The 113,560-nt window shown below is 41.8% G+C and overlaps 4 protein-coding genes across 10 annotated transcripts; 1 reads left to right on the top strand and 3 right to left on the bottom strand.

Annotated features, from left to right (window-relative positions):
• Positions 1–5,236: 5,236 nt before the first annotated feature.
• zgc:153184 (uncharacterized protein LOC751652 homolog) lies at positions 5,237–19,911 on the bottom strand. Its single transcript, XM_034207240.1, has 6 exons — positions 19,761–19,911; positions 8,873–8,956; positions 8,701–8,772; positions 7,990–8,058; positions 6,883–7,071; positions 5,237–6,299 (listed from the first exon to the last, which is right to left on the bottom strand). The coding sequence occupies exons 1-6, from the start codon at positions 19,764–19,766 to the stop codon at positions 5,916–5,918; spliced, it is 804 nt and encodes a 267-aa protein (XP_034063131.1). The 5' UTR covers positions 19,767–19,911; the 3' UTR covers positions 5,237–5,915.
• Positions 19,912–25,979: 6,068 nt separating this feature from the next.
• mlnr (motilin receptor) lies at positions 25,980–30,991 on the bottom strand. Of its 4 annotated transcripts, none has more exons than XM_034207200.1 (3): positions 30,863–30,974; positions 29,290–30,117; positions 25,980–27,614 (listed from the first exon to the last, which is right to left on the bottom strand). In XM_034207200.1, the coding sequence occupies exons 2-3, from the start codon at positions 30,071–30,073 to the stop codon at positions 27,307–27,309; spliced, it is 1,092 nt and encodes a 363-aa protein (XP_034063091.1). In that variant the 5' UTR covers positions 30,074–30,117; positions 30,863–30,974; the 3' UTR covers positions 25,980–27,306. The 4 variants fall into 4 exon arrangements, with proteins under 4 accessions (XP_034063091.1, XP_034063092.1, XP_034063094.1 ...); XM_034207201.1 differs by having other exon boundaries at positions 25,980–27,611; XM_034207203.1 differs by having other exon boundaries at positions 29,290–29,881; positions 30,863–30,929.
• A 1,930-nt stretch (positions 30,992–32,921) lies between these two features.
• On the bottom strand, positions 32,922–93,537 carry fndc3a (fibronectin type III domain containing 3A). Of its 2 annotated transcripts, XM_034207103.1 has the most exons (26): positions 93,124–93,537; positions 90,246–90,389; positions 69,033–69,108; positions 58,100–58,176; positions 57,754–58,000; positions 56,631–56,930; positions 54,730–54,788; positions 53,380–53,546; positions 53,224–53,283; positions 53,001–53,139; positions 51,426–51,479; positions 51,215–51,339; positions 50,857–51,031; positions 49,435–49,521; positions 47,543–47,681; positions 46,375–46,443; positions 46,143–46,261; positions 44,976–45,081; positions 44,629–44,804; positions 44,388–44,501; positions 44,098–44,247; positions 42,348–42,727; positions 41,366–41,578; positions 40,914–41,080; positions 39,775–39,899; positions 32,922–35,419 (listed from the first exon to the last, which is right to left on the bottom strand). In XM_034207103.1, the coding sequence occupies exons 2-26, from the start codon at positions 90,354–90,356 to the stop codon at positions 35,096–35,098; spliced, it is 3,759 nt and encodes a 1,252-aa protein (XP_034062994.1). In that variant the 5' UTR covers positions 90,357–90,389; positions 93,124–93,537; the 3' UTR covers positions 32,922–35,095. The 2 variants fall into 2 exon arrangements, with proteins under 2 accessions (XP_034062994.1, XP_034062995.1); XM_034207104.1 differs by lacking the exons at positions 90,246–90,389; positions 93,124–93,537 and adding an exon at positions 71,532–72,284 and having other exon boundaries at positions 35,096–35,419.
• A 3,566-nt stretch (positions 93,538–97,103) lies between these two features.
• rcbtb2 (regulator of chromosome condensation (RCC1) and BTB (POZ) domain containing protein 2) lies at positions 97,104–112,879 on the top strand. 3 transcript variants are annotated; one of them, XM_034207198.1, is made up of 13 exons: positions 97,104–97,349; positions 97,713–97,833; positions 98,310–98,441; positions 99,433–99,583; positions 100,272–100,438; positions 100,522–100,680; positions 101,142–101,249; positions 101,350–101,492; positions 107,608–107,798; positions 108,368–108,494; positions 110,914–111,053; positions 111,145–111,275; positions 111,387–112,879. In XM_034207198.1, the coding sequence occupies exons 3-13, from the start codon at positions 98,316–98,318 to the stop codon at positions 111,525–111,527; spliced, it is 1,584 nt and encodes a 527-aa protein (XP_034063089.1). In that variant the 5' UTR covers positions 97,104–97,349; positions 97,713–97,833; positions 98,310–98,315; the 3' UTR covers positions 111,528–112,879. The 3 variants fall into 3 exon arrangements, with proteins under 3 accessions (XP_034063089.1, XP_034063087.1, XP_034063088.1); XM_034207196.1 differs by having other exon boundaries at positions 97,713–97,837; XM_034207197.1 differs by lacking the exon at positions 97,713–97,833 and having other exon boundaries at positions 97,111–97,349.
• The last annotated feature ends 681 nt before the right edge of the window (positions 112,880–113,560 follow it).

The raw sequence follows: 113,560 nt of genomic DNA, 5'->3' as shown, positions 1-113,560 counted from the left end.
GGAACAGTTGACGGGCTGTTTATTGGTTTTATTGTTTTTCTTATCATTTTTTTTAGCTGCGCCCTCGGCCTGAAGCCTGGATGCGTCAGCGGCAAATGTTTTATGACAGAAAAACCAACAAATTTGTGACATGTGTTTGTGCGGACTTGAGGATGGTGTTGAGGCATCTCTCGAGGCGGCGGGAACACATTTAGAGCTGGGGAACCGTGGACTTCCAGCTCTGTCACAGAGGGGAGAAGGAGGGGCTGTCACGCCGCTCGCTTCTTCTTCCTCGACTGCTGGCCGAAATTCTGGGTTGGCTGCGCCTGAGCTGCAGCCGGAACCGGAGATTTTCTAGGCCAGCTCGCCCTCGTCTCCAGCCTGGGCTGGGGACTCGGGGCGGGCTTTTCTTCACGACCCCAGCCGGCACTGCGCATGCGCGTGACGGTGGTGCCTTTACAGCCCCAGCCGGCACTGCGCATGCGCGTGACGGTGGTGCCTTCACAGACCCGTCAATTGTCCGCCCTTTGAGAGAGGCCGTAGCTGCTCTCAGAAGGGGAACAGTTGACGGACTGTTTATTGTTTTTATTGTTTTTCTTTTCATTTTCGAGCTGCGCCCTTGGCTCGAAGCCTGGATGCGTCAGCGGAAAATGTTTTATGACAGAAAATCAATAAGTGTGTGACATGTGTTTACGCGGACTTGAGGATGGTGTTGAGGCATCTCTCGAGGCGGCGGGAACACATTTAGAGCTGGGGAATCGTAGACTTCCAGCTCTGTCACAGAGGGGAGAAGGAGGGGCTGTCACGCCGCTCGCTTCTTCTTCCTCGACTGCTGGCCGAAATTCTGGGTTGGCTGCGCCTGGGCTGCAGCCGGAACCGGAGATTTTCTAGGCCAGCTCGCCCTCGTCCCCTGCCTGGGCTGGGGACTCGGGGCGGACTGCGACCTCTGCGTTTTTGGTATTTTGAACCGAGCAGGGTTCGGAGCAGCTTGGACGAAGGGCTGCCGCTGCGAAGGCAGCAGCTGGGCCCTTCGAGGGAGGCAGAGGTGGAGGGCCTCGTCCTCCTTCTTTTTCGACTCGCATCTCCTCTGCATGGAGGCAAGAGCGGAGCCCAAAATCCCCTCGGGAACGATGGGCATGTCAAGCACATCCTCTTTTTCCCGGTCTGGGAGGTTGGTGAGGTTGAGCCATCTAGCTCTTTCCTGCACCACCATGATCCCCATTGTTTTGCCCGTGGCCTGGACGGCTTAGCGTTGGACACGGAGACAAATGTCTGTGACTGCGGCCAACTCATCCAGAACGGCCGGTCCAGGATTACTCAACATATCCTCACAGAGCTCCGCTTGGTATGCGGTTAGCAGTGAGGAAACGTTCAGAGCCCTGGCGGACAACGCTGCGGCTCTGTAGGACCGTTCAGTCATGGTCGACTGGAAACGGTCCAGCTTCGCTGGCAGCGTGGGGTTCCTGCTTGGTGACGGGCCCATCCTCGGTAGGAGGTGGGCTGCCACCAGCAGTTCCATCGGCGGTATGCGGAGCAGGCCGAGCCTCTGCGGGCGAGACCATGGTGAGGTCTCGCCAGGAGCTCCCGCCTGGTGAGGCGTGGGGCTCCGTTCCCGCGTCTCTTGCCGCCACCGGGTCCCGGCCTGACACGGCGTGGGATCCCGGTTCCGCAGCTGCCGCTGTTAGTGAGCCCCAGACCGACACAGTGAGGGGCTCAGTCTCTGCGGCGGACGCCCCCGTGTCTTGATTGCCAAACGGCGAATCAGTGGACATGAGGGAGTCCTGTTCCAACAAGCTAGCTTGGTGTGCTAGCCGTCGGTGGAGGCTCTTTCGGTTGAAAAGGGCACAATGCCCGCACGAGCCGGGGTTGTCGATAGCCTCCTGGGCGTGTTCCAGCCTGAGGCAGGACGAGCAGACCTGGTGTGAGTCTGTGCCTGCTATCTTCAACCCGCAGCCGCATGACCGAGCCTCCGAGTCCCTGACTCCTCTGGTGTGAGGGGGAGAGGCGTCCATCTTGTTCGCCTCGTGGCGTGGAGAGGACCCGCTATTAACAGGTACGTCGTTGAGAGAAAAAGTGTTACCAACCCGTCCTTAATCCGGAGAAAAAGGGACGGTGTGGGTCCTTTGTTCTCAAAGAATATTGACTGGTGTGTCAATATACTTCTAATCCTTTTCTCCTCCGTGAGAGAGAAAAAGAAAAGCGTCCTCGCTACCGTGGTGTCGGTAGTAAGGGGAAGCTAGCTAGCAACAGGTGCGTTGCTAGCTTGAGAAAAATCAAAAACCTTACCTTACTTTCCGGGGAAAGAACGGCGAGGTCGATTTTAATACTAACTGGCGTTAGTATTACCGTCTTCTTGCGAAGCAGAAGGAGTAGCCGGCGAGCGCCCGTCGACCGAAATGGTTATATTTGGGTTCAGTCTGTGGACCGTTAAGCTTGTCCGGCTACTATAGAGATGTGCTCTGAAGCGAGAAGAGGTGTTTGAATGGCGCATGCGTCGTGGCGTAAGCTACTTATAGGGGGTGAATTCCCTGACGCTGACGTCAAGATCACCAGCCAATCAGGATTGGCGTAATGAGATTGATGCTTCCGTTTGCTCCGCGATGAGGCGCATCCCATAGTGAGACATCGAACGGAGTGTTATGAATGAGAACTGCGCCAAGCACAACATTTTTTTTTTTTGTTGTTGCAATTTTTGGCGCCCCCCTCTGGGTGACGCTCTAGGCAACCGCCTTTATCGCCTGTAGGAAGCTCCGCCCCTGCTCGCATTGCAGATGACACAGATGGACTTTGAATTGGAATAGATACAAAAATAATGATCCTCCCACTCGGAGTGAAAATTATATATTTTGGGCTTTTTTGCTTCTGCCATAATTGCGGTCTTGTGTGTGTGCGGACTGTCACTCCTGTTGACACGGACAACGTCAGCGAAATAGTGCCCACTGCCCACCAGCCACGCCCCGACACATGGGGTCACGCCGGCCAATCACAAAGCTTTGATGCGTTCAAGTGCATTATTCTGGCACAGGAAGATTATGTCATAGGACATTAACGATAAAACCGAATATTGTTGTTCTATTTTTAGACACATCTCGCGATCGACCGGTCGATCGCGATCGACTGGTTGGGCACCCCTGGTGTAGGTCTTCCGCAAACAAATGAGAGTCAATGAAACTACGGGTTAACACAAGCTGTGATGTCATACGATCAAAATCACATGACTTCTCAAATGTCCAATCACAGATGAGGGTGGAAAAACCTTTAAACAGGAAGTACCATGTGTGAAGACCACCCAAAGGTCAATGACATAGTGTTTCTGACAAATGTAATGTTAAGGTTTTAAATTTCGTATAAATAAAACAATCTTGCAAATGTTTATCAGGATGTGTTTATATGTTTGTTCATCAGAACATATTATAATATGGTGTAAATATACTCTATATTTTTTATTTCAATCAAATGTTCCATCGTCCCACTTTAGGAAACATGTTTCGCAAAGTGGGACAGTATGATTTGCCTAATGTGGGACAGGTCTAAAAGGGGCATGGATTGTGCAAGAGCAATGGTTATTTACAGGGTTTTAGTCTTCTAATGCATTATTTTAGATATTTAAGGTGAAGGGCAAATCATATTAAATAATTGGGGGTGGCTGCATCTCTGTTAAAATGTTATGACAAAGTCAGGGATAATGTTAGGGATTAATGTCTGAGTTTAAGAGATGGCAATTAATTTAAGCCCAAATATTCATAGTAATTTAATAAATCCTTCCAACACACATTGTAAAAAATAGCCTAAGTTAAGAAATCATTCCAATATGTGCTATCGGTCAGTAAAAAAAAAAACACACAGTGTAAAAGGGGAGTGATTAGTCGAATATGCATAAATAAAAAAGAAAGAATGCAGACTAGGTAAGATAAAGATAGGAGAGAGGAGTTTATCAAATATGTGTTATTGGTTGTGAGCATATTCTAATGGTTTTTGGATTATTGAAATATATACAGTTCTGTTTCATATGTGTGTTGAGAGCTGTATCCATAAATCTCTTAATTTTGCCCTCAAAGTGCACCAGATTGATGCATTTAACTTCAATTTAAAGAAAAACATCTTCCGTTGTAAAAATAACATTATAAATAGTAACATAGCTGAACATGTTATTGCACATTTAGCTTTGAGTGTTACTACCCTGAGATGTTTTTATTACATGAATTAAGGTGACTGAGGCTTTTTAACATGTACTTTTCAGTGTCCCACATTTTGCACAGAACTGTCCCTCATTAGGAAATGCAGATTGTCTGAGACAACTTGGCACTAAGAGTACTTATATGTCTACCATTTATTTTATGAGTGTAAGATCTGCATTTTCTCTTTTGGTTTGATTAGGACACATCCTGGGGATTTCATAATGGTACTTGATGTTGATTTATTGTATCGGCTTCATATCGCAAAATATTCCCGAAGTCTGAAATGCAAAAAATGTCCCACATTAGGGCAATTCACCCTAGCCTACTTACAGAAAACGTTTTTTTTTTTAAAGAACAAGGGCTTCTGGATAAACGAACGGTATTTTTTTTTTACATGAGATCTTTGCATTCAAGTTAAATGTCAAAAATACAATTCTGAGGTAAAAACATTTATTTTATGCTCCGTTTGCAATTCTCAATGGTCACCAGTAGAGACAACGGTTAAAAAAACGTATTTTGTCCATGTTTTTATAACGTACAAATAATGCCCTCAGAAAAAGGCATATATGATCATAATAAGATTAGCTAATATGTTGATTGTTGATTAAAGAAAATGCAATATATGATATACTAAGATTTCTTCAAAAAGATGTCACATGAGTAATTGCCTATAGATTAGTCGAATCTTCTTATTAGACCTCGGCTCAGATTGAAAATGGGCAGATCTACAGCAGATAATGATGTGACTTCAATACAAATAAATATATCAGGGTGTTATGTTTCCAACCATAACAGGTGCAATAAGGCTGTTAATCTAGAGCTGTGTAAAACTGCCAGTCCTAACACCCAGACACAGCCCTGCGATGTTCGCCCAGGGAAAGTGTTGATTCACATTTGGGTGTTCCATATAGGGGTGCAGCAGCTTAAACAATGCTATCCACTATCAGCATCAGCAACCTGTATTAACTATAAAATCTTAACTTTTTTAAATAATAATCTCCCAGGAGATGAAAATGACAGATTTTCACTTCAATAATGAGAATTTGACTTATTTCAACCCCAATAATTCTCCAAACACATGCAATGTCATCCTTCCAGAGAAAGGAAGTTTTATTTTCTTAACATTGCTGCGCACAATTGCAGAGGACCCACGCCTCTCTGCAGTAGCACTGTCCTTTTTTGTAGAATACAAAATGAAAGACAAGCACATACATCAAAGGAAAACTAGATTAGCATTTACATCATTTCAACCTTAAATGATTTGGTATGAGAGAACATTTTATATATCTGCATTTTATATATCTGCTATATATATATATATTTGTATGTAGTCTAATAATATTTAGCTTTTTGGGTATCAGCATTCCCAAAGTCCTTTGTACATGACAGATACTTCTGACATGTAAGTGTACTCTTAACAATGTCTTTGATTTGCATAGAAGAAAAAGCAATTTCTCGAAAAAATAGGAATCTTCTCATGAAGACTTGATTCGATATGACAACATCCCTCTTGCGTGATAATGGATGCTACATCAACCTTGATGCTGATTTCCAAATGCAGGGAATAGCTGCTTCTGATAACTCTCCAGTGTTTGTAGACCTGTTCTGAGAGACGGCCAGGAGAGGGTGACAGAGGGATTTATGAAGAGCAGGTACCAAGTCATTTAAACAAATGATCTTGGAGTATTTTAGGAGATTTCTTAATCAAAGCAAAACATAATTTATTAATTTTCATAGTTGACACCAAGTTTTGCCTCCTTAGTGCTCTTCCTGAGGCATCTCCTCCATCTCAACCTCGCCCTCTATCTGCATGGAAGTGCTAGGCTCTGAAGGCTGCTCTTCCTCCTCCATGACCTCCACGTTCTGGGTTTGTTCTGCTTCCTGCTCTTCCTCTGGATGTCCCATGCAATCTGGGTCACTCTGTGCTACCTCATCCTCTGTTTGTTCACAGTCCTTGTCCTTCTCTTCAGCTTCATTCAGACTAGCTGGCTGTCCATGTTCAACAACGTGGTCCCCATTTACTTTTGGGTCATAGAGTTCACATGGGGACTGAGCACCCCCGATGGCTCCTATTTCCTCTCCAGTTGACCTTCTGTGCTGTCTTGTGGGTGGGCGTCTTTTGAATGATAATCTTGCACGGGTCTGTGTGGAAACAACAGTTTAGCATAACAAAAACGTTTGATAACTTTGACACAGCTAAGAATCTATATTCAACATCAATTTATTTATATCAAATTATTTCTGTCAGTGGCAACATATGCGTGAGAGCGCCGCACAAAATGGTACCTAGGGACTCTAACTAGGCTAAGGGGATTACATCTTCAATCCCCCATCGCAGCAGCACTCATGCACTACAGGGGCATCTTGGTCCGGCTTATCCAAGGACTGCTTGAAGACAAGATGCAGAGCACACGCTGAGAAATACGTCAACAAGGAATGGGATCATGTGTCCGGTTGTGACGACACAACTCTGTCGGTGGATAGCGTGAGAAGCACATACGGGAACTAAATATGGCAGCAGCTTGTGTTTTTCATTTAATGGCCCAGGAGTTTAAATTTGCACCAAAAAAAAAATGCAAATATGACATTAGACTACCACCAACTTAAAACAAAGCTTAGAAATGATGATATATGATGCTCTTCAACATGACACATATCACAACAATTCAAGTGCATTATTAGGAAACGTTGTAACAGATAGCTCAGGTCTATTTATCCTGTTTACCTTGTTGAAGTTGGGCAGCGGGATGCCTTCAGGAGGGCTGTCAAAGCTGATGGGATCCTCCTCTTCACTGGACAGATGTGAGGTCAACGGGCTGTAGGGAACAATGGGGGACAACGGGGTGGGCTGGAGCCTCACCTCAGGACTCTTGGGTGAAGGCAGCAGAGCAGTGGGCGACAGGGCAAGATTTGCCTATGAGAAAAAGAAGATCCTGAAGCATGGGCACTATACTCTCTTTAGAACATTGTTTTTAATAAGACTAAATTGCAAAATAGTGTAAAATGTATTTAAACATCACTTTTCAAAGTCACATGTTTTTAGAGAGCGAGCCATACATTCTACAATATAGTAATTCTATGTTGAAATATAACAAATAAGTAAAGGGAATATTAATCCATGCCATGTTAATTCAAACATGGATATATTATTAAAATATATTAATACAGAGATGAATTACACCTTAAAATGTCTAGCTTTTGTTAAAAAAAAAAACTAGTAAACGGATGTGCAAATAGGACTTTGCTCAGCTTGCACCTGTCACCATCCTGTTTCGTAAACTCACCTGCTCTAAATACAGCCTGTAATTCTCTTTTAGGTGTTACAAACAACACCTGTCATATTCACACTAAGAACTAAAGTACATAAGAGCTCAAATTAGTCTCCAAAACATTGGTTAAGTTTAGATTAGAGTATCCTACCTCCACTGGGGAGAAGAGGAAGAGGGAGAAGCGGCAGCCCTTTTGTCCCATGGCTGCCCACTGTGTGAATTGCTAACTAATGGAATGATGGTGGTGGAAAAGGAAAGAGAAGTTGGAGCCTCACTAGAGGCTGGGTGGCCTGTGATCCCATTAGCTCATTTATCTGAGCCGATTGTGGCATCCAGGACAAACCCTTCCCCTTTCTCTCAGCATGCGATGAGCTCAGGCACCAGTGTCAACTGAACAGTGGGGGGCAGTAATGCTTTACATTATCAAAATGTCCTGATTATATATGCTTGACTACTTCTGCCTGTATATTACATCCTATAATAACATGTAAGACTGAGTCTTGGTGAGAAATTGTTTGGTTCCTATTTCTCTGGCAAAATATTTAAATGTAAGATGCACCTACCTGAAGTTTTTCAATAATGGAGGATTTCTTGGTCTTGACATTAAAGGGATTTGGTGAGATGACAGCTTTCTGCAAGAAACCAGTCAGACAAATAATGAAAAGACAAATCACAAAAACATCAGAACCCCCCTTTTAAGCACGGAAAGCTCATCCTGACTTGCAAGCGCCTTTTTAAGTCTGAATATTATAGATTAAATTGAATATTATAGATTAAATTAATTAATCAACTATTACAGTACATGCTTGTTATGTATATATTGTTGCACTACTACTGTGTCTTGAGCTCTGGTTTGTGTGAAAGAAAGATAGGTTGTTGTAGTTTGAACAAGAGCAGCACTAACCCACTGAGGCTCTGACTCAGATCAGGGGAGCACCGGTTCAATTCCACCTTGACAGCCACTGCATGTCACCGTGTTGTTGGGCAAGACACTTCAACCCAAATTGATCCAATGGGGATTGCCCACAGTATTGAGTGAATCGTTTTGGGTAAAAGCGTCTAACACAAGTAACAATGTAATGTGAACAAACACATTCCCAGTGAAGAACAAATGGATAAATTGTCGATTTGGCCACAATACACTGTCTACTGTTGAAATATAATCACAATGAAAAACAATAAAAAGATCCAAGCCTGTTTCCTGGACCCTGCCTTTGTGTATACAGAAGACCAATTTGTAGCTTATGTGTCAGAAAAGGAGGAAATTTACTTACATCTGATTCTTCATTGTCATCTTTTTGTTTTTGCAGCTTTAGCGAGCAAGGTGGTGTTCTTCGAAATCGCAACTGCAAACAGGAAGCAGAAGGGATGTAAATACAATATTATATCACTATCAGTCCATTATGTCTTCACTAATTAATCTATAAGTATGTATAGAAAAGTTACCTCGCCCTTTGAGCCGGGCATTGGTAAAATGTGACCTTTGAACCTTCCAGCCAGCTCAGCCACAGAGGGCTTGGATGGAGAATCCTTTTGGAAAATAAAATCATTTTTATCAAACATATTATGTTGCTTTGCACATTTAAGACTGGAGAATCTTATTGGGAAAAAAACTGATTATGGTACTTAGGGGAAGTGCATTTTATGAAGCCATATAAGATGTTTTAAAATAAAGAACACCTTTTCACTTCCCTCTTTTTAAAAGGAAAAAGCAGACGGGTTGAGAAACATAGCAGAGAGGAAGGGGAAAATGGAACCAACAAAAAACAACTTCGGTTCAATACTGTCCTTGTAGGAACCCTATGGTAGGAACTCATGTCTTCTACTTACGAGTGTTTGTTTTGGGTTTGGAAACAGGAAGTAAGCCCCTCTCTGCACAGCTGTTCAACATCACCCTGCAGCCTGTGACAGGAGGGTCCTGTACTCGAAGCCTCACACTGTTATCACTTATTGGCCCCTTTACTTTGGTCTCTCCCACTATTCCCAAGCTGATTGCCAAACTCCCCCCCCCCCCCCCCCCCCTCCGTGCTACCCTTTAATGACTATTCACCCACTTCACATATCTGTGGCCTTAGTGATAAGTGAAGGCTGTAATACACACAGATGTGAGCTCTGAAAACAACACTCAGTTTTATTCAGTTTTTTCCAGTTCTCGCCACATGTTTGGACTGTGCAAATTCTCTTGCATCATGTCACTGCTATTTAATGATTAGTATAGTACAGTCACTGCGTATGGTGCTCCACCCTTTCCCTTTCTGGGTTCAATGCTGCATTTAATTTCCATTCTACTTTTATTGACCACTAAAAAGCTTGTGCGTCTCCTCACAGCTGGTAATTCTGTCACATTTCCTGGGTGTGCACTCCTCCCTCTCTGCACTCCATGGAAACATGAATCTCCCAAGATTCCCAGATACAGGCATTCCATATTTGAATCACAAGGCTTTATTTTCCTTTTCTTCCCTTGTTCTCAACATGACCTCACCACCATGCTACCTCCACCCAAATGTATTACAGCATCAGCTAGCCCTGCAGTGCCTCTCAGTCCTAATCCACATCCCAACCCTTTTCCTGAGTTCTCCTTTCTCATCCGTGATTAATAGTAATCACCAGGGACCACCCACCCTCCACACCATTATTTTGTAACCTCTAATTGTTTAACTCTTTCCTGTCGTCTAAAAACAAATGCCTCCTAAAGTGCAAAATGCCTACAGTAGTCACAACCGTGCAAGCAAATGAAGGTTTCACATTTTCTGAAACGTTATTTAAAAGACAGACAAGAGCAATCTCTAACACCTCCCTCATATATCATTGCTTTCTTTCTTCATAAGTTAACTTGTATATAGACTCGTATTGCACTATTCCATTTTTTCTCACTTTTTTAAAAACTATTTTTCTTTTTGTATATATAGTATATTTTAATATTGTTTTAATATTGTCTGCTTACAGTATTCTGTATTATTGTGTTGCATTGTTGGAGAAGCCTGTGCCCTAAGATTTTCAACGACATAATTACTCTGTAGCTATGTTAGTTTGACAATAAAGAACCTTGAACCTTGAACTTCTATTCCTGACATAGGTTAAACAGTATTTAGAAGTATATGTTGAGTGACCTCTAGCTCTGACCTCTAGCCAAGATTAGGGGTGCTCGATTATGGCAAAAATCATAATCTCGATTATTTGGGTCAATAATTGATATCACGATTATTAAAAACGATTATCCATTTACTTTGAAAACATCAATTTATAAAAAAAAAAAAATGTGAATAGCATGTTTTTAACAGTTGATTACCCTGAACTTTAAGTATAATACGATGTTGTATTTGAGTGTTTCCTCTGTGTTTAGTGTCCTGTCTGTCTGTAACTTTGTGTGGTAGTGTTACCACTGAACAGGTCTCTCTTGGAAATGAGACCTTGTGTCTCAATGAGATTTTACACCTGTATAAATAAAGGCTACAAAATAATAATAATTCAACTGAAAAACCAGTACAAAAAAATATTTAAAAAGAATAAAAGTTAAATAATCGTTTTATTTCGATTATGTTGTTTTCATAATCGTTGCAAGCCAAAATCGTATTTGCGATTAAAATATGATTAATTGAGCAGCCCTCTCCAAGATGACATTTTAGATATTTTTATGATTTTAGAAATTATCATACTTAGCTATGAAGATGTGAAAGTCTTTGTTAGCATTACAAATTCAACAACTTTGTAGTTTAAGAAGAAGTCCTTTCAGATCCATTAATATCCTTCCATGCGTCCGTTTCAAAGCCAGCTCTTATCATTAATTAGCTTCTTCATAGAGAATTAAAATAACGTCAGACTCAATGCAAATACATCACTGCTTCTCAAATTCACTGACCATGCATACAGAATACAAGGTAAGAAATGCAAGTGTATTTAAATGGTGTAGGAATGTATAACAGGCATCAACACATCCACTGTTTCTTCAGAACTACATTCTAGCGTAGCATTTTTTTGTTTTGTTACTGCTTTATCTGCTATAATAAAAATATCAATGTCTTTGTTAAACCAAATTATTTCACTAAGATGATAAAAGGGACATTACTTAGAGAAAACATAGGGTCCTCTGTTGGTTATCAGTGTTGTGCATGTTTAACTCAGCTGGGACCCTAGTGCTGTGGAAGAGTGGGAAACTTTGGTTCACTGCAGGAGAGCAGGGCGGACTATTTCTGGGGCTCGAGGCCTGGGAAAAAGCCCCAGAGCTGTGCAGGCAGCCTGGATCACAGCTCTGTAACCCCTCAGCTCCTCAGAGAGGGTCCCTGGATATGCTACACCACATCTGAAACATGCTGTAATCTAGCATACAGAGCAGTTGAGCATGTCTAAACAAGGAACATTTTCTTATTTTAAGTCTTCTTAGAGCAGTGCCTTTTCCATGTGTTTCAAGTTTTAAAAAAAAGGTCTGTGTCGACACTAAAAAAAAAAAAGAAGCTATTTCTGAACTCTGACTTTCATGGAAACAAATCCTCAGATGTAGCAAGTTTTAAAGTAACACATACTGTAAAGAGTTAATGCACTGTTATTTAAGACAGTTTTACTTTATATAATGCATAAAGCATGACAGAAAAAGTGCATGCTTGTAGAAACACTGGTATTCAAGGGAACAGTCATTGCTTGGACGATGGTAAAGAACTAGTTTGAATCGCCAGGCCATTTTGGAAAAAAAATAATGTGGTTCACTCACGGATGATACTTCATTTATAGTGCAGTACATTGGCCCCACTGTGAACAACAAGTGTGCATTGATACTGTTGAGGTACTGTTGACTAGCTGTCTTTGATGTCCCTAAAGTGGTGGTATCAAAAAAGACATTGTGGCATACAGCAATGAATTATTCACTCTTTAAATCACATGAGAAAGTCTATCCCCAAACGTGACAAATCAAGGTTGTTTGGCACTAGATGCTTTACTTTTGAAAACCAAAATACTACCATGAATAAGTTAAAGCCAAGCCAAGTTGTAGCCAATTAAAATTGGCTACAACATTATAGTGACACATGTTGAAGGATTAATTCACCCACAGAATGACCATTTATGCATCAATTACTCAAACCATGTTACATAGGTTTCTTGAAGGAAACATTGTTTTTCTTGCATACTTTCACAGTAAACCAAGAAACTGAGAAAAGTATTTATGAATTCAAGTAAATTGGGGCAGCATTCAAAAACACCAAAAATATAATTAAAATCCATTTAGCTCACACAATTCACGCAGTCCAATTTAAGTCAGATGTATTTGGTTTCATACTCACTTCTTCTAACGAATGCATTTACACTAAATGGGTAGATCAGGGTCTGGAAAGCACATGTCTATCATTTTATGGTATTAACAGAATGTCCATACCACCCACTCTTAATAAATGACAATGTTTTTATTATTAATAACCTGTTTTGATGATTTAAAAAAAAAGGTGACCTCCAATATGGCTCACACATTAGTACACATGAGCCTTAAAGCCTCTAAAGAAGACGGTGGTAAAAGTTCAGCGTAAATGTGAAGCAGAGAGTTACAGGGAAAAGTGTGTGCATCCTCAGTGAGCTGTGTTTGGATAAGTAAAGGTTAATCCCAACGTAACCAGCGTCTTAATTTCCAGGCTGTGGACGGAGACACGAGGTTTACCGTATGACCGGCAGATGTGGAAGCAGAACAGAGACTAACAGATCCCACAAAGCCTGCTATTGTCCATTCCTGTTTCCAGAGGCAAGGAGAAGAAGCACATGATGTTAGTCTCGGTAAGTCCTAACATATCTGCTTGATACAACAACGGTGATCAGAGAGCAAGAGACCATGTCATCTGCTATGGAATTGATAAAGATGAAGTCAGGATCTCTACCCCTTCACTAGGAAGTCTCAATCCCCATAAACTCTTGCTGTTGAGCCCCACACAGTAAGAATCTGTCAAAGTGCAGATAAATAAAGCACACCAAAGCACAGCTGTTGAGCCAGTGCTTGTTCAATAAGATAACCAAGCGTAATGGCTTCAGTTCGAGTCTGCAGACTTTGTTTTCACAAGTCGGCGTGTTCTGCCAGGGGGAAAACCATCGGAGAGCAGCTCCCTTCTGCCTACACTTGTTATGAGGTAAGAGAGCAGAGAGGCACCTTCTCGCTCGCTTCCTTTCCAGGAAAACATGATGTGTTTTTGGACTGGACCTCATCTGAATATCTCACTTTTCCATTGCCACTGTATTTATATATTTATATAAATGTGTTGTGTGGAAGTAGAAAGACCTTCAATCAGAGGAATGAGGTAAATGTACTCTCTAATCTATGAGGCATTACAGCCCCTGCCTCAAGGTAAATGGGAGGTGCTGCAGACTATTAATGTAGGGTGAAATATGGTATAAAATAATAAGCATCTAGAGAGAAGAAACATAAATCCAGATGACCTGAGCATAGAAAGCTGCCTAATAACGCGATGAACAATGTGTCACAACAACACAAGAGTTGTTGTAGATATGCTTTTTGCAATTTGACTGGCAAATTAGAAGAGAAGAGAACAGATGAGGAGCCAGGCAGCCTGATATTTCAATGTGATGTGTACCGTGGCTGAACTATTGTGCAATAAAAAGGGTAAGGTAATGGAGAATGAATGATGGGTGAGAAAATATATCAGAAAATGTAAACAGCCCACAGCAGACACTACGTCGTCCAAATCTTCTAACGTAAGCAAGAAAACATTGATACAAGCATCCGTTGGGGATTCTACTCGGGTATTCTCATCCACTCTGATCCAGCAACCACAAAGACAAAAACCATCTGGACAGTGGATCAGATTGTTGACGTAGAGGCAGAGTATCAAAGACATGGGATGACTTCATTCAGTAAAGCCTCGCACCTTCCCTACAAGATCCATCGCCACAGGCTTTGGCATCCATTCATTCATGGCAGGCTTCGGACATTGCATACTTTACAAATATGTAAAAAACACTCTAAAAAAGGGACCACACCGTAATCATTTGTTTTATTTTTGATACAAATGCATTTTGCTGATAACATTGATGATTTTGTCTGCACAAAAAGGGTTTGAAAGAATGTCACCTATAAAGTACAAGCAGCATGCAGCACTTAATGTGTTTGCACTACTTTCTACCAAAAAAGGAAATAAAGAGCATGGCTCAATGCCAAATTTAGAAGAGGGTGGTTTGAGGGGGGGTGCAGGCGGTATGGGTAACAGTTCTGCAGGGAGATTTGGAAGCGGGTTATAAAGAGGATTATGTTTCTTCAGAGTTTCTACCTTGTCTGCACATATTGGCCCTCGGTAGACTTAAACTACAGAGACTAAATTCAACTTGTTTGACAATCTGCAGATGTCTGAGGCAGCTTAAAGTCTGACGCAGGCTGCTTCATTTGACATGAGTCCATCCATGACATAACTTCCTTGAAGCCAACAGCATGTGTGTTTTTCTTTTACAGATCCTCGCTATCTGTTCTCCCACCCAGGCTATCTCTTTGCCCCACACTGCTGCAGACTGAAGCTCAGAGGGGCCGGCCCCTTGTTCTTGATAGCAGGACTCAGAGAAAAACACACTTCACATAGTGGGAATGCCTATAATGGCGACAAATCATAAAAATGTTTAAGAAAATAACATAAATGGCTTCGCAATAAAAGGAAAAACCGGAATTATGTATTAGGTTTCATGAACCATTTTATTCGTCGTACAGATGCATTAATCCTCCAACCAGCCAAGCTTCCACGCAGGGAGATAAATACAGGCAACATGCCAATGAGTCAAATTAATTAAAAAAACTACAAAAAAGTTTGATATTTTAGAATAACCTCAGGGAATCACACATTTGCTATAAACTAGTTTAATGCTTCGTCTGCATCTGCACACTGCAATCTCCAAAAATACTGTGCTTTCGAAGTTTAAAAATGTATATATATATATATATATATATTGTTTGTGGGAGTCTGTTGGAAAGTTCCAATGTCTCACATGTCATTCAGAGTACGCAGCAATACAGAGACAAATGTTTGTTACCAGTATGAATGTTAATTGTGAACTATAAGCAGTTTTGTTTTACTTAATTAGTATGTATCCCTGAGGCTCATTGAAATATGTTTAATTAATCTCCAAAATGATAAAACATTTGCAAAGCCGTATTTTGAATGTTTTGAAATGTGCAGTGTTTACATTGAACGTAGGTTCTTTCTTTATCTTTTATTAATGCAATTCAACATATTACCATTGCTAACTGGGGATATATTTTAATGTCTAATGAGTTCCAAATACATTAATATCACCTCAGTAATTCTTAAAGAAACTAAGTTATGTTTTCCGATGAAAGCAACATTTGATAATTCCCCAAACTAGTTTTAGTTTTGAACCTGGTACCGTAACCTGGGAAACTAAATATCTTGTGAAACAGTACAGACAAACAGAAGTAACTACGGGGGAAATATCTTTTTTTGTTTGCCTTTCTTGTTCAATTGATTTAGAAAAAACAAGCATTGTAAAGTGCTGGTTTCAAAAGGGACATATTTTTTCAGCAGATATGTGAAAAGAAGACAGGAAACAAGATAAAAAGACAAATATCAGATAAGAGTGAAGTTGTTCGCAGGATATTCTGATTAAACAAGCCACAACAGGAAGCATCAGGGGAATCTGAGTTTTCGAAGTCACATGAGATGCTGGTGGTTTGTCCTATCATCATATGTCTATCCAGCCGATCTTATCATGGCTCAGAACTGCATTATCTGTCAAATCAGATAACATTAAATACATTCTATACAGCCTCTGCTGAGCACAGATCCAACCATAACTGTACCGTGACTTAGAGAACGGGCTTGAGTTTCGTGGGCTTTCCTTGATGCTGATGCTTTACATTCCACTGAGCTTCACGGTCACTTAGGTGTCTGTTTTATGTTAGGGACAGAGTGAACCATTCATACTGCCCTCAAACACATACAGCTTAATATAGAGCTTCAGCAGACACCTCAGACTGCATCCGTCCCTCACTGGTGATGTCTATAAGGATGGGAATACACAAACAAACACTAAATCTGCGACATGATTTGAATTAAATTCATTAGACAACATTTAATCCGTCTCACAAAAAGCAACTAAAATATGATTTTTCACTTTATAACTTTGCTAAAAAAACAATCTATTTATTTTTTAAATATTTAAAACTGACCTTTTCTTCACTTCAGAGTGCTAAATATCTCATGTTTAAGCATGGAATATTTAGGAAGAAGGTGCGACTGGTGACAGTGGTGCCATGGGAATTTAAAAATAAAAGCACATCATCATGTTCACTTTGCTTCAATGTTTTTGGATCGTAGACCATTGAATCGTCACATATCCATACCGTGTTTTGTTATAACCCTTATTTTAGCAACACAAAGCTTTAAAAGTAAACTTTATTTACTTTGACACTTTCCTATATACTGGTTTTAGTGGTATTGACTGTAACGCAAGTAAGAGCTGTATTATAAGTAGAAGGGATAGAAGCATTAACAATAATATTAATAGTGGGACTCTAGGTAAATTACATATTTTAAAAGGAAATTTGGAAAAAACTGCCTCATTCGCAAACGTCTGGCTGGTAGAGACTGAGTCCCTCTGTTATTGGTCTCTTAACTTTACTATGGATTACATAATAAATGTGCACACCATATGGTTGGCAAGGAGATCCCAAATACTCACTCCTCTAGCTGCGGTGTTGTTTTTCCATCAAAGGAAAACCACCACCCCTAGACCCACAACCCTCACACTTACAGAACAAATGAGCACACACACACGTTACAGTATGTAAACTTTCCAGTTCGTCATCTAAATTGCTTTTTGTTGCAACACAGGAAACACAACATTTTAGAATTTCCATGCGTCAATCTGCTTTAAGGCACGCCTAAGGCAGCTGTAAATTCATTTGAACACGAACAGCTAATTTCTGCTAAATTAGAAACTCAGCAGAATTTAAACTAATATGTGATGTCACCAGAGGTCAAAGCTGAGGCAGTTTTGAAGACGGGGAATGTGAGACTGACTTTACAGACTAGTTTAGTGCTTGTTGGCATGTGCTTTAGGCAGAATGCAGCAGGCAAAAAATACCTATCCATCTCAAGTGCAGTAGACCAAAGTGTCTCACTCCAAACAGCTTACATCTGCAGAGCTCATCCATTTTGCATACATTGCAGGTGTCAGATTGTTACTGGTATGGACATTCTCAGACTGAAAGCAAAATATTAGCGCAAAACTCAACCAGGTGACAGATTTCACCCAACTTGTGAATGTGACAAGACTCAATAAGTATTGCTTGGGTGTCACCAATGAATGCAAGCTAACATTTTTAAGAAAATAGTTCCTGTTCACAACAATGTGAGTGGACTATATTGAGTAACTGTTTTGTAATTTATGAAAATAAATTTATGTTTTTCTGATATTGTTAAGACAACTTATCATTTAGTTTGAATGTACATTGCAGCAGTGCTACCGACTGATATATATTTTAGTAAAAACTGGTGAGATTTGGGCAGGGAAAGAAAAAGTTTGAGTCACCAATCATTGTTGACCCTGATGCCTCCCCTCTCATTGTTACACTTAATGGAGCAACTTGAACTCATACAGACTAACTATATCAGAAACAAAAGATTTTGTAGGAAATTCACCCCTCCTTCTTCTTATCATAGTTTTAATCTTTCCTGATTTGGGTGCAGTCCAAATTCTTTTATGGTTTTAAATTGAAGCTGAACAGACCAAAGCCACATCTGAGTCCTAAAGTTGAGTGGTGTAAGTATGCGAGTGTATTTCTGTGGCAGATTACTAATGTGCTCCCTCACGTGCTGTGGGGAAAACATGGGTGTTTCTCTTCCTATTTGCCACATGACATTAAATACTGAAAGAACGATGGTAAAGTCAGAGGGAACAGTTTATTTTGCAAGGAGGAGAGGAGACCACAAACCTGAACCTAAGCTCTGAAGAAACAAACTTTGTTCAGCTTCAGGCCAAGTTAAGGACAGATCAGCCTTTGAGAGGAGAAAGCATGGCTTGTCAGCTGAGGGTGGGAAATTGTTGTACAGAATAAACAAATTCCAGGTTTACAATAAAGACTAAATCAACTAATTGCCTTTACTTCACACATTCATCATGTAGCCCAGTTATTCCCTAGTTTAATCAGGGAAGGGCCCTGAGTTCGTTAACTCAATAAATCTCATTTACAACGAAGAATACATAAGCCTAATGTTGTCTTATTTCTCTTAAGTTATCCTGTTTATATTTTAGCAATGTACCCTTTGTGTTATCTTGAGTAAATTTTCACAAACACTACTTCCTTTTTACAACCATGAACTTTCAAAATAAAACACAATATTTATAATTATACATTTTAGTCTTTTAAACATATGTATATTTTAACCACACTTATTATCTTGTTTTAAATTTAACTGTAAGGATTATTTTCAACCTGGTTACAATCACAACGCCCAAACACTGGCTCTTGACAGACGTTGTGTCAGCTCCATTTCCCTTCACTCACACTGTGGTGACTTGTTATGAAGAAGCTACCGCAGAACTGCTACTTTTAAGCCTAAAAACACACAAACTGAGCCCAAGTGTGTGTTTGTTATTAACAGAACTACACCCTCAGGAAAAAATAAGTACAGCCATCCTTTCATAGAGCTGAAATGTATCATATCACATGCCGTTATCCATTAATTTAAATAATTTAATATAGCATATAATTATTGCTCGATGTCATAATTTAAACTTTTGTATCAAAAATCAAAGCTATGATGTAAACACTGTTAAGCTAATTAAGAGTGTTTATAATGCTAAAAGTAGCAAACTAAACTACAGTTGCATAGTTATTCATAGATGCAATGACATATAGGTATGCAACTATTATAATTAATTATTATTTTGAATATGTATTCATGTTCAGATGATTTCCTAGATATTGACATATCGTTTGGTCCATTAAATGTCAGAAAAGAACAACAAGTTTCCATCCTAGGTTATTTTTGCCAACCCAAAGATATTCAGTTGAAACAGAGAAAGAGGGAGAAAAGCAGAACAAGTCCACGTTGGAAAGGTTGAAAAAGCACTTTGAAATGTTTGCATAACATATAACATATCTTTGCAGCTCTAAAAATTATATAATATTATTTCCTAAAGGGTTGCACTTCAGAGACATTGCCGAAATAACACGCACGATAAAAAGCATTATGTTGTTACTCACTGAGCTGCTATGATGCAATGTTTAATTTCAAGTGCACATGGCTGCACACAACAACAGTTCATGTTAAATACATTTGCTCAAGTGGCCTTAAAGTACACGCTACAACTACGCCCAGAGTCATAGAGTAGTTACCTCCATCCTGGGGAATGTGCCAGAGATCGTCCTGCTTTTTTTCCTCTGTATTTCGGCCTCTTGGAGCAAACTGCCTGCTAGTTGAGAGGAGACTGAGGAGAGCAGCGGGGACAGAGAGCAGCTCTGTTTTTATATCAGGAGCCAAACGAGCCTCAAGCACGAGGAGGAGGAGGAGTGGACAACTTTTACGCGTATTTGGCCCCGTCAGCGCTGTCAAGTCACTCATTATAAAACATAACAGTACTTCTGCTAAAGACTTTCAAAATAAAAACTGAAATGAGTGCACTTCATTTTTTTTAAGATTGGCAGATTCCAACTGGAATAAGAAATATGAAGTATTTTACTTTTACGAAGTGACGTCAGCGGCTCCTTTGCGTAATCTTCCCTCAGGGAAAAGTACTCCGGTGTGAATGCGATTGGTAATAAGTGCCGGGGCAATACTGCAAAGTACGCGGTGTGAACGCGGCTAATGGTGTTCTAAGGGGGGATTCAGGTGATAAGGTGGGCGGTTTTACCTTGGTTGGTTATTGGCTAATGGTTGCACAAAGTGGCCAAAATCTGATCAGCTCATTTTCAAACAGGTTTTTATGTAAATGTCAGGACAAAAAGAGAGAATATTTTTTTCCTGAAACTTTCATAATCTCTTTACACAGAGGGGACACATATGTATGTATAAAGACATGAAAAAGTGGATGTTGCAATAGGTCACCTTTAATTTTGAGTTTTCATGTAAGGATGAAAGATTGTAGAGTAAATCTGCCGTCCTACTCAAGGCCAGGAGGAAGTAGAGTCAGTCACTTCAGTGGTTCTTTGGGGGGAGTTGTAGAGAAGCTATCTAATGGATTGTTTTTTTTTTAACTTGCCAACAACACACCACACTACTGCCCATATACAGTATATACCACTCAATATTCTTTACATAGTGTCAATCCATGGATAGCATCAACTACTAAATCTGTACACATAAAAAAGGACTTTGATCCTCATCAAAGCATCAAATATTTATTTGACATCATAACTTTGATATTTTAGTTTATATCAAATAGCCGAAAGCAAGTTCTGACCTGGTTTCACAGGTTTTTAAATGGACAGACTAACAGGTTCTGGTGTTTAGAGGGTTTAAATTCTTCCCTCAGGAGGCCAAATGTTCAACACTGTTTGAGAACAAACACTTCACACACACAAGTAAATATAAATAAGCCTCTGGAAGGCAGGGTACTCTGCCAGTAATTTGGAAACAGAAACAGGGCATTTGCTCTTCTTTGTGAAACATGGTTCATTAGACAATGGAAACGGTTTACTAAAAGCTTTAGAAGACAATGTGATTAGTGCCTTTATAAATCAAGCCTATAATCATTATTACTGCCATTATGGCGTTTGAAAGCACTGTGGGAGGGTCTGATGGTTTGTGAAAGCTAAAGACACCTTTGTGTTTGTTGTCTCACTGTCACCCAGCTGTGACAACAAGTGGGCAGAGTGACACGCCTGGTGCTTTGTGGCAGGGGGGACATGATTTTTAATGGGTGAACTCGAATAAATGGTTTTCAAGCATTACTTCACACTAAATAGATGACCACCTAATTCCCCTGGCTCTTCAGTAAAGCAGCTTTCACAGAAAATGGTTGTCAGCTCAAGGTGGGAAAAGCTTTGAGTGTGGGGAAAGAGGAGAGAGGAAGAGATGGTAGCAGAGGCCATGAGAAACTAGCAGGAAAGATATTGAAGTACAACAGACCATTCTCCAAAATAACCTCCATTTGAGTTCAGCTTCCTTTGGCCACATGCACGCACAGGGAGCCAAACAGGAAGTGAATATGTGTTGCTGATGATTTTTGGAAATGTGCTGAAAGGGGAAACTGATAAAGCTTTCTTACAGGGAGGAGTGAAAACAAGAAGCTTTAAAGGTCCCATGTCACACTTTTCCGGTTATTACCTGTCCCCTTGTGTGTTATGTAGCCTTTTATGTAAACGGTCTGCAGAGTCAAAAACCTTCAAAGTACACCCTGTAGCGAGTACAACTCTAACACAGAAAAGACCTGCTGCCCCAGAACGCCTCGTTGGGGATTTTTCTTTTTCCATTTGTTTCTTCCGGGAACCAAGTGACGTAACGACGACCCAATGGACCAATTGTGTGTGTGTGTGTGTGTGTGTGTGTGTGTGTGTGTGTGTGTGTGTGTGTGTGTGTGTGTGTGTGTGTGTGTGTGTGTGCTCGGGCTGGTTTCGGGCTGGGTTTCGCTGTCTCACCGACCCCACGCAGCAACCAGGAAACCACACCAGTAAGCCAGCTCACACTGTCCGCTCCTCGCAGCAGCGAGCCCCGCAACGTCCCGCCAACACGGCACCCAGACCCCACGCAGCATTCTCATCTGTTTGTCATTACTGGTGTCATTTTCTGGTTGCTAACGCCATTGTAACACATAATCACTGATGTTCCGCTGTAACCGTGGTGGACTCATCTGTCCAGTCTCCTTCATGAGAGAAACAAGGCCTGGGCAAAGGCTAGGAAATCAGGCTCAGAGGTAGAATGGCTGCGTTTTAGGCAGCTAAGGAATTGCTTCACATCGCAAATCAAAAGTGCTAAATCAAAGTACTATCTGTCAGTAACCACAAAGAATCTGAATAATCCTGGAAAATGTTGGAAAGCCATTAAATCGTTATCCACCGGCGATATCCGTAATGAGCTACCTCCGTGCATTACCACAGCATCTGGCTCTATATCGGACAGGGCTACTATGCTAAATTGCTTTAATGAGCATTTTGTGTCCTGTGGTTCTCTATTTGATTCTGTCACTAACTCTGCTTCTGTGAACACTACAGTATGTGACTCTGAAAAACTTGTGGTTTGTAAACTACCTCTCTGAAAGGTCCCAATGTGTTCACTTTGATGGGTTGTCTTCTGAGTGGTTGAACATTGCTAATGGTGTTCCCCAAGGTTCTGTTTTAGGTCCACTTTTATTCTCCATCTACATCAACAGTTTAGGTGAAAATGTGGATGAAGCTACTTTACATTTGTATGTGGATGATACCGTGATGTATTGTGCAGGTCCCTCCATTAAGGAGGCTGGTGTTAAATTACAGGCTGTTTTTAACATTATTTAGACTCAGCTCTCTGAACTAAAGCTTCTTTTAAATGTTGAGAAAACCAAGGTAATGCTCTTTTCTAAAGCTAAAAAGACACCAGAGCCTGTTTTAGATATTGTAACTACACAAGGAATAAAACTTGAAGTGGTTACCTGTTACAAATACCTTGGTATCTGGCTTGATGATTGTCTCACTTTTAAACTTCATGTCAATAACCTGCTTAAAAAGCTGAGGGTTAGGCTAGGTTTCTTTTTCAGAAACAAGTCCTGTTTCTCACTTGAGGCCAGGAAAAGGCTAGTCACTGTGACCTTTTTACCTGTGCTGGACTATGGTGATTTGATGTATATGAATGCACCTGCCAATTGCCTGGTCAAGTTAGATGCTGCGTATCACAGTGCACTAATATTTGTGACAAACTGTAAAGCATTAACCCATCACTGTACCACTGTATGCAAGGGCTGGTTTGCTTTCACTAACTGTACGGAGGCTCAGTCACTGGTATATTTTTATATACAAAGCCATGTTAGGGAAACTTCCATCTTATATCTGCTCCCTGATCTCACGGAAAATTGTAAGTGCCTGAGATCGAATGCTGTGGTTTTATTAAATGTGCCAACTGCTAGGACTGTCTTAGGGAAGACAGCTTTTAGATGCGCAGCTCCTCTGTCTTGGAATAGTCTGCAAATTAAATGGAAATTGAACAATCTGGTGCCACTAAATGTTTTTAAAGCTCGGTTGGATGCTAGTCAATCGGAAGCTATTGGTACCTGTTTATGTGGATAATTATGTAAATGATGCTGTATGATGTCCTTTTGTTGTTCTATTTATGTTTATGTTTCATGTGGAACTACTTGAGCAGGTCTCCCTTGAAAAAGAGATCAATGATCTCAATGGGATTTATCTGTATAAATAAAGGTTTGAAATTAAATGAGAACAGAGTGGGCGAGCTGACCAATCAGAGCACACTGGGCTCACAGGGAGGGGGGGCAGGAGCTCCAACAAGCCGTTTAGGACAGAGAGTGAATACACATACTATACAGAGATGCTGTATGAGAAACCAATGTGAGTTTGGAAAATTGCACAATGTAAATCTATTCTAGTAGACCTCAACAATGGAATTATGATCAGTAGAAATGGCCATATCATGGGACCTTTAAACTAAAAGTACAGTGTTTATGTAGTTTAAAAGCTATGCTTGACCTATCTTAATTACATGAAATGTTTGATATTGTTGTAATTTATGTTTCTTTAAATTATGAATACATACAGTTTGTTTGTCAGACGGCAGTAGTCTTTGGCTCCCTCCTCTGGTGGAAAGACACTGACTGAAATGACGTTGACCTGATAAGCAGTATCAGAAAATACTCATAACAAAGGAAATGTATCTCAAATTGCTGCATGTTTCATATGGAGATGAATGCAAATGAAAAAAAACATACTGCAAGGCAGCATGACAGTACAAGGGTACTGTACATCAATTCAGTCAATAACTAAACTATGCTAATGATAGTAACTGAGAAACAATCACAAAAAAATTCTATACAAAACGTAAGTCTGGAACACTTATTCCGAAACACTACTTTGTTTTAGGGATGCACGATATTGGTTTTTTGAAACCGATACCGATAACTTCCTGCTTCTCAAGACCGATACCGATAATTTAAAAAAATGTACGCCACTAATTATTTTAACGCGATTAACGCATGTTTATTTTTTTTCCTCGGCCGCCCCGTAGTTTCCGAGCACATCGAGTTTAAAATACCATCTACAAGCTGATGCTGACAGCCCCACTCCTGTCGCCCGCTTATGGCAGGCACACTTCCACGCTCACCGGCAGGCACCGACTGGCCATCTGGAGGACCGGGAGGGTGTGTGTATGTGTGGCCCGAGCGAGCGAGAGACCTTACGTGCATTGTTGTTGTTAGCATCTGGTGCTAGCTAGCTGCGCTAACGGATATACGGATATACGGAGCTGTTTAAATGAAAACAGAGGAGCGACATTTCGCCACAACTGCGCCGAGCACTTGACTTTATGCAGGAAGCCAGACAGTGGGACATTGTACGAAAAGTCAGCACACTCAGCACGGATAGTGCGCAACATGATTGCAGAGTCCAGGCAGCTCCGGTTCGAGCATATGCCTTGAGTTGCACATAGCTCCAACGCCCATACCACCGACGACATGTTTGTTTACTGTCCTGGCTTCACGGCCGCACACCATTTACGTCACAGCCAGGCATGAGTTAGGGAGCGCTGGATTTGTGAAGAACTCCCCTCTTCCTAAACCACTAATACCACAGTACTGGCAAAACGGGAGGAGCCGAGTGAAAAAACAAGCGCCCCTCATCCCAATCCACCCACACCGCAGTATTTTTTTCTTTTTTTTTACCCAAAAAATATATTGTATATTATCGGGGCTATTAATACTGGTATCGGGTTTATCGGGATGACGTCATAATTCCTAATATCGGGCCGATAATTATCGTGCATCCCTACTTTGTTTGTAGCTTTTGTTAAATGTTTTCTAAATGTTAGACACTTATTCAAATGACACAGCCGAGAATTGTTTGATTATGGTCAGTTTTTGTCGTTTCTTTTTCCAATAATTTTGAAACCCAATAACTTAACAATCATCTCTTAGGAAATCTGTATTCACATCTTATCTTCATTAAGAATTATTGTTATTATTCAAATAAATCACTGTCTAATATTGTATATGACAGATCGAAAAGATGAGAAGAAGGGGTGTGTGCACAGTGATGTCAGATGTCTGCTGATGGAAAATAAGTCCTGACCTAGAACCTTGAGTCTAAACAAACTACATTTCAAAGACTGAATGATTTCAGGTGATGTGACGGAGGCCTGAGGGGAGTGTTTACAGCTACTCACACACACTCTCTTCATTATCTGTAAAGAAAATAACCGACAGAGGAGTCGTGCTGCTCGCTGATCTCTCCCCAGGTGAAGGCAGGATGGTCTGTGGCATTATAAGCTTTTAACCGCTGCTTCAGCTCCTCTGGCAGAGATGAATGGCTCGGTGAAAAAAATGTGTCATGAGGATGAGTCAGCCCACAGCGACTGTCTCTTAGTATTTGTGCAAACCAAGGCCCTGATGATTCATGGGCAAAATCACGACAGTTCCATTTAAGAGACAGAACCTTGAAAACTCTGCGTTTATTTGGGGATTAGACAGTGTTCAGGTTAAAAATAGGCTAAATACTTTGACGTTACCCTTCTTGCCAGAGTGCATGAGGTACAAAAAGAGTACAATTTCTAATAAAAAATGCAACATCAATGAGGAAATGGACAACGTTGTTGAGATTATGCAGGCGGAAGCAATAAAAGAAATAACCTATGCCGCTGCTGACAGCCTAATATTTTGTTCCTCTTTGAAATGCACTTAGAGCAGCCATTACTTTGAATATGGTGATGCAGGGACACTAGCCGCCAGCTTAAATCAAACTCAGAGCCCAGGTAATATAATAGCTGTGTCAGATTACATGATGGCCGGCACGTACGCAGCCTCAAATCCTCAGGGCTCAGGTGGCCTCACACAGACATCAACTATCCCATTTTCATATTAATCTGCTTTTATGAAGTTTATGTTGCATCTATTCACAGGAGAAATGGTACACAACAAACACAAACACTCAAATATCACACCGGAATATCCAATTTCAGATCTGCACAACTAATGGAGCACGGCTAATAGGTTGACTTGTTTTCAGTTTTTCTTGATTTATGAGAACGACAAACAAACATTAAACAAATTCAATCTTACAACAGAATGCAGTTGAGACTACAATTAAACATAATAAATGAGGACTCATTTCAAATGTGGCACAAACATCATCTGTCATTAACAAAGAAGGAGCGCTTATTATTATCAGCTGTTCAATAAGCACTTACACAATAGGCGACTGCATATATGAAAAAAAAACATTAGCCCAAAAAAATTGCAACAAAAGGTTTCTTAACTGTTTTGTGTAGTATAAGGTGTCCCTAATAAATTATGAAGGAGTTCATATCATTTTATTATCATACTTATTTTAAGGAATTTTCGGCCATCTTGGACGCCATCTTGAAAATTACACATTTCTAGTAGTCAGATTTCTTTGGACTTTTAGTATGTTATTAAGTACATCTGATACGACAATAATCCATTGAAAAACCTTTTGTTGCAATTTTGTTGGGGTCAAGCCATATTTGCAGCTGACCACAAAGCAAGATAAACATGTAGCAGCACACACTGTCGAGGTAAATACTTCTACATTAGGTGAAAACACTGTCTATATGTGATCAGAATGCCCCTGTGTGAAGCAGACTTTGCATTGAAGTGGAGCTCTCAGCCCTGTTTTCCCGCTCAAAGATACAATGGAACGAACATCTCCAACAAGGTTTCGCTCAACTCCTGAAACGTGCAATCTCTGAAGTCAATCAAACCTGTTAAAATCACTGCTCATGACCCCCTCAGACCCCAGTCAGGCTCTCATTCAGGGTGGAGATGTGGTCGATCACGCAGAGCTGCCTCTGGCCGTGGCGGGCTTGTATTTGCCGCTGGTGCAGCAGGAACAGGCGTTTGGCCGCGGCCCGGTACTTCCGGGACATGAGGTTGTAGAGGACGGGGTTGATGGAGGCGCTGAGGTAGCACAGCACCATGGAGGCCATGTTGAAGTTCTGGCTCAACATGGCCGTCTCGTAGTCGTCCACCTGGGCAAACAGGTTCCTGCCTATGTGATAGGGCAGCCAACAGATGATGAAGGCCAGCACCACCACTGCTGAGGGGGAATACAGTTAGGAGAGGGAAATTAGTTTAAAGGAATAGTTTGACTTTTTGTGAAAAACGCTAAGATTAACAGCTATTTTTGCTTTATCAGAAGTTTAAATAAAAATAAGAAACAGAGTATAAAGTTTGAATTGACAATACAAAAATGAAATTCAAGCAAATACAATACCACATGTTTTCTTATTGCCCATAAAGCCAAATGTAGAGCTTTAAATGTGATAGGATCAATACACTAATTTTACATGAGCAATAAACAATATTATAGCATCTCTCACAGATTATAATGTATTCTGGTTTTGTTAATAATAATAAGTTAATACAAAAATGTGTCTCGATCTTTGAGCACAGTATGATTTATGTTCTATTGTCACCCTTGACTTTCATTAATGACCAGCGGCAATAAACATCAAAGGAACTTATCTTTAAACCCACACACACACACACACACACACACACACACACACACACACACACACACACACACACACACACACACACACACACACACACACACACAGGGGTGAGGTAATCCCTGACTCACTGCTATTGGTTTAGAAGTCCCTGCAAATAAAATGGCCATCAATTTGTCTAATGGAGCCAGTCATATCTGGAAGGATGATACAAGTTCGTTAAATAATTAAAAGAGAGGTTTGTCTGGCCTACACAAGACTAATTATTTGTGAATAAACAGAATCCATTAATCGAAGACCTACATCATGGACAGAGTGAACAGATGATCATTGAGTGACTCCTGGGATGTGTGACGCCAGCGTAATACAAAAGGAGCCCAGGAGTATGGGACCATTTACATTTCCATTATGGTGATTTATGAAGACCTCTGATGACAATCCAATTTGGGATTCAACAAATGTGGATACAAATGGCAGCAAGTAGGACATCATGGGCTCTGTGCAGCGTGTGCTCAGCTAATGAACTGCCTTTATATCCTAATGGATACATCATGATTCAATATTTGGTTAATTCAGATTGGACTGGCCATGGTACTTTACTATCAAACAGGGTTTCCTGTGCAATAAGCCAGAGCTGCGTATTACGTCAATCAGCATGTGCAGAGCATGTATAGCCTCAGACAAAACTGAATTATTATCAAGCTTGCAATTCTCAAACCTGCCGGATAAAAGCAACACAATTCCCTGTGAAAACAATTTTAAAAAAGCTGGAATTAGGTTTAATTTAGTACAAATCAATATATATTATAACTAGCTTAATTTGCTAAAGCAAACACAATAGAGGCGGTGCAGTAAACAAGATATTTTTGATTCTCCGTCAGCCTATTATATTGCAACAGCAACAATGAAAGTTAGATTGATTGTATAAAAGAGATGGATTTGTGCTTTAGGCTTTTGCTACAAATAACGTTCCTGGTAATGTAATTCAGAGAAAGGTTTTTGAAAGTATAGGAAAGAAGTATAAACCCACTGCTCCTCCTACTAGGATGGGTTAAATACAGAGGTAAAATGTCACTGTGTGTGCTGTGTGCATGTATGTGTGACCATTAAAGAGGATTTCATCCTCCAATTATATCTATCTATCTATCTATCTATCTATCTATCTATCTATCTATCTATCTATCTATCTATCTATCTATCTATCTATCTATCTATCTATCTATCTATCTATCTATCTGTCTGTCTGTCTGCACTCACCCAGGATCTTGACTGTTTGCCTGTGAGACCGCTCTCGGGACAAAGCGCAGGGGCCTTGCAGGTCCATTTTGCTATTCCACAACTTGCATCCGATGGAGCCATAGAGGAAGATGAGGCAGAGCATGGGGCAGAAAAAGTAGGTGGTGGACACCCAGAGCATGATGTGCAGCTTCCCGGAACTGATGGCGTAGTTGCTGTGCTTGCACTGCCCTGTGTTGTAGTCTGGGTGTGTGTCATTGTCATACTCCACCCCAACGAGGAAGAGCGTTGGAGCGGCGGACACCAGGGCAAAGACCCACAGGGCGAAGATGATGTACTGGACCCTGCGTCGGGTCACCAACGCCTTGCTCCTGAGGGGGAAGCTGATGGCCAGGTAGCGCTCGATGCTCAGGGCCGTGATGTGCAGGATGGTGGCCGAGGTGCAGCCTTCGAAGATATAGTGATAGAAGCGACACACCACCTCCCCGAAAAGCCAGGGCACGTACTTCCACAGGCGGTAAAGGTCAAAGGGCAGGCAGAGGAAGATGATGAGGTCGGACACCGCCATGCTGGACAGGTAGAGGTTGGTGGTGGTCTTCATGTCCTTGAAGTGCTGGATGATGAGGATGGTCATGGTGTTGCCGGTCACCCCGATGATGAAGATGAGGATGCAGATGACAGTGACAGGGATGAGGGTGGAGGTGGGGAAGAGGGAGCCCTCGTAGTGATGGTCGTCTATGTTCAACTGGTCCATGGCCTCTGCTCCCCCCGCATTAAGGTCCACCTGGGGTCTGGTCCAGGGCATGCCCACTGTCACTGAGTGTTGGCACAGCAAAGGGGGAATCAAGACTTAAACAAGGAGAGAGAAATGAAACCATTAAAGGACTAAACTGGGGTTTCTTTTAAACTTCACTATATTTAGACATTTCTCCTGTCAGGGTTTATCGTTTTTTGTAGTTTTGTATTAATTTCACCTGGATTCATCTTCTTATTTATAGAACATGCATTTTCAAGCAGTTGGACTACCTACGTTGTACATTTATTATCTTTTCAATTTACACACTATATCTATTGCGTGTCTGTCCGTCCTGGGAGAGGGATCTGTTGCTCTCCCTGAGGTTTCTTAAATGTTTCCCCCATTAACTGTGGGGTTTCTTTGCAAGTGTTTCCTTGTCTGATGTTGGGGTCCAAGAACAGAAGGTGTTGTCTCCATATTCTGTACAAACTCTAAAGTCCACTGAGACAAATGTAAAATGTGTGATATTGGGCTATATAAATACACTTTGATTGATTGAGACCAATGATCATAAGGTCTGCCTTCTTTCATTTTGATCATTTAAACGTGAATTTAAATAATCGCACCGCATTTCCTTCTAGCAACAGTGTTGACTACAGAACTCAAATGCTAGAACTTTTGAATGGAAACTGGTAGATGGCTTTTTTCTTTAAAAGAATGTTAAATACAACAACAATATAAAGTAAAAGCAGGTTGTAGTAGAATAAATAAAACATGCATTTGATGCTCCTTTAACTTTTATACCTAAAAGTAGAAACAACATCCTTGTGTGGAATAAATAATGGCTGTTGACTTTACCTGTGAAACTCAGCTGGATCTCCTAAAAACGTTTTCTTGGTCTCTGTTGCGTTGCTGTGTGTCGATGGCGAGCGGCAGCAGGGTCTCATGAAGTGGCAGAGCCGGTTCCTGGTGCTCAGTGACCAGGAGAGCTCTGCTGAGAGATGAATAAGGGAGCACCTCCTCCACACCACCACCCTGAGGAGTGTGTGTGTGTGTGTGTCTAACTAATCAAATGATGATGAGACGGATGATGGTAAAAGGCATATGATGGAGGGAATACGATTGGAGGGACCCCCTTCCATCACTGCTGCTCCTCTGGGAGAATACATATAGATTAAGTACCATACTAATTTGAATTGAGTGTAAATACATGAGAAAACCACATATGAGGGATGTAGGTTTATTAATTGATGCATCAATCACTGAAAGCCCAGCGTGTTTGCTGAGCTGTCTGGGAGAAGTCACTGAAAAATGAGCCCTGTGTTTGCCTAATTGTCCACTTGCCCCATCCGTCACTCTACTTAGCTTCATCACTCCACACTCCCAATGGCACTTCTCGTCTTCGTCACTCTCACCTTACCTACCAGGCTTGTTATAATAAACTCAGTTTCATCTATGCTGGTTTAACAGGAATGTCATCTTTAAAGAATGTCCATAAAGTTTAGTTGGCGGTGAGAGCGAGTCTGAAAAGGTCAAAAGTTGTGTGAGTTCTTCCACCTGGTTTTCTGTTTAAGAATAGAAGATTTAATTCAGTATGACCTCCGGCAACACAGTTCTTCAGTTCATATCCAACTAATCCACAAATTCTGAGGTTTTCAGTCTGATTTGGATGAAGAGAAAGTGTCGCAAGCCCTGCAGATTAATATGAGAAGAATCATTTATGACTGTTTGTACATTTTCTTCAAATAATTGCATTCCCTATCTAGTTCTCCAGGCTGTGAACATATCACTTTCAGATTTTCTCTCCCTGATTTACAGGTTTTCCGGCTGTGTCCAAAGAAGCATTAGTCACCAAACCCTGGAGGGCCGTGCTCTGTTGGTTCAGAGCCACCATATCCATTAGGTCTAAATGAACCTTTGTAAGCAGAGTCACACTGACACCGGCTGTATCTGTGTGTTTACACTGAGCTGATCCCCAGCCGGATGCACCGCTCGGAGCTGAGGGGCAGCAGGAATGTCCCTGTTTACTCCTGTCAAAGAAACACGACAGGGAAAGCTTGTTTGTCCCCTTTTTAAGAAATGGGTGACCAGTGTGTCTCTCAACAAGAACCAATGATGTACACAGAAGAGTGAACGGAGTAAGCTTACTTAACATTAATCATGGCTCTCCTGCTCAGTTAACAGGAACTCTTGCTTCTCCAAAGGCTTTCATTCAACAGTTTCTCAAATACTGTCAGTCCATTATGTGGCGCTCATCACCTCATCAACTGTTGATAAAGGTTGATTTATTAAACTAAATCATCATTTCCCACAGCTCTATTTCTTGGTAGGAATTTAAATTTTGAACTACTGGTCAAACGTGACCAGAAATTACAGATTAGGACTACTGGGAAGGTATAGTTTACTTGCATCATGGCCTATTGTTCTCTCAAGCATTTTCAGATGATTTGACCCATTTAAAAACACTTGAAAGAAAAGGAAATGAAGTACCATTTTTGCTGATGATCAGTCTTTCCAGGCTTTAGTAGGGCAATGCTCTCAGCCAGATGTCATTTGAACATAAATGTATGATGATTTGAAACAACAAGGCTGAAACTCAGCATAAACCATTGAGATGCTGCGTCATCACTTTTCTATTTACAATTTTGTTTCTAGTCAGTTTGTTCCATGGCTAATTCTTGTTCTGTCCGACCGAAAGCGCAAAACCAAAGAAATATTCTACGGAAAAAAAGGAAATAATCCTCACGTTGGAACCAGTGCTGTGTAGGGTTCATTTCTTGATTTATCACTTAATGAATGGATAATTAGCATAGCTGACTTTTTTTCATATTAATATAGAAAGATTAGATTGTTGAACCTTGCAATATTTGATAAGTAATCCAAAGACAACAACAAAGACCAAAAATCAAACACGATAAAGAATTATAAATCTTTTATTGTGCATGGATCCTTTGTAGATATCATGGCTATACAGATACACTTTAGATACATATCTATGATTATACATTTTCCCATAACGAACATTTTAAAGTGATATGTCTGGTAGTATGTATAGTATAACAAATTTTCATTTTGGAATGTACGGTGTATGAGGTAACTGCAAACATTAAAATTACATAAAAATGGTCTCTATTTTTGTGCATATTTTATTCATTTTTGTAGCATTTTGTTAATCTCCCCAACCAAAGGTAGTAAGCCCAGGGTGAAGCGGTGTTAAAATGGCACACGTTGCAATCGCTATCAAAAATAGGATTTTGAATTCTTTAAATGACAGAGCAGACATTTGCAGAATGTCTGAAAGACCAAATCATGTAATTATCCAAGACGTTTCGCAAGGTACCTGCATTTCATTTTTACGGTTGCAACAGCAGTTATCTTCCCAAAACCAAACAACACTAGACCCTACAGCCAGATCACCACTGAAAACTCAGGGTTAGAAATCTGTTACAGATACTTAACACACAGAGAAAAGGCAAATTTAGATTCACAGGAAGTACATGATATAACACATTTTGTATCTGCCATTTGCGTTCCATGATTCATGAGTACTCAGGATGTATTATTTTCTCTGGAGAGTATTAACTTATATTACTTCAATATTATAAAAAAATATACTTCACACATGTATGACCTGACAAAATAAATCAAAATAAATCATAAGTAATACATATAACTACTTTCCATTTCTCTCCTGATTACATATGTTTACTATCATCAAATAAATGTTGCAAAATAAAAGTAAATAAAACCCATTTTAGAGTCGTTAAACACTAAAAAAAGAAATCAAAACTTGAGAAATTAAGAAAAATCTCCAATTAAGGCCTCTGAAACAACTGGTACATACTTTTTTTTCTCTCTTTTTTTTTTTTTGCTGAGAAAGATCAGCTGTTTCAGCGACACATGATGTGGTACTACAACTTTTAAAACACCCAAAACACAAGTAGGGTTGCACAATCTCAAAGTGTGTTCTATAAAATTCATCGCAAGACCAAGACGCAGTCAGTCGAGGTTTCTTCTTCCACTAAGGTGCAAAATCAATTACTGGGGAAAAACAAAAAACAGAAGAAAAGAAAAACATACAGGTAAGCATACATTTTCTGTGCTGAACAACAATATTTCGGAGTAAAGCAGCAGTATAACTATATGATAGTAAAAATAATTATAATTCACTGTTAGTTTGGTTTTTGTTTGTTTTCTAACTTTATACTGAGCATTTTTTTTCCTCAAACGTACAGGTCCTCGTGTCTTCACTGTACAAAAATATACTAACATTTCTCCAGTCATTTTTGCATCCTTAAACATTCTGAACATCAAAAAGGTTGGAAAGTGCTAAATGAACGCTGTCTATCGCGTGAACAAGATTTTCATTTCCGTTCCTCCTCTCAATAAACCCACCTAAAACTCCAGCAGGGGGTTAAGTCCCCCTTCATCTGGCCCTGACGCCCCCCCAGCCGTGTACCTCTGTGGCACTAAACTACATACGGTATACACACCTGGACACCCCCCCCACAGTGCAAACACTGGCCCACCAGGTCCCAGGATCAAAAAGCACATAGGCTAAAGACACACCTACATACATTTTGAACACATCTATCAAAAAACAGGTTGATACTGGACACATTAATGGAAATATAAATAATGACTATTTCTATACATATATATATTCTGTGTATCTATATATACTGTAATCAACAAGTATGTGAGTCGAAGCGGCCCTTCTCCCCTCTACCCATGACCCTCTTCCAAAATGAAACCCTGCTCTTTTCTGACTTCTTTTTCACGCATTATCATGATGAAACAGAAATGTGAACTGAACAACAGATACCACAAAGTGGGGAGGGGGTGACAAAGGCAGGAGAGGCAGGGAGTTATCACAGGTGCCAAATAAGTTGTTACATCTTCAATTTTTAACTGCTATTCAGCTGTCACTCACCAGCCCACCTTCCCGCTGCACCCCAATGTGGAAAATACAATTATTCTGTTGACAGCAGGGGGAGAAAACAATAAGTACAAAACAACAGAGAGAGAGAGACAGAGGGGGGGGCGGGGAAGAATAAAGCTATAACCCTGCAGCTGGGCGGCGCAAACTGCTTATTTAATAACAAAGTACTGTATGACGAAAGCGATGAGGATGGCGATAACAGCGAACACCATGAGGAGGAGGAACGCGCACTGCTCGTCCGTCAGGCTCCGTCTGGCTCGGTTGGATTCCACGCCGGCCCGGGACCCCGAGCCGGCCGCCCCCCCGCTCACCGCCACGTCGCTCCGCTGGGGGGAGAGGGTCACTGTGGGGCTGTAGGGGCCGCTCAGCTCAGGGGCCTCCTGGCACTGTCTGATCGCACACACCCGGAAACGGTAGTCGCTGTTGGGCTGCAGGCTCTGGACATGGAAGGATGTCGCAGAGCCTTTGTATGACTGTAAAGAAAGGAACAAAAGTGTGATTAAATACTGTAAATAGGACAAAAAGAGAGCTTAAAGGTCTCCCATTATACTATTTTCAGGCATATATTATAGGTCTCAGATATATAAAAAACATTTCTATGAAGTGTTTTGCTCAAAATGCCAAACAGATCACCCATTGTAGCCTCATACCCCTCTATTTCAGCCCTGTTAGAGAAGAGCTGATTCTGGGTCCATAGCTTTATAAATAAAGAAAAAAAAGAGAGGAGAGCTCATGCAGGAGAATTGTACCCAGTTATTCAGCTAAATGCTGCCATGATTAAATGCCGTATCATGTTCCAAACCACATTAAGGATTATTTCTGAAACAGTATGGAGCTCAAATGCTTTTTCTCGGACAGGTTTACCACAAGGTGAGTTCCTTTTTATATCCTGCTTTTTTTTTGTACACATACTCTCTACAGTACATGTTAGTTCTGAGTGTTAGCGATGCTTGCTAATGTGAAACGGACCATATTATGTCCAAAACACGTAGCGCATTGTTTCTGATACAGCAACGTTTCTGATTGGGCCATGCGCGTAAAGCCAGCCCACATTTTACTAATGTTGCCATGACCGCAGCAAATCTGGATCAGCTCCGTTGTACCCCCGTTTTTAGAGCTTTAGGTACGGAGGAAAAGAGAGAGGGTTTTGTTTTCTGACACTTTGTGAGTTCCCTAACACCGGGGACACACAGGGCTAGGCATTATAAATGGCCCGCTGGCCCGGAAGTCCTGTGGTATTGGTATTTTGACAAGCAATTTTGTTAAATTGTTTCGTTTATTAACGCTACAACATAGCGTTTCGTGAGGCAGTTGTCATTGTTGGATGAAAAGCAAACGGCTGTTTGCTGCGGTGCAGAGCGCAGCGCAGCAGGCTCCCGTGTGCGGGAGTGCGCTCCTTTCAAATCAAATCAAGTTTTATTTATATAGCACATTTTTAAAACGATTTTTGGTCGAGCCAAAGTGCTGTACATGCAATAAAAACACTTTACTGCGATAGCAAAACAGAACACAATAAATTACAACAGCAAATATAAAAATCAAACACAGGGAAATGTCAGGAGTCGTGCTCCGCTCTGACTAGAAGGCCAGGGAGAAGAAGTGAGTCTTAGTGTTGATTTAAAAACCCCTAGAGTCTGGGCTGACCTCACATGGAGGGGCAGAGTGTTCCAGAGCCTGGGGCCCGCTGCTGCGAAGGCTCGGTCCCCTCTGGTTTTGAGCCTGGTCTTGGGTACTATCAGTAGCAGCTGGTCAGCCGACCTTAAAGCTCTGGCTGGGGTGTAGCGATGGAGGAGTTCTGCTATATAAGCCGGAGCCAGCCCATTTAGTGCTTTGAACACAAATAAAAGGAGTTTAAAATCAATTCTGAACCGAATTGGAAGCCAGTGTATTGAGGCCAGAATTGGGGTGATGTGGTGACGCTTTTTATGGCCAGTGAGAAGACGCTGCGTTCTGGACTAGCTGCAGGCGTCTAATCTACGCTTGGTCCATACCCACGTATAGAGCGTTGCAATAATCCAGCCTCGTAGTTACAAAGGCGTTAATAACCCTTTCTAGTAGGGCTGCACGATATTGAAAAAAAACTGACATTGCGATATTTTTTCCCCCTGCGATATATATATATATATATATATTGCGTTTTTTTTAACTATATTTAACCGGATGAAGGATTTTAGTCACGGACGTCTGGATCTTAACTGGTTGACTCATCGTACCTTAAGTCATGATCTAACATGTCATGATAATGCATGTTGCTTACCCTCAAATAAGGGGGTTCATCTGTGAATGAAGAAGAGAAGAACCTTTTTGTATCCAAAATAGTTCCAAATGGCAGATGTTGCTTTTCTTTTTGGAAGTAAATCTTCATTCTCGCCGGTATTGTCCTTCTCTTCCCCGCTCATTTTTTACCTGTGTTTTGATGGTCTGCAAACTGGCGGGGCGGGGCCTGCTGTGATCTGATCAAGAATGATTGTGATTGCTGGTTTGCTGTGCATGCAGAGCCTGCATGTCACTCACTCAAGTACCCCTGACATGAGCGCCGCGCAAGTTTTCCTTTTGTAGCAAGCAGCAAAATAATTGTAACATGACGTGTTTGAGTTAATGTACCTACTTAATATCGCACGTCCTAAAAAAATGTAAAAAAAAAAAAAAAAAAATGAATACAAACATTTAATAAAAACGCACGTCCCTGCGATGTGAATATCGCGCATGCGCATATCGCGGTTATCGCCATGACACAATATATCGTTCAGCCCTACTTTCTAGGTCTTTAAAATATAAAAACGACTTGGTCTTGGCCAATAGTCGCATTTTAAAAAAGCAGGGCTTGACTACGGTGCTGACCTGCTTATCAAATGTAAAAGCGCTATTGAAGGTCACTCCAAGGTTCATGACAGAGGGGAGGATGTTTTTATTGAGGGAGCCCAAAATATCAACCGGCGAGGCTAGAGACTTAGTAATAGGCTTTACTATAGACTTTCGCACCACCTAATCATTCGCCAACATGTTTTTAAAAACACCGGTAACCTGCCAAGCGCCTGGCAAAAAACAATCTTCAAATAAAAGAAAGTCACCGGAGGAGTTAAAGGAGAGTGAGAGGGAGTATGAGAAGAAGAGGGAGAGAAAGTTTCAGCCACACTGGCTTGATCGATGGAGTTGGCTTCAATATGATGCCAACATAAACAAGGTCTTTTGTCGGCTCTGTACATCAATGCCGACCTATGCTGACAAGTAAGTGAAGAGTAGAAAATATATAAAAGGTATATTCACTATAGGGAAATGTCCCAGCAGTTTAAGATAATGAAGGTTCTAATCTATTACATAGCCATTACATTTCTAACTCCTGATAATGACAGGAAGGCACAAAGTGTATTATACACATAATAATACTCTTAGCAGAAATGTCACCCTCCTTTTTTTCTTTAACATTGACCACAATTTAATAATTTTAATAAACCAAATATGATCAATTGAGGAAAACGAGGAAGAACTGATGATTCAAATGTTGTAGTACAAGTAGTAATGTAGTTTGTGCATAAATTACTTCAACAAATGTGTTCATTTTCTTTATTATTGGACGAATGCTCCGGGCCAGTGGTTACAATCGTGGGGCCAGTGACAATGAACATCTACTGGCCCTACACATATTTATGTATAAAAGACATAAAAAAGTGCATACTGCATAATAGGGGACTTTTAAATGATTTGATTTCTGTCTTTTTATTAAGAGACAAATGATGTGTCTTTTGCATCTTTCATCATGATGTTTCTGATATGTCACTGAGGGATTCTGTAATTCAGCTGCTTTAAGGATACTAGCCTGAACCTGGTGACCAATATTGACTTAAGATGGTTGAATTGGATTGAACTACTGGGAAATAAAAGCAGGCAAAATCATTGTAATCTAACGGCTCATTCCTGACGTTGCCTTTCTGTTCTTTCAATTGTCAGGTATAATGGGAAATACGGTTATGCATCCTTTTTGAGCTTTGGCTATTTTTCAATTTACAGACTATTTTCTGATTTATTTGTAGGAGTTATGTAATGTGTCACCTTGGATGAAGGGGGATGCCATCTGCTTTGGCTGTTTGCCCAGCCAACACGCCCACATGTTTTTAGAGATGCTTGTAAACCTGCACTGTTTGTTTGTACACACACTGTTCTGATTCTATTTACTGAGTGACCTTTTGAAGGTAAGCCTGAAATTGTATTTATCAAATCCCCAGTTTTGATTGGTTATGAATTGGGTATGTAATAAAAAAATATAGGCGACTAGGCCTTTTCAAATTAAAACATTTCAAAGGGTCCTTTTTACACTACACTAGCCCTGCAGGTGCACATAAATGAAACTAAACCACCTCAAATAAACTCCTTTCCGCAGATTCCCCTTTCTTCAACATGAGCTTTCGAGTTGAGGCCACTGAGACTGACAATAAGCGTGGAAACAAATTCATGCAGCATAGCAACCACATATTTCAACTCCCTCATTCAATAGCCATGTATGATGAGGTTGGATTAGCATAAGCCTGATGTGGCCATTACTCCCCGTTAACATGGCTGGAGGCCACTGAGAGGGATGGATGTGCTGGCAGCGACCATACACCTGGGATACCTCATGGATCAATGACCTTTGCATAATGGGCAATTTAAAGCCAGCGGTGACTAATACAGACGCCTCTAAGCCGCGGAGAAAATATTAAGGCCCCGGATCCATCTGTATCCTGATCTGCATAACATGGCCCCCGTGATGAATGGCAGGTCAGCTGTAGGTAAGGACAGGACATATATAGGGAGAGGGGAGTACCAAGCCTTCACACAGCAACATTAGTACCTGTTTAAAATCAGAGTTTCCCATCATGCACTGCAAGGTGTAGATGATAGGGTCCCCCTTCATGGGCGGCAGGGATTCCCATGTGACTTCACAGGAGTTGTCATCCAGACGCTCCACTTTAGGTACTAAGAGAGGGGAAGAGAGAGCAGATTTGATGAAAAGCACTTCAAATAAAAGATCAATCCATCTGAACAAGACATGTTTTTAATGAGGAGGAAAAACAAATGTTTGCTGCAAGGGTCTAAGGACAGAGGGGGTTGAATGCTTTACAAACTGTAAAGTTCACAGAGACACATGTGTAATTTGTGATGGTATATAGATAACCACATGGTTTGAACTTCTTAGGGATATAATCAAGAAAAACACAGCTGATTGTATAATTTAATTATTTAATGCAAGACAACATTTTTTAAGCCAAAAATATTTGTATATGTTCTTTGAACTTTCTGATCGAATCAGAGCGTTGCAAAAATAATTGCTTTAACACAATAAAACTTGCTTTGTTATGTGCAGTGGCTCATGATGTATTAAGGGTGATTTCTAGACAACTATATATAAATGTTCACGTTGCCATAACGATGACTCATGCTCTTCTTTAGGTAGGTGGCATTTTGAACAAAAACAACAAAAACAAGTGGTTGTTTTGAACTAGTGAAGTGCCCCGGTAATCATGACGAAAACACAAGTAGCACAGAGGACTTGAATGACTTTTGGCATTATGATAATAGGCTTTGGGTTCGGCTGGATTCAAACTGTTGATGGCTAAGACTCAACTTCACTGTGTGGGGATGAAAGCGTTAGTGGGTGACACTGACAAACTGCTTGAATCAAAAGAAGTGGCGCATTGAGAATATAAACCTACGTCATTTTAACTGACTTCAATGTGTAGGATCAAAAGAGTCTGTGCAGAGCGCCGAGCTGAACAACCAGGCTCACGATGACAGCCGACATGTCTCTGGGTGCTGTGTCTTCATCAAAAGCAAGACTAATATGGATGGACTGAGGTTAAAAGCTGAGCACACTCACTGTCTGTACGTCAGTGAGTGTTTGTAAAGATAATAAGAGCTGATCTACATTGGGTAGGGATAGGAATAGATAGTTAGAGAGAGAGATATGAAGAAAAAGAGCTGCCATTGTACCTTTCACTGGGACTGGAGGAGAGCGCGGGGTGGTGAATGTGTAAACATTGGAGAAGGGCCCTTCGCCCGCCTCATTAAAGGCCTGGATGCGGAACGTATAAGAGGTAGACTCATTAAGCCTCTGGACTTTGTGTGTGTGGCATGGTCCTTTATACAAGGATATAAATCTGCAATGACAGGAACATTGAAAAGTGTGGGAGAGAAAGAGAAAGGATTTAATAATGAGCAAAATATGACAAAAAGCAAACGATACGAGTGTCTTCTCTGTTAGGGTATATACAGAGGCACATCATCAGCTGCTGTCTCCTTACACTGTGAACACACTATCTGCTGAATTACTTTCTATGAACCCCGCCCTCCTGGATGCAGTTATCTGAAGCCTTCGCTCTCCCCTCTTCTCTGTTTATCTGTCGTCAGGTCACTCCCCCTCGGCTGACTAATGGGCCACTGACCTGCCGCTCTTGTCCCCCATCTGCAGCTGGAACTGGAGGGCGTCTGAGGTGGCGGCTTTGGCAGGGCCATCGCCCCACTTGAGCCTGAGGGTCTGGTGGCTGAAGGCAGTGCACTCCAGGCGGGGGGGCTGCGGGGGCAAGGGCTTGGTCTTAAGCTTAAAGGTGTGGCTAAAGGGGCTGGCTCCCAGGCTGTTCAGGGCTTGGATTCGGATCCTGAGGAAGAAGAAGAGACATGTCAACATTAGTAGGGAGCTTCAAGCACTGACCTGACCTTGAGTGGCTGTCAAATTGCATTAAAGGTCCCCTATTATTCTCTTTTTCCTCAATATATTATAGGTCTCAAATATATACAAAACATGTCTGATGTGTTTGGCTTGAAATACCTAACAGATCACCCATTGTAGCATCCCATAATCCCCTCTGTTTCAGCCCCGTTTCAAAAGTGCTGATTCTGTGTCTGATACTTTAGATGAAAAGAAGGTGCCACTCTCCTCTGAGAGATGATTGTTTATGTATAAAAGACAAAGTGGATTTAGCATAATAGGTGACCTTTAAGAGTGTTTTATCTCACTGACAGATGAGGACGTTCAGCCGTTGTTAGAAGTCAAACCTTTGATGTTGTTATACACCAGCTTTATCTTTAATCAAACATTAATTGAGAAGAACAACCAGCCTGATGCTAGAGGAACATTGGTAGATTGTGAAAAGAATAGTTTCCTGGACAACTGCCAGCGCTTGTAAGAATAACCTGGATTTACTAATGTAACTAATTATATTTGGTGTCAGATTTACTCTTGGGTTTCCTTGAGTACAATAAATGAACAAACCAGTGTGGAGTGTAAATGATTTGTATCACATTTCAGGATTTGTGAGCACTGGGATCTAACGGTTTCTAACTGTTACTGCTCGTTTGCATCTCACAGTTGTGTAGTATAAGAAACACATAAGGGAAGGTTTATTTTTGTTCTGTTGGAGCACCGACCTGTAGCTGGTGTCGGGCTGCAGATGCTGGATGACGTGTTTGGTGACAGGGTCGATAACAATGGGCTGACGCTCTCCAAGGTCAATCAGGTAGGATGTGATCTCAGAGCCGTGATCACATGGGGGGTCCCACCTGATGCCCAGGCAGGTGGACGGAGAGTAGAGCGGTGGTGGCCGGGAAGCGCCGTCCTCATCCTCCTCCTCCTCCTCGTCTTCTTCTTCTTCTTCTTCTTCTTCTTCTTCTTCTTCCACTTGTGTCTCGTACCTTTGCAAATCGGACTCCTTCAGCGCGTAGATGTTGCTGACGGCTGCGGGAACAGAGCAGGGGGTATGGCACAACACCGCCTCGCTGAAGGGCCCCACGCCGGCCACATTCACTGCCTGCACAACAGCAGAACAAAGGAGTCAGCTGATTCAGTCAACGTTAACGTGAAAGGACACATGTAAGGTCCATGTGTCACCACAAGGGGGCATTCCAATGTAAACAAGACTCAAGATTCAAAGATAAGCTACAGTGTAGAAAAGGGAATACATTCTTACGACCAGAGCTCCTCCAACAATGCAACATATATAATAAAATACAAATAAAAAATAGTGCAAGAAGTCTATATACATGTAAATAGAATATTATATACAAGAACAGAATGTGGAATTCAATATTGTACATTAAGACAAAATTAAATACGGTTTATTGTGGTGATAACTATTTAGATAAATAAGTAGATTGCAAGATTACAAACGGATGAATGTTTATCGAGGCACTCGGGTGTTTAGCATGACTGCGGAGGGTTTTAAGTCCTGACAATTATGTTGTTTTAAATTTGAAAGCTTATGTGAAAAATATATATATATAATGACATCTTTGAAAAACTAGGACAATCATGTTTAGGTTTGTAAACAATTATATGATGAAGTCTGGTTTGAAAGCCTGACACAAGTGTAATATTTAGGGATGGTCTGGGTACGAGTACTGCCTGTACTTTAGACAAATAGTGGGTAGTCGGGAAAATCATAATCACACAGCAAGTTATCTAGCACGAAATCAACCAGTGTCCCCACATTCCTCCTTTGTTGGACCACAGTAGAGGCAGCATGAGTACAGCACATCCTGAAATATCAGCCTGAACCAGATCTCAATCTGCAACAATCTCTCTTTTCTTTCAACAAAAAAAAATACAGTTTTTTCTGTCACACATGCAATCAGTGAAACAGCGTATTATACACATGGCCTCACTTTATTCATATCACTCGTTAATCATGATGAAGTAACTAGTGAACCAACCAACTGCAATTAAGATTATAAACAGAGGTAATGCAGCTTTTACCAAGCATCGCAGGCAGGCACTCTATCAAACCTCTGCCCACCATTCCGGCAAATCCTCAAAAGCAATCATTTTCCGCTATGAAATTGCTGAATGGATTAAAATGAACCCATCACTTACACTGAGAGCAGAAGAACATCATATCAGAAATGTTCTCTAAATAATCCCCGACCAAACTTATCTAGAGAATCTTTAATTCATTTAATTTCCCCCATATTTCATCTAAAATATAGCTCTAACCTGTTGCTAGCGGACAAAGACAAGATTATAAGAAAAAGAAGGAAAAAAAATCAGTGAAGAAATATATCTCCATCTTGCATATTTTAATACTGACATAGCTATAAATAATAACCACAAACCTGTGACTCCAACAAACCCCCTAATTTCTTCAGATTTATATATTTTTCCTGCTGTTTATAAAGGGCTCACCTGTACCCGGCAGAAGTAATTGGTCGCAGGCAGCAGCCCCTTCATCTCATGGCTGAGCACTGGTCCGCTGTAACACACCTGCATGCTGCCATCAGCTGCCCCCCACTCCAGACGACACTCGGTCACCGGAGCTCCGTTGCAAGGAGGGGCCTGTAATGCAAACACAGATCAAAATATCACCCGTCACTTAACCTGAAAAGAGTTTCAGATATCAGATATATCTTTAGAATGAATCATGGGATATTATTTTGTATGCGTCAATAGGGAAATAGAAGTGGTACTAGTCTTACCTCCCAGCTCACAACAACACAGCTGGGGGATTTGCATGTGGTGGAAGGAGCCTTGCACTGCTCAGGGGCCCCAGGGCCGGTTGTGACCTCACAGCGCTCCGTAAGAGGTCCAAACTATCCGCAACAAAAAGAACATGTACTGTTTGAGATTCAGTGGGAGAGGCTTCAAAGCATGTAACAGATAACAAACACCAATCTCTAGTGTTGTTATTGATAGATCCGTTTGGGCAGTCTCTCTCACCCCGGCCTTGTTCGCTGCCTTGAGCCGGAAGCTGTAGGTTTTGCCAGGCATTAAGCCTCCCACAGAGCAGTCCAACTCTGGCCCCTGGTAGACCTCCCTGCTCTCCTCAGACTGCGGCCCACTCACTTCCACACTGTAGCAGGACACCAGGCTGCCTCCGTCTACCTGTGGAGGGCCTGGGAAACATGTGAGAAAACAATTTACATTAGGAAGGAAGACAATACAAAGGAAACTGTTCAAATACGAATTGCATCATCACAACTCAGGTAGTTAGTTAGACAAATAAATGCATCAACTGAAGCTAGAATACATCCCACACAGATCTGACTTGCAGAAGAATGACTCACCCCAGCGCAGTTGCACCTCCCTGGCTTTGGGTTTGCCCACCAGCCGAGGGGGCTGGCAGGGCCCTGGAGGCACTGCGGGAGTCTGGACCTGCAGGGTCTCCGACAGCTTGCAAGGAACGACACCACACCAATTAAGACACAGAGAAAATAACAAATTGACAATCCCCACCCCCCTCCTCTCTTACTCCCAAACACAACACAAACACAGTGGATACAGATTGTTATTTTCACTATCTTATCTGCTATAGCAGGCCAAAAAGGAGACAACTGTGAATGCATCGTTCAAGGGAAAACAGCATTCAAAGAAATACAATGTATTATTTTCAAAGCCAGATTGTTTGGTAAGCGTAAACAAATAATAAGATAAGGTTTTTCAGACTTCAACTTGTGTGACAAAAGGAAAACATGTGAGTGTTATGTCACATTGTACTGCACCAAAAAGCAGGATCTCGCCCCCATGAGTCACGTTTCTTTACAAGGCCCATCGTGAATAAATGCATGCACTAATAGCTGATGAAGGAATTAATGAAGAGTGTCTGTGAACTGAACTAATTAGGAAAAACATCCTCTGACACATGTAGGGAGGGTTAATCAATTAGCGGGCTTTGTCTTGTTCTTACACACCAGGAAGCATAGTCTAATCTCCAAACACAGGACACTGGCTGAATGACAATTTCCTATTAAAAGTCACCATAAATAGAGTGCATTATCTAGAATTATTCATGTTAAATGTATCAGATCAACCATGGGATGGCTTCCTGCCCTGACAATTACAGTGTATGCAACAGCTGAGAAATGTATCAATAATTAAATAGCCAATAAAAAAAAAAACAGTGCACACACTTCGGGTTTCAAACAATGCATAAATACATCGTCGTTAACAGCAGTAGCCATAACTCTTGTTTGTTTGTTTACATAATGTACATGGAGTGATCATGCTTTGTAATTTTAAATTAGAGGTAATTAAATCTGCATCACAGATTCTTGTTTTAATGAATTGTTGTCACTTGTATACGAGTATCGTTTGAAAAAAGCCAGAGCAACATGTGACTCTTTTCTACCTGCGGTCAAAGAAAGTCGTAACTGATCAGCAAACTCTGAGAATTCCTGTGGCAAAACACAAGGTCGCGACTGTGTGTGCACGTGTGCTGATGCTGAATGACTCACCGGGCTCTGCCCTCCCTCGCTCATGCAGTAAACTCGGGTCTGGTAGGAGCAGCCCGGCTTCAAGCCTTCACACACATGCTCCACAGCTGGCCCCGAGTACATCAGCTCCCACGAAAGGCCTAAATATAAACACATTGCAAATACATTCAATTATTTAAATAAACTCATGTTTTAAAAACATCATTTCAACTTAAATGCTTAAACACTTTTATGATCACCCTTTGCAACTTACCGCTTAAGCCCTCAGACAGCTCCACGACATACTTAGTGATTTCTGCTCCGCCGCTTTCTTTCGGGGGTTCTACATTGCAAAGACAGATTGTTATAGAGCTGCCGTGAACTAAGGACATAAAAGAGGAACTTGCTTCATCATATAAGAAAGACATAATTACATCGTTGCTTTTTCAAACCTTAATTTTCTTTAAAACCACATTTTGTTGGAAACAGAGAAATGGCTGCGAAATATCAACGCTAACATGCTATTTAGTATGCTAATATAGTAGGACATTTTTTTATTTATTTTTTTATAAACCTCTAGTAACCAATAGTACTCAAATTGCATACTATTCCCAGTGAAATATTACAGTATGCAAATACTGGACACTACACTGGCATTTATATCCCATAATGCAATAGTGACGAAAACGTTCATATCAGTCAATGGCAGACAGTGAGTAAAGGCATCATGACTTTATTTTACATAAGGTTTTTATTTTATTTGTTATTATGTACATTAAGAGTTTTGAAATAAAGATTAAGTATTTTTAAAAAGACAGCCACAGGGGAGCTCTTGTCGAGATACACAACAAGTGTGCCTGTTTGCATATTCTAACAGATGATGTATTCCTATGGATGTGAAGAAAAACAAAAACTGTGGTTTATTATGCCTGCTTTTGGCTACTGCAGGTAACGGTATGGTTGAGATTAACTTGGGTTTCCATGGATACATGTCTCCAACCCTATAAGGATGCTCTCAGGAAGTCACTTCATAATCACACTTCATTGTGTCCAAAATGATGAAAACCTCCGTTTATTTACACAGAAGTAGGCTATACGATTGAGTATGTGGTGCCTGGTATGCTATTTCAGATGCAGCAAATCTTTTCAGAGCTGCAGACGCTGTGTTTTATTTATTTTTCATTCTAAAAACTGGAAGCAGTAGAGCAGTGAGTGATGCATTTGTCCAGTGAGGTGAACAGGAAGGATTCATGCTGATGTCTAAATGAAGGAGAGGACCGTCAGTCATGTACTGTACAGACTACTAGGAATGTCTTCCGTCTCTAGAAGATGCATATATTTGGAGGCAGAGCTGAATGAGAAAAATTAAATAGTAGACTGGCCTTGTCAGGCTGTTAAACACATGAAAGACTGAGGAGTAAGGCAAGGAGAAAAATAGTTACCCCAGGTCATCTTGAAGCTGTTGGGCATGACTCTGCCTCTGATGACAGGCCTGCAGGGGCTGCCAGGTCTGTCTGGGTTAGTGATGAACTCCACCACTGGGCTGGGGTTACTTTTCCCCTCTGAGTTGTATGCTGCCACCTAGAGAAAGTGCAAGAAACAGTGAAGAGTCATAACATTAAAGGGGCCCTATTATGCTCATTTTCAGGTTGCATAATTATAATGCCGCTACTTTTACATGTTTACATGCTTTCATGTTCAAAAAGCTCTTTATTTTTCTCATACTGCCTGTATACTGCAGCACCTCTTTTCACCCTCTGTCTGAAACCAGAGCCCAGTCTGCTCTGTTGTGATTGTTTAACTGCTAAGAGATGTCCCACCCCTTAGCCACAGCGCTAGCCAATAGAAGCGCAAGTGTTACATAGTGATGTCACTATGTTGCTTAATTTAACCAAGGACAACAGAGGCATTTCAGACGGGGTGGGGGGTGGTGACTGTGTGTGGGAGGGAACATTTTGGGATTTAAGCCTTTGTAAAAAAAAGCATCAAAAAGCATAATAGAGCTACGTTAGTGGGAACTTACTTTCGGTACATTTCCTGATATATACCAAGCGTCTCTACCTGCAACTAAAATGGACCTAGTGTTACGGCTGGAGGGCAAGGTACACAGGACCCAAATGCAGAATATTGTTTGAAAACCAAAATACTTTTATTGCGGAACTAGGCCAGGCAAATAAGGCAAGGCAAAACGTAGAAATCCCTCAGAACAAAATCCTTCCAGCAACATCAAGAAGCTCACAAAGACTAACCGAAAAAGCAGTACCTAAATGCACACAGGACTAATCAAACAAACAAAACATAGGTGAGGAGGGAGGAGAAAACACAGGGGCACAAGGTGAACACAATCGGGTAATCAGGCAGGAGGGAACAGAGACAGGAAGCAACAGACAAGACGGGGGGGGGGGGGTGAACACTTTTCAAACTAAAACAGGAAAACAAAGACTGATCTAGACAGGAGGACAAAATAAAACAGACAGATCGTGACACCTAGACAAAAACCATCTTATTAAAAAGATTCACCTACTTAAATCAACTTATCAAGACTCCACAAGCTTTGCACTTAGAATAAAAAAACATGAGGCAAAAAGCTTTGTGCCATTTGCATTTCAGTGCAATAATACAGAAATCTCTGAGAGCCTGCTGAGTACAGCTCATCCAAAAAGTGCACCAAGACAAACCTGCACAGCAGCAGCCCCCGCTCACACTGCGCAGCTGGGTAATTGGAAATGAGGGAGGAAGAGGAGTCTTGAGAGTGACTAATGAACGTTTCTATCACTTGGGCATATGGTGGTTGTGTTTGGGAACAACAACACCCTTCTGACAATGTAATGATTAGGAATTCTGTGGGGCTGCTTTCTGCTTTTCCCAACATCTGTGGTGCCCAGACGCTGCACACAGGCAATACAACATATGACTTTTTCCTTTTGGGATTCCTCTTCTATCATTGAGTCAACGGAAGGACTCTGAGTAAGCGACTTATTTTATGGATATACTCAATAGAGAAATACAGTGACATGGAGAGAAAGTCACTTGTAAGTCCATTGGTCACTTTACTGCCAGCCAAAAAGCCTTTTGCTGAAACACTTTGTTTGACCATTTTCTCACTGGGGGCCCCGCATGTGATGAGCAGCAGATTCCTCCTGTTGATGCTGTCAGATGCCCACCGCCCTGCTGGCAGAATACTGCAAATTGATGAGTCATAGGGCCACTGTGGGCCTCAGCACCCCCCACTGCCTGAAGCCTGTCCCCTCCACAGTAACACACTCCACACGGCAGCCTACATTAAACCTGCGGATCACCAGCTTTGACTGAAAACATCACAGGACCCTCTTACCCTGAACTTGTACTTGGTACTTCTGTGGAGATTCTTGACGGTGCAGGAGAGCTCGTCTCCGTCGTAGCTTGGCTGGAAGCCATATCCCTGAGACACAGACAGACGGCAGAGAGAGGAGGAAAACAACCAAGTGAGCTATGACTTACAAGACAACCATTGTAGCACAGGAAATAAAGTGGTGTGCAGCAGACAAATAGCTACAGGGGAGAGGGGAAGGTTTGTGTGTTTTCCCTGGCAGGCAGCGTGTCTGCAGGTAGCTTCTTGAGGCGGACACAGGGGACAGTAGCAGTGAGATCTTCCACTTAAATCAGACAGAAGAGTGTCTTCAAAGTATTTTTCAAAATCAAAAACCTGTCTTTTTATTATAACATTATTAATTTGTTGTTGTATTGTGACAAGATTATTCAGATTTCTACAGTTTTTTTCTGATCTTGTCTTGTCAAGCACTTTCGGGGCAGGACATGTGCATACAAAAAAGTTATTATTAATTTCACACACATTGCAGAAAAAGTTAATTTGATTTCCCTTGGCTGGGTTGAAATGAAAAGCACCAACAAAAACAACAAGCTGCTCAACAGAGATGCACAACAACCAGGAAAATGGATGTACAAATCCAAGTAAACATTGTCTAAATGGATTATAAATGTAAAAAATGGCATACATACACTAAGAAAATCAACAAAAGGCGAGAAAGAAATGTCGCCATACTCCCTCTCTGTCTCTTGCTTTCTCTTTCTCGATTTCTCATCAGAATTTGATAAGATTCAAATCTTACGTGATAAGTTTGAGTAAAATGGTTTTGCCTAGACAAGATAAACATAAATGTTCACTATAATCAGATAAATAAACCAAGATGACTCAAGATAAGTTTGACTCAATAAGATAAATAGGCATTTGACATAGTACATTAACAAAAATGCTGACAGAATTACCTCGTACACACAAGGAAAAAAAATAAATGCACTTCATTGCTGTACTAAAGTGTTTGGACAGCTAAGCCTCACCACCCTTCATTCAAAATGGTGTGCTAAACATTTCCTATTACTGCCACTAATTACAAGCAGGCAATTCAGCCTTACTAATAACAAATAAGGTGCATCCAGGTGTGCACACTCTTCTATGGTTTAATTAATTCGGTGAAGTTTGCTGAGCATGCATGGTTGTCCTTGAAGTGCCTCGCTGAAGTCTCACACATTTACACTCACACCTGGGAGGTGATCTGTGGAAGCACTACCTTTTACTGCGAGCAAACAGAGCAACTTTATTTCATGCTGTCTGAGTGCAATGCTGCAATCTAAGAAGTCTGCAGCATCTCACAATTTGTCTTAAATCTTACATAAAAAACTCACTATCAATCTCAGATAAGCAGACGTTTCCATTTTTTTTTTAAAAAGAAGAAAAAAAAAAGAGTGAGAGACATACCGAGCCTTCCTCCTCCATCTCCAAAACATAGTAGATGTCATCCTCCTTGGGAGAGCTAGTGGGCCTCTGCCACTTCATACACAGCCAGGTCACCCCTGCCATCTCCAGCTCTGGAGGGAAGGGTGGTAATGGCACACTGCATGAGGTGAACAGGTCCACCACTTCACTGAACTCGCTGGGGAGGACAGAGAGAGACAGAGGGCGGGAGACAATGGGAGAGAGAGACAGGAGAAACAGAGTGAGAGACACACATGCACACACAGATGGCGACAGTGAATGGAAGAAACAGTAACATAAAAACGGACAACAAGGGAGGGCACCATACAGGCAATAATTGAGCATCATCTGGTGTGCCTACCTTGCACCCATGTCATTCTTAGCTGCAAGGCGGAAGGAGTATCTTGAAGCCGGGGAGAGCTTGGTCACTCTGTACTGCTTCTGAGGTCCATAGTAGCACTGCTCGTAGATGCCAGTGCCCTTCCCCTGCAGAGAACAGCATGATTAGCTTTAAGGACAAGTGACTTCATCTACATCTCCGAAGCACATACAACAGGTGTCAAACGTTTTACCTCATCCCATTGAAGAACGTAGTTTTGGATTTTGGAACCGTTGTCACATGGAGGCTGTAGATAGACAATGCATAGTTTGGTTAAATATAGAGATTATATTGAAGACGTACACGTAGAAAATACACACCAATGCCACGTTTGTCCCCCTTTGATGAATGCATTTCTTTAATTTACACTATGACCCAATATCCTCGTCAATATGCTTTTATTCAACAAGTAAGTCAATGACGAGACAGCAACAAAGACATTAAAGAGGACATATTCTGCTCATTTTCAGGTTCATGTTTGTATTTTGTCTTTATTTCTCTTATACTGCTGCAGCACCTCTTTTCACCCTGAAACCAGAGCCCAGTCTGCTCTGATTGGCTAGCTAGCCAGCTCTGTTGTGATTGGTCAACCGCTTAAAGATGTCCCAGCCCTTAGCCTATCATGTAATGTGTTGGAGCGCTAGCCAATAGAAGCGCAGGTGTTACATAGTGATGTCCCTTTGTTACAGAACTAAACAAAGGAGTCTAATGGAGGCAGAGGGTGTGGCAAAGAGACTTTGGGATTTTAGTCTTTGCAGACCATTTACATGCACACAAACCTATATAACACACTACAGGCAAAGACCATAATAGGGCCTCTTTAAACATTAACACTAAGAAAATCAACAAAAGGCGAGAAAGAAATGTCGCCATACTCCCTCTCTGTCTCTCCCTCTTGCTTTCTCTTTTTCGATTTCTCATCAGAATTTGATAAGATTCAAATCTTACGTGATAAGTTTGAGTAAAATGGTTTTGCCTAGACAAGATAAACGTAAATGTTCACTATAATCAGATAAATAAAACAAGATGACTCAAGATAAGTTTGACTCAATAAGATAAATAGGCATTTGACATAGTACATTAACAAAAATGCTGACATAATTACCTCGTACACACAAGGAAAACAAATAAATGCACTTCATTGCTGTACTAAAGTGTTTGGACAGCTAAGCCTCACCACCCTTCATTCAAAATTGTGTGCTAAACATTTCCTATTACTGCCACTAATTACAAGCAGGCAATTCAGCCTTACTAATAACAAATAAGGTGCATCCAGGTGTGCACACTCTTCTATGGTTTAATTAATTCGGTGAAGTTTGCTGAGCATGCATGGTTGTCCTTGAAGTGCCTCGCTGAAGTCTCACACATTTACACTCACACCTGGGAGGTGATCTGTGGAAGCACTACCTTTTACTGCGAGCAAACAGAGCAACTTAAATGAAGCTACAGAAGGTAAAGTTGAGGAAGAGGGGATTATTTCTGAATCACTTTATTTCACTTACTTTCCCCCTGCAAGTGTGTGGATGTTGACTTGGTGGTGGTTTTGTAAAACACTCAAAATCTCTAATCATATGGCTACTTAGGATGACATGTATATGTGTGTGGCAGGAATCACACATCTAAAAAGGAGCTTTATTGCCACACCAAGATATTATTATTGTTCTCTAAAGATCCCATGGTCTAAATGTTTGGCCCATCTGTTTCTTGCTTCCCCTGAAACTGTGGTTCTAAATCCCCGCTCCATCAATCATTTCCGACTTGTTATCACCTTCCACTGGAGTACGAGTGTGTTCTTGGTCCCACTGGCCTTCCTGGGAGCATTGGGAAGATCCGGCTCTGAGCTCAGAGTGGTGAAGTTCACAGCCTCCGACGGGCTTCCCTGTAAACAGTTACACATGGCCTGGACCCTGAGGAGAGATGGACAAAGTGTTTACAAACTGTTCCCCCGTGCACTGTAGTTCAAACAAAAGCAGGCAGAGGGTTAGGCCAACCTGACATGATAGTCTGTTGCTGGTCGAAGGTCTTCTAAAGTAGCACTTATTTCTTCCCCGCTGCAACAAAAGCAAAACAGAAATATGTTTTATTCAGCGTTGTAAAACCTTGTGTGAGAATTGGGAATGTTGTAGCATCCTGCTGCTAGTGCTCACCAGTACATGCTGTTGTATTTTCCATCTTTGCCGCTAAATGAGATGGAGACCTCATAGCTGAGGGGCTCCGTGGGGCTGCAGTCGTCCTCCACACTGCCGTTGTCACTCTCTGGCCTGGCGGGCGCACTCCAGCTCACAACCACTCCTCTGCCCTGGATGTCTGACACCTATCATATCATGAAAGACAGATGTGAGTCTTGATAACACCATCAAACCTACACAACAAATGCTTTTAGTACTCAAACCACGACACCTGCCACATCCTCAAATACACTCTTTTACAAAACTGTTACTTCCTCTACCAAAGTGAAAAGAGGGTCATGTCAGACCTGTGTAAACTATTCAAGAGAATGTATTCACATAACTTGTTAGAGAACAACTCATTAAAACATTATAGGCCGATGCCATTTTGGGAAAAGGTTTCAGGCGCTTGGCAGGGAACCCTAAGATTTGTCATTCTGTTTCGAGGGGATTTATAAATAGCCTGAGCTAAACAGCAGGGAGGATTCATATGAAGAAGCACTCAATCAGGTCAAGTCTGTATCTAGCTTACTCCTAGACTTGTTTTGCTACTTTTACAAGCAGAACTTAGCGACAGTGTATGACATCTTATATGGAGGTCAAGGAAGCTCTATTTCTCCCAACCAGCTGCTCTTAAAACAGCTATTCAACTCTTTATGTATCCACATGTCTGCTGAAAGCCCAGAACTCTAAACCAGGGTTTGCAAGGAGAATTTCACTGAAGAGAAAAGGACTTTAGCATCCACGTATATTTCTATCTGATTATTTCCTTTAGTTCAATGTAATTGTGTATTTAACCTATATTTTTCCAGGGATTCTGCTATTGAGATTTATAATCACTTTAACAAGGGAGTCTGGGCCAAGAAAAGCAGCATAAGGTTTCACATAAATGAAGAAACAAACTTGAAAACCAGCAAAGCAGTAAAAAAAACAACAACCATAATGTCATTCTATATGTGTGGTGTAATTTAAAGTGTTGTCTACAATCCACCAAGCATGGTGCCATGAGGATGGGATGGCTTGGTAATTGTTTAGTTAAAAATCCTGCGAAGAAGATCTCAAGCTTTGATTAACTGTTAGCGGAATTGTTTGCTGCCACATTTGGGAATATACATCCCCACATGGATGCTAGTCAGCAGGTCTAACTCCATTAGGAAGATGTCAGCAAGAATTCATCATGGATGTTAATAGAATGTTTAATGATGCAACACATTTGCATCATTAAAGGGTTTCTTATAAACACAGCGCTAATAGAGTCACAGAAAATCATGCAAATTGCATTAAGATGAAGAAAAACAATAAACTAAGAAAGCAGAACTGAATACTAACCACTGGTGTACTGATGGTACTCAGGAGCGCTTGCAGGGCTTGAGCTTCCTCATCCAGCTCTGAGGAGAGAAAAACATGTAAATATGGTTAGAAAACACCTCCATCTTAATAAAATCAATATGAAATTAGGATTCACGAAGGATTGTGGCAAATGAAGTGCATGTTTTGAACAAGAAATTGATATACCGACTTATTCTTGTTAATGGAAATGTAAAATCTATCTTGCTATTGTAAAATGTCATGCCAAAACGTCATGTCTGTGTGCTTCTAAGACAGTGTAGTCACAGGTTTAACTGCACACCATCTATCCATAATGTTAACTGGTGGTATAACTTTTGTTTGATAATCACTTTTGAAGAGGAAATGTAACGTTTAAGTGTCAGTCGTTAAACTTCAAAGCTCTCAAAATGGGTTCATAAATTCAAAATTACACATCAGTATGGTCATGGTGTTTCTCTCAGAAGCCTCATCAGAATCAAATTCAATGCAGTTAAAATAAATGATGCAATCATGAGTGGGTTGCTGCCAGTCATAGTCATTTCCATGTTCACAGAGTAGTTCATCGCTAATTATGTACATTTGTTTGGCCATCTCTGATAGGATGCAATCGCTGTACTTTAAAGTGGACCTATCATGCTATTTTTAGGCAATAGCATAGGTCAGATATATACAAAATATATAAAAAACATGTCTAGGAAGTGTTTTGCTCCAAAAAACAGATCACCCATTCTAGCCATGCCTCATATCCCTCTATTTCACTTCCTGTTTCAAAAGTGCTGATTTTGGGTATAAAGCTTTATAAAAAAATTAAAAAAAAATTTAAAAAAAGGAGGGGGCTGAGCTCATGCGGGACATGCTACCTGCAGATACTGCGGTGATGAAACGCCATATCATGGATTATCAAGGATTATGTCTGAAACAGTATGGAGGTCAAAGGCTCACCACAAGGTGAGTTCCTTTTTATTTCCTGCTTCTGAGTGTTAGCGATGCTAATGTAAACACCGACCATATTACGTCCAAAACAGTCGGGCATTGTTTCTGATAGCAACGTTTCTGATTGGGCCGTGGTGTAAAGCCAGCCTACATTTCCGATATTACATCATATCGGATGCAAATCTGGATCAGCTCCGTTGTAGCCCCGTTTTTAGAGATTTGGGTACGGAGGAAAAGAGAGAGGGTTTTATTTTCTGACGCTGCGTGAGTTTCCCCGACACACCGGGGACAAATATTTATGTATAAAAGACATCAAAAAGTGCATTTTGCATGATAGGTCCCCTTTAACTTTTAAAAGTAAAATAAAATGACAGAATTATTTGAAAACATCCTACATTGTCGAGGCTGTTTGGGCAGGCTGTTTTAGGCATTTTTATTTTCCACTAAATCTCAGCAAGTATGTAAGCCCTATTGAGCGAGTTATAGAGATGAACCATTTTGCCAGCCTGAACCAATTTAATGGGAGTCTTTTTTTTTCTTTCCGCAAGGCAAACTGACTCCAAGGAACACACACTGTCCTGGCAATTTTCGCCGTAAATTTGCAAGATTAATAATTCCTGTGCTTAAATTTGTTTTAGAAACCATGGAAGATTAAGTGTATTCTATTAAAAAAGATAACGTACTATTTAGAGATACTTGTATAACTTTGGTTTTGGCCGACATTAACCCCGTACAAATATTTGTTCACCTTCCATGCAGGGATTCCATAACATTCATGAGGCCATAAGATGAAATAATGTTTCATGAAATGTTGTGTTGCTGTTCCCTCACTGCCACCAACTGCAGCAGCTAAGGAGGCACAATGTCAGCGCCAACACAACACACTATTAATATCCGGGAAATGCTTTGAACATTGTGCGTCAGCCTAGTTTTAAACCTAAAAAACATCTTCCCTTTCACTTCCTTACCTCCTGACTCTCCATGTCTCCCCCTGCCTCTCTGTTTGTCGGGCCCGGCCACTGCATGGCTGAGCGGTCCCTGCTCCGCCTCCAGCGCTTTCCCTCCGACGCCGTTGTGAATGTCCACGGTCAGGGGGCTGCTGCGAGTTTTCTGCGGCGAGGAGGGAGGGCTGTCCTTGACCTGCCCTCCCCCTCCACATCCCTGACGGTCCTTCAGTTTCTTCTGCAGACGCTCGTACGTTTTGCTAGTTCTGTCGTCTCTGTGAGAAAACAGCGGGCGTCCATGTTGGGGGTGAGAATCTGAAGAGACTGAAGGACAAAAAGACAACAGTTGTGAGTTTGTACAAACACACAGGAGTAGAAAAAAGACTGATAGCCAGAGGATAAGGTCAAACCTCGCAGGTTACCAAATCCCCTTTTCCCATTTGACAAAATAACACCCTTATAACAGTAGCTTCAGTGGGAAAGGTTACAAACAGAATTCATTTCCGGAAGGAATGACACTGCAGCGGTCAGAGTCAAATATAGCAGTTCGAGCTCCGACTGACACAAGGGTGGACATGCTATATTTCTAAGTGATGTGAGTTGAAGATAATATTTAATGAATAAGAACAATAGGCATTTGGACAATTCATTTACATAAAAAACTAATTAATATGGAGACACCAGACTCCAGTCAGACAGTGGTAATTTTACCTCGCTGATCACCGTAAAAAAACAGAACTCATGAGAAACACAATTTAAAAAAATCAAAATCGTCTTGGTTTAGTCTTTTCCACAAACAATCATAAACTCTGGTTTGACAGTTTAAAGTGAAATGGATAAGTAACAGATATAAAAAATTGTTACCAACCAAATAGTTTCTACAGTTAACTAAACAGAAATGCATACTCCTCGCCAGGTTTTAGCAGATTTTTCTGTGTTTCAAAATATTTTATCAACGCACTTATTCTGTTGGGAAAGGGGTTTATAAAAAGGCATACTGAGGTAAACACTTAGATTAAGAAACTGAGATAGTAAATAAAGCCTTGATTGCATAACTCCACTGTGCAAATGAAGTGATGGGACAAATACATATAATTAAACCAAAACATTCATCAACAATAAAACAATACAGCGGGCTCCAACTCACCCTGCTCCGAGTAGATATGAGCTGGATGGTACTGGGAGATGTACTGAGAGCTCATGTCGCCCACCCCCCCTCCCATGCCCGTGTACAAGTGGGGCGGCGGGGGCATCATGGCAGGGTGTGGGATGAAGGCAGGCAGGTGGGCATGGGGTGGAGGTGGAGGGTGGTGGAGGGGGGAGTGGCCCCCTGGGTGGAACTCTGGTTGCTGGGGTAAGACCAGAACCCGCCGCACTCCGTTTTCTTCTATGATCTGAGAGGAAACACACAGAGAAGATATCATGAAGCTGCTCAGAGTTCCACAAGATGCCAATCGGCACACATTGTGCTAGAAATAGTTTAGAATGAAAACCTGTGAAACGTATCCAGGAGGCACATAGATTGGAGGCACTGAACCATTTGGAGACATCATGGGAACCTGAGCAGGACCTGCGAAGAAAGAAAAAAGGGTGAGATCAGCTTCCCTCAGGGCAAACAGCAGTTTCATTTATGGTTAATATGCTGCAAATATTAGAGCAGGGAACAAGGTATACATTTGTAGTCTGACCCAAGTCATACAAGCTTTAGCCTGGGACCCACAGCAAAAACTGTTTTCATATCAAACCAAATTGTTTATGCCAACAAATTATCTCACACACACAAACGCATAGTGATGGTTTTCGTTTGAAATGTATCGATTCCGATTCCGGTTCTGCTTGTCGATTCCGGTTCTTATCGATTCCCCGTTTCGGTTCCAAAATTGTAAAAGAAAGAGGTCAAACGTTTAGATAACAAAAATATCTTTATTCTTTTAAGTTTTAACTGACATTTTTACAAATAAAAAATATACATGCAATACAAATGTATTGCACAATAGCTGCTTTATTTTAACTGAGCTATGCCTGTGGCAAGCTATTAACAGGCATTACACTGTGCCTTGTCTTTTTCTTTTTTAGTGTAGTGGAGCCTCACTTCAGAGCATTTACCGCGACCCATCTTTGGTGTAATGAAGTGACTGAGCTCGTGAAATGTCTACGGGAGGGCGGGGGGAGCCTCGCTGCGGGGCAACTGTGGACCTCTGTCGCCTGTCAGCGCAATTTATATGATGCCGTTATTAAGGGCGGTGCCGGCCTTCAGCGTACCGAGCCGGCCGTCAACGGCCCGCTGACGACTGGCCGTTCTGTGATTCTCCAGGTCCGCCCTGTATTCCACCGGGTCACCGCGGCGCAGACGGACCCACTGGAATACAGGGTCTACCGCGTTTAGGAACCGTTAAGCAGAACCGTTAAGCAGAACCAAAATTGTGTATTTTGTATGGGTACCCGGCATTTTCTTATCGGTTCTCATCTGGAACAGAGTTTCGGTTCCCAACCCTACAAACGCATGAACGTACAATAACATAATATTAAAATCTTCATTAAATCTTAAAAAAGGTATTCATAAAGTCCCACTGAATAAAAAGATAAATTAAAATAGCAACATTATGCAAGTCTCTCTTTTTTTTTTTTTATAAATCAGACTCTTTTTTCCCTTCCTAACCATGCCAGCGAGCTATAGAACCTTTTTAAGTCACTCATATAGATAATACGTTGTATTTACCTGCAACCCAGGACAGGCGTTATAACTTCCATCTTGCAAGCTATTGCATATTACACATGGCTGATTTTTACTAGAGCCATCCATTTAGTTAAAAACCAGCCTTAATTTCCTATTGTATTAATTTCTAAACCTATGAGTTGGAAAAGGCACAGAAATGCATTTTTAAAAAGAACTGGCAAGGCATGAAGAGCACTTTATAAAAGTGCTGAGGAACAACAAAGATTCCTGCGTGGCTGTGTTGTAGGGAAAAGTGCACCGGCTTAGCTCAGCTCAGAGAAGTGACAGCTCAGCAGAAAGCCGAAGAGAGAATAAGGGAGAGGGACCACGGCGCCAAGTTTGCACATTCGCACATTTCTCCCCTTACAAACCTAAGACATAAACACTGTGGCCCCAACGCCAGATGTCATGCGGGGGAGCAAAAGAAGATCCACAACACACACTGACCTCCCGGCAGCCTGCTCGAGGAAGAGTTTTCCTTCATTTTGTCAAAGCTGGTGTAGGCAGCGAGACGGCGCTTTTAAATGAGCAGCCATATTGGACCCACGACTACAGAGGCTGGCTTTGTAATGACACACTGACACCTCCCATTTCTAACCTCTGGCCCCTCCTCCCCAGGTGCTGAAGTCCAGACTCCACCTCTCCGAGAAACAACAAGGGACTGATGATATATGGACCGTTGGCAGTTTGTTAAGCAAACCTAGTGAAAGCTAATATTGTCCAACACAACAGACCTGCAATAAATCCTACTGAGCCTTTATGAAGGTAATAAAGTTCAGTTATGGTTCAAACTGTTTTTTTTACTGGTCTTTTTATGAGGTTGAAGTTTAAGGTGTTTCTGGTTTGATTGTACTTATATTAAGTCCAACCTTAGACTAAATATTAGAAACACCTCAAGTTGTTAGAGCGATTGTATGGCATTAGTTTAGCTACAGTAGGTGAACCTAATAAACTGTACAATCACTGTGCCACTCAACAACCACATGCAGAAACAGGGTGGGTTTGCAATTAAGAGAATAGGTTTTGTTTGATACAGTTATGATACACTGCTGAAATTCTAAGCTGGCTTTCCTTACATGCTTTAATGCTGCCATGCACTGAGCATATAATAGCATTTGTTCATGAAAAGAGCAGCAGGTGAAAGGTGCTTTTTGTTGTGCGAACCAGAAAACCTTCAATACATTTCAAGGTAAGTAGCATATTTTACTACACTGCTGCCCTTTCGTAGTTGCTCACTAGATTTGTGGTACGGTAGTTTTTCGAATTGTGTTAACAGTGCTGATCAGAAATGCTGTCATTATAATGTAACGCAGCCCATTATTAGTATTTGTAAGGAGCAGTTAATTTATGGTTACTTTTGTATGAAGTGTGTCTGTATAAATATATGTATATACTGAATATACAACTAAGCCGGCAAGTCCTACTCCCGTTCCTATAAAAGGTTAACACAAATGTATGACAGTTTAACTTTTCAGTCTGTGCACATATTTTATATTTGTAATGTTAAAGGCCCCTTAAGCCCCAGTCACACTGTCCCGAAATTGACACCCGATGGACACACGAATATGGAATTGTGAATTTCGCACGAAGATGGCCCCGAACCACACTCGAAGGCAACATTTACATTACATTTAAGACATACAACTGCAATGAAAGTACCAAAAACAATTATGTTACAGTACTATGATACTGTACTGATATCTTCAGACTTTGTTCTTTACTTTATCCGTCTTTATATGTAGAAAATATTACGTTTTCTCCGTAATGTTGTTTCCATAACAACAACAACTTCTGTCAACTCTCCTTCAAAATAATATATTATATCCTTTTTAGTTTCACAGAACACAAATTGGGTTATTTACATAATATGTTTACATGATTTTGTTGTGCAATAAAACAACCCGATGGACACACGATAAAGGAAATGTTCAAATTCGGCTGTGATCGTAGCAACATCGGGCCATTCGTGAGGGCATCTTAAGCCATTGTATGACCGCCGGTGGAGTTTCTCAGGCTCCGGCAGCAACTTCGTGAGCGGTGGCAAAATCTTTGGCATGCCAAAAAATAGCCGAAGGACCTTGCGAAGGTTCATTTTCGTGTTGAATTCGTGTGTCAATTTTGCCCTTCGTAAGCATCTTGTTATCATCGGTGCCATCGGGCATTCGCCCCGATCAGAGTGAGGGCGAATGCACCGATGATAACACGAAGATGACACGATTTGACAAGATGCCCTCACGAGTGCCTTACGAAGTTGCCGCTCACGAAGTTGCTGCCGGAGCCTGAGAAACTCCACCGGCGGTCATACGATGGCTTAGATGCCCTCACGAATGGCCCGATGTTGCTACGATCACAGCCGAATTTGAACATTTCCTTTATTGTGTGTCCATCGGGTGTCAATTTCGGGACAGTGTGACAGGGCCTTTAGGGACAGGCATTGAAAAAGCAGTATACATGCTTTTAGACATTCCTCTAGATATTTTTGTGCATTTCTTTATATTGCATGTATCCCTTTTCATGAATATAACAAACAAATGGAATCACAAAAAACAGGTTTAATGTGTATAATGCATGTAAAGGGTTTGTGATCAGATCTGCTCCTAAGATCCCAATAGGGTTTCATGAAGGAACTGAACCATTTGTCCAGAAAACATACTGACCAACAAACACCCAAACCGAACAGAAGCACTTCTTTCCACTGTTCTCTTCACTCTACTGCCAGACAGGCAGCCTCACCATTTATTACTTTATGTTGGTTTAAACGATCTTAAAATAAAATAGATATGGTGCCTTGGTCTACCTGTCATAAACTTCATTGGAAAAGACAGATAGCAGATAGAGCTATTATTCTGGTATCAAAAGGGCAGAACGCTTTGAAGCCCCTCTACTGAGCCACACACTGATAGGTGGAGAAGTGACTCACTGCCTCAGTCAGAACAAAAGGTGGGCAAGGACAAAACCTCAATTCAGGGAGCATGGGAGCGCTCAGCCTGATGAAGGCAGTCACACTGGCTCAGCCCTCATTGATTTCAGATTACAATATCATTTGAGTGGGAGTTCAAAGTGTCGTACGGTTAACTCTACTCCCTTTTAAGACTAATAAATGATGTTGTGCATATGCCAAGTGCCGGCGTGCACCTGCGTGATGACTTATTGAGGCAATTTAAGTTAGTGCCGCCAATGCAGACTAACTGGAAAACTGATTAAACACATTAGCATTCAATATGCCATTGTTTATCCACCCTATGTGTGCACTGACTTCAAGAGTGAAGGGAGGAGACGACCAGCAGAAAGCCTAGGGTGAGGGAGCCACACACAAGGAGAGGAGAGGTAGGTTGGTGTGTGTGTGTGTGTGTGTGTGTGTGTGTGTGTTGAGTGGGGGGGGGAAACACCCACTCTTTTACATCAGACTGACGCACGAGGGCTGACAGAGATCCGATAGAAAAGGCCACATCCCCCTTCCATCCCCCTTCCCTTCCCTCCCCCCCCCCCCCCCCCCGAGTCAACCAGAGCATTGGTTATGCTGACGTGGCCGTGGAGTGCCAGCCTTCCAGAGGAAGCAGCCACGGGAAAGAACATCAGTCCTACCTCAACAAAACGGCAGGCTGCCATTGGGCCAAGAATAGCCACAAACAAGCTACCCGTTCTGGCAGTGTAAACAGAGGCTTGGCACTTTGAGAAAACCCATCACCTCCCGTCCAACATCCAATAACCCGGCTTCACCACCACGCCTCTCGGGTAAAGCCAGGATCAACTGGTGCTGGGAAGCTGCCAGAGATGGATAATTGATCCATTTGGGTAAAAGAGCCCAAGCGGAGACCTATTTAAGGCCAGGTGCATGTGCGTGCACACACATACACAGAGGCGCAGGGTGGTAAGACCAATTGGAGCACCCGCCTGCTCAATTTGGTCTAAAAATTGATAGATATAACAACAAACAAAGTGGGACTTTGCGCAGGTCTAATAAGGCATACTGAAAACCGACTTGGGAGGCGTAACAATCCAAGCGATCCTTCAAGTTTAATCGGATGTGCCAATGAACCATCAATTAGATGTAGAGTCAAATAAAGCACACAAACTAGATGGAAGGAAAAACAAGGGTGTTCAAATCAAGAATGGCACACAGACGCAAAGAAACAAGACTGAGACAGGTAGAACAACCGATCAGTGAGAAAGAGTGGTTTCATATGGGAGCGCTCAATGAGCTCTCAATGGCAACATGATGAACTGTGAGCCTATAAAGATGGAGCGGGCCCGATTATTAATTAGAGCTAATAAATTGTCTCCATCCACAAATAAGAAGGAGAGGGAGAGAGGATAGGCAAGGGAGGCAGACTAACTGACAGAGGTTAACAATTACAGCCAAGCATTGGAAAGAGGCTAAACACTGAACTGTCAATGAAACAAAAAAGTATTCATTGCAAGATGAAACCCTAACGTTGAATCTTAGAGAAAACACTGGCAGATGGTTCTCTATGTGCATGCAATGGTACATCCTTTTTTGCAGGCAGGAAAGATCTTCCATCAATTATGAGGGTAGTTATTTTGTAATAAGGTTACATTTTATCAGAAGATTAGGAAGCCTTGGCTGCATCGGCTCATTCTAGGCAAGGCTGTTTCTTCACAACATGCTATTTATCTCTAAAACCATCCCAAATGCAGGCACATAGAGAAGGGAAGCAGGTGGGAAAAAAGAGGAAAAGGGCATTCTGTGTTGATCTGTTTGCAAACAGGAGCCGGAGGGAGGAATCTGCACAGTAAACAATGGAACAATTTACTAAAAATAGCCTCTTTTTTTGGAGTTCGTCATCTTATATTTCTGGCATTTTCATGGCTCTTACAAGGCAAATTGCCTGAATGAAGTTTACAGGAGGGGAAGGGCTCAGTAACCTTCATGCTTGTGTCTGATATATAACATCACCCTGTTGCTGATGCTTTTACCCAGAACCAGAGAAGGGCCTGAACCACATCCGGATATATTTTTTTTTATTTGGCTGTGTTAAGGATATGAGGATTCCACTCCAAAACCACTGTCTCCTGTAACAAGGAAGCTAAACTCAAACGGAATGTGGACAACTCAATATAAACTAAAAGGGCCGTGGACACGGAATCACCACGTTCGTCCGGATATCCAACCCCTGACTAAACTCAGAAGATAATGGGAGGTAGGGGTCTTTAAAAATAAAAAACATGTTTTTCTTCTTGCATCCTCTTTACCTTTCCTCCCTCCCCCTTTGCATCAACGCAGCAATGGGAGAATGAGTCACTAGCTCAATCGTTCTCCAAGCCCCTCGCTGCAGAAGCTGTGAATGAACCTCGTCTGTGTGCGTGTCGGTACGCACATGTTTGTGTGCATGTACTTGGAGTTGGGTGGGGGAGGTGGCGAGTATAAAAATAAAGTGTTACCTTGGCTAATGTGTCTAATGTTTGCGGTCGGATTGTGTGAACCATATGTGATGAGTTTTATCTGTTAGAGGGCGCTGGCTGTGAGGAAACATGCAACCACCCCAACGTGGGCTTATGAGTTCACATCTGAATGGATATGACCATGCAAGCCACTTCAATTGACTACACTGTAGAAAAAAAATAATGGAGTGAACAACTCAGTACCTGCGCCATAGCACATGCCCACTGTTTCATGATGGTTACATATCCTTGTTGCCCACTCAATAGTCACAATGTAAACTCCATGGAAGGCATTGAATACATTCAGGGGTAGCAAGTTGAGGAATATGTAGGAGGAGAGACCACGTGTCAACAGACTTAATGAAAGTTAGCATGGAGAAAAGGAAGGACATGCCTGAAAAACTGACACATTTATGTCTGAATCTTTTGTCCCTTGTGGCAAAATAACTTTTATCATGATTTAATCTAAGAATTTGGCTTTTAATGGTTTCATTTGCTTCATTCGTGTATGGTCACCTCTAAATCTGTTTTAAGTATAAGGCTCCTGAAAGTAGATGTGAGGCATTTACAGATCCTATTATTCATCCCAGAGAAAATGTGACTAATACTTTGTGGTGCAGGGGATGATTTTGCATCTTAGATGTATTTGTCTTCAAAAATAAGACTCTTCATTACGGAGGATTGCAGAACACTATCATGTACATTTTTCTTATGTGCTTGTTGAGAAATGGGACCAAGAGGTTCCCAATACTGATATGACACTGTCCAAATTACTTCCTTAGTCCATTAAAACCGTTTTCAGTCAGTTGTATATTCGTGGAACCGCCACACCTTTTTGATGTCGTATTAAGCCAGGCTCTGCGAAAATATTTCTGCTACTTTCTGAAACAAACAACCATCATTCCCACTTACCTCGTGTTGTGATTGTAAGCTGAGTTTCAGCTTCACTCTAGATGCCTTTTTTTAATCTATTCTTGTCACTTTTTATGTGTACAACCAAGTGTATTACTATGAATGTTCAGGAGAAACGTGTGATAAACCTATTTCCAAAACAGACTATACTAGTGTATTTGCACCTCTTCACCGCACAATGTCAGATGCTCAATGGTGCAAATCCTGTCTGCCCAGTTTCAGGGGCAGGCGACATGACAGCCTCAAGTCCCACTGATAGACTTGCACCATCAGGAATGAGATGAGGTATTTCACAGCTATGGCATCAGCGATAAGGGACAAGTAGGCAGATGGGCTGACTGACCAACCAGTATCTCGCAGAGGACACTGGAAAAAGGGTTACAAGTGAGCCAGGTTTATGCATTCACATACCAGCGTTCAGACACTCTCTTTAGCTCCCTGTCGTAATGCCAGGAAGGTTTTCTTGGCTTTTGCTGGATAAGGCACATCTCTATCAGACTCAATAAGCTGAGTGGAAGTAGACGGTGCTTTCAGCCTTCATCCACAGACTGAATCATCCAAAGTGATGTGAATCACCGGCAGGCTAAGTCAGATAAAGAAGTGGATCTAATCAACCCTATGGTCCTGATGCTGACTTGCCTCATCATTCACAGAGCTTATCAGGTGGAGTATCGCTTTGTGCCAGTGATACAGCCTTCAGTTGTACAGTGGCAGACGCTGAGAAAAGACAACTCGGGGAGCGCAGGGGATCGTAAGGGCACGTCCACTCACGTAAAGATCTCCTCTCATGGCAATGAGGAGAGCTAGCAGGAGAAACTAAATGGCTACTCTAGCTTTCTTCGCTAAAGGCCCGCCCTCCAAGGAAAATGACATCCATAAACTGCATTTTACAAGATTATCTTTTCATATTGAGCAGGCAGTCATGCGCTTACACGTAGAAATTACACACATCCAGCTGCTAAAAATACATCATTGAATACACAAATTGGTGTGAGACGTAGCATATCCTGTAAAATATGTGTAAACCAGATCTGGCTTTGTTACTGTGACTCACGCCGTCCCTGTCAGTACATACTAGGGTAAAAGGTGAAAGCATGCATATGCACAACAAGCACTTAAGTGAACAAGGATACTTTTTAGTTGTGGACACACAACAAACCAAACCAACCAATGTGCATACATGGCTGCACGCAAACACATACACTCTTCTTTCTTCCTCCTTGCACCGCAAGCGGTGAGTCATCCCTCTATTCGCGTCACTGAGAGATGAGTGCACCCTGTGACAGGCCAGTTAGAAGCAGTCTCACTGATCTATGTGGCACCTCTTTCCCTTTGTTTCTCCTCTGATGGAGAGACTCTGTATGCTCGCTCCCTATTAGGAAGGTTTACTCAGCTCGTAATGGGAGGGCTGGTGTGGGAGCTCAGTCAGACCGGAGCAGGGAGAAGAGCCCCTGCGTGAGGAAACTGTATGATGGCTTAAAGCCTGTGAAGGATCCTCATCTAAACCTGAATGCCTGAGGCCAATTGTCTTATCGTCATTCATATACGTCACAAGGCATAGTTTAAGGCTACAGACAAGACATACCAGTGTCTTTCCACAGTGAGACACCACTAAGCACTGGATAATACATTGGTCATTACATATATGCTAAAATGTCGAGAGCCTGCCTGCTGTAGTCACAAAGGGTAGCAATCATTGTTTCCTCACAAACCGTTATTAGGCATCCTTTATCTTTCTTTATTACATCAAATTGAAGGGAAAAAAAATGTTCAGTGAGCTCACAGAAAATGTCAATATGCAGATGTCCGTGGAGCATAACAAACAAAGCCAATCATTTTCAGATCTGTGTTTTCCCGGGCAACTACATTTTATCATAATCGTTTACAATTACTGCCCCACAGCTCTACCTCTTACTACTCCAGCTGTCTTCCGTTGACAATGTCGGCGACGTGTTGAAGCCAGACTTCATTGTTGCTGTCACAAAGCCAGCGCAATCACCAACAATTAAGGATAAGGAAATGACTGCCATGAGGACAAATAACAATGTGTAACACATCTCACTCAAACACCGCCTTACTGCCCTGACTCCTCTACCAACACACTGTAATCATACCATATGCTTGTTTTACATTATGGTAATATACAGGCACACTGATCGTTTTTTTAATCTGTCAAATTAAACAGGCAGAGCGGCTTGACAAACGACATACAGCAAAATAGCTAAGGGGGGGGTAAAAGAGTATGACAAATCAGGAAGATAATAATGCAGGGTGGGACATTTGGTACTACAGGAAGCGTTGTAATAGAATCAAATTAAATTAAACATCACAGTTACTTTACTGATGTATAAAGACAATGGTATGTTTTGGGTAAGGAGGCATGTGTGTGTCTATTTAAATCTGCTGTATTCTACATCAAGTTAGGATACTTTTTTTTTTTTAATTCAAATCTTTTGTGTTATCTCTTTGTGTTGTGTTTCTATGCGTATAAGTCACGTGTCAAATTTTTTTTAATTTCATTAAAACATATCGATGCAGTTGCATGACACATTTGTTCCATCTGTACCGTTCACTATATTGGCTGGAACCATAAAATGCTATTATGTCATTGAGCTGCCTGGGAGCTGCTAGACATGATGACTGTCTGTCTCCTGTTGTCAATCCTGTAAAATACGTCAATGGATCCCGGCCAATCCCCTCCCTTTTAACTGCACACACTGAACAAAGCTGAGAGAACTGGATAAAAGGTGTTTGCTAGAAATAAAAAGGGAGTCAAGCAAAGATCTAGCTCTGCTAACCAGATTATGCTTACACCTATTATAACCTAACACTTGGTAAGATGATCAGACTCAAGCACCAAATGAATTTTCGGGGTGTCAGCATTGAATTTAAAAAAGCCTCTCCATCGTAATCATCCATTCAAACAGGCAGAGAGATTCTAAGCTTTATTTTATATTTGTTTGCCATTCAAAAGTGAGTACATTTCAGAGGGGAAAATATAGATTTAATTCAAGCTGATTAACCGGACACATGTAAAGTTAAAACCTCTTCTCTTCTTTAGGTGTCTGCCTTAATGCTTTGGAAATGTTTTCTACAGAATATCTTTATATAACTGTGCATTTCTACAGATGACCAAATTGAAGACTTGGATTATTTATAGTTAATAACCTATTGTTGTGGTTTTACACATGCACTTACTGGTCTGAGGTAATGCACAATAGAACCATTTATTGCTCTGAACATAATGTTTTTTTCTATGTGATTTGCACAATTTTTCCTTCATCCCTTAGTGAAAGCATGTTGCAAACCACTTATCCTTAATGTTTGGATTATTAGTGAAACACTTTTGAATCTAGGATTACATGGAACATCTATATATACAACATCTTTCTTACCTGTGATACACTGAAACTGACCATCCTCTCGTCGAATAGTGAAGGCCTCTCCTGGGTTTACCTGCACCAGGATTACCTGTGGAGAAACAAGGCAACATTTAATTAACAACATTACATGTTGACATTGTGTAAACAAAATGACTCTGGCATTGTAGAAACTCAAGATAGTTGCAATATGTCTGTGAAATTATTTCCTTAGTGTGAATAAAAGTAAAAACATTTGTGTGAAAAGCACACAACATTCTTAACAGCAACTGTGTTTGGTGTTACACCAACAATATGGACACCTGAAAATCATAGTGAGGAAAAAATCAAACCCATTGAGAGCTTTTCTGTGCAAACATAATTTGTAAAAGTGGCAGGAGTATTACCGCAACAATAAGAACATAAAACACACAAAACGGTTTGCTATGAGACAAATGCTCCAACCTGATTTAAAAAAGAGACAAAAATTGAGGAAACCTCAAACCAATTTCTTTTTAGGACAAAGCACGTATTTACAGAGAGCAAGACTGAGGTTCAAAGAGGGGGAAAAGGCTAGGGCTGCTCAATTAATCGTATTTGAAATCGCAATTACGATTTTGGCTTGCAACGATTATGAAAACAACATAATCGAAATAAAACGATTATTTATTGTATTTTTTTAATTTTAATTTATTTTTTCAGTTGAATTATACTTAAAGTTCAGGGTAATCAACTGTTAAAAACATACAGTTCACTTTTTTTTAATAAATTAATGTTTTCAAAGTAAATGGATAATCGTTTTTAATAATCGTGATATCAATTATTGACCCAAATAATCGAGATTATGATTTTTGCCATAATCGAGCAGCCCTAGAAAAGGCTTTCTGTGTTCTCCATTAAATTGCAAAAAAATAAAAAAATGTAATATGGGAGATTGGAGAAGTGTGAACACCAATCAACCCTGCCATACCTGGACTATGTTTGCTGTGGTGGTCAATTTGACTGGTGTTACACATTATCAATACATAAGCTCATGCTCTGCGCTACTTTCACTGTCAATTACAAGCTTTGTCAACCGTAGAGTGAAGGACTGTTTCTCAGAAGCCGTACAGGGAAATAAACACAGCTCAAATGCACATCAATGTGTATTTTCAGTTCATTTTGGCCGTAATGATCATATTAAGCACTTGATGAGTTGACCTGAAGACTTTAATGAACCAGTAAGTAATATTCAAACTACAGAACATTTTGTAAATCGATGACATTAATTTGTTTAATTAACTGGATAACATTTTAAAAGGATGCATAGTTATATTACTTTCATATTTTAAATGTGAAGACGAATCAGTTTTCTCTTCCCTATTATAACATGTCATAAAATAACAACCACCTGTACATTTCAAGAACATTCAACAGATGTTGCCAGCATGAAAAAATAAGGAAGGAAGGGAAGCAATTCTTATCGTAATCCATTTAGGAAAAAAACAGCCAGTCTTCATGTCTTAAATATTTTTTGTGTCAATATTTCCACATACAAAGCCAAGGATATATGATTTTGTTAAACTGAGTTGTTTCTCCACATTCATAGTTTTAAAACATCTTGATTTATCAGGCATTACACACATTTAAAGCTTCAACCATAAACCTCCAAATTCTAATCTATTAAAATCTCCCATTTATTGAGTTTATGAAGCCTGTTGGATATCAGGTAAATCGACACTGCTACCATATACTGAGACACACTGCCTTTGTCATAACAAAAGACTAGAGAACAGAACAGGAAAAAGGTGATTTTTAGCAAGGAAACATTTTTTCAAACCACTCAACATTCTTGTCAATGAAATTAAATATTTGACGACTGCCAAATAAAAGTAAAAATGATTAAATGCTGAAGACAAATATGTATCTACCATTCACCAAATCAACAGGTCAGAATAGGTTAATGAAAGCAAGATCACTGAAACTCTCTCCGAATCATCTTTAATTCTCTTAACTAATTCTTCTTAACTCCTAAGGAGCCCACATGATTAGGTTTTAGTTGCCCGGCACCGTGTGTGGGCGCTAGTTACCTCACTCTTGTGGAAGTCGCTGTCATAGAATCTACACTCCCCTGGCAGAGGGCTTTGGCTACGGTTTTCTTCAGGCACAGAAATCATCAGCACCTCCATCTCTGACACTGCTCCCATTCATGTGCTCAGCAGGGAGAGGAAAGAGCCCTTTGACTGCCGCACACACACAGACAGAAGCTCATATGCTCATACACACCCATACAGGCAGCGTCAGCAGCAAGTGTAGATGGTGGTGGGAGGGGGGTGTGGGGCAACGGAGGTCTAATTGAATCAAAGTCTAGGCACTTCACACACAGTGGGGTGCATGTGTATGTTTGTTGTCCACCCCCCTTCTGTGTGAAGCAAACACTCTTCTAGGAATATCAATCTTTACATTGGGCGTTACATTGAAATCAATACAGAGACATCCATTGCATGTTCATGTCACAAAACAGAATTGCTAATAAAATATCTGACGGCTACTTACTGTTGCCCGCATTGCTTTTTCCTCATTCAGGCGTTGCTACTCACGCAGTCACAGAGAAAAAAAAAGAAGAAAAAAAAGATGCTCCAGGGTCTACCAGACCCTCCACCACTTTACCCAACCCTCATGAGAAATCACATGACCCGCAATGCTAACACATCTGGCTGGGCTGATCCTTTACACCCTCCACTTCCATCCACTCCTGCACAAAATCCAGGAAGAAACAGTCGAGAGAGACGAGGACGACGAGGAGCTTTGTAGGAGGATGGGGCTTAGCCTCTTGCGCTGGATGTAGCGTTCACATAAAGTGTGGCGTAAATCTCATGTTTGCTTAGCCTGGTTCAGCCTCATCTGCTCCATAGCGGCGCACTCTGCAGCAGGCGGCTTGTTCACTCTTGCCTCTGGCTCCAGTGCAGCCTCCCTACCGTCAGTATCCACAGCAACCCCTTCAACAAATAAGCCACAGCGATGTCCGTGCCAAACCTTCAGAGAGGGGATTGAAACCTTATCAGCAGTGGCCACTCTCTGGAAAAGGAGGCGGATGAACCCAGGAAAACCGGACCAAATCTGAGAAGGATGATGCCTCAGTTTGCTATTCAGTTCCTCTGTCACTGACTGTGTGCCAGCTCAGTTTACGCCTGCTGTGCTCCTTAACGTGGTTAATTTCTATAGCATTCCATCAGGGCGTGTTCACAACACAGCTAAGCAGGTATAAGGGTTCCACTGCGTGGGGAGTCCTTTGTTCTGCCTTTTTTCACAACAACAACAACGGTGTGAGGGAGAAGAGCGACCCACGCAGCTTCTGAGGCTGACATATACGACTACGCTACAGTGTCTCTCCCTCCCCCCGTGTCTCTCCCTCCCCCTCTTACTCTCTCTGGCTCTCTCTCCCATTCACAGAGCGACATGCCATACACCCTCTCTTAATACTCCGATCGATGCGAGAGGAGATGAGGTGGTGGGAGTTCCATTTCAGAGCTCCAGCGCTCGGCGACAATTGCACCCTTGAGTTCTCTTTACTGTCTTCAAAGATCACAAAGCAGCCCACTGACAGTCAAAACAGAGACACAATAAACAAGAGCTTGCAAGTATTCACTGCTTCTGTAACATCTGTCCTTATTCATTATAATGGATCATTCCTTAAAGCGACAGTGCTGATAACTTGATCAGCATGTGCCAAGTTAACAGATACGTCTGCGTCACTGATACTGCTGTGCAAGCGGTAAACCTACAAAAAAGCACAACCTCTTAAAAAAACAACCTATGCTTGTTATTGCTTCTTGTAAAATGATAAGAAGGTGATTTGAAGGGATTACATAGATATAACCACTAGCAGTAATGATCAGGAGTAGAGTATAGGTGTATGCAGTAAGATGACTTGAGGGAAATATGAAGTTACATTTATTTTTGAAAGATGAAGAATGCTAAGAAACAAAAACACACACTATTTCTAAAGTGTTGAAATCAATTACATCTTTTGATCATGAGGCTGAGAATCTGTTCAAACAAGAATCTATTTTTCAACACAATCAAGAAGTTATTACCAAAATCCCAATGAAATGAACTGTTGTGTGTTTTTTTAAATAATCCAACTTTCAATTTTAATACATGCTGATTTTCTATCTTTTTGCAGGAAAAAACATACTGTATATGCAGTGGCGGCGCCAGGGTATGGCTGGGGTAGGCTACAGCCATACCAAGAAATGGCATAGCCCCACCTTAGCCTCACCATGAAAAATGATGTTAAAGTAAGCACATTAAATTAAATAATAAGAAAATGCTAAATGTTGAGAACACGGCTTGCGAACATATACAGGTCGTGTCCACAACACTTAAACTGATCCTGCTGTAACAACAAGTGCACGTTACTGATGCAATATGGTTGAGACCATTCGGGGTTATGCTAGAAGAGGGGTGCAAGGAATAGTCTAAGTAGTGGGGGAGTTTTATACACTAAAAGGTGTGGAAATTCTCTGGCGTTATAATATCATTTGAATAGACCTACAGCCAATCAGAGCAACGAAACGTTGGGTCTGCGTCATGCATTACTGATTGAGATCGATCGGAACCGCCATTCAGTATCCCCATTGGATCTTCAACGTGTACTATCATACGTCACGTTCACGTGACCCCTTTCTATTTACTACAAGACAAATGTGCCGTTTTATTTCATACAGTTCCATTCTGATTGCGACAGGGAAATAATCTAAACCTCACGCGTGGCATTTCACTGTCAAGGGGGCGATATAGCGTGTATGTAATTACATTGCAAATACTGACTTGAGCCCGACCGCTGTATGGGTTAGCCCTACCATAGATTACCCAACAAAAATACTCTGGCGCCGCCACTGTGTATATGTCCACGAAGCGATTATAGACAGACAACTGCAATCTAATTTTAGACAGTGAAGAACGCCATTAGCAACCTTAAATAAACAAATAAAATAAACTCTAATCTTGGCACTAGCCCCGTTTTCTGTTACTTGTTGCCATAGCCCACATATTTACTGCACACATTGGAGCTATAGTTACAGAACAATTTATATAAACAGTCTGCAACTGGAAGGAGGTTTTTGCAAGAAATAATGTTGAAATATGTTCTGTTCTAATAAACAACTGCACAATATTGATCTGTGTTTTTGAGTTGAGGATCTTGATATTTAATTTATTTTTAATAATTTATGCTTAGACTGCTATTTTGCTCTGAATTTCAAAGGATTGCCTCATAATGTTATAGCACTGTAAAACATCCAACAGAGGTTTCACAGTTTGTGAATAGCATTGTATGCAACATATTGAATACGAATATGTACAATAGTAAAATATTGTATATTTGCGGAGAATAAGCAAAGAAATTCTCCATTTTTTTTGTTCTCTTCTGATAACTCCTCTTGCTTGCAGCATCTGCCAACCCTATTCCCCTCATCCATACACAACCCCAGCTATGACACCCCCCTGAATGAAGATCAGCTCATATAATGCTGAATTTACAGGGCTACTGTCAAATACGTTCAGGCTCAGCCCGAGCCATGCCCCTGCTATATAATAAATGTGTCCCTGAATGTGATGCTGCTTTCAAAAACCAACTGTATGATGAATTTTTTTGAAAGTGGATAGACCAACAGTGCTAGGATACTGCAAAGGTTATTTTTCCACACAGATGACTAAGCACTGTAAAGTGAGATGGTCACAATCGCGACAGGGATGATCTTCTTAACAGAGCGGGATGGAAGAAACCATGCGAACAAAGAAAATCAAATCAGACTGCCACAAATTCATACAAAAAACAATACATATTGTCCTCTCAATTGTAAGGATTTGTATCCATGTATGAGCACAATGCAGATAGAGTGTAGATCAATTAGCACACACTGTCACACAGGTGGCCACTGCTGTTTTATTACCCGGGGGAATGAGCTGCTCTGTGCGTTCATGGCTGTTAGCTCTGACGTTTCTCAACCGTTGGTGACTCAGAGTTCAGGTTTCTCACTATTTGTTCCTCTTAATTGTTTACTGTGCGTTGATGTGAACTCGCAGCTGGGTGGACAGGACACGGGAGCCAAATGACACAGGGAAATCCTGCCAGCGGCGGAACTAGCTAGGAACTAACGCAGTCTCCCTGCAGCTGACGGCATATGCTTACATGCGCAATGATAATTCAAGGCAATTTGATGATCCTCCACCCTGCAGGATCCCCTGGTAATATCGCATGACAGGAAAGGAGGATAGAAATAGACTGGAAAAACATATTTTCTAGGTGTTTATTGATACTGTTGCAAGTCTTTATAAATAGTAGTAGTGTCGTCTTAGTAGTGTCGTCAATATGAGCTCACAAAGGAGATGATGTGTTATATGTATTATTCAAAGCACAGTCAATGTGTATGATCAAGAAGCCACACAGAAGCATTCTGTTTTATATGTTAATTTGCTTTTCTGTGTCCACTCAATGTTTATATTTATATTTGGATCAAGGCCTTAGGTGATTATCGGTTTGAGCTGCAAAGATTTATCCATGAGTTGTCAACTCAGTAAATCTCCGACCATTTAGATAATGTCTTTGAGTTATTTTTAAAGAAATAAAAGGAAATTCTCTGATTTCAGATTCTATAATGTGATTTACATTATGAAACAAAATGACATCTGCCATTTAATTTTTTTCAACAACTATTCAACCACTGACATCACCATCTTTATACTGTAAGTGTCTATGTCTACCTTAGTATGGACCACCTGGACACTGTCATGTCTCAACTGTCCTCTAAATTTGGTTGGACTGTATTTAACTAGGAGTTATTACAGATCAATCACAAAATGAAGCCTATCCAGTATTGATCTAGGTGCCTGGATAGGAACATTGTCCTACTTAATGTCAAATCAGCCCGCAAATGCTGGATGCTTCGGTGAATAGATTTTTACTTGTGAATTTGGCTCTGGTTTCTGCTCGCATTAACATGTCCAATGAAAAGTAAGCCTTACCCCTAAAACACACCAGGAGCGTCTGCGTCGTGTTACGGCCGCGCCGCGGCCACTCTAGTCAATGGGTGCTTGTTACGGACGACAGTCCTCTGCTCTGTTAACTGTGTGTATGTGTATGCAAATGAGCTGCGAAGCTCCTTAGGTGACATTGGCTGTCCCGCCCCTGGACTGAAGAGCCGATTGGATTGACGTCCTCCAATCCCTCTTCAGCGTTCGGCGCACCTTCCGGAGGAGGACCTTAAAGTCAGCGGCCACACTTCATTCGGGAGGGTCTGCTGTGTAGAGCAGACGCCTCAACTGGGTTACCGTGACTTTGTAGCGCTACGAGCTAACTGTGTTCCTGACTGCTGTCAGGGTGTAGATTAGTGTGTAGATTAGTGTGTTAGTTTAGTGTGTAGATTAGTGTGTAGATTAGTGTGTTAGTTTAGTGTGTATATTCAGTGTGTTCTGTGTGTATTAGGTTGTACTCTGCTGAGCCCGCATATGCTCCGGAAGCTGTTTTTGGAACAGCTCCTCTTTAATTTGCGTTGTTGTAAAACTCCCCTTTTATACATAGTCAGGCTCCGGTTTGTTAGAGTCCTCCTTTTGTTTAGTCCTTTGTTGGACTTGCGCCGTTTTGGCTTTTGTTTATAGGTGGCCGTGTGCTCGCACCTCATATTGTTTACAGTGAAAATAAACCTCCTATAATTATTTACCAAATCCAACTGGTGTGTGCGTCGTTCCTCTCCTCCCCCTTGAGAGGGCGTAACATACGTGGGGTCTCGTCCGGGATATAATTATTAACGTTCTTGGGGTTACAGGTGGTTAAAAATAGCTGTAAGCATTTTGGTAGAGTGTGGGCAGTGTACCTAAGTATGGCACTTTTCGACTTGGAGTCATTTTTAGTCTGTCCGACACAGGAGCAGGTGGACCGGTGTCGTAAGGACGATTTAAGGGAAATAGCACAACATTTCAGTCTCACGGCCGGGCGGAATTTGTTAAAGAAAGAGTTGAAGGCTGTGGTAGTGGATGAGTTGGTGAGAAAGGGATTATTGGTACTGGCTGTACCTGCTGAGCTTACTGTGTCCAATGTCCTAACTAAAGAGTTGTTAAACCCGAGGCATGAGACAGAGCTCACCTTTAAAAACGGAGAGAGGAGGAATGGCGAGGAGGGCGGGTCGTGTGAAGCACTGCTCACGTCTCCTCGTCCTAATCCACTGTCTCCTGACAGTCCAGACTCCCGGGAAGGGAGTAAGCTCAAAGTCCGTCTCGCACGACTTCGGTTGGAGGCAAAAGACAGGGAGCAGGATAAGCAGTATCAGTTTCAGTTGGAGGTAAAGAAAATTGAAGCCAATCAGGAAGTCAGAATCCGGATACGGGAGCTGGAGTTAGACTCCGAGCGGCGCGCATCTGGGGATTCTAGATTTTCAACCCCTTCTCATCCACCCGCCTTTAATGTAGGGAAACACATTTCATTGGTGCCGACCTTCCGAGAGACTGAAGTGGACGCTTATTTTGGTGCTTTCGAGCGCATTGCAGCGGCACTACAGTGGCCGGCTGAAGCCTGGGCTCTATTAGTCCAGTGCAAACTCCACGGGAGAGCTCAAGAGGCAGTAGCTGCCCTTACGTTAGAGGACAGTTTAGACTATGACTTGGTGAAGGCTGCCATACTTAGGGTGTACGAGTTAGTTCCTGAAGCTTACCGGCAAAGATTTAGGAGTCACCGGAAAGGGGCTACTCAGACACATGTTGATTTTGCTAGGGAGAAAGGAATGCTATTTACAAAGTGGATTGAATCATGTAAAGCGGGGGAATATTCTGCTCTGAAGGAGTTAATTCTCATAGAGGAGTTCAAAAGGAGATTGAACGTATTGTGGTGTATATCAATGAGCAAAAAGTACAATCACTTTCCGCTGCTGCTGTGCTGGCTGATGAGTACGTGTTAACGCATAAGTCAGTGTTTTCTCCGACAGTTGCTGAGAAACACCGCCGTATGAGCGATGCACCTGCTGGTCAGCCAGTGAAGGCAAGTACAATGAACAAGGAGGAAAGACAGTGCTACTATTGTCACCAGCCTGGACATGTTATTTCGAACTGTGTTGTGTTGAAACGTAAAGAGCAGTCACAAAACATGACCCGGCCAAAAGGTATTGGACTCATTAACACTGAGACACTCACTACCTCCGCCGCTAACAATGACGACGAGATAGATCCCTGTTTTGGGCCCTTTGTGTTTGAGGGGTTAATATCACTGACAGGTGAGACGAACGATCAGAGATCCATCCACATTCTACGGGACACTGGAGGCTCACAGTCAGTGATTGTGGCATCTGCTTTGCCATTTTCCGATAAGTCAGCCTATGGTTATGGCTCTACCCTGTGTGGCATTGAGATGGGTTGCGTGCCACGACCCGTACACATGGTGCATGTACAGTCCAAATTAATCACTGGATTTTTCCCTGTCGCTGTGTGCCCAGCGTTACCTATACGGGGTATAGTTTTCCTAATGGGAAACGACATCGCAGGTGGAAAGGTAACCCCTGCGTTAGAGATATTAGATTCCCCTCAGCCTTTATTGCCGGAAGTAGCCAGTGCTCACATTTTCCCCATTTGTGCGGTCACTCGCGCGCAAGCGCGTAAAAGTGACGGGAAGGTGACACTAACTGATACTGTGTTTGGGAAAATATTTTCAGAGGGAGAAGTACCGGAGGAGAAACCGAAAATTGTGGTTTCCACTTCCACTGACATGGCTGCTGAACCAGCGCAACCTGCCAGCCCAGCTGTTGACAGTCCAACACTCCCGGTAACCCGAGAGCGTTTACTCGCTAATCCGACGCTTGTGAAGTGTTTCGAGCGGATGGTGAGTAATGACAAGGCAAGGGTTGAAAAAGTAGCTTATGTACAGGATAACGAGATATTGGTGCGTAAATGGTCCCTCACTGGCACTGCTGAAACTGATTGGAGTGTGGTGCATCAGGTAGTTGTACCGACACCATACAGACAACATGTACTATCCGTAGCTCATGAAAGTAAATGGTCAGGACACCTAGGCGTGACAAAGACGTACCAGCTCATCCTAAAACATTTCTTCTGGCCAGGTTTAAAGAAGGATGTGTCTACATTTTGCCGTTGCTGTCATGTGTGTCAGATTGTAGGGAAGCCAAATCAGAAGATTCCTCGGGCTCCGTTACATCCTATACCGGCGATGGGTGAGCCGTTTGACAGGGTGTTGATAGACTGTGTGGGTCCTTTACCGCGTACAAAAAGTGGTCAAGAATATTTACTTACCATAATGTGTACAGCCACTCGTTTCCCCGAAGCTATTCCGCTACGCAGCATTACCTCCGCCGCCGTGGTTAAGGCTTTAACAAAGTTATTTTCCACATTTGGAATTCCGCGTATAATCCAGAGTGATCAGGGGACAAACTTTACATCCAAGTTGTTCAAACAGGTACTGCAAACTCTGCAGGTGAAACATGTGATATCCAGTGTCTACCACCCGGAGTCACAGGGTGCGTTAGAACGGTGGCATCAAATCTTGAAAAGTATGCTGCGAAAGTATTGCCAGGAAACAGGGAAAAACTGGGATGAGGGAATCCCATTCGTCTTATTTGCAGCTCGTGAAGCTGTTCAGGAATCGTTAGGATTCAGTCCCGCGGAGCTTGTTTTCGGCCACACGCCCCACTTACAATTCTACATGACTAGTTCCTCTCAGTTGACTCTTCTCTAGAGAAGAATGTGTTAGACTATGTTAGTCAGTTCCGTGAGCGTTTGCACCGGGCAAACTCACTCGCCAGAGAGTCGCTCTCCGCTTCTCAAACAGTTATGAAGCGGAATTATGACCGTGCCGCTGTTCCGAGGCACTTCGAAATAGGTGAAAAGGTTCTCGCACTATTGCCTATTCCTGGCGCTGCGCTCTCTGCTAAATTCCTCGGTCCGTATGAAATTCACGACTGTCTCAGTGATACGGATTATGTCATACGTACTCCAGAAAGACGGCGTAAGACGCGCGTCTGCCATGTTAACATGTTAAAACGTTATCATTCTGCTGATAGTCAGATGACAGGGTTGACTAATCAAAGAGTCGCGGGTTCCGCGTTGATAGTAACAGATAGTTCCGGACCATCTGATGACGGTTTGGTGATGCGTTCACATCACCGGCCGAGTGCCCGATTATGCAACTCCGAGATGATAGAGGCGCTACCCACTACGTTAAGTCATCTGTCAGAGGGGCAACAGCAGGACATAATTCAGTTAGCGGCGTGTTTCCCGTGTCTTTTCCACAATGTCCCAACACAAACCACTGTGGTAAAACACGATATTGATGTGAAAGGCGCGAGGCCGATTAAGCAACATCCCTACCGTGCCAATCCCACTAAACGGGATCTCATGAAACAGGAGGCTGATTATCTTGTAGCTAATGGATTAGCCACACAGAGCTCTAGCCCATGGTGCTCGCCGTGCCTGGTAGAAGCTAAATCTGATGGTTCTCCGCGCTTCATCACTGATTATCGTAAAGTGAATGCCGTTACAGTATCTGACTGTTATCCGTTGCCGCGGATGGAGGATTGCGTAGACAATTTAGGTTCCGCAAAATATGTCAGCAAATTGGATCTGCTTAAAGGTTACTGGCAGGTACCTTTAACAGACCGTGCATCGGAAATTTCCGCTTTCGCTACTCCTGATTGTTTCCTACAATACACAGTCATGGCCTTCGGCATGTGTAATGCTCCTGCAACTTTTCAGAGGCTGGTGAATACTGTCCTGTCAGGTATAAGTAACTGTAACGCGTACTTGGACGATCTCATTGTGTACACGCCCACTTGGGAGATGCACATGCAGATTCTGGAGCAGGTATTCACCCGTCTCGCAAAGGCATCTCTTACTCTGAATCTGGCCAAATGTGAGTTCGGTAAAGCTACTGTTACTTATTTGGGAAAGCAGGTTGGGCAGGGTCAGGTGCGACCAGTGGAAGTCAAGGTTGCTGCTGTGGCTGAATGTGCGGTGCCCGTCACTAGGAGTGACCTCCGCCGTTTCCTCGGTATGGCAGGCTATTACCGTAGCTTTTGCCGCAACTTTTCTACTATCGCCCAACCACTGACCAATCTTATAAGTCCCAAGGTAGACTATGTGTGGACCCCTGAGTGCCAACATGCGTTTGAGTGTGTTAAAACACTCTTAAGTCACGCCCCTGTGCTCGCCGCTCCTAATCTTTCTAAGCCGTTCACACTCGAGGTGGATGCCAGTGCAGTGGGGGCCGGTGCGGTTTTACTACAGGAGGTTGCTGATGGAATTGATCATCCTGTTTGCTATTTCTGCCGCAAGTTCAATAAGCACCAGGTCCGATACTCTACTATTGAAAAGGAGACCCTTGCCTTGTTGTTAGCTCTCCAGCACTTTGAGGTTTATGTCGGATCTAGTTCTTTACCAGTTGTAGTGTTTACAGATCACAACCCCCTCGTGTTTCTATCCCGCATGTATAACCACAACCAGCGTCTCATGCGGTGGGCTCTGATCGTTCAAGACTACAACCTGGAAATCCGACACAAGAAGGGTTCTGAGAACGTGTTCGCTGATGCCTTGTCCAGACTGTGATGAGTATTTGATGTGTTGTTGTATGCTAGGGGTGTACAAAATCCTGTGGGGGTTTTGTCTTGAGGGAGGGGGTGTTACGGACGACATTCCTCTGCTCTGTTAACTGTGTGTGTGTGTATGCAAATGAGCTGCGAAGCTCCTTAGGTGACATTGGCTGTCCCGCCCCTGGACTGAAGAGCCGATTGGATTGACGTCCTCCAATCCCTCTTCAGCGTTCGGCGCACCTTCCGGAGGAGGACCTTAAAGTCAGCGGCCACACTTCATTCGGGAGGGTCTGCTGTGTAGAGCAGACGCCTCAACTGGGTTACCGTGACTTTGTAGCGCTACGAGCTAACTGTGTTCCTGACTGCTGTCAGGGTGTAGATTAGTGTGTTAGTTTAGTGTGTAGATTAGTGTGTTAGTTTAGTGTGTAGATTAGTGTGTTAGTTTAGTGTGTATATTCAATGTGTATTAGGTTGTACTCTGCTGAGCCCGCATATGCTCCGGAAGCTGTTTTTGGAACAGCTCCTCTTTAAATTGGCGTTGTTGTAAAACTCCCCTTTTATACATAGTCAGGCTCCGGTTTGTTAGAGTCCTCCTTTTGTTTAGTCCTTTGTTGGACTTGCGCCGTTTTGGCTTTTGTTTATAGGTGGCCGTGTGCTCGCACCTCATATTGTTTACAGTGAAAATAAACCTCCTATAATTATTTACCAAATCCAACTGGTGTGTGCGTCGTTCCTCTACTCCCCCTTGAGAGGGCGTAACAATATGAGCTCACAAAGGAGATGATGTGTTATATGTATTATTCAAAGCACAGTCAATGTGTATGATCAAGAAGCCACACAGAAGCATTCTGTTTTATATGTTAATTTGCTTTTTTGTGTCCACTCAATGTTTATATTTATATTTGGATCAAGGCCTTAGGTGATTATCGGTTTGAGCTGCAAAGATTTATCCATGAGTTGTCAACTCAGTAAATCTCCGACCATTTAGATAATGTCTTTGAGTTATTTTTAAAGAAATAAAAGGAAATTCTCTGATTTCAGATTCTATAATGTGATTTACATTATGAAACAAAATGACATCTGCCATTTAATTTTTTTCAACAACTATTCAACCACTGACATCACCATCTTTATACTGTAAGTGTCTATGTCTACCTTAGTATGGACCACCTGGACACTGTCATGTCTCAACTGTCCTCTAAATTTGGTTGGACTGTATTTAACTAGGAGTTATTACAGATCAATCACAAAATGAAGCCTATCCAGTATTGATCTAGGTGCCTGGATAGGAACATTGTCCTACTTAATGTCAAATCAGCCCGCAAATGCTGGATGCTTCGGTGAATAGATTTTTACTTGTGAATTTGGCTCTGGTTTCTGCTCGCATTAACATGTCCAATGAAAAGTAAGCCTTACCCCCAAAACACACCAGGAGCGTCTGCGTCGTGTTACGGCCGCGCCGCGGCGGTCGTAAGGATCGCGGCCACTCTAGTCAATGGGTGCTATTACACCACACGCGCCGCGTTACGGCTCAGACGCGTCCCAGAAGCGGCTCGGCGCAGCGCTTCTCTAAAATTAGGATGAATCCTATTTTTGCCGTGGCGCAGCCGTAAGGTAAACTCCTCCCCCCATCCCCCCGTAGTCTTTCAAGTAGGAGAATACATGCCAGCGTTCTCCTCCGGTTTACAGGCACTGTAAATGATATTTTACAGTGATATATATAGAATAATTATGATGATGAATGCATATTTTTTTACCACTAAAATACAGCAACACATCTTTGATTCATGTCGTTTATAACTGGAATATTACAATTATTATTAACTGTGTCTGTAGTCTACAACACAACAAAATAGGAAATAACAACAATAAACACGATTTAAACAGACACAAACATAAACCATTTAACTACGTATAGCCTACTTACTTGTAGAAGTACAAATGTTCAGGAAATATTCCAAAATCAACAACAACTGCGAGGCTGCACACACGACGCTCCGCTTCTGCAACGTTTTGAAACGCGTCTGGTGTGTGTTGTCGCAGGAGGAGGTCGCAGCCGCAACGTAACGCGGCGCAGACGCTCCTGGTGTGTTTTGGGGGTTAGTGTGATGCTGCCACCACCACTCTTCACAGTGGAGCTGGTATTAGGTCAAGTTTACACGGAGACGAAACAGGTTGTATCCGCTATAGTTCTCTATCGTATGGACGGTTCGTCCACACGAGGCCGTAACGGAACCGCGGAAACGGAGTCCTCAAACGGTAACGGGTCCCAAGGTGGGTAGATCTGCGGACAAAACGCTCTGGGGGGGCCTAACGATAATTTCCTGATAATGATGAAGCCATAGCCCCGCCTCTCCCCACCTCTGCTGCTCACTGCTGTAGCATGGTCAGTAGCTACTGCTACTGACCATGTTACAGATGTTAGTGCAAAATCTACAGCTCCTCTAGCACAACCATCAGCAACAAGTGGACATGGAGAACTACATGTTGCTAAATCCACCGCGGAGAATAAACAGAAGGGCAACCAGGCAACCATGGCAACCATGCTCGGGGGGTCTTCTTCGCTGCTTTTGGTGTATTTTGCGGCGGAAGTACAGCGCCACTTAGAGGCCTGGCATATGTACTACAGTGTCTTCAGCGGGTCGAGCAGTCTCGTGTGGACGGACACGTTTCTTGAGCCGATACCGTGTGGACGGAAGAAGTTTTTGATATCAAATTCAATTCGTTCTCCGTTTCGTCTCTGTGTAAACGGAGCCTTAGATAGCCTATCATTGTCCTGATGCAGAGTTCTCCACTCCAGCTGAGATAATCATTTTTGGTAAATCCGAGTATTTTCTTTTGGCTATTGCCCTCTAAACATTTCACATGAATTCCTGCAATCTCCAGGCATGCTGTCATGGGTCTTGGCTGTCTTTTGTTTCTTCTCAGAAGTGCCTTCCATCTGGCTCCTCTACCATATAGCCCAGACTTGTGAAGTGCTCTACTGAGTGTAGTCCTTCCAGAGAAATCTCTCATCACTTTAAACTAATGTCACAGTTGTCCCTGGGTTTGAGGTCAGCTCCCTGGCTAAGGTCTTTCTAGCTTTGGTAAATCTGCTCTAGGAGAAGTTGAGGTAGTTTCATATTTTAGAAATGTATATTGACAACACCTCATGTACAGATATGTGTTAAAAACGTTTCCAGAGAAAGCTTTCTCCAAGGTTTGTCATCAATCCAGTTTTACACAGATTATGAAATTAGAACTAGAAATTAATATAGATGTGTCATTTTGTGCAAAAGAAGCAATTCAGTTTTTTTGTTAGAAACATTTCTTACCCAAAATAAATCCCTTTAAAATCCCAGTTTATTCATTTAGGCGCCCTGTGTTACTGTATGATATGACATAAATGCTATTCAAACGTTCTCCTAATTATCAGTTTACTGAATTTTAGGACTGGTTCTTTAATATGTAATGGGCCATGTACTATAATATACAATATAAATGTTGACATCTTGTTGAATGCAGTGCTTAAATGGTAATTGAGAAGAACTCAGATCAGTATATGGATTGAGTAAATATATTCAGTACTTGTGTATGCTCTGAAAATTGCTGCAGTCTATGGTTTGTCCCACTTGCTTGGAGGAAAGTCTACAAAACACTGCCGAGTCATACCCTGTCCACCTCCTCACAATAGTTGACAAACAGTGGGCTCACCCCCATCTTCACAGATGATTCAGTGGCTGACCAGCAGAGTGGGTTGCGTTTTTGTCACAACATCTCGAGGCCTCTGGCAACTTGTGATGGGCACATTTCCAAGGCCCTGTCTCCTGTGTCTGGCTATAGCATAGAAGGCCAGCACTGACGACGGCTGATTCGACTCGGGAGTGAGGTCTCACTATCCCACAGTAACATTAGCCCACGCATGGCACATAGCCACAAGCAGGCCACACACTCATGGCTGGGTGCTCCCAGTTCAATTTGTGTAGTTACTACTTATGCTGAGTTTCTTACAAACGCAACCAAAGCAAACAGTGAGGTTTTTGTATTATTGTCAAATCTTAGCTCATGAAATAGAATTAAAAACAACGACTATAGTTGTGTAACGTTAGATTAGAAATTACATTTTTTTAAAACACTCCTGTATTCACTGTTCTATATTGTATTGAAAGATCTTGTAATAATATATGGAAACTGAAAGATTATCCCAAAATGTCTGATGATTACTTGAAATGGATTTCAGAACTACACAGCAAGGAGTAAGCATAGAAGTGATACTGATTAGGGCTGCACGGTATTGAAAAAAACTGACATCGCGGTTTCCCCCCCCCCCCTGCGGTATATATTGCGGTTTTTTTAACCTGTTAAACCCGGCGGGTACTTTACTTTTTTTTTTCACGACAGTGTCTCAGGGGATCGTAATATTTAAGAACCTATTAATGTGTTATACCAGATTAACGGAAATAATCTCAGCTAACTGACGATACAAACCATTTTATACCAAAAAAAAAAAACACAATTCTCATAAGAAGCATCTAAATGACCCCTGAGCGAAAAATGCTAACGCACTTTGGCACAGAACTCAAGATAAAAGTACCCTTATTATTACTTATCGTAGCTGCACTTACAAGATATCCGATTAAAACTGAGGTTCCACAGATTATTTAGGTATATAGTATCATCACTGAGTGATCTGAACTCGGACAGGGCAAGTAAACACAGACATCACAACACGTACCTTTACGTAGCTTCGATGGGAGATGTCTCACCGTAGCTGTCAATCTGATCAAAAGACGTGTTCAATGGCATTAAAACGAGAAAGAAAAAACACGGCTGAATCGGTTAATCCATAGGTTTTTAACGTCTCTGTATAAAAAAAGGATTTAATTTATAATCCATAATTCCATTTTTATGTAAATATCGCAGAGCAAAAGTTAGCTGCTAATGGTAGCCACCATAGTGGCTGCTGCTTCCGGTCTTGGCTATGCGGAAGTCTCTCACACACACATTACCAAATAAGGACTGTGTGATTTCCCCTCGATTCCATTGGCTCTGACGGTCAGAAAGAGATGTCACATGTCAAAATCCAGCAAGGTGGGCCAGAGATATGGAAAATCCACCCAAATGGCCCCAAAAGAGGTTTTTTTTTTGTGCTAAATCTGTCTAAAAAGGTCAAATATCAGGGGAAGTTCTACACACACCAACACATGAACAAATAAGGAGTGAGAGTGATGACGCGTAGCCAAAACCGGAAGCTGCATACCACCAAGGTGGCTACCATTAGCAGCTAACTTTTGTGATCCGATTTTTACATAAAAATGGAATTATGGATTATAAACAATTGCTTCAAAGCCACAGATACATTATCAACCTATGGATCAACCGATTCAGCCGCGTTTTTTCTTTCTCGTTTTAATGCCATTGAACACGTCTTTTGATCAGATTGACAGCTACGGTGAGACGATCTCCCGTAAAAGCTGATGTCTGTGTTTGCTTCCCCTGTTGCGAGATCGGATCGATTAGATACTATACTTAAATAATCTGTGGAGTCTCAGCTTTAATCGGATATATTGTATGTGCAGTTTCGATAAGTAATAAGGGTATCTTTATTTTGAATTCTGTGCTAAAGTGCGTTAGCATTTTTTTTTTTTAAATGAATAAAACCGCACGTCCCTGCGGTGTGAATACCGCGCATGCGCATACCGCGGTTATCGCCATGACACGGTATATCGTTCAGCCCTAATACTGATACTAATATTTTGACAAATAACTACCAACAAACGGCTTATGACATCTTTCTAAGAGGTGTTTTAATCTCTCTCAGTCTGCCAGGTTACAAACACCGGCTGGTAAATATAGCAAAGCAGTAGAATATAAAAACAAGCACAAAGAACATGAAAACATTAAAATGGGTGGTCTAATGAAAAAAGGTAATGAACAAAATGGAAGAAAATATACATACCCATCAGCACAGACAACAGCTAAGTACATAAGCCATTAGCTGGGCTTAAACATTGACAGAAACAGACTGATTCATCCGTTACCCATTTAGCTACAAACCAAACGGCGAGAGCAGGAAAAAACTTGGGGTGGGGGGATTAAATGGATGGAAGCAGTGAATCATACTGTAGCCAAAGTCATATCTAAAAAGGAATCATCTCAGGTAATGACCCCAAGACAACAGCTTCCTCTGTGACTCAGAATAATTGGTCCAACAGAGCGTTAATACCAAGCCGAGACTGGGATAAAGAAAACCAGAACAAAGAATGAGGTGTCCCTGCAGTTTCTCCAACTAAAAGGTCAGAAACTAAGGGGTCAGCCATCGCTCTGAATCCTTTTCACTGTCACCACAGTCTATCCTCGTTCTGTCAGGGCCCGGACCCCTCCAGTGGTTTATGCTCCTCACTCTGCAGCTGTCATGATATTTACACACCTCCTCAGACACAAGACACACATAAGATAGGCCTTATTCACAGAGACGCTCAAACAACAGTCATTGAATGAAGAGCCCCTACATCAAATAATGTACAATTCATATCGCTTGTGCAGCAGTCACATAAAATTGCCATATGCGCTTTGGAAAGGCACTTAAACACCCACAATAAAAGGAAGAACTGCATTTAGTGTAAATTTCCAATAAGTAAACTAACATAATAATAACTATGTTCGTTTATTTGTGGGACCTATCATTCTTCATGCAAACATGAACAAAATACTTCTCAATTTACACAGTATACTTCTCAGCAGTCCAGATAACTGTAAGTTATGTCAGTTCTTCTGATTTTGCAAACAGAATTACTTTGCAAAACCCAAATCAAATATAAAATACTTATTACATGTTTTAACACATAGTATGGGTTTTACCATCACCTGCGGGAGAAGTCTGTCTAAGGCAAGCTAACCATGCTAGCATTAGCAACTGCACTCACACTCTGCTCTCCATGGTCAAAGAAAATAACTGAAGTAATAAGCCATTATATTTGCAAAGACATACAGCAGATTTAAATATAATGGCTACAGATAATGATATGACCCTGAAACTGATTGCGTAATATAAGTTTCCAGCAGCATTTCAGTAAAAAATACATAAGTAATTGGGACTGGCCAAAAACTTTGGCTTTGTATTTCACTGCACATTATTTGTTATGTTGATTCAGCAGTTGGCAGTTTTTTCTTCAATACTTGATAGATTTTGGCTTTTTTGTCATTCATAATTTTGGTTTGTAGCTGCTGCTATTAAAACCTAATATCATTTAGTTAATCTGAAACAAAAAATCGTATCCTTTCTAAAGAAATGATTTGTCACTGTATATCTACTTGTCATGTATCTGGGTTAGGACAGAAACACTAATACCTCTAGTGCAAAAGAAAACCATTTGAAAAACAAAGTCACTGCTGTGTGTTATTTGATACTTGTTATTCCTCCTCATCGTACATTTCAGCCATCATGACCATGCAGTGTCTCAAATTGGTCCGAGCAGCAGGGTGGTAATGATGTGAACCAGATAGGAACAGCAGCATTTTATTCCTGTAGTTCTTATTGAAGCAGGGTAAACACTGACACGGGACAAGTACAGGTAATCAGGTAACCTTTGTGGGAGGTGGTAAGGTAACCGAATTCCATGAGAACAACACCCCCCACAGCCCGACAACCAGCTACATTTGATCTCTTAGTGAACAAAGCCTGATTCAGGGAAGGGATGTTCCACTGTGGAAAATGACACGACAGCTCGTTTAGGGCAGTGCTAATATTAGCAAGTCTTATCTCGACAAACTGCATGAGACTGAGGAAATGACGGAAAGATATCACTGTGGGTTCAATGCTTTCCCCCAGGAAGTGACTTAAAATTAAGCAAATCAAACTGATGACGATCAAAATGACAGGGAAATCACCCTGGCTTGTCAGCGCCACTCAATCTCCTTTTGATACTGACGACAGATGAAGGGGGGATATCACCCTATATCCTGGGCCCAAGCAGAATAGGCTGCTATCAAAACCGAGAGAGATGTTGTTCCTGACTAACAACACCTGTTGCATGTGAAACGTGTTCCTTAAGCAGTGTTGCTAAGATATTTCCGTATGTGTTGTTTCAATACTTATCTGAGTATGAGCATATTTCGTTTAGCATCGGAAACAAGCCACCAAACGTATCGGGTTTCATAAAAGAGATTCAGCCACCTCTTGATTTATTTATTATTGCCTGTGACAGACACACACCCTTTTCTCCAGGCTCTGTTGGTGTACATATCAGACCGAATACTACATCCGTGGTTCCCCGTTATGCTGGTCATGTGATACACTATGTCAGTGCCTAGTGTTACTACGTTATTAATTGTTTGAGTGCTTTGAATTCACCTATTAAAATGTCTTTGATTAAGTCCGTGAATGTTGTTCATTTTAAGGCATCAATATTCATGGATTAGCCAAAAGCCGCCCAGTGATGCATGATAATTATACACTTTTTTGGCAAGCACAAAAACGGCTAGCACATGTTTAATGGCTTCATTTTCCTTATCCCAATGGACAAAATATGCAACTGAAGACCTTAAGGCCAACAACAGATAACAGACAAATATACTTCTAACAAATTCCTTTCAACTGTAATTACAAGGTAGATGGCCAGAAGGCAGTTTGGGCATAACCAACTTCATGTGGCGAGCGTGAGTAAAAGCAGAGAGACATGAGGGCAGAGGTATGCTACAGTACCTGCTGGGGGCCATCCCCATTGACCATGGCTGGGGGCGGGGGTGAGGCCAGCATTGGGAGTTCAGGGTTGAGAAGCTGGCCGGACTCCAGAGGTGGGGTGTGGTCTGCCATATCTCCCTCATTCACACCACTGAAGAGGTACTCCTGCAACAAACGCAAACAAACGATTAGGCACACACATATTTTTTGATACCGCCAGTACCTCACAAAACATGTTTTCGATTATAAGTCGCTATGTGAAACAGGGTGTTTCTCAATGTAGAGTACGCTTCCTTGGTAGCACATGTCTTCCGAATCACTTGCTTCAGAAGCGAGGCAAGAATACTTCCTGGCATTCGGAAAACGAAGTATGGAACAGGCTAGCAAGTGTGCAGGTGTGCGTCATATGAGAGGCCCAGCCTTACATTTTCCGCCACAGATTTGGGGAAATTGGTCCGTGCGCAAAGCATTGTGGGGATTTTAAGACCGCGGAGTCTACAAATGTGCAGTCTCGAAATTTCTCCAAACGAAGTACGCCGGGCTCGGTAGATTTCCAAGTATGCTGGATATTGGAACAGTACTTCGGCGGCACTCGATGACGTAGTATGCGTTAAATAGTGGCTCTGGAGCAGCTTTACTCGAGATTGAGAAACACCCACAGTCTGTGATGGACGAGAGTGAACATGGAACGCACATGCACACTACCGCCGCCTGCTGGTAAGGAGAGTTATTGCCACTCACGCATGCGCAGTGCGTACGTGCTACTTTGCCGTTGGCTGAAGTCTGTGTGGTGTGTTCCAGTGCGACTTTTTGGCCAAGACACAGGAGACGTGAGGTGACACAACAGGCGGGTCCGTCGGGACGTGTTTTTTGGTGTCAGTTTGGTGCGTCAGGGCCTTTACAGCAAGTCAATAGATCTCTGCTGAGAACTACCTTTACCCAGAACACCACAGGATGCAGCTTCTCCCTCCCCTCTCTTATAATATAGTATGAGAACATTATCACTTTTATTTGTCAAATGTTGGGATGTGGGTGATTGCTGTTATTATGAAGTAGACAAGAATTGTGTATTATATATATTGTGTGTATATTAGTCGAATAAATTATGATTGAAGTAAAGTATAACTGATTTATGTTTCACAGGGATTTTTAATAATACTGCAAAATTGGTAACTGTTCTTGTTGTTATTACATTGGAAGATGGCTATTTAGCAATTAACAAATCTACATCAACCAATATGGATTATGCATAAGCTCATGTCAAACCGTAGCAAAGTATGTAGGTAAAATACAGTTCCTGTTCAAAACTTCAATTATATAAGACTGAAAAGGGACCAAGCTGAGACTGAAACAGATGAATACATGAAAAGATAAAGTTGCTTAGAGAATTAAAAAAAACAATGACAGAACACCATGAGAGAAATGTAACATGTGTCCTTGAACCTAATTACAATCTAACGCATGCGCCCCTGATCCTCACTGTGATCTGGCTTATCGGTTAGCTTTAGTCCCTCCCCTCCTTAAGCTTAAATAACAAAGTCAGTTTACAGTGTGATAGTCAATGAACTGGGCTTGAAGGAACTATTGCTACAGTAGAGGACTGACATGTGATTAGCCCAGTATTATTAGATGATGGCAGGCTTCTTGTGTGGTTTTTGGGCCTCCAGGTCAACCACAGCAGTCGCTTGGAGTATTACTCTATAACACAAGACAATTTCAAGTATATTTATGTTGAAGTCTAAATTAATGTTTCAAACACACAGTTCAACTGCTAGCTAAGCTTCTGAAATAGAGAAGTAACCTTTATCACAGGCACTCCCTTTGTTTATATTTGCTCACATTTGAAACTTGATAAGCCCCACATTTGCGTTCTATTCTCAGACTGAAAATTATAATGTGAGAGGTAATTATCCTGAATATGATATTTGATTATGGTGAATGGGTGATATTATGTGTTTTCTTTACTACAGTTATGAAGTACTTGCGTTGAGTTAACTTTGGGGACTGCATGAATGCCAAACTTACTGTGAATTACTGTGAATGACTTCCTGTGAACATTCTGTAAGGTGTAGGTATCACCTCTGAAAACACCATCTAACACTGGCATTAAACTCTGGTTGCATTACACTGAAATCTGTGCATAGGCGTATCTGTTGTAGCAGATTACAAGATAACTTCTATATGGAAATTATTGTACCATCTGTTGTTGACGGTAGATCATATTTGACTGTGGCTGAGAGACCAGTCAATTAGGACACAACAGCTGTCTTTCAGTTTTGGTCAAATAGGGAAAACACCCTGAATCCGAATAATAGGACATTGTAACTAGCGAACACTTAATACATATTTTCTTCATGTATTATTAAAAAAGGCAAAGAGATTAACAAAACGATGATGATAATAAGGGTCCATGTGTATTATACATTATATTAGGTCATCCATTTCTTAATACGACTAAGATTGATACAGGTGTGAGCCAATACTCTAATGTGACATTTATCTGGAGAAATTGTTTCCTAACACTGTGTAAAAGCTGATTCTGTATTGAGTGTATGTATTTCCTTAACATTACCCACTATCTGTGCTTTACATACGTTCTAACAACTACAAGCATACTTTTGTAACATATCCCACAAGTAATACTAACGTCAATGTTCAGAGGTAATGCTCTTTTTATTCGCCTAAGTTAACTAGGTTAGCTTGTTGTAAGTGTTTACTCTGGCTACAAGTGTATGTGTACGTGTGTTGTGTGCTTAGCGTTGTGTCATAGTTGTTGGTTATCTAACAGCTAACTCACAAACAATACAGTTTAATTCGGGTCCTTTAAGAGACACAGGTAATACACCATATGTTGTCTGTCAGCAACATAAGTGGGTTATTATCAGCTAGCGTTACTCACTCAGTCAGCAGGCACAGCAGCAGCAGTCTGTGTGACACAGTGATGATTTATCTGCAGCTTTCCCCGAAATGTTTTACGTCAGCAACCACCGGTGAACTGCTGCTTCCTGCAACACCTGAACCGAAAACCTTGCTAGCTACCTGGATAAACACACGCAATATATGACATGCTAGTGTTAGCTACCCTAATGCTACCTTAGCTAATAGTAAGCGATATGAAGATGTGCTTCTCTCCTAATGTGAACGTCGATCGTCCGTATTGACTACACCTCAAACAGATCGGCGTGACTAGCGAGCGACGGAGACGATGCTAAGAACCGATAATGTTAGCCTGATTGCCAGTTTATCGAGATAACTTTCCATCCAACCCTGCACCTCGCATAAAAGTCAGGAATTTCTCCATCGATGCAGGGCTCTGTGCGCATGCGTGATACTGCAAATCATGACGAATCCCAAGTGCCCAGATAGCAAATACAACTATTTATAATAGATACAACTTCAGGAAGAGGACATTTTATTAAACTTAAAGGTTTTGGATTTGATGCAATATATATGTTTTTATACAACTAATTTTATTTGTGCGAACATTTCACAATCAAAATGGACTGACACTAAACCAAATGTTGAAAATGTTTACTTAGAGTTACAACAACCAAATGTGTATTCGATTCATATTTTTACTTGAAATTATACCTTTTGTTTTTATCACAATTGTCTTTATATCTTATATGTTTATTTATTTATTTATATTATTTTTTCTTTATTTTGTTTAACTCTGTATGTAGCCTACCTGTGTACCCCTGATGTCAATGTGTTGTGTGTATACAATGTTTGATTGACATATGGATTTAAAAGGGTGGGGGGAAAAGGGGGAAATAATATTTATAATATTGTCACGTTGTTTCGCTTTTGAATGGTTCCATCAGCATTCAATAGTGTGTACAGTTATAATTAGCCCATCTGTACAGTTATAATTAGCTTCATCTGTCTATGTAGATTTTCATGATTTTAAGGAGGACCTTAAGGTTGTCGTGTGTGTGATCGTTTTATTTCACCAAGTCAGTCACAGAGAAACATTTTGTATTGGTTTATTGTGGTGAAACTATACAAGGATCCCATTGGATTGACATGGATGTGATCATATTAGTTTCAGTTCTGCCTGAACAGCCAACTGGCCCAATCCTTATTGGAAATATCCGGTCCACCTTAACAACATCATATTACGGTTTCTAGTCATATCGTGTGTTCAGCCTAGAGTATAATAATTCCTATAGAACGAAACTATTAGCACCACTAAGTAGACTGGACATTTGACATATCATTTCAACACTACAAGTGTGCATGTAATAAATGATGTCCACATGACTCGCAGCAAAGATTACATTTGAAGATTTTTCTGGGTCTTTGATTAGATTCTTATCACGGCCCAAATCTATATTGTTTTGGTTGTGCATGGGTGGTCAATTTATATGGCGCCATCTCCTTATTATACAAAGTCCCAGGGACTTGTTACTGTTGGACAGGGAACAACACTGAGAAACATCACAATTCAGTATCACATCAAAATACCTAATTTGAAGGCAAATTCACTATGGCATCATGTCTTGGTTGTATGCAGTCCTTTACATGTTGTGGTATGTTGCAGTGCCAAAATGTACCTTAGAATGACAGATCATTTGTTTACAAGTGTATTTAAATTACTATAATCCATTTTACAATTTGTATAGTATGCTTTAGTTTTAATCAAGAAACACTTGAACATGCTAATAAGTCATATTATAGCAACTGCTTTTCCATTAAAACGTGCAAATTATTATTTTTGGGAAATATCCTCCAGAGACACACCCATTCATTTTTGTCCTCTGTGGAGAACATTGGGTTTTGGTCCATTACTTTGAGGATATACCGCGATATACATGCCACAGCATTAAGTCCAATTGTACTCCACTGGGCTTTTCAAACATATGACATATGTGGGGGTGTGGCTTTGAAAAAGATAATTTCATTGTATTTCAAAATGGCGTCCATCAACACAAGCACTATTTATAGAAAGATAAATGGTAAGTTTGTAATTTTGTAATTACCAGGGTTGTGAGTTCAATATTTTTAATTAAGTATAGCATGGGAACATCTTAGGAGTTAGCGTAGTGAGTTTTCAGAGCAGTGAAATACTTATTTGACCTACAACTAAATGATTTTATGAATGTCCTCTGAGGAGGACATGGGGATTTGCTAACTTTTTATTTCCCCCATTTTACACAACACAAATGGAGTCCACTATGGGCCAAAACTAACACTTAGGTTTCTGTAGGGTTCATGACAGATTGATGCAGTGGGAAAACATACATCAAGTGCCTCAAGTGTCAGATGTATCTCTGCATTTCAAAAAAGGATGGAGTACTACAAATGAGGACTCAATATGTGTTGCATTGAGTTGTTGTGCTTGTCTAAATGTACTTGTATGTTAATGTTGTTTCAACTTGTTTGTATACTATGCTTCGCATAACTAACACCCGATGTGGTGGACACACAATAAAACAAAAATAAAAATATATTTGTGTGATAAAAAAAAAAAGGAAATTTGAAACCTTTTTATTTCTGGGTCTCAGGAATGTTACGTGACACGCAACACACATGCAAATACAATATGAGTTTGTCAAAGTGAGGGACTTTTAAGCTTTGGCACAAAAGTGCCATGTGTCATGCTGCATGCAGTATCAGGCATAGCTCCACCTGCTGGTTACTTTGGCTTTTTTCTTGACAATTGAATTTACAGTTTTAATGATATACTTACTTTTACATCAAAAGCAGGTGGTAGTCTGGTCTAATCTCTAATGTGCACCTATACTGTGGGAAATAATTATATTTCTATGAATACTAAAAAGATCCCCTTACAACATAAAAAATGTTAAACTCATTATCGTGTTGTTAAAACAATTTTTCTTTAAATGGTGAGTTTAAATCCCCACACAAAGTATTCCAATTTGTTTGTAAATCAATTATTCAATACAGGAGACTGATGACAGTTCAAATCAGTACAGAAAGTGCTTCTTAAATAAGTGTCAAGATTGTTCACTAAGTGCTTTGCTGCCACAGAGTTACTGAAAATCTATATGTATTTAGAAGAAGTTGGTTTCGCATAATGTGAAAATGTTCCAAGAAGAAATATATTGTATTTTCAATCATTCCTCTCAAGTGCACCAACATTCTTTTGATCATTAGTGGTGTTGACAACATACAATCAGGGAAATTAGTCTGGTCTGAATTGTGATCCGAAACATCAGCAGATTAGTTTATTGTAAATCATTCACAATCAAATGGCAAAAGCAATCAAACATAAATAATTATGATTATTATGCAATTACAGTTTAGTGGTGTGGATAATGTGTATCAGAGAAATGGAATGGAGATCAGGCTGGTGGATGGGGAGTTTGCAAAGTAAAGTGGATGTTTTATCAATACCATTACAATCTGAATGTTGATGCAGTACCATACAATACAATATGTGCTTTTACAAATACATATTCTTTAAAAAAAATTATAAAATGTTTTAGTACCATATTTTAGAGCACTGGTCAGCAGTGTTCAATTGACTCATAAACCATTTCACAGTGGAAACCACGAGGCATTGCATTTTCAAAGAAGCAAGACTACCCCAACAGGACAATCCCCAGAAATGCTGCTAAATCAGGCACCCAGCAGTAAGTCAGCTCATTGACCACTGCTGGAGGCTTCTAGTGGGGAAATAATGTACAAATTAATGTCACTTTATTTGTAGTTGCTTTTTCGTTTCATGGATTCGTTTTTATCGTTTAGTTTTTGTTTTTTTTAATATTCAGAATACATACATTTGTATTTGTTTAGCAGTTTGTATGCAGATATTTGCTTCATGAAACATCTACAATTACAAAGGCTTTTACAAATTGTTATCTAATGGTAATGAATATTTCTGGCAGCTCCGACTGTCATTGAACGCACCATCGAACTACAGGAAGTACGGTGGCGGTGTGTTTTTGTTCAGTCAGTGCTTTAGCGCTCACAGCTAACTACAACAAGGCTCTTCCACAAACAGCAGCTGAAGTGAAGCTAGACCAGTACCCGATTAACAAAATGAGTTCATCAACAACTTGATTCCTCAATATGTTGGCTGACAACTTTGTGTTGTTTCAGTGTTCAATGCTAAGAAAACGACACCGCGGATGAAACATTAGCTAGAACAACGTCAAGGTAACTCCCAGCAACAACAACACTCCTTACACTAATTGGCTTAATACTTTGTATGGTTGAGTTATACAGCCAGGCTACCGCTAATATGGTACATTAGCAACCTTTATATTGCTAGTTTGTCAAACCTGTCTGCAAGTCTTACAAGGCAACATAACCCGGTGCTTGTGCATTGTTTATGTGTGTCCTCTTTGGCATTTAAATGTTTATTATACCATAAAAGCCTGTATTCATGAGGTCTGGGTTACAAGTGCAACTTGAACTGAGACACAAACACTGTAGTTTTGACAGATTAGCAGTTGTCATTTTAAAAATCAAAGAAAATATGTGTAGTAAACCTCAATTGAACTTCTCTCCTTCTATCAGCAAACACAGTAAATGGGTTTATGTCAATCCACGCGCATGTCATGTTTTAATCTGTCAACAATGCTGGCCTCGGTGCCAACTTTCTGTCTGAGCCGAGCACTTCAAAGACTGGGATAAGCTTGTGGGTAAATAACCATCTCAGTTTTCAATGTATACATTGGTTGCTACAGACTGGGCAATATTTGATTTCCAGTTTGGTGTAGTATCCCTTTGGTGTTATCATAACACTGTTATGATTGTGATTTATTGTTGGCAGATGTTTGCCATTTGTAATCTTTACCATAACTGCACTATAAAAAAATATAGCAGTAAAAGTATATATTAAATTGAGAATGTATTTACCAGAGTAAGAATGGTTATAAAAGAAAACTTCACCATACTCCTGTTTGACTGGGCACTTAATTTACACTTTAAATCTACTGTTTATTTCAAAAGTTCACTAGAATTAATAAATTACAATACATAAGTTAGATCAAATAAAATACGTTATTATCTTCCCACATTTCCTGCTTTTGTACACTATATTTTAAACACAATTGATGACTGGATATACAATAATTTACATCTGTTTATCTGTGTTTTCTCCTCATTTCACAGCTGAGTATGCTGGACGTGGGGAAGTGGCCAGTGTTTGCGCTCCTTCCTCCAGAGGAACTGCGGCTTATTCGTCAGGCTTGTGTCTTTGGCAGTGCTGCAAATGAAGCCCTCTATGTCACAGTTAATGATGAGGTAACACTTTAGCTTAAAGCAAAAGTGCTTTAATCCTCCTTTAAACCTGAACTATCCACCCTGCTTTCATAATAGGGATTTGATTATTCTGTTTAAGGGTTGGATAGGGAAATATTGCAGGGATTCACTATGTGGTGTACACAGGTTGCAATTATAGTCACGGGGATAAGCAGATAGAGGCTATCTTTAGCCATGCAGGCTTATTCCCTGAGCAAGCTCCATTCTTATCCTGTGCAAAGGTGTGTAGGGAATTCTCTGATCTTGCTCACCTATTTAAACTGTTTGTCCCCGTGGCCCAAACAGTTTATGTTTCGGTAATAGTCAGTTGTGGTGTAATAAAAATAAATATTTGGGTGAATTCTCTTCAAATATAGTAATTGCTATAGAACGACACTATTAACACCACTAAGTAGACTGGGAATAAATATATTTGACATATCATTTCAACACTACAATTTTGCATGTAAAAAATAATTCCCACATTCCCACAAAGATTACGTTTTGAAGATTTTTCTGGGGCTTTGATAAGATGTTACATTATATCTTGCTTAGGAGAACATCTATTATTAAGTTGATATTAATTCATATAACTGTTTTTTTGGGTGTGAATACCCCTGAAATGATTAGTCCTTTAATTATTCATTCATTTGACAGAAACATACTTTTCAAAATCTATGCACTTTGGGACTATCTGACATTTTAGAGTATTTTGGACAATTGATTCAACACAATTATAGAAATGTAAGCAATAAGAAAATAGCCAATATCATTAGTTGCAGGTCTGTTGTATATAATTAATCAATAAACCTGAACAGCATAAAACATATTTAACATTTCATAAGGTCAACTTATATCGTCTTCTCCTAGTATTTCATCCAACCGAATATTTTCGGTTTATTTGGGTGTCAGTATTTATCAGTTAACAACAGAATTCAGCATTTATGCATCATTTATGAGTATGGGTATCATAAGTGATGCTTGTTGTCTGCAGGTCTTCGCTCTGGGCACCAACTGCAGCGGCTGTTTAGGGCTCGGAGACCTTCAAAGCACTATTGAGCCGCGCCGGATTGATGTCTTGTGTGGAAAGAAAATTGAGTCCCTAAGCTATGGAACCGGGCCGCATGTGGTTATCGCAACTACAGGTAATCCAGTCCAGGAAACCTTTATTTGTCCCTGAGGGCTCATGTCCTCAAGATGCAGAGGAATAACATCACAAACAACAAGAGGATGCATGCTTATGCCTAGTATCCGCTTTAGGATGATACTGAGTCATCACTGCCCATGCACTTTCTAAACACACCTTATTAAGAACAGTACAACGTAAACAAACATGATAGGAGTTAGAGTCTGATTACTATTCAAGTGTCTGATTGGAGTGAATACACTAAATGTTATGTGAACTAATTTGCCTTTTTTTTGGTAATTGTAACTTACAAGTGACAGGTTTATAGACTGACTATTCAGTGTGTTTTGGTACAAAAGGGACAATTTTTGTTGATTTTAGGTAAAATAGTTGCACTATGTTGCATCAATCTGTAAATAATTGACCGTATAAATGATTCACATAGTTATTTTGATTGTAACACAAAAAGATTTCATTCTGTTTGACAACTATTCATATTTCTAATAATAGTGTTTACTCCAGTCAGTGGTATAAACTACATCATGAACAATTACATTCATCTACCCGTAAATGAATTTCAGAGTGATACGATTTGCCTATAAACCAGATGTGTTTACTTTATCATGTGAAGCTGACTGCTTCTTAACTATTGATAACATATTAACCACTGAGACAACATGAATGAAAGTTTGCCTGCCATGCCGTAGACGGAGAGGTGTTTGCGTGGGGCCATAACGGCTACAGCCAGCTGGGCAACGGGACCACCAACCACGGACTGACCCCTGCCCTGGTTTCCACCAACCTCCTTAGCAAGAGAGTGACAGAAGTGGCCTGTGGCTCCCACCACACCATCGCCCTCACAACTGACGGAGAGGTGACATATCATATGTCCTGTTGTTTCTCTTTTGCCTACGCTGTGTATTTATTCTGACATAGAACATTTATGTCCTTGTTCAGGTGTTCGCATGGGGTTACAACAACTCAGGACAAGTGGGTTCAGGCTCGACGGCCAACCAGCCGACACCACGCCGCGTTAGCAGCTGCCTGCAGAACAAAGTGGTGGTCAACATCGCCTGTGGTCAGCTCTGCTCCATGGCTGTACTGGACAATGGAGAGGTAATGGATCATCAAACTGCAGATGTTTAGCATGAATGTCAATCAGTGCTCTCAGTAAGTGGAGTGGGGGTTGGCTAATGCAAATGTGTTTAACAGTTTGTATATTAGAAGCATGGCCCATCATTTTATGTTTTTTTCTTTCTTTTTTGTATGACTTAAAAGGAAAAAAGGTTTAAAAAGTTGCTGTTTTCTCCAACAAGACAACAGTGTTGATTGCAATTAACAGTACATGTGTTTCTAGAACTGCTGACATCTCAGAATATAGTACCAAATGAAAGTGAAGAAACTTTTTTTAAAGCCTGTTGAAATGAAAGTTAATTTATACAATATTAAAAAAAGTATGCAGATAAATGCTAATAGAAGCTGAAAACAATCACCCCTAAACCCCTAAACATACAGATAACCAAGCCCCACCAATGCAGTGATAAAGCGTCTGCAGTGCATTATTTCCCTTTGTGTAGATCTACGGTTGGGGCTACAATTGCAATGGACAGCTAGGTTTGGGCAACAATGGAAATCAGCAGACCCCATGCAGGATCGCTGCTCTCCAAGGGGTCAACATCGTCCGGGTAAGAGCCTACGGAGAGACGGATCTCATACATTAAAAAAAAAAAAAAAAAAAGGTTCAGTTGTTATTTAGCTTAATATCGCTCTTCTTCCCGTGTACAGGTTGCCTGTGGATATGCTCATACACTGGCACTCACAGATGAGGGGATGGTTTACGCCTGGGGAGCCAACTCCTATGGGCAGTTGGGAACAGGCAATAAGAGTAACCAGGCTCTTCCCACGCTTATAAACACAGACAAGGAGAGGTCAGTACTTTGTTTTTACCCTGGCCTAAACTAGCCATGACACCTCTGCCATCACAACAGGTCACTGATGACACCATTTTGAGAGATTTCGGGATATCATAGAGTAATAAGAGACTGATAGCTGAGGTGTAATAACAGAAGTAATGCGCTGTTTATTTTGTTATGGTAGAATGCCCTATTAGCATCTGTATCAGACATATTTCAGCATACAGTCTGGACAGGGAGAACTATAGGTTACTTACGTAACCCCAGTTCTCAGAGTAACATGAAGTGAGATGTCTCACTATGGGATGCGCCTCAACGCGTATGCAAACAGAAGCATCAATCTCATTACGCCAATCCTGATTGGCTGGTGATCTTGACGTCTACGGCAGGGAATCCACCCACCCTTTAAGTAGCTTGCGCTACGTCGCAGCGTCATTCAAAATAAGCACCTCTTCTCGCTTCGCCTTAGCAAGAAGGGCCGTCTGGTGAGACATCTCACTTCATGTTACTCTGAGAACTGGGGTTACGTAAGTAACCTACAGTTCTCATTCATAACACTCCGTTCGATGTCTCACTATGGGATATTGAAACTCCCGTATTGCTAGACATGCTTATCTCGAAATCACCAAAACAACCAGAACTTAACAGGTAGAACCCTGTCTCAACACGGGGCCCAGCACTGCGCGGGCCACACTTGGAGCAGAGACATCTAGCCTGTAAAAGCGGACAAAAGTGAGCGGTGAGGACCAGCTCGCTGCTGCACAAATGTCTTGGATGGAAACACCCTTGAACAAAGCCCAGGATGTAGCCAGTCCACGAGTAGAATGAGCATGCAGGCCCGTTGGTGCCTGCAAACCCTGACTCGTATAAGCCAGAGCAATCGCTTCCACAATCCAGTGGGAGAGCCGTTGCCTGGTAACGGGCTTGCCCTTATGAGGGTTAGCCCAGGATACAAAGAGTTGGTCATTGCATCGAAACTCTTTACCTGTCCATATAGGTGCGTAAAGCACGGACTGGGCACAGCAAATTCGGCCGGTTCCTCAGAGGAACACAGTGGTGGAGGAAATGCCTCAATGTTAATGGGGGTACATGAGCCAACCACCTTAGGTACAAAGGCAGGGTTGGGCTTCAGCAACACTCTCGTTTGCCCCGGGGCAAACTGAGTGCATGAAGGATGTACAGAGAGCGCATGAATGTCACTGACTCGCTTGGCAGATGCCAGAGCCAGTAACAACACTGTCTTCAGTGACAGGTGTTTCATGTCAGCTTCTTCCAGGGGTTCAAATGGAGGTCGAGTGAGCCCATCTAAAACCACTGCCAAGTCCCATAAGGGCACCAGTGACCTGGAAACAGGGAGGAGCCTGCGAGCCCCTTTCATAAAACGGCAGACCAAGGGATGTTGGCTAGCCGTCTTTCCCTCAAAGCCCACATGGCATGCAGCAATAGCAGCCAGGTACGCTTTGATCGTAGAGAAAGCTCTGTGTTTATTAATCAGGTCCTGTCGAAATGATGGAATCACCCCGACAGGACATTGAAAAGAGATGTGTCCTTTTTGAAGGCACCACTCCTCAAACACCCTCCACTTACAGTCATAGAGGGACCTGGTGGAGGAAGCTCTTGCACTCTGAATAGTGTTTATCACCTTCTGAGGGAGTCCCACTGTATTCAGGTTATACCACTCACGGGCCAGGCCCATAGTGCCAAGCGCTCTGGGTGTGGGTGAAAGATCACCCCCCCCGCCTGAGACAGTATGTCCCTGCGTAGTGGGAGCTGCCACGGCTGCCCGCACAGCAGCTGATATATCTCCGCCAGCCAGTACATTGCAGGCCAGTGTGGAGCTATTAGGATCAGTGTGTGGCGTTGTTCTCTCACTCTGGCCAGAGTTGGGGGTATCAGAGCCAGGGGTGGGAACGCGTACAGAAGGACCGGAGGCCAAGCGTGCGTGAGCGCGTCCACGCCTAACGGTGCGTTTTTAAATCGCGCATTGAAAAGAACAGCTGACATTGAGCGTTTTCTTTTGATGCGAACAGATCCACCACGGCCCGGCCGTAACGCACCCACAGCTGACTCACAATTATTGGATGTAGAGTCCAGTCTGCATATAGTGGTGCACCTCTGGACAGCAGATCTGCCCCGAGGTTCATCACTCCTGGTACGTGCGTCGCTCTCAGAGAGAGGAGACGTCCGCAGCTCCATAAGATCAGTTTGCGTGCCAGCATGTGTAACTGGAGAGAACGCAAACCCCCTTGGCGGTTTATATACGATATTGTGGTCGTGTTGTCTGTCCTCACGAGGACATGATGTCCTCTGAGAAAAGGCAGAAAGAGTTTCAGGGTGAGGAACACCGCTAAAAGCTCCAGATAATTGATGTGTGACCATTGGAGGTCTCTGCTCCAGAGACCCCTCACAGGTCGACCTTCGTATATACCCCCCCAGCCCGTCAGACATGCGTCTGTGGTGACCACCTTCCGCGATAGGACAGCACCCATAGGCACGCCCCGTACTAGAAAAGTCGGGTGCAGCCAGTGGCGCAGTGCCATTACGCATTTCATAGTGACCATCACTCTCCGCGCGCCATGGCGCACGGGGTCCAGTCTGAGGGCAGCTACCCAGCGCTGAAACTCCCTCATGTGTAAGCGTCCCAGTCGTACCACCAGGATGGCTGACGCCATGAGCCCCAGCAACCGCAGACATGATCTGAAGAGAACATATTTGCGTGGCTGGAAATGTGCGAGGCAAGCCCTGAAGGTTTTCACTCTCTCTGCTGACAGGCGGGCTGTAAAGGGCACCGAATTCAGGCGTAGGCCCAGGAAGAGTACAGTCTGGGCTGGGGACAACATGCTCTTTTCTGTGTTTTATTACGAAACCCAGGTCGAGCAGGTGTTTTACGAGGACATTCGTCTGCGTAATAGCCTCTTGCTCCGACTGTGCGAGAAGGAGCCAATCGTCCAGATAAGTTGCCAGGCGAATACCCTGTTGTCTCAACGGGGCTATCGCGGCTTCCGTACACCGTACAAACACTCGTGGGCTGAGAGACAGACCGAAAGGAAAGGCGAACCTCAGATATTTCCTTTGTGGATAATATACTGGGATGTGGAAATACGCATCTTTCAGGTCGACTGATGTGAACCAGTCGTTTTGGCGCACGAGACGCAACAGAGATGTGTGAGTGAGCATTCTGAATTTGTATCTTTTGAGATATTTGTTCAGAGCCCTCAAATCTAGTATAGGCCGAATCCCGTTCCCTCCCCGTTTGGGAACGAGGAAATACTTGGAATAAAAGCCGCTCTGACTCTGTTCGGAGGGTATTATAGATATAGCCTTCTTGTCTAGTAGCGAGAGGATCTCTTGCTCTAGAATATGGGCTGACTCTCCCCGGGCTTGCGAATGCAGAATGCCCGAAAAGTGAGGGGGGGTGACAGCGAATTGGAGTCTGTAACCCCGTGTTATTGTCTTGAAAACCCAAGCAGATTCTGTGAGCATCCTCCACTTTTCGCTTCTCAAAGCGAGTGGAGATGTCACATCTCTGTCGTCTGCCCTCTGTGTCTTTATTTGTTGTGTTATGGGGCCCTCTAGTGTCTGAACACGGTGGTACCCCAGGTTGACAACCCCGGTCGACACTGCGCATGCGCGTGGCGGTGATGCCTTCACAGCCCCGTCCATCGTCCGCCTTCTGAGAGAGGTTGCAGCCACTCTTAGAAGGGGGGTAGACGTCAGACTGTTTATTGTTTTATTGTCTTTATTTTCATTTTTATTGACTGCGCCCTTGGCTTTAAGCCTGGAAACGACAGTGGAAAATGATTTATTAAAAGACAATAGTGATGACATGTGTTTGTGTGACTTAAACGAGCAGCGGAGCTTGCTGTCGTTGATGTTAAGTCCATTTCCCTCATGGCGCGAACTTGAGGATGACGTTCTGACATCACTCGAGGCGGCGGGAAGATGGGTGCATGGTTGCACCCCGGAAACACATGAGCTCGAGGAAAGGAGAGGAGGCTGTCAGGCCGCCCTCTTCTTCTTCCTCGTTTGGTGGCTGAAAGTCTGCGCCTGAGTGGCTGCTGCCGGAACCGGAGACTTTCTTGGCCAGCTCGTCCTCGCCTTGTGTCTGGGTTGGAGACCCGGGGCGGGCTGTGGCCTCTGCTGTTTCGGGATCTTGAAACGGGCAGGACGTGAGGCAGCCTGAGCGAAGGACTGCCGCAGGGCTGTTGAAGGCGGCGGCTGGACCCTTCGGGGAAGACAAAGCTGGAGAGCCTCATCCTCCTTCTTTTTGGATTCACACCGCTGCTGCATCGAAGCTAGAGCGGAGCCAAATATGCCCTCGGGAACAATAGGCATGTCCAAGACTCTTTTTCCCGGTCTGGAAGGTTCGTGTACCACCATTATCCCCAGTGCTTTGCCCGTGGCTTGGACTGCACAGCGCTGCACACAGAGACAAATGTCCGTGATCGCTGCGATTTCGTCCCACACGGCAGTCTCAGGTTTGATCGTTATGTCCTCGCAGAGCTCCGCCTGGTAGGCGGTCAGCAGCGAGGAGACGTTGAGCGCCCTGGCGGACAAAGCTGCGGCTTTATAGGCTCGTTCGGTCATTGCTGACTGGAAGCGGTCTGCCTTTGCCGGTAGCGTGGGGTTCCTGCTCGGTGCCGAAGCCAGCCGCGGTTGGAGGTGGGCTGCCACCAGCGGTTCCATGGGCGGCATGCGGAGCAGGCCGAGCTTCTCCATGCCGACACAGTCCAAAGAGGAGGCACCCTGGATTGGGGCCTTGTTGCTGAAAGGGCGGTCTCTCCAAGAGACCGACACCTCGTCCAGCATCTCTGGAAAGACTGGGAGAAGCTGCTTCCTCATCCTCGCTGTTTGGGGCAAGTTCTTCCCCTCATAGCGAGATCTGGAGGTCTCCTTGGCCACTTCAGGCCAGGGGATGTCCAGCCTGGAAGCAGCGCGTTGGCACACGGCCTGCAAGTCCATACTGAGGCAGGGCGAAGCTGGTGTGCTTTCGCCCGGGGGAGCGGACATCGCCTCCGGCTTGGCAGCCTGGGCAGATGAAACGAAGATGTCATCTTCGTGCTCATCCGAGTCAGATAAGAGGAACTCAGAGGCATCCTCTTCATCCTCCTCCATATAATCCAGCTGTAGGACATCCTCCGCGGGTGGAACCACGGTGAGGTCCAGTTGGGAGCCCCAGCTTGACACAGCGCGGGGCTCCGCTCTTGCTGCCACCGGGCCCCAGCCTGACACGGCGCGGGGCTCCGATTCCGCGGCAACCGCCGTTGTTGAGCCCCAGCCTGACACAGAGGCTCTTGATGGTGAAGCGGGCACAATGTCCGCATGAACCGGGGGTATCGATAGCTTCCTGGCCGTGTTCCAGCCCAAGGCAGGACGAGCAGACCAGGTGTGAGTCCGTGCCCGAGATCCTAAACCCGCAGAGCCGAGCCTCTGACTCCTCTGGTGTGAGGGAGAGAAGGGTCCATCCTCGTTTGCCGGGGTGTCGGCGCGGAGGGACAAGCTAGTAACAGCTATGTTACCGAAAAAAATCCAACCTTATCGTTATTCCGAAAGGAAAAAACGACGGGATAGATTTTTCTTTAAAAAATATTAACTGGTGTGTTAATATCTTTCTTATCTCCGTCTCCTCTGGAGAGAAGAGTCCGTCCCCGCTCGCCGTGGTGTCGGCGCGGAGGGATAAACTAGCAACAGGTATGTTACTGTTTGAAGAAAAAATCAAACCTTACCGTTATTTCGAAAGAAAAAACGGCGGGGCAGATTACAATATTAACTGGTGTGTTAATATTTGTTCAATTCTTCTGCAAAGCAAAAAAAGTAACCGGCAAGCGCCCGTCGATCGAATGTTAGCTTGGGTTCAGTCTGTGGACCGTTAAGCTAGCCCGGCTACTGATATTCGAGATGTGCTCTGAAGCGAGAAGAGGTGTTTGAATGACGCTGCGACGTAGCGCAAGCTACTTAAAGGGTGGGTGGATTCCCTGACGTAGACATCAAGATCACCAGCCAATCAGGATTGGCGTAATGAGATTGATGCTTCTGTTTGCATACGCGTTGAGGCGCATCCCATAGTGAGACATCGAACGGAGTGTTATGAATGAGAACTCAAAGTGTTGCATTCTGCTTGTGTCACTAGGATGGTGGAGGTGGCTGCATGTCACACCAGCCACACGTCAGCTGCCAAGACCCAGAGCGGGCAGGTTCTGATGTGGGGTCAGTGTCGGGGTCAGGCTGTAGCCAGCCCCCACCTCACCCATTTCAGCAGCACGGACGATGTGTTTGCCTGCTTCGCCACACCAGCCGTCACGTGGCACCTCCTCTCAGTAGGTAAGAGTGTTAGTGGGAAATAAATATAGACATGTATTAACAATAACACATTTCCAAAGCATTACTAAAACATCTACGTTTTTTTGTCTTTGACATTGTCCCATTTACTGGTTAAAGGTAAGCACACAATGCATTCCTGTGTGTCATAGGCACACATTCCTGGAAGTGGTCTTAGAATAAACAGGAAGCTCCGTTTCCTCTCCATTTCAAACACTTATGTGGTAACCAATTGATCTCGTTTGAACACAACTCAGATGTTTATTTATTTTCTTCACCCTGAATTTCTTTAAGTTAATAACATCTTTCTGAAAAAGACTGTTTAACTAAGAAGCCAGTGCAATGTGTTTATTTCCTTTCGATAATAAGACAGATACTAGAGAGAGTCATATCATTGGGCTCTTAAGGCATCATTTTTATTGTTATGTTTTTTACATACGTTAAGGACTGTAAAATAGACATAATGCTTAATTTAGTTTTGTTTAGTTTCAAAGAAGGTGTAATTTAACAGTATTTTGGCTGTTATTTACTTGTTCTTTATAAACAAAATAGCTTTTCTTCATTCTTGCCAGACGGTGATGACTACCTGACGGTTGCCCAGTCTTTGAAGAAGGAATTTGACAGCCCAGAGATTTCAGACCTAAAGTTCTTGGTTGATGGGAAGTGTATCCATGTTCACAAAGCCCTGCTGAAAATCAGGTATAGCAAACAACCACTCTCAAAGTTCACAGAAAATGTTTACCAGTGCCACTTATATATGAATATTTTATTGTCTCACCTTTTTTAGTTTTTAGTGTCTTCAGATTTACTTTTAGTTTCTCTCTCTTTTGCGCCATATTAACTCAGTGTAAATTAATTAAAACTAGCGACAACAATGCAGTTGTCAATGTCCAATCACATGACATTTTGAGAAGCTGGTGTGTATCTGGTTAGGTTTACAATATGTTGCCTATTTTGAGCTGTACTTGGATTATTTGATTGAATTTAGACTACCTTCTTGTTGTGGTTCTAAAAGCGTAGCCTGCTTCTCCACCCTGACTTCATTTTGGTCACATGAGTGTATTTTTCACATTCAGAGGTCGTGCTTGGTCATGAGTAATACATGCGCTTGGTATACCACAGTAGGAATTTTACTTTGATCTTGAACTGTATGATTGTTAAAAATAGAAGCACCTAATTGAGAAATCATTATGTTAAGAGGGCAGCCATGATGATAGCAAACACACTTATCTTTCTATAACATTTAACATGTATGTTGCATACTGAATGCTGTGTTGCCTATATTTAAACTCCATCTGGTTTCCTCGTCTTTCCTGTTAATGTCACAGGGGAGCAGAGACAGACCTATTGTTTCCTGTTTTTCTTTTTATAACCACATTCGGACACAAAGTATCAGCATTCCAGTCGCTTGCTCTTTTGCACTGTCAGTAGGAAGGAGCCAGACTGTCTGCGACTTCAACCCTCGTGCACACGCTCACACGAATATGCAATAGAGCAAAACGCGTGCTTTGGCAAGATCACATGCAAATGACACGTTTGAGATGCACTTCGGGAATGAAGATTCAGTTGTTTATTTAACCGTGTCCTGAGAAGAAATGATAGGGAAGCAGTGTCTTAGCGTTGAGGACAAATGGTATTAAGATAGAATTGTATGGTAGGTCAAAAGAATACATGACTATATTTTCAATTTCAATTCAAAACAATGTTATGGTAATAAAGCAGTATGTTTTATAAAAACAACATAAGCACGAAACATGTTGAGATTCAAATAAAATGGTATCAGTGAAAAACAGGATTTATCCAAATCAGACAAAATAGTGAACAATAATAGTTGCAAACATGTATAGAAAATATTTTCATTTTACCTTTTTTGTATTTAAAAAAATTAGCCCAGAGTTTTAATTCACAATTATTTGTTTGTTATTTGTTGTAAGCTGCAGGTACCCTAACTTCTTTATAGGCAGCCATTGAATTAGCAGACTCTTGCTTGAGTTGTGTGATCGATCACAGTGAACCTCAAGTACCAGGTTTCTTTTATTTTTTCCCTGCAAATATAATATTCATCGTGTCAAAATATGATTTGTTACAAGTAAAAACTGCACTGCATTATCTCACAAAGGTCAAATCATTTGACAACAAATAAATGCAAACCTTATTTTTGGTTCTTGAAAAAAATGCCAATAGCCGCTTTCACACAGATTACGCAAATGAGCCGCTGACGTCACTTTGTCTTCTTCTGCTTTGGGTTTACTGGCAGGCCGCAAACAACTTCACGGCTTATACTGCCACCCGAAGTCCCCGGCCGGAAGTCCCCGTAGTTGGGGATTGGCTTCAGTAGAAGCGGCTGGGACTCCCAGCCAGAACGCCGACATCTCCTCATCTCCACCGCTCCCATGTTTTTTTTTGTGTTGCCATAAGTTATTCTCTCTCCGTTGGTGCGCAGGGCTAATGCTAATAATGCTAATGCCAGCAAATACAATGGCGGCTTCAAAAAACTTTTCAGAGTTTTACGGGGCGTGGTTTGCAATTCGCCCAGCCAATAGAAATTGGTACTTTTTTGGTACCACCTCTCTAGCAGGCACTAAAAATGGGGGTAAAAGTTCCCGGCACTAAGTACTCTTTTTGGTGTGAACGCGACATAAGTAGAAGCTGCTGGGAGTCCCAGCAGCTTCTACTGAAGTCAGTCCCCAACTCCGGGGACTTCAGGCCAATGGGACTTCGGGTGGCAGAATACGCCGTGAAGTTGTTTGCGGCCTGCAAGTAAACCCAAAGCAGAAGAAGACAAAGTGACGTCAGCGGCACATTCCCTCAGGGAACTTATTCCGGTGTGAATGCGATCGGTTCTTAGTTCCATAGGGAACTAAGTGCTGGGAACTAAGTACGGCAAAGTACTTGGTGTGAACGCGGCTAAGGGGTACTAACGGACTAAACGGGAAAAGTACGGGGAAAATTACTCCGGTGTGAACGCGCCTAATGTTTTTTTTTGCTACAGCATGATTTGCATAATAGCAGTAGTGTTAAGTACACATGTGTAATACATCATTTTAAAACATGCTAATTCACTTTTATAAATGTTTGAAGTAACTGGAGTAGTCAGCTGCTTTTCTTCCCTCTCCAGATGTGAGCATTTTCGCACACTGCTTAATGAAACAGATGAGGATACGTTAGAAATTCACCAGTTTTCATACCTGGTGTACCGAGCCTTTCTGGAGTACCTCTACACAGACACTATTAACCTGCCACCAGAGGATGCCATTGGTAAGCACACAGACATGGTCCTCAGTCTTTCTCCACTCTGACAGTCGGTGCAGAAACACACTCACCTGTGTGTGTTCTCCTGTGTGTGCAGGGCTGCTAGACCTGGCCACGTTCTACCGAGAGACGAGGCTGAAGAGGTTGTGCCAGGAAACCATCAAGAGAGGCATTTCTGAGGAGAACGCCGTCACTCTGCTCTCTGCCGCTGTCAAGTATGAGGCGCGGGTAAGCTCATAGCTCCTGACACACAGTCAAACAGCTTGGTGGTGGAGCCCCTCAAAGTAGCTAGTCAGTTATACTCCTCAGCAATGACCAGACAGCCCTCTTCATTTTTAGGACCTGGAGGAGTTCTGCTTCAAGTTTTGCGTCAACCACCTAACAGCTGTCACGCAGACCCAGGCCTTTGCGGACATGGACCACGACCTACTCAAGAACTTCATTAGCAAAGCCAGCCGCTACGGGGCCTTCAAAAACTGACTAGAAGGCCCCTGTTGCTCCTGAGAGTCGACCCTAGAACAAAGTAAACACCAGGCTGCACAGCACTTCAAAAGCCTTGTCGCTGGGGATTTTAACACTGGAGAGGCAAAGGGTTTAATGTTTCCCCCTCTAACCGATGCCTCTGTGTTACTGCTCTAAAGCCAGCCAAAACACAGTAGCTGCTTTGGGGCGTAAATAAAGGGCTTACACCACTCGGTCTGTCACAAGCAGTGGAATACAAAGATGTACCACAGTGGTCGTCTTTGTGTCACTGACAATAGGCTTGGTCAATTATGTGTGTGATTTGTTTTCATAAAGCTAATCCACAGACAGATGGGATCCCTCACAGTGACAACCAGCTCAGACAGGAAGCCTGGTAATGCTATTTACTAAATATAATCCATTGCAATAAAAGGGTTTGGCATTGAGGTGTAAGTACATTATTTTGTCACATCAGTTAGTCAAACAAATGATCAAAGTGTAAATGTTTCCGTAGCTATGACCCTTCACATTGTGCTGCTTTTCTTTGAAGCCTTGATTCTTAAACGTTCTGAATTTAATGAGGAAAGATACACATGTTTGACACTTTTTTTTCTAAACAACTTTAGTTCTCAATTTCTATTCTCTTGCGTAAATTAATGTTACATTTTGCCACGTTGTTTTATATTGTAGTTTTTCACCTTTGCCATCCAAACGTGTGGTTTCTCAGTGGTGTTTGTAATGACTAACATTTGCACAGTTGAAACAGTTGACAGACGGTCTGCAACTGTTATAAATAGGTCTAGACAGTTATGAGAGATAAGGACATCCTTCTGTTTACTTGTGTTCAGATTAACGCTCTCTGTGCAGCTGGAAACAGTGTCTGGCTTACAAAAGCATATTGATTCCTGTGTGATGCTACAAATTAATTGCAAATTGGTATGTTTACAAAAGTGTGCTTGTTAATTGTTTTCTTCTTTTTTTAAAAATTGTTTTTATGTTGGCATCAAACTCCTGGATCTTTTACAAGTCATGGTCTATATCCCTTCTCTGGTAGAACCTTGTGGTGATAAAATAGTGCTGGCTTTGTGTAAATGCCAACTGAATATGTTTAATATAGCCCTATATAACTGCAAGGTTTGAAAATGTAGTTACTAGATAATTCCACATTCAATTTCTGCATCTGTCTTAATAGAACATAACCCAATGATTTTACTTTTAACAAGCCAAGTATTGTATTTTTTTTAATGTTTTGATAATTACTAAAAATGCCTGTGTTTTCATTTTGTATGGAAAACTATATAAGCTGCTGACAGCAGCACTAATTGTAACATTTGATAAATTAAAATGTATTAAAACTAGTTACTAGATAATTTGATGTATGTGTTATTGCTGCGATTCGTGCTCTATATGTTGTGCAGTAATGTACAGCCTTCACATTCATGTTAACACAAAATATGGAATATATACTATATATATACTGAATATATGTTTGGCCAAATGTACAGTTACATACACATTAAAGAGGCCCTATTTTGCGTTTTACCAATAGCAGTGTTAAACCGTGGGGGGGGGGGGGGGGTAGTGTGTTGTATTTGAATATCTTTTCATACTGATGCGTTTCTTTGCTGAGAACCTAACATACATGTTGTGGTTTTAACACTTGCCTCACTTTGCTATTAGACAAAATCTTACGTTTATTTATATACCCTCAATTCTTATTTGCATAGTACACTTGCTCCTACTCTAATCTCAAACCCTGTCCAGTGAGTGAAATGCAAGCAAAATAAACTTGAAACTAATTCATTTATATGACTGCAGCAACTCATCCTATTGCTACTGTTATGTGTTTTGTGCCGGATGCGGAGGGGATGATCGGAATATGTGTATTGTGTAGGATGTAATACACATCTGACATCATGTTAGCACACACAGCTTCAAAGTCTTCCTCTGAGAAGGGGAAGCTCCTGTTGTTCTACATGGAGGCCTGAGTATATCCTGAAGTGCAACATCACAGTGTTGCATCATCCAATTCTTCCAGATTTCACAAAAGC

Source organism: Gymnodraco acuticeps, unplaced genomic scaffold, assembly GCF_902827175.1.
Source record: "Gymnodraco acuticeps unplaced genomic scaffold, fGymAcu1.1, whole genome shotgun sequence".
NCBI classification, from domain to species: domain Eukaryota; kingdom Metazoa; phylum Chordata; class Actinopteri; order Perciformes; family Bathydraconidae; genus Gymnodraco; species Gymnodraco acuticeps.
The sequence above is the reverse complement of the archived record's forward strand: the minus strand, read 5'-3'. Positions and strand labels throughout refer to the sequence as shown.

What these genes read in the sequence shown, in the direction of transcription:
- fndc3a (XM_034207103.1), bottom strand. Translation starts at nt 90,356, where the DNA reads ATGGCAGACCACACCCCACCTCTGGAGTCCGGCCAGCTTCTCAACCCT. An exon ending in TCAGTTTCAGTGTATCACAG is followed by an intron (nt 58,177 to 69,032) that starts GTAAGAAAGATG and finishes CTTTCTTCGCAG; the next exon opens with GTCCTGCTCAGGTTCCCATG. An exon ending in GCTGTCTGAGGGCTTAAGCG is followed by an intron (nt 46,262 to 46,374) that starts GTAAGTTGCAAA and finishes GTTTATATTTAG; the next exon opens with GCCTTTCGTGGGAGCTGATG.
- mlnr (XM_034207199.1), bottom strand. Translation starts at nt 30,073, where the DNA reads ATGCCCTGGACCAGACCCCAGGTGGACCTTAATGCGGGGGGAGCAGAG. An exon ending in GCAAACAGTCAAGATCCTGG is followed by an intron (nt 27,615 to 29,289) that starts GTGAGTGCAGAC and finishes ATTCCCCCTCAG; the next exon opens with CAGTGGTGGTGCTGGCCTTC.
- zgc:153184 (XM_034207240.1), bottom strand. An exon ending in ATGACAATGAAGAATCAGAT is followed by an intron (nt 8,059 to 8,700) that starts GTAAGTAAATTT and finishes GGTTTCTTGCAG; the next exon opens with AAAGCTGTCATCTCACCAAA. An exon ending in CGCTGCCCAACTTCAACAAG is followed by an intron (nt 6,300 to 6,882) that starts GTAAACAGGATA and finishes GTTTCCACACAG; the next exon opens with ACCCGTGCAAGATTATCATT.
- rcbtb2 (XM_034207198.1), top strand. Translation starts at nt 98,316, where the DNA reads ATGCTGGACGTGGGGAAGTGGCCAGTGTTTGCGCTCCTTCCTCCAGAG. An exon ending in AAAGCCCTGCTGAAAATCAG is followed by an intron (nt 108,495 to 110,913) that starts GTATAGCAAACA and finishes TTCCCTCTCCAG; the next exon opens with ATGTGAGCATTTTCGCACAC. An exon ending in GCCACCAGAGGATGCCATTG is followed by an intron (nt 111,054 to 111,144) that starts GTAAGCACACAG and finishes CTGTGTGTGCAG; the next exon opens with GGCTGCTAGACCTGGCCACG.